Consider the following 144,179-nt stretch of genomic DNA (forward strand, 5'->3'; position numbering starts at 1 on the left):
CAGAATGGAGGGGATGGTGTGACGACTGGTAACATCATAAGGTGGGTGTCTTTCTCTAGGGAGTTGGGATGCTAAACTTTAACACCCACCGGGTTGGTCTAGTGGTGAACTTGTCATCGCAAATCAGCTGATTTCAAAGTCGGATTTTGAAGGTTCAAATCCTAGTAAAAGCTTGTTCTTTTTTATGGATTTGAATACTAGATCATGGATACCAGTGTTCTTTGGAGGTTAGGTTTCAATTAACCACATATATCAGGAATAGTCGACTTGAGACTGTACAAGACTACACTACATTTACATTCATGCATATCATCCTCTGAAGTAATATATTATGGTGGTTTGGGAGGTTAAAGAGAAAAAGTGTGCTGAAATTTAATTTTGTTTATAGCTTCTTATGAAGAAGGTTTAGACAAAACCTGTTGCAATGTCCATGCCATATTTTTTAGTGTGGTTTAAATCTCTATTTAAGGGTACAATTCATATATATATGTGTGGAAACTATAATTAAAGTGATTCACCCAAACCAGTTATGTAATTTTTATATGATATATGAAAAAAAAAATCACTGTTATAGTTCTATATATTTAAAAGCTATGGATATATTTCTATCTGATTAGTAATACTGATTGTTAGTTGAGTATATATATCAAGATTTAGTAATTTTGCTATGTGTACTTGGAAAATGATTTAGTTTTTATCAGGTTGTAAAGAGAATTAGCAGAAAAAAAGTGTCTACACCACATAATTGGTCTAATGATTTTGTACTTCATCACTGAAGACTAGAATTTAACCAAAAATATTTGGTAACTAATGAGATGAGAATAAAACAGAGCTTTGAATTGTTAACCCCATTTCATTAAAATTATACAGAAGAAATTGTTACATGCAATATTTATATTGTTTATAAATAATAAAAACCATAAAATATTCAGAATTCAAGAAGTATTTAATATAAAAAAAGAAGATAACAATAGAATTATAAAATACTTAAAAATTTATAAATTGTTTAAACACACGAGCAATAAATCTTAAGAAATTAATTAAAATATAACCTCATTGTGAACACTTCAGCTGACTACCACTTTCCCATTTGCTTTAGGAAGTATAATATTTGTTTTATGAGATATTATGGGAGTAAGCTTTAGCTAAAAGGCACATCAGCCACAGGCATTGGGCAGGAAACAGATTCAGGATTGCTCTACAGGCAACTTATAAAGAATATGCTGGCACTACAGTTTTGGCATACTCCATGTGGAACTTACATAGCTTAGATCTACACTCATACTACTCAAAATGGGTAAAAGGAATCAGGAACAAGCACTGGGTGTTCTTCTCTCTTAGAATATCAGAGCATTTCGATATTCTAAGCAGACAGAAGCAGCAGGTAACTAAACTTTTGCAGAGGACAGCTTAAGTGTATAGTGTAACAACATTTTTTCAAAAAATTAAAAAAGCATCAGAGAACAGGACAATATACCTTCAGGCACAATTTTGTCCTCCCAGGAATTGTGTGGCATATATGAAGAGATATCCAATGGAATTAGATACTATTTATCCAGAACACTACTAGTGATGATAAAATTAAATAAAATAAGGTTTATGTAAAGAAGCCAATGATATTATTATTATGATAGAAAAACTGTTATAAAATTTGTAAGATAATCTAAAAGGCTTTTAGATATTGATTTCCTAACATTTTCAACATCTTTTTTTATTGTACTAACAAAGTAAACTTCCTGTAAAACTTCTGATATATTTCACTTCATGAGTACTACTTTTGAGATTTTTTTATTTTTATTATTTACTTTCAATTACAGTTTAATACACCTTTTTATAATCTTTTTGTATGTATCATAAGTAGCAGCTACTTTTAGGCTTCTTCTTATATAGGCTTCTTGATATCAGGTATTACTTCAGAAGATGAATGAGGATGATATATATGCGTGTAACTGAATTGTAGTCTTGTACAGTCCCAGGTCGACTATTTGTGAGATGTGTTGTTAATTGAAAGCCAACAACCAAAAAACACGGGTGTTCACGATCTAGTATTCAAATCAGTAAAAAAATTACTGTCTTTACTAGGACTTGAACGTTGGAACTAGTCAACAAGGTGTTGACTAGAATAGGACTGGGTGGACAGCCTTGCCGGTGAGGTCCAACATGCTGCGGTGTGTTGGCACTGATGAGCCACCAAGGACTCCATGGGTAACAGTCAGGTAACAGCACACTGAATACCGAAAAGACCGGGCACCACGTCACGACACACTAGGTATGGCGTGGTGTCTGAAAGGGGCATATAAAATAAAAGATTACTCTCAAAAAGAGCTACCGGTAGGCCGACCTGCCATGCCAGTATATAGCTGGTAGGCGGGAAGGCCTATTTGAGTATAAAGACACTCCCCTGGGTGGCGTAATACCAACAAGTCCGTCCGGCCCAGGGGAGCTGAGAGAAAAAAAAAAGCTAAGCTAAATATTAGTTGGTCTAGCGGTGAACGTGTCTTCCCAAATTAGCTGATTTGGAAGTCGATAGTTACAGCGTTCAAGTCCTAGTAAAGTCAGTAATTTTTACACGGATTTGAATACTAGATCGTGGATACCGGTGTTCTTTGGTGGTTCAGTTTCAATTAATCACACATCTCAGGAGTGGTCGAACTGAGACTACATTTCATTTACATTCATACATATCATCATCTGAAGTATTATCTGAAAGGTAATTACCGGGGGCTAAACGAGGAAAAAAAGAGAGGACAAGCTAAATAACCACCGGGTTGGTTTTAATAATAAATCCATAAGATAGCAATCAGTAATTCATAAAAAATAAAAGAATAATCTAACAAAACGCAGTGATATCCCAAAAGATTACAATGAAATTGTAAACCGTACGGTAAGAGTCTCGCAGATATCATTTCTTAACCTAGAGTATGGACGGGAAGGGTAGCCTCCCAGTAGAGGGGTGTAATAGTCGTCCAGAAGGGAGGGCTGCTGCATCTCGATGAAGCTGGGGGGACCCCGATGGGAAGCCAATGAGGCAAGACAGGGGGGCAGTAGACTGCCACGGCACCCCGACATCCCTGCGCAAAGCATAACGGCAGAGGCCGGAGATGTTTAAAAAAGGAAAAAAAAGATATCATTTCTTACGCTCAAAAAACAAAAATTTGTGTAATATAAAAACTGTTTTTAAAAAAAAATATACTGATATCAAAATAGAATTCTGTATAAAAACTTCGGCCCTATTTCATTTATATGTAATACATATCACATTTACAGAAATACAATTCTTATGATTATTCGTTGTTTAATAAATGAAATCGGGCCGGTAAGAGTTTTATTTAACGTGTATTTTTTTAAACAAAATTCTAAATTAAAAACAAAAATTGAAAATAGAAATGTGTAGTGTCTTACGTTTTTTGATATTAGTATCAGTTTATTAAAAACAATTTTATTTGTATATTACAGAAATTTTTGTTTTTTGAGCGAAAGAAATGATATCTGCGAGACTCTTCGTATGATTTACAATTTAATTGTTAATTTTTTTGGATTGGAAGATTATACAGCCGGTTATTTTCGTTATGTACACAGCTACGTGCAAGCAGAACAATAATGACTGTATATTTGTTTGTTTCATAACATTTCTATTTTGTCTTTTATAGGAAAATAAGCTAACGACGGTGTGTGTTGACGCATTTAGTAATAATGACAAAATTTAGACTTGGACGCTCTTCTTACTTGAAAGAGAACTGTTTGTTATTGATGTGTATGTTGATCAGATGCGAGGAAGGTAGAATAGATGTACTGACCGGGATGCGTGCGCATCTGTATGCGCTAGGTTATCTAATTAGTTTAGTTGTTGCGCTGTTACTGATAACCTGTTCACCGTATTGTTAGTTATAACATATCTTAATCTTCTTAATTCTTTTTTAATGTAAGTAGCCTATATTTATTCATTATTAAACATAAGTATTTTGTACTGAATTTTAAAAAAAAAACTATTTATTCGTTGTAGCGTTGCTTACAGTACTACTACTTCGTATCAGTACACGAAGTTAGTAGTAACTTCGTATCATGCAGTTATAAATTCGATGAATGTTTGATGTTAAATCTGTAATAGCTGATTAATAGATTTTAATTACCTTTGCTTACGCTTGTCGGCTTTTCGTTTCCAATAAGTTTTTTGTGTGTTCCTGTTTAGTTGTAGATTAAATTACTGTAAGTTTATTAATTAAACTTCACTAAATTGCATTGGTTCGTCTTTGCGTTCGTAATGCTTTTTCGAATAATGTTTAAATAAATAATACAAGTCTAATTGTAAGAAAACAGTTCATCACGAGTCAACTAAACACGGAATCTGATTAATCGGGTTCAGAAAAAGGTTATTATATTTGAGTAGGGTATGGATTCTCTTAACCATAAAAAAAATTCCGAGTAATTTTAAGGACAGAACTGGAATAGTAATGTATCCCGATTTTCATTTTTGCAATTTTTCAGAAATATATAAAAATGAATATCTTCGAAGTTTTTTGTGCTTTTTGTTTTTTAGGGTATTATAACCTCCTTCAATTAATGGAAATTTAAACATTCTTTTTTGTTAGCTAAGCCGTGTCCTTCATAAAGTGAGAATAGAAAACTGAATGGTATGAATAAAGTTCAGGAGCACTTTTCCCTCAAGCCCCCCTTGCTTCTCAAAAAAAAGAAGCAAAACGTGATATCTTGCTTTTTTTTCTAGTTTGTTCTAGTTAAGGAACTAGTTAAAAAATGTATTATCTTCGAATGGCTTCATCGCATCTTTCTTTCCTCTCCAATCATTCTAAGCTCCCCAACTCACCTTAAATTATTAAATTGATATTTCCCGAAATTTAAACCAATATTTTTGTAAAACATGATATAACTTCTAGAAACAATAAAAATGTCAGTAGTTTCAAAAATTAAAACCTCCTAACATTTACGGAAGAAAAAATAAAATGTTGAAAAAAAGAAAATTCTGTTTTTTTAATCTATTGTATTTCTTGGACTTATAATATTTAATGGGTTTATGTTTCGTACTCCTAGGGATAGAGCTAGACTTTTGTACAGTTTTAGCCCTAGAATCCTTTGAATTAATAAAATTTTAAAGTTATTGTTGAATCATTCTTTTTCCAAAACTTATTTTAATGTTAATAGCAATGAACAAGTAAAAACTCAATGAAATCAAAGATTAATCAGAACCAAAGCTTATTGATCCCCTTGCCGCAGTCAATTAGGAAAATTTGAATATTGTAATATTCAAAGTATTATTTAAAATTTAAGTTTTACTTCTAGGATTAAAAAACTTGATGGTATTAAACAAAATTAGGTCCACAGCCCTCTTCGGATAAAAAATAACTGGTTCAGGTCACTCAAATAAACGAAAACGTTCAAGTGGACAAATGCTTTATCTCGCTTAATTTTCTACTCTCTCATTTTGTTTTTGTTTTTTTTTAATAAAAATTTATATTTAAAAAAAGGATTTTCCTTAAAATTATCTTTCCAAAAAAAATTCCTTTTAAAAAAATTGAAAAAAATTCCTTTGAAACGGATTTCGTTTTAAAATTTATTGCCGTAATTAAAATGTTTTAATCATTAATATCTCCGTAATTATTAATTTTATCGAATTACGTTTTATTAGGTAAAATATTAAGACTTTTATTATCAACAAAATGACATCTTATTTGCTCAAATTGATTTATAAAAAGCAGAAATATGGTTGAAATTTTAAAATGGATCCCAAAAATGATGCTGCTGACAATTTTGTATCTGTTTTCGGTACTTACATATTAACGCCACCGCAGCTACAGCTTTATTTAAAAACAAATTAATCAATCGGGTTTCGGTGGAAAATTAACAGTCTCTTTATTAATTTTAATAAATGGTTATTTATATTTACTTGTTTTATAAATATAATTTAACCAAACTTAACCTACGCTCGCTTCGCTTGCTAACCTTGACTAATTAACACCGTAATTTTTTGAGTATTTATTTAATAAATTATTAATTATTGCAATTATTTATTATTTAAATAATCAAAACATTCCTGTTAATTAGTCAAGGTTAGCGAGCGTAGGTTAAGTTTGGTTAAATTATATTATAAAATAAATAAATATAAATAATATTAAAAATAATAAAGAGACTGTTTTGAATTTATGTTAAACTCTTTATCGGCCCATTTTCCACCAAAATCCGATTGACTACTTTGTTTTTAAATATGCTGTAGCTGCGGTGGCGTTAATACGTAAGTACCCTGTTTTCACTTACTATATTTTACTAAATTTAATAAAGTATAATTAATAGTACATTTTTGTTGTTGTTCGTCATTATGGGATTTTTATAGATAAACTTTTTGAACTCTTTTATTTTTTAGAAAAATTTTTTATTGAGTACTTCTTATACAAAAAAAAATTCATTAAATTATTTCAATCTGTTATTAAAAAAAAAGGTGAACAGAAAATAAAAATTGAAGCTAGATAGAGCATTTGTCCATATGGATTTTTGTTGTTTATTTTGTTTTCCTGAATCCCTTATATCTGGCCACCGTTTTACGATAGCTATGTATAATAAAGCATTTAGAATGTTATTAAATAAATCTGCTGTTTAGACTTAAATTCTTCCTTACCTTAGTTTATTTCTCTTTTTTTTTATACTGATCTTACTTATTCTTATTCGTATGTTACTTCAATTATTTTGCTCAGTTATAAGTTCAATGTATATTATTTTGATTTTTTATCGATGTTAAAATACGGTCGGTATTATTAGATTTTTTAAAAGTAAACAACTTTTTCTTGATGGTATAACAGTCTTAATAAAGATATAATAATTGTTCAACTTGATAAAATTGGTTTAAAAGTAAAAAAAATCTACGTATTGTATTGGTAAACGATATAAAGTTTTATCCATTAAATTTCATTGTTGTTTTTGTGTTTACTTATAAGTGTAAAACACAGGTCTTTTACAAGAGCGGAAGGTGATTAGTTTGCTTTTGTGTTACTTTGCCGATCATATGTAACGTATACCTGAATAGAATTTATGTTTTCTTTTATGATTCATCAGATTCTTCATAGAAATCATAGCATTAAAACATCATCCTTTCATAGGGGGCTTTTATAACAGGTATCCTTTCTGAGTGTTCGACTGTATTGTATTTGGATGTTAACAACATAATATCCTTTAAAAAGAATATATATATATTCCACTGTATAAAGCGTTAACAATAATTTTAATCACTTAATATTGGCTTTTTAGTTATATTTAAAAAAAAAATAAATGTGTTAATAAGTTATTAAAGAAAGAATTACTGATATGCTGTCGTTATTTATGTATTGTTTCTTTAGATTATACCGTAAATGTCCTTATAAAATTACATACGAATGCAATACCTAAAAAGTATGACATCGTAAGAAAACAGTGATGTAAATGTTTTACATTATTGCCGGTATCCGTGGTGCGGTGGTAACGTGTTGGCCTTTCATCCGGAGGTCCCGGGTTCGAATCCCGGTTATGCATGGCATTTTCACACACCATAAAGCATTCATTTCAACGTATTCATTCAACAAATTATTTATCTCAAAACATTTTTAACGTTTTATTTGGAAAGGAAAAAAATTATGGACCTTCCTTAAATTTTCTCCAGATTATCATTTATATTAATAGTAAAAGATTAAATGATTATTAAATTTATGTCAGCGAAAATATTATTTTATTTGAAAATATATTTTAATTGTATTATATATATATATATATATATATATATTTTTTTTTTTTTTGTTTTCAGTCATTTGACTGGTTTGATGCAGCTCTCCAAGATTCCCTATCTAGTGCTAGTCGTTTCATGTCAGTATACCCTCTACATCCTACATCCCTAAGAATTTGTTTTACATATTCCAAACGTGGCCTGCCTACACAATTTTATCCTTCTACCTGTCCTTCCAATATCAAAGCGACTATTCCAGGATGCCTTAGTATGTGGCCCATAAGTCTGTCTCTTCTTTTAACTATATTTTTCCAAATGCTTCTTTCTTCATCTATTTGCCGCAATACCTCTTCATTTGTCACTTTATCCACCCATCTGATTTTTAACATTCTCCTATAGCACCGCATTTCAAAAGCTTCTAATCTTTTCTTCTCAGATACTCCGATTGTCCAAGTTTCACTTCCATATAAAGCGATACTCCAAACATACACTCTCAAAAATCTTTTCCTGACATTTAAATTAATTTTTGATGTAAACAAAAACTATATTTCTTACTGAAGGCTCATTTAGCTTGTGCTATTCGGCATTTTATATCGCTCCTGCTTCGTCCATTTTTAGTAATTCTACTTCCCAAATAACAAAATTCTTCTACCTCCCTAATCTTTTCTCCTCCTATTTTCACATTCAGTGGTCCATCATTGTTATTTCTACTATATTTCATTACTTTTCTTTTCTTCTTGTTTATTTTCATGCGATAGTTCTTGCGTAGGACTTCATCTATGCCGTTCATTGTTTCTTCTAAATCCTTTTTATTCTCGGCTAGAATTACTATATCATCAGCAAATCGTAGCATCTTTATCTTTTCACCTTGTACTGTTACTCCGAATCTAAATTGTTCTTTAACATCATTAACTGCTAGCTCCATGTAAAGATTAAAAAGTAACGGAGATAGGGAACATCCTTGTCGGACTCCCTTTCTTATTACGGTTTCTTTCTTATGTTCTTCAATTATTACTGTTGCTGTTTGGTTCCTCTACATGTTAGCAATTGTTCTTCTATCTCTGTATTTGAACCCTAACTTTTTTAAAATGCTGAACATTTTATTCCAGTCTACGTTATCGAATGCTTTTTCTAGGTCTATAAACGCCAAGTATGTTGGTTTGTTTTTCTTTAATCTTCCTTCTACTATTAATCTGAGGCCTAAAATTGCTTCCTTTGTCCCTATACTTTTCCTGAAACCAAATTGATCTTCTCCTTACACTTCTTTCACTCTCCTCTCAATTCTTCTGTATAGAATTCTAGTTAAGATTTTTGATGCATGACTAGTTAAACTAATTGTTCTGTATTCTTCACATTTATCTGCCCCTGCTTTCTTTGGTATCATGACTATAACACTTTTTTTGAAATCTGACGGAAATTCCCCTTTTTCATAAATATTACACACCAGTTTGTATAATCTATCAATCGCTTCCTCACCTGCACTGCGCAGTAATTCTACAGGTATTCCGTATATTCCAGGAGCCTTTCTGCCATTTAAATCTTTTAATGCTCTCTTAAATTCAGATCTCAGTATTGTTTCTCCCATTTCATCCTCCTCAACTTCCTCTTCTTCCTCTATAACACCATTTTCTAATTCATTTCCTCCATATAACTCTTCAATATATTCCACCCATCTATCGACTTTACCTTTCGTATTATATATTGGTGTTCCATCTTTGTTTAACACATTATTAGATTTTAATTTATGTACCCCAAAATTTTCCTTAACTTTCCAGTATGCTCCGTCTATTTTACCAATGTTCATTTCTCTTTCCACTTCTGAACACTATTCTTTAATCCACTCTTCTTTCGCCAGTTTGCACTTCCTGTGTATAGCATTTCTTAATTGCCGATAGTTCCTTTTACTTTCTTCATCACTAGCATTCTTATATTTTCTACGTTCATCCATCAGCTGCAATATATCGTCTGAAACCCAAGGTTTTCTGCCAGTTCTCTTTATTCCGCCTAAGTTTGCTTCTGCTGATTTAAGAATTTCCTTTTTAACATTCTCCCATTCTTCTTCTACATTTTCTACCTTATCTTTTTTACTCAGACCTCTTGCGATGTCCTCCTCAAAAATCTTCTTTACCTCCTCTTCCTCAAGCTTCTCTAAATTCCACCGATTCATCTGACACTTTTTCTTCAGGTTTTTAAACCCCAATCTACATTTCATTATCACCAAATTATGGTCGCTATCAATGTCTGCTCCAGGGTAAGTTTTGCAGTCAACGAGTTGATTTCTAAATCTTTGCTTAACCATGATATAATCTATCTGATACCTTGCACTATCGCCTGGCTTTTTCCAAGTGTATATTCTTCTATTATGATTTTTAAATTGGGTGTTGGCAATTACTAAATTATACTTCGTGCAAAACTCTATAAGTCGGTCCCCTCTTTCATTCCTTTTGCCCAGCCCGTATTCACCCACTATATTTCCTTCCTTGCCTTTTCCAATGCTTGCATTCCAATCTCCAACTATTATTAAATTTTCATCTCCTTTTACGTGTTTAATTGCTTCATCAGTCTCTTCGTATACACACTCTACCTCATCATCATCATGGGAGCTTGTAGGCATATAGACGTTAACAATCGTTTTCGGTTTAGGCTTTGATTTTATCCTTATTACAACGATTCTATCGCTATGTGTTTTAAAATACTCTACTCTCTTCCCTATCTTCTTGTTCATTATGAACCCTACTCCTGCCTGCCCATTATTTGAAGCTGTGTTAATTAATCTAAAATCACCTGACCAAAAGTCGCCTTCCTCTTCCCACCGAACCTCACTAATTCCTACTACATCTACAATTATCATATCCATTTCCCTTTTTAAATTTTCTAGCCTACCAACCTTTTTTAAACTTCTACCTATCCCTCCAATATTAAATCGACTATTCCATGATGACTTAATATGTGGTAACCCCATTTACGGGCGCCTAAGCAGTGTCGGAATCACTAACAAGTTCCGCCAGTTACAACCAAGGACGTATGTATACCTGCGCACTACCGACTAAGCCTCTACCCCTGGCTTCCCCATTCCTGGGACTGCTTATAAAAACATTTCATTAGAAGAAGGGGGAATCGCCCACACACACAATCATAACAATCGAACAATGTCACACACCACACAAACAACACTACTGGAAGCAACACATACAGCACGTCAAATACATACACCGACAACAACACACAAGAACCTGCATTTTCTCTTCCACCTCACACTCCGGACAATTTTCAGATTGATCGAGCTCGAATCTATACAAATAAGAATGTGTTCTATAAGTCTGTCTCTTCTTTCAAAATTTTTCCAAATGCTTCTTTCTTCATTGGTTTGCCGCAACACCTCTTCATTTGTCACTTCATCCACCCATCTGATTTTTAACATTCTCCTACAACACCACATTTCAAAAGCTTCTAATCTTTTCTTCTCGTACTCCGATCGTCCAAGTTTCACCTCCATGTAAAGCTACGCTCCAGACATATACTTTGAAAAATCTTTTCCTGACGTTTAAATTAATTTTTGATGTAAACAAGTTATATTTCTGACTGAAGGTTCGTTCCACCTGTGTTATTCGGCATTTTATGTCGCTCCTGCTTCGTCCATCTTTAGTAATTCTACTTCCCAAATAACAAAATTCTTCTACCTCCGTAATCTTTTCTCTTCGTATTTTATATTTCGTCATATTACATTACGTAATTTTATATTCAGCGGTTCATCTACATTATTTCTACTACATTTCATTATTTTCGTTTTGTTCTTGTTTATTTTCATGCGGTAGTTCTTGCGTAGGACTTCATCCATGCCGTTCATTGTTCCTTCTGAATCTTTTTTACTCTCAGTTAGAATTAATATATCATCAGCAAATCGTAGCATCTTTATCTTTTCACCTCGTAATGTTACTTCGGATCTAAATTGTTCTTTAACATCATTAACTGCTAGTTCTATGTAAAGATTAAAAAGTAACGGGGATAAGAAACATCCTTGTCGGACTCCCTTTCTTATTACAGCTTCTTTCTTATGTTCTTTAATTATTACTGTTGCTGTTTGGTTCCTGTAAATGTTAGCAATCGTTCTTCTGAACCCTAGTTTTTTTAAAATGCTGAACATTTTATATTTCAGTCTACGTTATCGAATGCCTTTTCTAGAGCTATAAGTGCCAAGTATATTGGTTTGTTTTTCTTTATATATATAATATAATCTTAAAAGAATCTTCTCGGTTGTTTGTATAATAGGCAACAAATATTTTATTTTATAACTCTTTAGGTAACACAACCATTTTATATTAAACAGAAATAAACAAAAAAATAATAAAACGACGTTTCGCTTAAAATTCGAAGCTTTCGCTAGTATAACTGAAAACAACCTACTAATTATACGTTAAACAATATTGGACTGATCTTATTATTCAGTCAAGCTGGAAATTTGTTAAATAATTGAAAAATATTATATACAAATACCTAAACAGCAATTATTTTACGCAATAAAATCTAATCCTTTGTATTAATCGTTTATCATTCCATTTAAAACAAATAAAATACATTAAGTTATACTAGCATATACACCACTTAATCTATTAATATCCGTTCTGTGTTGTTGAGGGTTAAAACATGTTTGCAAGATACAAAATGAATTATCACTTTGACTAGATAAAATTGTTTAACTAGATATGAATCCTGTAGACCAATATTAAGACAATTAAAAATATTAACTATTTCTTTTGTTTATATTTATGAATTTGCAATGTTTTCTAAAAAGAGGTGCCAAGTATTATTAAAAAATAAATCCAGCTCTATCAAATTAGACCACAAATTTTTTCGTATAATTCAATACAACATTCCGGTTTTAAAAAAAGTTTATTATGCTTCCGTTGGTTAAAAAAAAAAAAAATTGCCGAACCATATAAAAAAATTTATTCATCAGTTTATTTAAAATATAATAAAATCATTAAAATATTTTATTTTGCAGAATAACTGTTACATTATTACTGAATAATTAAATAATATACTTTTCTGTAACCAGTTTTCCAGCTACTGCCGGGTTTAGACAAGGGCGGATCCAGCAATTGAATTTGAGGCGGGACGATTGGTAGCAAGGGATCAAATTTTCCTACTCTCTCCAAATTGGGTTGGCTATATATTTCATACACTTTTATTGGATATATAATATATTCTGAAGTATTTTTAAACACGAAATATCGTTTAACTAATCATTAGCATTGCTGTAAAACAAAAAGCGATAGTTTCGGCAAAACCAAAAAAGTACATTAGTTTCTTCAATTTTATTTCTATATATAAAAATTAAGCTGCAGATATATACTTTATTATTATAATCATTTTATTTCATGTAATAATAATACAATAATTTATTTATAAAAAAAATTATCTCGATGATTACGCATCTTAACAAACCGATCAATAACGCGATCTATATTAATTTACATGTCGTTATGAATATAACGACATTATATTCACATGTATTAGAGCAAGTGACGTCACCTTCTCATTACATATTAAGAAAAAATATACATACTATAAAAGACGTTAATTACAGGGCTGCAACTTGTAACTGTTTATTTTAACAATACAATATTGGTAAAATGTTTCAATTCTTTTCAACTAGGTTTTCAAAATGTAAAGCCTTCGAGCCATTAGGCGCCATGGCCCCCTGGGTCTTGGTGTGTGTGTGTGTGTGTGTGTGTGTGTGTGTGTGTGTGTGTGTGTGTGTGTGTGTGTGTGTGTGTGTAGGCATTATTATCTACCTATAATAATATGTAGGTTTATTCACAGAATATATATTTTTCTGTGATGCTTCTCTGATCCAAGATTCCCTTGATCTATTCAGAAAAATGTAGTTAATTTTTTTATGTCATCCCATTCCTAATGTGATCTACATAAATTATTATTGCGGATCATCATTTGGTCTGCCTAGCAGCAGGACGCCACTCTATCCAATCCATCCTTATCCCATGTCTTTTGCTTCAACCCCTTGATGGATCGTTCATAGTAAAACATTTATTTATTTGTTAACCAGTAACTGATTATAAGTTATCAATCTTTTTTTAATGAAATATGAAAACGCGATTCAAATACGTAAAAAGTCGATATTAAATAAATGGTATTTTAATATTCCTTTCATATTTAAAAACGTAAAGAAAATTCATTTTCTCACACCCCTCCACTCCCATTGTGTAATACAGAAAGTATTACTTCCTGTTGAAAGTAAGGTTCTCTAAAAAGTAGGTAAAAAATTAATAATATAACAAAACTGAAAATTTGGGTCATTAAGGATATTTGACAGGCTTTTATGTTCAGTCCCATGTTTTGTTTCTTCCTTATTTTTATTTTCTTTTTTTTAACCTCCGGGACCACCGTTAGGTTCTTATTTAAGGTAAAAAAAAACTGTCTGTCTTTTCTTCTTACTTCATAAAAGTATATAAATTTCTTTTTTTCAGTTGACGAGTTCAACAGCTGTTCTTATTATGTATTACCTTGTTCTTATTTTATTGTTAATCTAATTTATACATTAAAAAATTGAACATTACTCTTAATAAATATAATATATATTCTAATTATGAAAACACAATGAATTACACGTGCACTATTTAAATATGGCATAGCTAATTTTAATGTAAAGGATATCCTGTGTAACAATGATATAATCAACATAAATATGTGCTAAATTATTCACAAAATAAGCATATTTTCAACAAGCATAACAGTTTATTTATTTAAAGATACAAATAAACCAGCGTCGTAAGTTCAGAATAATGAAAGGTGCATTAAGGTATAGTTGTTCGAATATTTTTTTTCTGTAGTCCCCGGGCTGGATACTAACCAGCGACCTCCCGCCAATTTGATTTACTAATAGACTTTATTTTGGTTTTAATTATTTAAGTTACATTTATTTCATTTTACTATGTTCTTTTTATTAATATTAACTTTTTTAATACATTATTCTTTATACGATTTATTCACATTATTTATTGCATTTAAGAAAGTACATATTTTATAATATACATTTTCATATATATACGTATCAATTATCTGGGAAGGTATAGAATATATAAATATATATTTATATAAAAGAAAAATAATCAGCATTAATGTAACATTGTCACCAGTTAAAGTCAAAGCCAGAAATCAATAATTTATCGGTGCATACTTCATTATTACCTTTGTTTTTTTTTATGTTTCAATGAAATTTGTATATTTTTCGTGAAGGTATATCGAAGTCAACAATATGAAAATTGTGATTTATTGTGAGGCATTTACACTGCTGAAGTAAATAGGGAATTCATCTGAAAACATGCTTATCACCGCTTGATTATTGATTATAATATTCCAGCGAATGTTTTTGGTACATTTACGATTAAATAATTTTGTGTTTTATTTTAGACCCGGTCTCCAGGTAAATAAAGGGGTCCGGGATCGACATAGTCGGGCTCTGTACACCTCTTTTCGGAGATTAGAGGCAGGCGATAAAAAAGATCCATCGGGAGGCTGAACTGCCATGCTGGACATAATGGAGGTAAGTGGAGAACCTATGTTAGAGTTGAAGTAAACTCTCCTGGCTGAGCTTTAGTTGATTCAATGTCCGGCCCAGGAGAGTAAGGAATTAAAACAAAAAAAAGAAAGTATATAGGCACCATCTGATAAATTTTTATTTTTATTTATTATGTAGTTACACATTTTCATAAAATATAAAAGTTTGTTTGGAAAAACTAAAATATATTTGAATAGAATTTCTATATATAATATTGGCAAAATAGATGGAACTAAAAGGAAATAGGGATGTTTGGCTGGTTGAATCGAATAGGATAAGGGTTGATAGTATAACCGAGTCGAGAGAATACATTAATCACAAGTCTGCGACAGACCAGGGAGGAGATATCAGACAGTACATTAACATACTGATGAAGTAGCTTCAGCCCAACCTTTCCCTCTTCTAATCACCTCACCCCAGTATACAACGGACTCCAGCCTGTCGTCTTGTCTCTTTACGTACAGATATGTAGAATACCCTGCTCTTATTATAAGATATACCCCGTTACTGTATTAGCTTTGTAACTGCAACTTCTCTTCTCAGATTGGATTCAAATGGAATAAATCAAATGTCTTTGCCTGATAATGGCGCAGATTAATCGGTGGGATTTAATGCTAAAGCTAATGATCCTTGTGTTAACGTCTCAGATAAATCTAATTCTGTATAAATTAAAGTCTTTACTTTATCTTGATATTTTTGAAAGTAATGTAAAGAAAAATTTTTTTTCGTTTTTTACACGATTGCCCAAAAAGGAGTGTAATGAATGTATTTAGGGCATATACACATATATTTATGTATGTTTGTTCCACCGTAGCAGCTCAACGGCTGAACCGATTTAGGTGTACGACCACGCGTTGGAATGCTTATGCTTAAGAGATTATCATTGGCAATATAAATACTTATGTATGTACATGTATATACATATATATGTTTAAATAAATGTAAAAATAAAAATAAAAATTATTCCATATAGAACATTGTCACCCGCACGCTCTTTAATTATCCTATATTAAAGAGCGATTTGTTTTTTGGCAGATGTGTTTTTTAATTTTTATGTTATCATAACAAGAATGTTTAGTTTTACAAGAAAACTCTATTTATGGAATTTTTTTATTTATTGTGAACAATTTTTTAAGCGTTTAAATATTTTTACATGCTACAAACTTAAATGACTTAAAAGTCTACTCTTATTTTATCCAGTTTATGTGATAACAATGCAACCTTATAAAATTTTACATAGACAGAATTTTAATCAAATTACATTGATCTACTACAGGGAGATTTCAACCCAATGACTATGCAGGATAATTCATAAATATCTCACAGGATCTTAATTTCAAAATATATTTCAACTGAAGACTGAATAAATTAAAAAAATATTTTCCAGCAACGTTACCGAAGATTTAAAAAAAAAAACAATTACAAAAGAACTTTTCTTTTCTCATTGTTTTCTTGTCTGTAAATTTCTGTTGTTTTTTCCGCGATTTATCCATAAATGTAGTTTTATATCAACTTTCCTGTAGTTTTATATCAACTTTAAATAGCTTACTCGTTTTTATTTTTTCACAACAGTAACAAAATTAATATTCTTTATCTTTGATTTCCCTTATTTTCACATTTTTTGTTCCATTTTATTCATCAGGACATCATTTTTACACCTCTAGTTACTAAATTAGAATTTTCACTTTAGTCCTCTTACATTCTTAAGTTTCTCTTCATAAAATCATTTATAAGGATGTACTTAATTTTAGCGAAGACTTTATAAAACGAAATAATTATTGGTCCACTGACTGTTAAGACGTGACTTCAAAAATTTTTAAATCTATCAGGTAAGTCCAAAACATACTATCTTATTAGTTTTTTAAATATACTGTCTCTAATGTCCAAAAGGTGTAGTGCCAAATGATTCAAATAGCTTTTTAAACCGTTATTCGAGTAGTTTATTAAATTTTTTAGTTTGTATTAAACCGAATATAGTTGTGCATAAAATAATTTTGGGTTTTATTTCGAAAACGGACATATTTCATAAAATATTATTTTAATAAAAAAAAAAAAATCGTAGTTAATGCGTCAGAAGAATGCAATCCTGTTTCATCAAAATTGGCTAAAAATTACTATCAGTAGAACGAAAAAAATCTGAAAATGTACCCAAAAACCCTGTTTTTTTTTTCTTTAACTCCGATTCCTATGAACCTATTCGCTTGAAAATCTATAACTTTATCTGACATCAAACAGATTTACATAACCAGACCAGTTTTGTCAAAATCGGTTAAGATTATGTTCGAACATGACTGGGCAAAATAGCGATATCCAAATTCTTTGCAAATCCATTAAATTAGACTTATTCTTATATATATTTACTACTGTGGAGCCCAAAAAAGGACGATATCCTTCAAAACCACATGAATTCGCTTAAATAGGAGTGTAGCGTAACGTAGATCTCGATGTACCATACTTCTTTCTATTCCTTCTTTTTGCTGTTGCCCATAAAATCTCCACTGTGTTTGTAGACGCTCCGGTATTTGGATCTCGAACGTTAACCGAGTGATTTAACAGTTTTAAGTATAAAATTAAAATATTTTCATTATGTATATCTTCGTAACTTGATAACAATCCGATACTATGTTGGTTCCAAGACTAATACATTCTTTACAACAGTGAGTAACGTGTTTTTCGTTCGACCGGAGATTGTATATACGAATCATTCTTTTTTATCTCTGCAAATTCCCGCAAACACCCGTTCCTGAGGGTAAACCGTCTTCACATTGTATTTTTTCATTAAAAAATAAATTTGTCTATTTCCTCGTTCCGACTATTCTCACCTATTACTACTACTGAGTTTACGTAGTCCTATGAGTGCGGTAAGCCTTTTTTCTTTTTCTTGTTTAGCCTCCGGGAATTACCGTCAGGTATTACTTCTGAGGGTGAATGAGTATGATATGTATGAGTGTAAATGAAATGTAGTCTTGTACAGTCTCAGTTCGACCATTCCTGAGATGTGTGGTTAATTGAAACCGAACCACCAACGAACACCGGTATCCACTATATAGTATTCAAATCCGTATAAAAGTTTATACTTATGCATTTACTAAGACTTGAACGCTGGAAATTTCGACTTTCCAAATCAGTTGATTTGAGAAGATGCGTTCTCCACTAGACCAACCTGGTGGGTTGAGTGTGGTAAGCCTGTATTATTCCATCGTAACGGAAGGAAAACTATTTACGAAAATTAAAGCAACATTACACATCTGTTTACATTAACCTTAATCCTCAGATCTTTCAATCTTTTGTAAGATGATCCTACAAATTTATGAATTTATTAGGGCTTTCTCATCCACAACCAGTAGTTATCATCAGTAAAAATTGCGTATTTTTTAACTCAGCGTAGGTGAAGCTTGTATATTAAATGAGTTTTATTCTCATATTTTTATTCCTAATAAGTTACTTACTTTACTTTCACCGGAGCTACAGGCCAGTGTGAACCTTGGCCTCCCGAAATCTAATAAGTTAACTATTCTATAAAACTATTTTATGCATCGAATTTTTTAATCTTGCATTTAATTCCAAAAAGTTTCTTTTTTTTGCAACAGTATCACGCGAGAACCAACCGAACGATTGCTCTCAAATTTGCAGAATACATTCGCATTATCCTCGGAAAGGTTTTAAGTCATAGATCGAGGCCCTAGTTCCTTGGAGATGATGTTGTGGGTTAAAGATATTCATTAAAGAAAAAAAAAATTATTCCTTTTACTTCATTATTATATTTCTGTCACCACAACAACAGAAGTTGAATTAAAAGTACAAGTTACTTCATAAGTTGTGAAGTTTTCCTCCTCACAGGTCTGAATAGTTTAGTTACCATAGTTGTTTTTTTGTCAGGTTGCTGTAAAGCCTGAATACTTTAATTTTTATCAGTCTTATTTTCACTACCATGAGGATAACGAACACTGCGGGGTCCAGGGGATGGAGCCCTTTGGATGGGGAGCAAATCGAGTTTTTTTTTGGTTTTGGCTCCGTGACTCGGGAGACCACGGCAGCCCTGGGGCTTGCCGTGGCCCATGTGAGCCCCGAGGGTGAAGCCCCGACCAGTTAGTACATTTATATTTTTAATACTCATTTTTAAATATTTTTATTTGGTACCAACATTTTTATTTAAACAATTGCGGTGAATCGGAATAGAAAAAAAGTCGTATACCGCCAACAGTTTTATTGCTTCAAATCGACATATTGTCACTCATATAAGTGAGAAAAATACTTTTTTACAGTACATGAATTTTTGTAAGTCGATGCTGTAATTTAGGTACAAAAACAAACCAAATATATTAATCATTTCTTGAATCTTAATTAAAAAATAAATAAAGAAATAGAATTAATTAAAAATCTCCGTGAAAAAATACTTTATTGTGAAATGAATACAACAAAAAATGTGTTTTTTAATTAATAAATTAAACCAAATTTCTTTTAAATTAAGATAATATTTTATAATAAATATTTTCTTTATTGAATTATAATTAAATTTTTACCTATATATACATTAAAATAAGTGTATAAAGGTATAAATATTGATATAATATCAATATAAATAGTAGACAGTTCAAGCTGTGTGAACTGTCAATAAAAAAAGGTATAAAATTTACTATGAAGGTGTTTATCTGCCCAGAGATATCGAGTTCTTGAGCAGTATATTTTCCCCTTAGAAATATGCTAATTAACTACTATTACTAATAAAAAGTGCAATATATCACTGAATTAATATAAATATTTTAGTGATCTTATTACGATATCTAAAACCAATTTTTTTAAGTTAGTTATTTAACACTAATAAAATTACACCAATTAATTATAAAATAATTAAATAAAAATATTAATGTAATATTTTATTTTTAATAAATTTAATAAGTGTATCTTTTATCTAAGTAAAGAAAACCTTATTCTATACTTAATAAATATGCTTTGTTATATAATTTATAAAAAGATTATCAACAATTAAGAATAGGATTTTATTTTCTAATGAATTTAATGACTAATTAATTATATATATGTACATAATAAATTAATAATAATTATCTTAAGCGTAAGTAAAAACATATGTATAATTAATGAATTTTACTTTATTTTACAACTTTAAAGCTTACAGGTTTAATAAATAAAAACTGAAAGTTTTTAAATTATTTTATTTTTATTTGTTCTATTTCTAGTTTGTTAGATTAATAAAAAAAAAATAACAAAAAATAAAAGGATGTAATTTATTTTTAATTAATTTTTCTGATATAAAATTGTTGATTTTTTCATAACTAATTAATTTTTTAAATTGATTAAAGATGTTAATTTTACAGTTATTTCGATAATTTCATACTTTTACTATGCTATTCTGGTGGACAATATGTTTTTCTAATTTTCCCTTCATTAATATTTATACTTTCAAAATTTTGATTAATGATTTTTTCTATATTTCTTTGTTTTTATCGTATATTTGATTTAATTTTTATATAGACTCCTTTTAAAGCAGTGTTTAATGTTATAAAAAATCTTTTTTAATAATCAAAATTTCTATTGCAAAAATTTATCTTTAAAATAAATATTCTTTTAAAAATTTTATGATAGGTTTTATATGATGATATGACTGACCAATTTTGGAGTGTACTTTTCTTTCTGCTTATAAGAGAGAGCATTTAAATTATACGCTAATATTCAGATGTGACTTGTTTTTATGTCACATTATTTATAACGATTGCAGTTATTACACTCAATATTAACGCAATCATTTTTTTGAATGATTTGAATAATTTTTTTAATTTTCTGTTTTCAAAATGGGTAGATCTATTCTGGTTATATCTGTAAATGTCAACATATTTATTGTAACCTACATTCTCTATTATTAGTTTTACGATTTTAATTTGTATTTTCCCGTACAGATTTTACTTTCTACAATTCCTATCTTTTCTAATAAGCAAACTATTCCTGGATGTTGTTTTCTCGTATGTTTTTTTTTATTCTTTCTCCAATATCAAAATTTTATTCAACAGTACCGGTACATTGTTTAAGCGCATATTATTGGCCTTTCCCGGATTTCTAATCCCCGTGTGTCATTTCCAAAAACAGTTTCATAAAAAAATTAAAAATAAACATTAAAATAATTAAATTTCTTTCCTAAATTCTCATACATTTGGTATCAGAAAGATTTGAAAACGAAAAATTATTCTTTAGTATTTTTTTCCATTTTAAAAGAGGATGATGTTTAGAGAAAAGTACTAAAGTTTTTGTGCAATCTCTTTGCAAATGAATTACAATATTTTCCAGACATAAAAAAAAGAATGAAATAGAACTGAAGATTTACATTTTAAATAACAGTCAATTTACGTACCGTGGTCGCATATAAAAATTAAAATTAGGTCTATCAGAAAGAGGTAGCAGAAATAAAAATTTTGCGAGTAGTGAAAGGATGATTCAGAATAGGGCGAACAAAAAATTTATCGTCAATAATGAGATATCGGGAATTTCTTTCTACCGAATAAATCAAAGGGAACAAAGCTAAGTGGTGTGAACATCTTGCCAGTCTATCATGCAATTTGAAATTTCTAAGTATCTATAGGAAGAATTGAAAGCAACAGGGACAATGAAATTTGGGAAGTTCGAAGTAAAGATGGGCATCGGAACACGTCTTAATGTTTAAAATTTTAGAAGTAAATAAGGACGATTTAAAAAGTTTTTCTTAAATTGTTTATCGCTTTCTCAACGTAAATTTTTTTAATAAATAAGGTACAGCCTTAATTTTTTTTAATAAATAAAAAGTATCAGATTTTTGTTTCAGGGATGGTATGATTTCTACTGAAATAAAATTTTTATTATTTTTAAGTACAATTCTGAACATCCCAAAATAATTAGTTATCAGAGAAATAGGATTGCTCTTTCATGCATTGTTATGAAGACATAAAAATACATACGTTGTAAATAAAGATAGCAATATATAAAGAAGGCTTTGAAAACAGTAGCAATAATAGTAATTATTGATGAAGAACTCCGCTTCCCTCTTATTTCACACTTTTAGTGCAGATTTAACGACATTGATATAACATATATACAGACGTAAAGTTAGTAAAGTTTTATATCTATATCTATCTATATATATATATAACTGTATACTTGTCCCCTTCTGATATGTGGCCTACAATGAAAGAACCAATAAAAAAAGCAATTTCGAAAAAGCCAAAAGAAGAATGCTGTTACAGTAGGTAGATCCGCGGGTGGAGAGCGGTTAGAAGATCCCTTGAGCATTTTATCAGCAAACAATAATAATACGGTGGGTGAAAATGAAACCCCTGCTATAATTAATCTCTCAAGCAAACAAAATATAAGATCTTACTTTCGTCAGCGAGAACGAATGATCAAAGGAAAAACCAAAAAAACGGACAATACTCTACCACCGTATTTCTGTTGGGAGCTTCACACCGTTACCGAGAAGAAATAGGGAGATTTCGCATACCTTATTGTTAAGGAATTAACGATACTTCTTTTCATTGAGAACTTTTTCAAACTTCATCTTCCTCTTCATCTTCGTTACTAAAAAGGAGTCTACTTTTTCTCTGAGTCTTCCGAATAAATAAAGGTATAATGTATATATATATATATATTTACTGTATAAGACTTTTTGTTGATCAGCATTTATATATATTTTAAAAGTATTTTTTCTCTATAGAGTCATCTTCAGTATACAAAAGAATAAAGAAAAATATCTTATCAGCTGATGATGATGGATTTACCTCTCAAAATTACTAGTGTGAAAAGACTTCCTACTTCTTTTGTTAGGTACATCATTAATTCCACCATTCCAAGAAAAAAATAAAAGTATACATTACTTGAAGTATAAGTTTTTCATTTCCTTACTTTCATTTATTATTTCCATTATGCTTTATAATTTCATCATTCTCGTTGGCTTTAATTTTTAACTGGATTAATCTCAATTATAATTTAAATATATTACGTTTAGTCTGTTATAACCCATGTAAATAAATATACGACGTAATTTATAAAAGAAACACCATATTATGTAATCTAATTATTATTATTTATTTAATAATTGTAAGTTGTATAGTATATGAAAATGATTTATATTCTAAACTTTCTAAATATATATATTTTTTTAAATATAAAAAATTACGATAATTTAAAAATAATAATATCGCTAAGAAATAAAAAATACAATTATTTTGAAAATTTTTTTTCTAAAAAATATATTTAAAATGATTAAAAGAAAAAAAACAGCTTATGATAATTTTATTGTAAAATAAAGCTTCAGCATTAATAATCATTGAAAAAAACTACGCACACTTTGTTAAAAGCGATTGAATATGATCAAGTAATTTATTTTTTTTTAATTCGGGTAAAGAATATATTATTCAACTCAATTTTTAAAACAATGTATAAAATAATTAATATTTAGTATGTTTTTATTATTGCTTTTACATCTTTTTTTGTTGCAAGTTTTCTTATTGGATCTAAAGAAGATGAACTATTTTAGATACTTCTTGCAACGTAATAATGAATAATATTTTTTTCATCTATACATATTTTTTACTCAGACTTAACAATACCAATTTTTTTTTTTTAACTAGTATTCCTTTAGAAATAATAGATATTAAAACAAAGTTTGGTAAATGATCCGAAAACATTCGAAATTGGACGAAGAAGAATTTGATTGTTTAAGTCAAATGTTTATAAAACCTCTTTGAAGCATTTCTCGATATTCTAAACGAGAAACAGTTTACAAAGTATTTAATAAAATGTTACTTTTCTTTTTAAGATTGTTTGAAGCATTTCTGATGGTGTAAACACGAAATAGTTTAGAAATTATTTAGCAAGATTATAGTTTTAAAATAATACTTATTTTAATATTATAAAAAATTATAACAAAAAAAATACTTAACAAAATTTTTCAAGGGCAGAACCTTAATATATTATTTATTATTGTTGTATTTGTTTTTGGTTTATAATAGTAATAATTATATATCTACTATACTAACAAAATTATTTTAAATTTCCGCTGGCGAGGAACGCCAGTGTTTCTACCGGTTGCCGTAAGAAGCGATTCAAAGGAGAATGGTAGATAATTGAGAATGTTTTTATAGTCCCTCCGTTCAGAAGAATAATTAGTGCTTTGGTGGTTAGTTTTGGCTGTGGGTAGGTACGTCCGTGGCATTTCGGCCTTGGATTGATGTTATATTTGAGAATATATGGCATCGACCATTAACCAATGGTCAATGCATCAAATTAAAACTACAGTCAAAAAAAAAACCTTTCAAACATCAATATTATGTTAAGACTCTTAATAAAAATGTATATACATAATATGTTATGTAAAATGAAAATTATACTGAACCAATTTTCTAATTATACTTTTTTAAGTTTGAAAAAAATTACATGAGTTTAACTAATTTAACATTAGGTCTTTACATAAACGCGTTTGGGTCCTTTAAAGTAGTTCGTTGTTTTATAAATTTAATTAACTCATATATATATTTTACTACTATTTATGTCGCAAAAGTTTCTTTGCACTAAAAAAAGGTATAAAAGTTAATGATAACTATTAACAATAACATTTTAATTTCATATTTAATCTTGATTTAAGATCGGTTAAACCATTCTTCTCTGGATTTAAAGAATTTAAGGGTTTGAACTTATTGTTTATATGACATAATGAAAAATTATTTTTGACGTAACGGTGTTGACGTTAAAGATTATGATAATGATGAAAATAATGACATGATGTAAATAAGGGAATGAAGGTGGGTTTAAGATAGGCTGGATTTAATAATAACAATACAGTAAAGATAAATATGAAATGAAATATGTGTATACGATTTGAATAGAATTGGGAAACACTTTAAAGTCGTTAATATTAAACCATTACTTCCCCGTTCTACATCACAACAATGAAAATCATATCATTTATTATTTCCACATCATTATGTATTCGGAAAATGCATTTTATTTTCTGAATCTCTCGTGGTTCTTTTATTACTACTATTGTTTTCTGAAAATATTATCTTATCATTATTTGGAAACTTTAATAAATTTTTTATAACATCACGTTGATCTCTAAATATTCCTAATTTTGTATTACTCGAATCACTTGCAAAATGTACTGTCTTATATCCACCATATTCATCTAAATCTAATCTTAAATCACCAGTACCTGTTCTATCTGGAAATACCATTGTTGATGATAAAGGTTTTGTATTTTGTATTGACGATTGTTGCTCATTTGGAAATGATAATGTTTTACCTCTACGTGTATCCCTGTTACTATAACTTCCGGTTGAATCTTGTGAATAAGATTGTTGAGATGAAGATGGCAGTGGTATAACTGATGGAGCTTGTGATGACGATGTAGATGATGATAATGTTGAGGGTAATGATGACGATGATGTAGGAAAAACAAATTTATGATTATTAAAATAGTTGTAATTATAATTATCCGAATATCTCTGATACTGATTTTGTCTATTTATTTGTTCTTGTTCTTCTTGTTGTTTTTCGTCGTTATTGTTACTAAAAGAATATTGTGCTGGATCTAAACTTGATGAGAATACTAATTTATTTGTCCCTGTTAACAAAAAAAAAAAGAAAAAGATATTGTAAAAACATTATGAAATAAACTGTATTAGATAATTTATTACATTTTTACTTAAAATAAATATACATAAGGTGTGATAATGTTATTATTATTATTTTAAAATTATAAGTCCTCCACTCCATCAGCGACCGTGGTAGAATGGTAAAGTAAAATCGAGATTCGAGTCCTAGTCAGCCTTGGTATTTTTAATATTCCACATCATTTAACTATATTTGGACTTTAGCTTCCTGTTTCCTGTTTGTAAATAAATGATTAATAATTTATAGCGAAAATCTCTTCACCGGAAATGATTCTATGAGATTCATATTTGCACTCCTGTAAGTATCACAACCATAGTGACTAGGTGACCTAACATGTCAACTCCCGAAAATTATATAATGATTAGGAATAATAACAAGTATCCCATGTCAGGTTTATAGGGAAAGTTAAAAGAAAAGTTGTTTCCCTTGGTTTTTTCTCTGGCGATATATGTGGCTTTATATATATATATGTATGTAAAGGGCTTGGGAGTTGCATATTTGGGGAGCTCCAATTCTGGCAAATGGAATGATGACGTTAATAATGGGCCGGAAAGTAGATTTAAGCTTAGTGATTAAAGATTATCTTTTGTTTCACACCTAATGGCCAAAAAACAACAATGGCGTCGCAGAAAGTGGTATTCGTAAACTCTGTTTAGCCACTAATTCTTAAGGAGGCTTCTCCACATGCGAATGCTATTGCAGAGCTAATAAATAATAACCCGAAGAGCTAATAAATAATAACCGATAGATCGGGAGGCTCGGGGATGAGGGATAACCCTCTGTAGAGCTGCCGTTGGCACGTGCTTGCACGAGTAGGCGGTATTGATGAGTCACGGGGACTCTCGCACTCCCGAGCGAAAAAGACCGAATCCTGGCGGGGATGCCCCACTCGGGATGTCCCCGTTAGAGACATTGGCATAAAGACCGAGTCTCGGTTCCCGGAGTGGTTACCCAGTAACGGCATATCCGGGCCTGGTGGTTTGAGGCATATCATACTCTGGCGGTTTGAGGCCGGCGCAAAGTGAGATCCGACCGGTGGGCCGAGACGTAGAGGCCCGTTAGAGTAAAGGATATACTCCTGAGTTGTGTAATACTTAACTGCAGGATCGGGCTCGGAGATGAAGAATAAAAAAAAAAAAATAAATAAATAATAACCCGTGTAATGAGATATCATTGTCTATATCGTATAGACGGAAAGTAACCAAACGGAATTATTAGAATAAAAATGACATGAATAAATAAATGATATCTTTTGGGCCGTGAACATTACTTCTAGCAAGAGGCAGATGAAAGAGGAAAAGATCGACCTCATCTGGTATGGAATTAGTACTTGACACAAATAACCCAGAGGAAACGGATGAATATTCAGGATATATGCGGATTGGTATTGGATCGCATAAAGTTCCAGTTATGGCAGAAATAATCGCGAAACTTAATGCCAAATGAGGAAGAAAAAGAAAGAAATTTATAAGCACGCCAAACCTATCGAAATGAAAATAAAATATTTAACTTAAAAAGTAGACATTGATTTGGTTTATTACAGGTAACATCATCACTTTCACAGAGAGAAACTCTGGCAGTGACTTTTGTATCTTCCTTATCTACTTTTCCTTCCACGCTTCCTAGCAATAAAAAATAATAGGGTAAATAGTGTAAAGCGACAATTATTGTTCCTCTGTGAAATCTGCCTAAATTTAATTAATTATTTATTATTGTATTTTTTTGCAATTAGCATGAAGGATTCAGCAGAATAGAGACAACAGTTCAGTTCTTTAGTAATGACTTTTTTTGTTGACAATATTACATTTTTTCTACGACTAAAGAGTTTTATATATATAATACATAATGATACTTTACACAATGTAAAATTTCATTATATGGTATTTTATTCATAAGCCTCACCTCTTCAAAATAGTTCATCTTATTTTTTTAATTTCACAAAATTTCTCTTGTTTTGATGTTACATATTTGTCTGAAAGTCCGATATTAATTTCAGTATAATAATTTTTGTTATACTATCGCAGAGCTAATAAATAATAACCGAAGGATCGGGGGACTCGGGGATGAGAGATAACCCTCTGCGGAGCTGCCATTGACACGTGCTTGCATGAGTGGGCGATATTGATGAAGCACGGGGACTCTCGCACTCCCGAGCGAAGAAAAAGACCGAATCCCGGTGGGGATGCCCCACTCAGGGTGTCCCCGTTAGAAGCATTGGCATAAAGACCGAGTCCCGGCTTCCGGAGTGGGGACCCAGGAACGGCATAGCCGGGCCTATGCCTAGGAACGGCATAGCCGGGCCTGGTGGATCCTACTCTGGGGGTTTGAGGACACCTCAATTCGCACCTGATAATTCGGTTAGTGCTCCTCATCAGTAATAGCGTAAGAAAAATTTAGTTAAAAATTATTTTGCGGGATAGATGTTTGTAAAGTATGTAGTAAATAACCTAACATACTATTTATTCCATTTATCAACTAATATATTGAATTTTATAAAAATCTGTAACAAAAATTGTGTAGCTTTGTAGCTTAATTTTAATTACCTGACTATTTGTTGATATAAATTTTAAGCAAGAGGACGTAAAATGAAGAAATTTTACAAAATGAAATGAAATTTGAATACCTACTATTTACAAAATAGTAAGAAAATAGAAAGTTTGAGAAATGTTAAAAAAATAATAAAAATCTAGAACTGATTAAATCATGATGACAATGGATAATAACGGTTTGGTTAATCTTCCGTTTGGACTGATAGTAAGTGAAGTTATATCTTTACAGTTTTCAATTAGTATATTATTTTATAGATACAGGAGCGCTTTTTTATATATTGTTGTTTAATAATTTATAAATAGTTTTGACGATGAATAATTAACAATTGAAATGCATTCCTAGATTTTAAATTTCATTAACGATTATTATGCGTGTAGTTTTTTTTTCAATTTCGTTTTGTTAATATATTTCTATTTACTTAACACAACTATTATCAGAAGCTTACTTAATAATCTTTTAGTTTTATTTAAATATAAAAAAAGAGTATATGACGAAGTTATTCGGGACTTTCATAATCTTTTCTGCTTGTGAAAATAATGGTAAAGTTCATATAAACATACGTGCTAAAATGCTTAGTTTGCGAGTTACTGGTGAAAGATTTCGCTCGGATTTCATCTACTCCAATGGGGTCGTACTAAAATTCCTAGAACGTTAATGAGAGGAAAATTAACGACAAATTAATTAATTATAATTAAATTAATTAATTAGAGGCAAATTAATTAATTATTTCTTATGGTTTTTGACCTGAAAAATTGAATAAAATAGGTCAAAGACCATATTTGGAGTAGTTTTTGAAAAATACAGGTGAAAAACAATAAATAGAAGTAAAAAACTCTATTTTTTAACGTTTGATGTACAGTAATATTGTTAAATGTGTAATAAACATATAACAATTTTAAAAAAAAGCTAGTAGAGAATTTAATTCACATCATGGTGTAACATACATTTTACAAGAACAAATTTGTCATATATTGGAATGGTGATGAAAATTTATAATATTTTTTAAATTCTTTGTGAAATTAATATTTCATGAAACATATATCACTAATTTTGTTAACATAAAAATTGTATATATTTTTCGAATTCGGTTATTTATAAAATAAATATTATTAACGTTAAAAAAAATTTGGCACGTAAAACCTAAAACCTAGAAAATTCAATCATATTATCAAAAGTCTGATGGGACACCACATAACTTCCTTGTACGTCTATTAAATTACACAAACACATTTTTTTATACGAAAGATACATAAATTTTTATTTCATTAATAACTTCTGATATCTTTTAATTTTTTTTTATTGTTTTTATTATTGAATTATTATTTATTGTAAAAAAAAATTACAGTCAGAGGTTAATATCTATTAACAAATCGATATATTTAAATGAAAAAAAGGAGATAAAATCGGATTTGAACCGATGTGCCTACTACATGTACGATCCAAATATTTCATTAATTAAAAAAAACTATTTGGCTATAACTCTGGAAAGAATGAAAATAAATACCTTTTACTATACATCGTTGAAAAGCTCTCAATGAGGTCTATTACAGAAAAAGGACTTTTGGGCATTTTGAAGACTTTTGGTCCATTCGATTGCAATCAGAAGCGGAAGGTGAGATGCACAACTAGATGTTACAACAGTCCTAAATCCAAAATTTCAACTAAAATCGTTTTTGAGTTAATGCGAGATATATACGCACATACGTACGTATAGACGTCACGCCGAAACTAGTAAAAATGGATTCAGGGATGATCAAAATGTATATTTCCGTTGAAATCTGAAAACCGAAGTGCTTCGCGATCACAATACTTCCTTTACTTCGTACAAGGAAGTAAAAATGTATTAGGTTGCATATTTTATATTGTATAGTCAATTAATTTAATCAATTAAATTTACGTTTTGAAATTCACAAAAGTCCGTAAATAAATAATTTTATCTGAAGTTTGTTTAATTTAATTAAATTTAATAGTTTGTACTAAACATTATACAAACAGTACAAGTCCAATTCAACGGAGTTGTTGGGAGACATATTTTACCTCCGCGTTGTAACCTTACCACAGCATATCAAAATTTAACTGTAGAAATGAAAACAAAATCGATCCACGGAGGTGGTGGAGAGGAAAATTCATGCATTAATAAATTAGAATATTATACAGTAATATAAAATACAGTACTTTTAAGATTATTTATAAGTTATACCATTTATTCTAGCCCTGTAACTGATCTCTACTTTGTACACAATTTATACTAATCCAGTTTTGCATTATCTTAAAAAAAAATCAGTGTCTTGTTGGACCGACTAATGCACTAAGTTTTTTCTCCGCGTATTGTTTGATTGTAAAAGATGGTGGAGGTGAATGCTGTTCGATTCATTTTGCCATCCCATCATCGAAATCACCCTATTTATGTGAGTTATCAATTTACAATATCTGGAATGTCTTCCTCCATCAACTTCTTGAGGAAAACATTTTGCAGATTCACTGTCACATGACCGAGCTTTTCATTCAGTGTGATTTAATTTAAACCATGACGAGATTTCCACCGCAAAAATCAGCCATCAGATGCATTAAAATCATCAGTCCCATTAAAATCTTTATAGAACTGAACAGCTTAGTTCTGATGACCGATCCAGAAAATAGTTCCCTTTCCCTTCGTTTTATTAAGAACCACCTGTGTAAACACCATCAAGATCTTTGCCTAATTTAGTGTTTTTTCTTTGCAGTCCAGTTTCACTTTCAGTTGTGTCCACGAAATTTCTAAGTTGATCTTCCTCTTTCATTCCTCCCTGATTGTTACTTATGGGACGCCACATTCACGCGATAAACTTACTTTGATTTCCCCGTTTTTTTACGAGGTCGAAAAGTTTTAGTTTGTCTTCTACTTAATCTACTTTCCGCTTCTGCGACATTTTATTTTCTGAACTCGCGATGTTTTACACTCAGAATGAAGAGTTATTCAGAATAAAATCATATTTCGAATTCCCTAGGTTCTAAAAATTTCTAGCAGGTGTAGTTTTTTTGAAAATTTGTAGACGTTCACTGTTATTTCTATGACCCGTTACTTCTGCGAAATCCTTTGGAATGCAGTGTTTACGGTCAAGTAGCGAGTCTAACGGTAAAATTGTTCTACAAAATGTTTTGTTTTAACATACCATTCAAAAGTAAATATTTTATTTAAAAAACTACGGTATTTTTTATTGGAGGACATACTTTCCCCGCGTTAGATCGGAAACCGTTGTATTTCGAACCGCGCTATTTCGGACTTATACTGTATTTGTAAATGTTGTGTAAAACAAGATGTAAACTGATGGCATTTCAAATATAATCTTTATCCACCTATTTTAAGATTATCTACAAATATCATAACGTTAGAAATGATGTATCAAGCTGCCTAATTTATTAGATAAATTCGTAGTGTCTTCTGTTAAAAGCAAGGTTTTATTATAATAAGTGACCTTATATATTAAGATTAGGATAGATAACCTTAATTGTAGTAGGTAATAGAATAAAACTTTTCAGTTTTAATGTAATGCTTATGCTAATAAGAACTTTTGCTAATGATTTATTTCATTGTGTATTTATAGCTGTTTTTAAGCATACTGTGAAGATTATATTATTTAACTGTGACAGATGTTTATGAATAAAAATCATGGAAAAAATAACTTACCTCCCTCACTGGTGATATATTCCAATTCACTTCCTGGAGGTGAATTTTGTATACGTCCTTGTTGTTGATAATACTGTTGATAGGATGGAGGAGGTCTTCTGTAAGGTCTTTGCGGAGATGGAGGAGGTGGTGGTATAGGTCTTGGATGTTGATAATATTGCTGAGGATGATGGTATTGTTGTGGTGGTATACCTAAGTGAGATGGATTTTGGTAATATTGATATTGAGGTGCATATTGCGGTATTTGTTGATTAAAAAATCTAAAGAAACCTCCGTTATGATTGTTAAGATAATCTACTAATTTATCCGGGTCTCTTGGACATGTTGGATAAGCTACAAGACATGCTCTTGGATCTCCTCTTGCTGTATAACCTAATACTGCTGCTCGTCCAAATACTAATAATGGTGAATCATCAACGAAATTCAGCACTGTCAGTAACCTAAAAAAAAATATATCTTCAAAAATTTAGGAAATTAAATTTTTTCTAGTTTGTAAATAAGTAGGAAAATAATTAACATATAATTATAATATAATTTAAAGTATTATTTGTGGCTACTTCATAAAAAATCTGATGTGGACACCACATGATTCCTTGTGCGCCTATTAAATTACATATACATATTTTAATTATTTTAATTTTTTTTATTGTTATTATTGAATTATTATTTATTGTAATTTTTTTTTTATCTCAGAGGTTAATAATTATTAATAAATCAATATATTTAAATTAAGTAAAAAAAAATTAGAAAAAAGAGATGAAATCGGATTTGAATCGATGTGCGTTCCCCTTGTAAGATCTAAATATTTCATTAATTAAAATTTTATTTGGCTATTACTCTGGAACCAATGAAAATAAGTACCACTTATCATATATCGTTACAAAGTTTTCAATGAAGGCTTATTACTGCAGTTAAAAAAAGTCTAAATCCAATTTTTTTTGGATTTTGGGCTTTTGGAAACTTTTGGTCCAGTCGATAGCAATCAAAAGGGGAGGTGCACACCTAGATGTTACAAGTTCTAAATCCAAAATTTCAACATCCCACGGCCAATCGTTCTTGAGTTATGCGAGATACATACGAACAGACGTACATACGCACGTACGTTCAGACTTCACGCTGAAACTAGTCAAAATGGATCTAGGAATGGACAAAATGACTATTTCCGTTGAAATCTGAAAACCGAAATTTTTCGCCATCACAATACTTTCTTTACTTCGTACAAGGATGTAAAAATGAAAATAAACAGGAAAGACTTCAAAAAGGCGTAATATAAAACATTATAATAAACAAAAATTGTATTTATATTATTATTATTATAGAGTGAATATTATTGTGAGATTTTTGATAAGTTTTCTGTTTGAGGAAGATTTTTTGTTAGTTACTAAATCCTTATTATTAGTAATAATTCTTATGAAAAAATGGTTTTGGTTTAATACTAATAGCTGGATTTTCATCTAGAAGAATACAAATTCGAATTTTAATCAAGATTTTATTGCCATACGATATTTTCGCACCCATATATCAAGCTAACATGATAAACTGCTTATATAAAAAAAGCCTATCTTAGAAGTAGTTGAAAGTAAGATTAATTACTTTTTTCCTGCATGAAATAATAAAACATATTTTAATATTTAATACTGGTTATTGAGTGAAAAGATTAACCGTTGTTCGGATTTAGGTTTCTTTAATTTTTAAATACTCTTTACATATTTATATTTTGTTATTATCGTTTAAATGTTGAAGCTTTTATGTATTTATAGAATTTTTAAATTTATATATCTTCGGCTTCGGTCGGGTTCATTCGGATATTACAGTACACTCGGCTCCTTTCGTTTGTATTCGGCTGCTGACGATTCAGCGTCTCCTTACACATCACTCGGCTCCTTTCGGATGCACGCGACTCCATCACTCGGCTCCTGACAGTTCACACGGCTGCTTTCGTATACACTCGGCTTCGGACGAAGCAGTGGCTCCAGCAACAATATTTTATTGAAAAAAAGAAAACTAGAAAATTTCAGTGCTTTGATAGCATATTCTTAATTACTTTCTTCTGCTGTTCAATTTCCGATATGATTTTTTCCCCCAAGGTCATCATTATTGAATATTTGACGCAATTTTTCATTCCCATATTTTCTGTAATAATCAATTGTTTATTACATATATTTATCCTTTAAAGTTTCTCACATTTGTCTGTTTTTTATTCTGTAAACATATTTGTATTAAATTAAATAATCATGGATATCACAAGATAAGGATTTATCATCCTATGTATTTTAAAAAGTTAGGGAAAAATAATTTCTTGCTAGTCATCTTACACAATATATTTCGTATCTCATCAAGCTAACATGTAATATTCAACATTCTAATACAACACATATTAAGAGTCGGTACAATATGGTATTGGTAACTAATAACCATTAAAATTAAGCTTTATCTTAAAATAAACAAAAATAGGATAAGAAATTGTTTTTTTTTTCGTTTCACTCAATTACGGACCATGTTTAACACTTTTCTTAAGAGTCCCTCTCCTTCTTTTCCATTCGGTAGTTTTTACATTTCTCACTGGCCTTTTTCTTGAGTTCTTCTGTTACTACTTTTTTTTGTTTAGAGCTTTGTCTTTGTAGAAAACCCATCGTTCCTGAAGTTATTTTTTTGTTCTTTATTGTTACTATGCTTTGCATAATTGTGCGTATCGTCATTATTTTTATAAAATTTTAAAATTATTTTGAGTAGTTCATGAAAATTCCTTTTATCAATAACTTTAGTAGTTTTGTTTTGGTATCAATCTTGTTTGTTTTTGCATCGATATGGTTAAAAAATATACTTAAAAAAGGAACATTTTGAATTATTTTTTTATTAGATAGTTTGTAACTTCAAAGGCCGGTATTATTCCCCTTGATTTTCATACTGTGTATATTTAGTGTTCCACGAATAAATTAATTTAAAAAAAATTATTAATTCCTTTATTGTTAAACAAACGGATTTTTTCCTTTCCTAATCCAGTTTTATAAATTTTCTTCATGTAGTGTATTATTTTTGTAGTATAGAATATGGGTTAAACGTTATTGTTGAATTTTAATATTATCTGAGCATTCTATTTTCTATTAAAATTCATTTCTAATAATTTATAAAAATATTTAAAATTTTAAATTAATGGATTTATTTCTCATAAACTCATTTTTAATTTTTTTCTGCATGAAATATCATTAGAAAATTACTTTTTGATCCAGATATGTCTAATTGTCACTACGTAAACAACTAATAAAGTAAATATGCTACTTTATACGAACCACGGTGAAAAGTATACGATAAAAATAAATAACGGTTAAAAATTGTGTGAATTTATTTCTAATTACACTTCCAACTTTTAGCACAAAAGTTTTTTTTTATAAATCATTATTCAAGAAACGCCCATTATTTTAAAGACTCCTTCCTAATTTTAGACCAAAAATGTTATCCTAACCTGTAAAATATAGACTAGTGTGTTCACCAGGTATTTCAGAGTTAATTTTTTATATAACTAAGGATAATATTTTTTGAACGGTACAAAGTAGATTAGTGAGGAATTCATTGATTATAATAACACTTTAACATTTTTTTAATCGACTATTTAAGAAAATTTATTCGTCATGATTGCCTGAGGCTATCACGGTAGGTCTATATTTTTTAAAACCTCATACTATTTGTAGGTAATGGTTCGAATAATATTTTTTATCATCAAGATGAATTAATTCATTGTAAAAACTATGCTGTAGGCTGAAACAAAACCTTAGGTTTATTCTTCCCTTAGGTATAATTTAGTTTCTTACTCTTTTTTTTTGTTTTTAAATATATTCCTTCTTTAATTTACATCAATGATTATTTCATGACAATTTTACGTTCGTGTTTTGTAAAAGGTAAGTGTATGTTTTTTTTGTTGTATTATATAGTATGGAATGGCTTTAGGCTACGCGCTTCAGGTCACGAGGAGGGCTGTTCATTGGTAGTAATAGTGGTTGGTGGCTAGAAAGTGAGCAGGATAGAAAAGCAGGCAAGCTGTGAGAAGCGCCTCGGGTGTTTACCATATATCAAGTCCAGCTGGCTTCCCTCTTTTTCCGAAATCACGATCAGATGAGTATCAACAGAAGGGACTCCCTAAGATACACACAAGCAAACAAACAAACATTAGTCTGTTGTTGTTGAGCGGGGGAGGTCAGACGTAGGGGTTTATCGTTTAATTAAGACCCGGTGAACTCCCACGGTCTGTTCGTCGTTGTTAAGAAGAAGGTAGCGTTAATGACGTGTTTGTCTATAAGAGCCTGCAATAAAGCTTTCATCGTTTTTACTTAAGTGGCAAAGAATATAAAGGGATGATTTAAAAATAAGAAATAATAATGTAAACTTTCTCACGTGATAACTGCATCTTTTGATAGGAACGGTATCGGTCCTGCGGTGCTTGAACTCGTACTTGTATAACTCGATCCGGGACGAGAACCAGCCGCTACTTCACATAATAATCTCGGAACGCACCGTAGATCGTCGAATTGCGCTATAGATGATAAAGCACCGTATAATGAATTACTAGGATATCCGCCACCTAAAGGTATTCCTCCTGGATGTAGCTGCGCTGGTGGTGGAGGACGGTTTGGAAATCCATATCCTCCTCCCTGAGGACTTCCTGGTAGTGATCCTGTAAATCCATCTGGTCGAACACCGTGACCAAAATAACCTCCAGGTCCAACCGGTCCGAATCCAGCTCCTGGTGGAGGTACTCCTTGTAAGTTACCACCTCCCAATCCTCCTAAAGCTGAGGCTAATCCACCACCTTGGTTTAATAAAGTTGTCAATTGCCTAAAAAGTATTAAAAAAATATATTAACTATTTTTTAAAAAATAATTTGTATTTTAATAATTGAAGATGTATGTACATAAATTAAATTGTATTATATAAAATTATATATTATTTAGAATATATCAGTTTAATTAATTACAAAAATTCACACCCCAAGGGGCAATATATTTTTACAACAATATTATTTCGCTGTTTATTATTTTGTAATTTAAACCCATGGCGAGTGAATTTTTGTAGTGAATATTTTCAAGGTTTTGCACGACCTAATCTATTAAAAATTTTACTCTGCGTTTGAACCGAAGTATTATGTTTTAGTGAAGTTTGAATGTAGCAAATAGTATTCAATTTCTTTGTACATCAATTTTTTTGGAATCGGGACAAAAAATTGTTTTTATACCTTCGCTCTGTAAGTGTTTTTTTCTGGGGTTTTTACTATTCATTTTTTTATCATTCTGTTTTTGTGGTAGGAGATTTACTAACAGTTTTGAAATGAGATTGTTTTTTTTGGTGGTTGTGATATCAGTTATTTTTGTTGTATCTTTTATTTTCGTCATGGCGTATATGTTGACATAAAATAAAAAAAACACATAGTTTTTAAATCAGTTTAATAAAACAATCAATATAATATATAAAATTATCTTTAGATTGAAGTGGTTGATTTCCTTACATTTCCAGCGAATACCGTCGTTGTCTAGTACTCATATCAACAAAAAAATCGTTCTTCAAATTCTAAAACACAGTTTCTCAGAAAAAAACATATTTATGAGTATATCGTATAATTGTATTATCTACTAATTATTTCCATTTAACTGGAAATTACCTTATTACAGGATAGCTGATCTGTAATTTTACTGTGTTTACTTTTAATCATAATAATACACAAAAAATATAATTACCAATATTATTATTTTTGTTAATAATTATTAGTTTTTCATTAATAATTGTTATTCATTATCATTATTAAACAATTTTTTCATAATAACGTTCTGATACATATCCCAGCAATATATTCTGAATTCTGATAGTTTGCGCCATCTGACTAAATATACACAAAACGTTTGTTTGCATGCTGTCGGACAAGAATAAAAATTGCGGTTTCATTCTGCGTGATGAGGAAACAGTAAAAAATATGTAAACGTGTCAATTAATGAATATTTTAAAATGAAAATAGCTTTTATATGAAGAAATTTGCATAACAAAGCGGTCTTAATGGTTATCATGTTAGTGTATATTTTTTTAGTGAAAGAAAAGTCGCTAACTTTTATAAGAAGCTTAAACATTATTGTAAATAATTCCTATGTGTCGTTTTCTTGTGTTTTTTTCATTGTTGTGTTTGAATTTTTGGAGGAGTTCACTCGACTCGTAAATGGGGGGAGTCTTGATATAATATATGCCAAACTTGGAATTTTTCATAAGCTGAAAAATTTATCCTATTCTAATAAATAAATACATTACTATACAGTATAAAAAGAGCATTAAATTACTTACATGTTTCTTATATTAATAATAGTTACTATTAAATAGGCTGTTTTTATGTAGTTCTAATACTATAAAACAGAAATATTCCCAGGCCAATGCTGTTGGAAGGTTTTTTAGTTTTTAACCGGAATGAGTTGAAGGTAATAACCTTAAAGTCTACCGTATAGACTTTTGTTCAACTTTTCTTTCAATCATTGTATGATTTATATATTTTTAAAAAGAAAGGAACTGGCTAATTATCTAATAAAGCTTGATTTGGTATGCTACAATTGTAATCTCACAGCTTTATAGCCATCTTATGGTTAGACCATTTAAAACAACGACAAAAATAATTTTGTATATAAATATTGGGATTAATATTACGTACTAACGGATAAAAAATTATCTTTCAATTAATATTAGCTTCTAACGTAATAAACAGTTTTATCTTAATTAATATAAATTATAAAATATAATAAATTAAACAATTTAATTAATTAAAAATATTTACCCAATAAAATCACCAATATTTGATGATTGCTGTGCGATGATTCCTTCGTTTTTCATCAATAATAAAGTTATAATTATTGTAATTTTAAACTTCATTACACCTGAAACAGATGAAAGTAAATTAATTTTAATCTATATTTTAATTCTTTTTTTTTATTTTAACTACAGTTATAATTCTTGAAGGAAAAAATTAAATATTTTCACTTGGTTATTTCATTTAACTAGATTATTTATATCAACTTTGATAATACAGTCGACCTGATAAATAAAATTTAGAACATATATATATATTTAAGGATATATATTCTTTAAAAAACTGATAAAATCTTCGTAATACTTTACAGGCATTGGTTTACTTATGTAGTGGAAAACTAATGATACATGATAAAAGTTACCTAAAAGTTAAAAAAATTAAAATAAATCAAAAAGAAGTTAAAAAAAAAATCAATAGTTTTAAACTTTGGCTCTACCACCACCAATATTGCCTCGAAGGTATATTTTGGGGTTCATTTGCACTACTACTATGTACAGGAATACATAAAAAATTCGTTAAAAAATTGTGCAATAAAGAAAAGATAGTAGCGTGCGCGATCGAATTTTTTTTAAGGGGGAATTTTGGGGCAATTTTATTCTAATAGTAACGTAAGTATCCTCTCATATACTGACCTTAATTTTGAGAAAATTGACGCCAAAAATTTTCTACCCAACCGGTTGAACATATTGATCCTAAACTTATAATAATAGGTCACCCCACATACAAGAGTCACTGTGACAAATTTCTTTAAAATCGGTTTACCGAATTAAATGTTACATGCCGACACACGTACATAAGAAATTTATCCCCACTTATTTTTGTTTTTTAGGGTCCCTGGGTCATGAAAAGACTAGAAATCCAAAAAAAAAACTGATACCAAATTTTTTGACTGGTTACCATACTTTCCGTCTTTTAGCATACCTTCTATGTAAAAACATCTATGTATCAATCTATGTATGTATATATCTATTATCTATGTAAAAAATCTTCATATAAGTAAAAAATATTTTTTGTTATATTCTGAATATTCGAAAATTATTTCGTATAATTATATTTTAAGTTTCATCTTTTAAAATTATTATTTAATACAATTGATAATTTGAAATGAATCAAAATGTGCACAATGTGAACAATTATTAATTCAACCACATCGGTAAGATTAAAAAAAAAAATTGTTTTGATTATTTAATATAAAATATGCTGTTTAGTCAACTGCTTTTTATAATGACATAAAATTTTATGCACTTTTAAAAAAAAAATGTGTAAATGTAATTTAATAGGCGTACAAGGAGATCATGTGTTGTCCACATCAGATTTTTTATTACAGTCAAGATACCTTCTTCCTATAATGTCATGTATTGTTTTTCTTTGTCCCATAATAATATGATTTAAGCCGTTTGTTGAGTGGATACGCTATCCGGCGTATCTAGGCTAAAGAAATTTGTTAAGTGTTTATTTTGAAATTTTATCTAAAACCAAAATACAGACGAACCTACCGGGTTGGTCTAATGGTAAACTCGTCGTCGTAAATCACCTGTTTTCGAAGTTGAAGTTCTCAGGTTCAAATCCTAATAAAGGTAGTTACTTTTATTCGGATTTGAATACTAGATCTTGGATACCGGTATTCTTTGGTTGTTTGGTTTAAATTAACCACACGTCTCAGGAGTAGCCGACCTGAGTTTGTTAAAGACTACAAATTTACCGGTACCGTTACAGTACACTGATAAGTCGCTAATGACTTTAATTGTTGATGCGACTATGAAGTATTAAAAAAGAAAAAACAAAAATAACAGACGAGATATTTTATTTTTAACAGCTTAGAAACAAAATTCAGTTTTGGTTTCATTTAATTTTTTTATGTTCAAGTTTATTATACAAATTTTTTTCCAGTATTTAATAATATGAGAATATATTTACAATCCGTGGCAGTATAACATCATGTTGATATAATTTCAAAAATACTTTCATCTTTTGTAATCGGTAAAAATGTTTTAAAATACGTAGTCTCTATTTATACCAATTCTGTTTTTTAACAGTGCTCTGATGCCTGAAATTAATCACGTAAATATTTAATAAACATAGCTTTAATCAAAAATAATTTTTTCATTTAATAATGGAGCCGTAGAAAACATGATTAGGAAAGTACTAGCATGCAACGTTTTCACGTTAAATGTTAAATAATTATATGTGCATGGTAGCCAAACGTTTTTATTATTTTATTTAGAAATATGAGCAGTATTACATTATACATATCTTTCAATCAGCTCATTTCAAAGTGGATAAAATAATTAGGAAAAAATTTATTCATTAAAAAAAAAAGTTAGAAATTTTCTTTTATTTTGTCTTAACTATTAAAGTATTAATTCAATTTTCGTAAATATTTAGACATATTTTAGATAGTAAAACTTAATAAAAAAAATTTAATTTACAATTAGATAAACTAATAATTTATTTGTAATCGAGTTAATTGCACAATCCAAGTTCTTGATGAGATATCTTATACAGTTAAAATGTTTCTATTTGGGTTATATGGTTTGAAGTGGTTTCGATGGAAACCAATGAAACATTTTGCCGTATTGGCCAGCAACGTATGTTTCCATAGTAACTGACGTCACTACCTAATTCCTGCCTCAAGAGCCCTCTTTTGTAAACGATTCACTAGCTGTTAAGATAATACAAATATTGCTTTGCTAATAATATTTATGTTATCAAAGAATGCTGATCTCCGTGGCGGAGTGGTATAGTGTTTTAGCCTTCTATCCAGAGGTCTGGAATTCCAATCCCAGTCAGTTATGGCATTTTTCAAACGCTGCGAAATTTCCTGGTTTCTATGGAAACCTATGCCGCATTTTATTAGCGACGTGTGTTTCTATAGTAACCGATGTCACTATCTAATTCCTTTTTAACATCCCTCTTTGGTAAACGATTTACTAGATATTAAGATAGTACAAATATTGCTTATTTATATTATAAAAATAACCGATAATTCTAACAACCACCTCTACCTTATCAATTTTATATTTGCACCGAAAAATTAAACCAACTTATGTTGATAATTTAAAACATTTCTTCAACTTTAATTACCTTCCAATTAGAAACTAATTTTTTTCTATTTCACTATTATCTGAGATTTTATAATTCCTTAAGGGCTTCTCTTTTTTTTTAAAATAAAAAGCTGTAATTAAAGCTGTAAAACTATATTAATTATTAAAATAATAATTGTTTAATATTTTCAGGTAAATCTTTCTCATTCAAGAGATTATTGTAAAACAAAGTCTTGTTTTATTAGTTCGCTAACTAAATCCATTTTATTTTTATTTTATTAGACTTTATCCATATCCGATAACGTTTTGAAAAATTATTTTTTCAACCCATTGAAAGAAAACATCCAAATCGTATTTATTCTCTCTACGTTGTATATTATTTAATAAATTTAGAATGAATGATTTTCAAAAGTCTTTCTTAAAACTAATTATCTATTAAACATAGGATATTCTTGAATAATCCTTTCATAATACTAAATTAATATTATACCAAAGGAAACATAGAATATAATTTAGTCCTGCTATTAATAATATTCTTAAATAAAGCTCAAATTAATTTAAAACACAATGTAATTTTTAAATCGGTTTAAAAGTAACAAAAACTACTTGTAGATTAGATTATCTATAATAATCGTAAATATTAATCATTGCAATAAATTTACGAAAAAAAGATTTAATAGATTGTTCAATTATTTGCACCTACTAAATCCATTCAAACGTCATTGTTAAAAATACATCTGTTTATAAACTTTCATTATTATAATAGTAATAATAATAATTATGATAATAGTTTAGTGACAACAATGACAATTAAGCTTATTATATCATTAATAATATTATGTTTTAGACAGACAAACTTTCTCCACTATTGTATAATATAAAAATATATAATTTCTTGCGATTAAAATGAAATATCTTCTTAGTGTAGATTATTTTAATGAAGTATATTTTAATTTGTTAAGTAATGTAGTAAAAAAGCTACAATAAAATTTTTGTACTTTTCTAGCATTGATTATTTATTCTTATATAGTGAAAAAAAATTATAAATTAAAAAAAATCTGAATATATTTTTTTCCTTATAGTTTTTTCGATTCTTAGGGAAGGGGGACAATTCCTTTTGAAACGGTAAGATAAGAATTTATGCACGTACTAAGCTTGTCATTGGCCTTTCCACTCAATTTTCGATGACTTCGGAAGAATGTGTGATATTCATGTTTCAATGCTACTTCTTCCAACTTAGTCGTTACTTGGTTTCAGTCGACTGTGGATCTCCTTACTGAGTTACTATAACTCGATATTGTTCAAAGTTTACCAGCTTAAAACGTTTCTATTCATCTACCATGTTGAGACACTAATCAAATATACACGGTTGCACTCGATGTCTGGTGGTTGGGCACACAGTCTTTGCACGGTGCACGAGACCATCTGAGATTTATTTACCTTTCTTCAATGTCAACATTTCAGTTTGGGTCAATGCTGTAAAACGGTTGGATAGCGCAGGTTGGAATTCTTCCTTGCGGACAGGGAACCATAGATATTTCCACTCTAGACTAACGAATGGCCGTGATTTGCCTTAGGCTCTTTGGAGTCGGAATGTCATCATTGCACGCACAAGGTAGTGGTCTGATCCACAGTCAGATCCACGCATTGAACGGATATCTTTAAGTGACGGTCGGATTCGGCAGTTTATCAGGATGTAGTCAAATGCACAGAGCCTTTGCCAGCTGGGTTTCACCATGTAAGCTGATGCTTCTGAGGATGCTGGAACTGGCTGTTTTCAACAACCAAGTTATTAGTGTTGCAAAGGACAGGAGACGCAATCCATTGTCGTTGATTACTCCATGTCCAAAGTGACCGTTGTTCGTTCCCAACCAGTTTGATCAGCACGAATATGGGCACTGAAATTGCCGACCAGGAGGATCACATCAGTCTGTGGGATGGAATCAAATTAATATTGGAACTGAGCGTAGAAATCATTCTTGGCCGAGTCTGGGCTGGTTTCAATTTGTGCGTAGATGGCAAACATGTGGGTATTGATAGTAAGAATTGCCAGACCATCAAATATTGGCTGAAATTCAACTTTGACTCCGGCCTCTCGTTTTTGTAAAATAGTAGTTATTGCTTGTTATTCATCCTTCTTGCGGTAAAAATTTATTTTGCCCGATACGTAGCGTTACCTGACAAACATCACTTTGATGTGACCGTAATTCGTTACAGTTGTTATTTAATTTTTTTATTTTTATTTTTTAGTCAAGTAACCTAAAGAAATTACAAAAAAAACCCGAAAATGATTTTTCGGGTTAGTATATTTGTAAGCTCAGATCGAGTGAATACATTTTTTAGTTTATTCGGTTATGGGGAATATTTTTTTTTTTGTTTTTGCTCTATAATAACAATTATAATTACAATCGGCTCTCCTGCGAAGCCATTAGTAAGTATCCTGACAAAAGAACGTGATAAGAATGTCCTTAAGGAACCCCCAAAATAAATAATAGACAATAAACAGTTGCAAGCAAACTTAAAGTCAAATATGAAATTTCAAGCTCAGTCATAAATCACAAACCATTAATTTCAGCACCATATAGGCCACAAAACAAACATTAATAACAAATAAAAAAGAAAATGAAAGTGAAGTAACAAGAAATTAGATACGACACCACTAAACTTGAGGGTATTAGATTCCAAACTGTTACGCAGATCCTAAGTCGAGTACATGGGCTCGTTTCAACAGTCGGACGCCTCTGCTGTTATCAAGTAGATTAATTGCAAAGTGGTTTACATGATTCTCAAGCCTCTGCAGGTATTTGACATTGCGCTGTTGTGCAATCTCACGAACCGATGGGAGCTCCAGATAATTCTGAATCTCATCATTCCGGGTGAACCACGGAGTTAATTAAGTTAACGGAGTTAAACGGGTAAACTCGGTTAAAAATTATTTCTTAGTGTGCATTTGTACCTTAAAAAGAAATTATCTTCAAGTTATGAAATTAATTCCAATTTTCTGTCATTAATGAATATTTTATTTTATAAAATTAAAAAGGAATTTATATTTTACTATATATTCTATGTTATTTATATTTTTGTTTGTTTTGGTGTAATCCCTGTATAAAGGTTGATAGTATAATCCTACAATATAAAATTTTCAAAAAGTACGATTAACCATTTGTGATTAAACTTTCAACTTCCATATTTCATATTCCAACTTTCATATTCTTGAAAAATAATAAAATTTACAGATTCCAAACCAAATAAAATAGCAGGATGAAAAGAAACAAGAGGTAGTGTAATTTCTTTGCAAAATCACAGAATCATTAAGACCTTTACTTGAAAAACCGCTATCACAATATAATACTCATAAGTATTATTCTATTTGGAAGCATCATTAAGAGTCTGCAATAATTTTGTCTGAGATAGATGTGTATTGATATACATTAAAATGTTCTACTTGTTAAGACATTCAAATATTGGAAAAATCAGCACATACTAAAGGATGTCACCAGGTAGATTTAGGTTACGCAAATCATATGTGGAATGATTAGAAAATGTGTATATGTTTCCCTGAATAAAACAGTTTTAATTCCCGGTTAAGTTGACCCGATGTCAACTGGCCCATTATTCTCTGATTAAATATGCTGTTTTAGAGTTTTAAATAAGCTTCAGTGTACATTCATCAATCGATGAATTATTTAAATCAATTATTACAGATGATAATATAATTATGCAGATAATAATTGTTTCAAAATATTAAAACTAAAATTAATAATTTTTATTATAGTCTTATTATTTATTATTTTAATCTTATTATATAATCTTATTATTTATTTTTATTATAAATAGTCCCCCGTTCGGATCTCCGGGTGGGGACTACTAAGGAAGGGGTCACCAGAAAATTAAAAAATAACATTCTACGAGTCGGAGCGTGGAATGTTAGAAGCTTAAAAAAGGTTGGTAGGCTAGAAAATTTAAAAAGGGAAATGGATAGGGTGAATGTGGATATAGTAGGAATTAGTGAGGTTCGGTGGGAAGAGGAAGGCGACTTTTGGTCAGGTGATTTTAGAGTAATTAACTCAGCGTCAAATAATGGGCAGGCAGGAGTAGGTTTCGTGATGAACAAGAAGATAGGGAGGAGAGTGGAGTATTTCAAAACGCATAGCGATAGAATCATTGTAATAAGGATAAAATCAAAACCTAAACCGACAACGATTGTTAACGTTTATATGCCTACAAGCGCCCATGATGATGATGAGGTAGAGTGTGTATACGAAGAGATTGATGAAGCAATTAAACACGTAAAAGGAGATGAAAATTTAATAATAGTTGGAGATTGGAATGCAAGCATTGGAAAAGGCAAGGAAGGAAATATAGTGGGTGAATACGGGCTGGGCAAAAGGAATGAAAGAGGGGACCGACTTATAGAGTTTTGCACGAAGTATAATTTAGTAATTGCCAACACCCAATTTAAAAATCATAATAGAAGAATATACACTTGGAAAAAGCCAGGCGATACTGGAAGGTATCAGATAGATTATATCATGGTTAAGCAAAGATTTAGAAATCAACTCGTTGACTGCAAAACTTACCCTGGAGCAGACATTGATAGCGACCATAATTTGGTGATAATGAAATGTAGATTGGGGTTTAAAAACCTGAAGAAAAGTTGTCAGATGAATCGGTGGAATTTAGAGAAGCTTGAGGAAGAGGAGGTAAAGAAGATTTTTGAGGAGGACATCGCAAGAGGTCTGAGTAAAAAAGATATGGTAGAAAATGTAGAAGAAGAATGGGAGAATGTTAAAAAGGAAATTCTTAAATCAGCAGAAGCAAACTTAGGCGGAATAAAGAGAACTGGTAGAAAACCTTGGGTTTCAGACGATATATTGCAGCTGATGGATGAACGTAGAAAATATAAGAATGCTAATGATGAAGAAAGTAAAAAGAACTATCGGCAATTAAGAAATGCTATAAATAGGAAATGCAAACTGGCGAAAGAAGAGTGGATTAAAGAAAAGTGTTCAGAAGTGGAAAGAGAAATGAACATTGGTAAAATTGACGGAGCATACAGGAAAGTTAAGGAAAATTTTGGGGTACATAAATTAAAATCTAATAATGTGTTAAACAAAGATGGTATACCAATATATAATACGAAAGGTAAAGTCGATAGATGGGTGGAATATATTGAAGAGTTATACGGAGGAAATGAATTAGAAAATGGTGTTATAGAGGAAGAAGAAGAAGTTGAGGAGGATGAAATGGGAGAAACAATACTGAGATCTGAATTTAAGAGAGCATTAAAAGATTTAAATGGCAGAAAGGCTCCTGGAATAGACGGAATACCTGTAGAATTACTGCGCAGTGCAGGTGAGGAAGCGATTGATAGATTATACAAACTGGTGTGTAATATTTATGAAAAAGGGGAATTTCCGTCAGACTTCAAAAAAAGTGTTATAGTTATGATACCAAAGAAAGCAGGGGCAGATAAATGTGAAGAATACAGAACAATTAGTTTAACTAGTCATGCATCAAAAATCTTAACTAGAATTTTATACAGAAGAATTGAGAGGAGAGTGGAAGAAGTGTTAGGAGAAGACCAATTTGGTTTCAGGAAAAGTATAGGGACAAGGGAAGCAATTTTAGGCCTCAGATTAATAGTAGAAGGAAGATTAAAGAAAAACAAACCAACATACTTGGCGTTTATAGACCTAGAAAAGGCTTTCGATAACGTAGATTGGAATAAAATGTTCAGCATTTTAAAAAAATTAGGGTTCAAATACAGAGATAGAAGAACAATTGCTAACATGTACAGGAACCAAACAGCAACAATAACAATTGAAGAACATAAGAAAGAAGCCCTAATAAGAAAGGGAGTCCGACAAGGATGTTCCCTATCTCCGTTACTTTTTAATCTTTACATGGAACTAGCAGTTAATGATGTTAAAGAACAATTTAGATTCGGAGTAACAGTACAAGGTGAAAAGATAAAGATGCTACGATTTGCTGATGATATAGTAATTCTAGCCGAGAGTAAAAAGGATTTAGAAGAAACAATGAACGGCATAGATGAAGTCCTACGCAAGAACTATCGCGTGAAAATAAACAAGAACAAAACAAAAGTAATGAAATGTAGTAGAAATAACAAAGATGGACCACTGAATGTGAAAATAGGAGGAGAAAAGATTATGGAGGTAGAAGAATTTTGTTATTTGGGAAGTAAAATTACTAAAGATGGACGAAGCAGGAGCGATATAAAATGCCGAATAGCACAAGCTAAACGAGCCTTCAGTAAGAAATATAATTTGTTTACATCAAAAATTAATTTAAATCTCAGGAAAAGATTTTTGAAAGTGTATGTTTGGAGTGTCGCTTTATATGGAAGTGAAACTTGGACAATCGGAGTATCTGAGAAGAAAAGATTAGAAGCTTTTGAAATGTGGTGCTATAGGAGAATGTTAAAAATCAGATGGGTGGATAAAGTGACAAATGAAGAGGTATTGCGGCAAATAGATGAAGAAAGAAGCATTTGGAAGAATATAGTTAAAAGAAGAGACAGACTTATAGGCCACATACTAAGGCATCCTGGAATAGTCGCTTTAATATTGGAAGGACAGGTAGAAGGGAAAAATTGTGTAGGCAGGCCACGTTTGGAGTATGTAAAACAAATTGTTGGGGATGTAGGATGTAGAGGGTATACTGAAATGAAACGACTAGCACTAGATAGGGAATCTTGGAGAGCTGCATCAAACCAGTCAAATGACTGAAGACAAAAAAAAAAAAAAAAAAAAAATTATAGTCTAAAACATAAAACAATGAGTTTCCTCCGGTAGTCCCGGGTTTGAATCCCGGACAGGCATGGCATTTTCACAAGCTACAAAATTCCCATTTCAATGAAAATTCCCAATCAAGTGTAAAACCCTAATAGACATTAGCTCAGTCTTTTTTTTTTTATAAAGTGGTTATTTTTTCTTTTTTTATCAATAAAATTTTTATAATTTTGTGTTAAAGCTGGTTTTTAAAATCTTTTATACAGGTTCTCCTGTCTCCAAGCTTTACTTTCGCTAAAAAAAATTTTTTTTTACTATTTAAATAATTATACATATATATATATATATATATATATATTAGGGCGTGCATAAACTATTAGGTCCTTTCAATTGTGTTTTATATAGACAACATCCGTGGTGTGAGTGGTAGCATTCTCGGCCTTTCATCCGGTAGTGCCGAGTTCGAATCCCGGACAGGCATGTTATTTTTACAAGCTAAAAAATTCCCGTTTCATCTAATCCTCTAAAAAAATACCTAACTGTGGTTCTGGAGGCTTAAAAGATATGTATTTTACAAAAAGTTGTCATTACATTTTGGATTTCATAGATACTGAAGGTTTCTAAAACATTATTAGTAATAAGGTAAAAAAAACAGGTGCCATAATCTAATGCTTTTTTTGGATTAATATTAATAATTGAATACAATTTTACTTTGGTGTAAAAGTGTACGGTTTTATATGGAAAGTAAATAGCAATTATTTTCTTGTTCAAAATTACAACACCAAAAAATTGAATGTTCAAAACCATAAAACTTGTGAACACTTAATAATAGTAAAACTCAATTAACAATTAAAGTACTTTATAAAAAGGACATTTATTATTTGCATATAAGAAAATTCATAAAATCTCCTTTTCTTTTACAAATCGTGTTTTTAAATCTCTATGTTATAAATATTATTTTTTCTATGCGTAGTTTAAACATATAATTGCTTAACATTCAGATGTTTTTATGTGATAATGTCAGGTTGACATTTTATTAAACAAACTTTCCATTGTGTGACGCTGAACTCAAAGTAATTTTACGCCTACTGAAGAAAAATGAAACTTGTATCTTACACCTACTTGTTAATGTAATTGCACTTCATAAAATTTAACCTCATAAAATTTTACGAGGTACAAAGGATTTTATCAGAAATTTAAACGTTAATCTATAAGTGTTGATTTAACTTGTTTCAGTCAACTTAGTTTACATGAATATTTTATGTTCACTTACATTTTTGTTTGTTTATAAGATAGATTTAAATGTAAAATTGTATTTCTGCTCGTTTGTTTTGTATTTGTTCCGTACCAAAATTCTTTAAAGTATCTAAGATCTGTTATCTAATGATGCTATTTATTTTTTATCTATTTGATCTACGTAAAACAATCGTATCACGTAAATCACATAGATATGATTTTTATTATATTTATATAATTAATATTTTATTTTTAAAAAATAATATTCAGTAACTGTTGCTACTGTACTTACTTTTTCTGTTTTAATGTTATTCTTGGAAGGTTTCTTGTATTTAGTATATACTGATTGATAAATGTGTTCGATTTTGAATTGTGCGTTCATTTAATATCTGGTTCTATGTACTTGAAACACTGTACGGTGCAAGGTACTAAATTCGAGAATCACGCCGCTCGGCTGTACGTCCGATTATTGATCTGTTTGCAAAAACTGATCAGAGTACTAATATCACGGTCGGCTTTTAGCTCCCAGTGATGTAGATATTTAAGTCACAATGTTTACTGTGTCAGCCGATTGAGGTTTGACTCGTAGGATTTGTGGTGACCCTTATCGTTCATGACCGATAGGAAAGTTGACGTTCAAACTTAGGTACCCGGGTCATCTCTAAATTCAGCCGAATTTATGCACAATGCTGGTTAATTTTGGTGAACTTATAATTTGGATGTATGACATTTTTCTAAATATTAAACTTTATGTTACTACGGAGAGCTTTTAATTACTAATTTATTATTATTTAAAACTAATTCCCGTTTGATCGAACATTGATCAAACGGGAACATTGATCAAACGATGTTGATCAATGTTTGATCAACATCGGAGAATTTGAGCAATTTTTATATTCCTTGGGCATTATGTTTGTTTTTTCTATTTTTTTATCTTTTAAAAGCTTCTTTGTATGTTTTCATTTTTGTATTTTTTGTTTTTTTTTTGTATTTATTTTTTAGGAGTGGTTTAGAGAGTGTATTGTTAAAATCGGTTTTTCGAAAATGAAAATTATTATTTTACTCTTGTCATATCCAGCTTTAAAGATTCTTTTGTGGTTTATTTTGTTTATTATTTATATAAAGCGAGTTTGTTTGGTACCCTAAGTAAATATCATCAAGTTCTGTGTCAGTAAATTATTTTATGAGCATGTTTGTTAATGGAGAATACGAATTTATTTTCTTTGAAAGATTTCATCTAAGATGCTGAAAATAGGGAATCACGTAGGAATGCCATCAGGTGTTTTGTTACATTTTTATTGTAATACGAATATTTCTGGTTACATACAATAATTTATATTAATTTTAAGATCTGTTTTTATGATATTTATTGTTGTTTTTAAGAATGAAGAGGCTGTTTTTTGGAGTATAATAAGTTATATCAAATGGTACTAATGTTGAATTGAGTGTGCTGATGTTCTTTATTCTGCATATGAAATCTTTACTATTATTTATAATTGTGTATTTCTGATAACAAATGTGTTTTCTCTCTTTGGTAATCTCAAAAGAGTGAAAAACGAAAACAAAATTGTTGTGAGGTTATCAAAGCGAGAAAACACATTTGTTATCAGAAATACACAATTATAAATAATAGTAAAGATTTCATAAAAAAATATTTCAAAATTTTCCTTCAGGAAAGGGGGTAAATTATTATAACTTAGTACTTACGAAAAAATTAAATTCAAAATGAGAAATTTGATTAGGACAATATTGAATTCATTACAAAGTTTATCAGTTACTCTTTTACATTGTATTAACAGTTTGCTTGAAAACGAAATTGCGAATTTTTTCATGGTTCTATAGCATCATCGTATAACATTTTTTATATCTAAAATGTAATTTATGTTTTGAAAATTAAAATTAAATAACTATTTCTGAACGATCTCTATTTTCTTTTGATTTTCTGGTTTATTCTATCTTTTTTCTTTTATCAAGGTGAAAATTTAAAATAATATCCGAAACATTCAGTAGAAGGTTATAGAAGAAATTTTCTTCAAACATTAATAGAAAGACATTAAAAAATTTAACAAATTTGTTTAATAATTTTATTTTCTGATGAGAATTATAAATTTAAAATATTTTTAATTAGACTTTTGTCTACAACTATAAAAATTAAATACAAATTAAAATCGTAACGAATAGTCAAAACAACTTTAGATGTTTTAAGGAGACCACTTACTACTGAGGACTACACCTACTACTTATTATTCAGTGGGCATTAATTGGAATTAATGATTTAATTATTTAGATAAAAGAAACAGTTTTTAATTTGACTTCTTTTATAATACCTCTACTTCATCTTATTTCAGAGTTAGTTCACCTTGTACAGAATAAGTCGGTAAATCTAAGTTGAGATCGAAATTGGCTTGGGATTACATAATTTTTTCTAAGGCCTGTTAAAATTTCCAGTCGTGTTGATAGCAGATATTACATTTTATCGGTTAATATAAATTGAAACAGATTATATATCAACCTGTTAAGGAAATACCGAAGACGATTACAATAAATCGGAAGTGAAATTTTCAATAATAATATCATAAAAAAAACGAAATGAATATTTATTTCATGAAACACCTGCCGGTTTATGCAAGGAAAACAAATTGGCGTTTCTAATCTATGCGAGAAAATTTTCAGAAAGGTGGGAGTCTTGTTATAACGGGTGCTTATGTTATGGGGAATTCACAGCGTTGGCGATATAAGGCGTTAGTGGTATACTTTCTCTGTAGCCCACACCGCGTTTCTCATTTTTAAATTTAATGCAAAATTTATTGATATTGTTTGTTAGCATTCGCGTAGGTTTAACTACTGCGCAAGCAAAAATATTGGGTATAATTAAATTACAAGATGGAATTTTTTTAGTTAGCATATTAATTAATTATTTATTAACTGCGTTGAATTTTAACCATCTTGACAACACAATAATATTAACAACGTGAACATTTTTAGATGGTTTTCAAAAATGAAGTCTTAGAATTTCTATTAAACTTACTACTGTAATGATATTACAGTAATTTGGAATTTACAAACTATTTTTAAAATATTCATTTAAGGTAAATTATTCAAACATGTAATTATGATTTAAAAATATAATGTTACGATTTTAAACAAATGTGGCTCATAGCAGCTATTCTTAGTTTTACATTGCCTAAGCCTATAAAGTAAATATAAATAAACATGCTGAATTGAGATATATTTAGGTGTCGTTACCATACAGAATGTAGGCAACTCGATCTAATATGAAACACAAGTCACAACCGAATTATCGTAATAATTCTCAAAACCATAAGCATTCCATAACTACACTTATTAAAAAAAAATCTTTTCATAAAGCTTTTATTTAACTTGCTTTAGTTATAATCAAATCTTTCAACTGCTATATCTTTTGATATATCGTATGAAAATCAATGATATTTGGTAACGTATATAACTTCGATGACAATACAATGCTACAGTGTCGGCATTTTGATATGACCCACCCCCACACCCTCGCCAATTCCCCTACGCTAAATTTAAACATGTTGCTTAAAAGTTGTATTTCTCATCAACTATCGTATGAAAATAAATGAAATTTGATACACGTATGTAACTTCGATGTCTAAAAATAAATATTTTTACTTTTTTTTAGTCTTAATAAACATATAAGCTTTTATTTAACTTGCTTTAGTTATAATCAAATCTTGCAACTGCTATTTCTTTTGATATATCGTATGAAAATCAATGAAATTTGGTACACGTATGTAACTTCGATGTGTAAAAATAAATATTTTTACTTTTTAGTCTTAATAAACAAACAATAATATTCAGATATTAATATTATTAAGAATATTTTTTTTGGATGTAAAAAGTTTATTGTTCATTAAGACTAAAAAATAAACAAAATACAAAAAACCAAAAAAAATTACAAAAATATATTTGATAACATATAAAAAAATAATGTTTTAAAAAATCTCTTATTTAACTAATATTAATATTAACATTAATAAAAAAAGGAAACAAATTAGAAAAACCCTTTAAAAAGTAAAAAAAATAAGAATTAAATCAAATTGAGAATTAAAAAGAAATATATATATATATATTAACAAATTAAAAATGCACTGAAAAGTAAAAAATAAATTATATAAATATCTAATAAATCACCAGTAAATAACAAATAAATAAATGTAATAATTATTCAATTTTAAAATTAAAAGTAATGAAAATATTTAGTTAAACAAAAGCGTGGCAGAGTTTTTATAACAATCTTTAGGAATAAGTATTTATAGACATTTGCTGTATTTTAAAGTATATTTTTTGTTTAATGAGGTTATTTAGTATATGTATATTCTTTATTTATCTGTAATAAAATAACTCAAGTGTTAATTCTTTGATGGTTCAAATTTGCACCGAGATGACCTTTAAGGGTTAAGATTAAAAATAAAATTAAATTTAGAAATCTTGCACAAAGTTATTACATTTTGACAGTAATCTGAAAAATTATTAATTATTATAATTTTAATCGTAATTATGAATTCATTAAATAAAAATGCATAATTAATTAAAATGAAACTTTTAGCGGAAAGTGTGCGTTCAATTTGGCTTAGATTACAAGCAGATTTCGAAGATGAACTTCAACTATGTGACAACACGTACAAAGAAAGGGAGTGGGTGCATTTTCCCAGATTGTTACTTGTAGCTAGTCAATTTCAACTGGAGAGGTTCCAGCAGACCTTTCCGCCTCCTCGCGTCGTTATTGAAAATGAAAATGAAGATTAATTGTTGTAAAAATAAATGTTGTGTTGTTTTAAATAAATTATAAAAACAGCGCCACGCTTTTATTTAACTAAATATTTTCATTACTTTTAATTTTAAAATTTAATAATTATTACATTTACTTATTGGTTATTTATTAGTTATTTATATAATTTATTTTTTAATTTTCATTGAATTTTTATATTTGTTAATATATTATATTTTTTTGTTTAAAATTCTCAATTTGATTTAATACTTATTTTTTTACTTTTTAGAGGGTTTTTCTATTTTGTTTCTTTTTTTTTATTAATGTTAATATTAATATTAGTTAAATAAAAGCTTTTTTAAAAAATAATTTTTTATATGTAATCAAATATATATTTGTAATTTTTTGTTTTTTTTTTATATGTTGTTTTTTCCCGAGCTAAACGTCATGTTGCACATCAGTTTGCCAAACCTTCCGAAATATGGTTAAGCAAATATCTTTAGTTAAGTGTATAAATGCAAATGAATATTTCTCCTTTTTATCTTCAGTACCTTATATGTACCATAATCAAAAGAAACGACTGGTAAAAATAGTTTGAATGAAGAAATTAATGTGCAGCTTTATGATGAGAAACAATTATACATATTGTCTGTACTTACTAGCGAAAGATAAGATATATTTTTAAAAAACAATACAATCAATAAAAGTTTAATTAGACGTTTATAAAGTTGTCGTTTAAAATATTGTGTTAACATAATAATAATAATATGAACTGCGTACCGATACACAGTAACATATATATATATATTATATGTAGGGTTGTGGTTATATATAGAATTATAAATAAGGTTATATAATATATAATAGGTTATATAAATTAGGATCATGGGCTTATATATATATGTAAATAAATATAGGGTTATATATCTTACTCGTTCTCGTCTAACCAGGAGAATCTTCCCCGTGGACCCCGCTGTGTTCATTAAATTCGTGCTTGTGAGAATAATAATTAGAAATAAAAATTAAAGCTTGTTTAATTTATAAAAACTATCACCATATTGTAATTTCTTCTTTAGAGCAACAGTTTTGTCAGTACAAAATCCGGAATTTTTGAGTGATCTGAAGAATGTGGGTTTCAAAATAGTCGCCCTCGGTCTTAAAAATAATAGTTACAGCTATGTATTCCCCCCGGTTCTTAGCATTACACGACAAACATTACTAGCAGGTGACCGTATTCGTATCTCTATTTAAAAAAAAATTTTTTATGTTTTATTTTAATTTTTTTGGTCAAATAACCAGAGGCAGGTGCAGTCACACGTACAATACCAAGGGCAGTGGCTGCGTTTGTTGACCCGTCGCGCCGTACACCATTACATATCTTAAAAAATTGAAATTAAAAAAAAACCCGAAAATGGTTTTTAAATATTTATTTGAAGAATTTTTGCAAGCCCAGATCTAGTAAATATCTCATTTAATGTAGTCGGAAATGAAGAAATTTGCAATCATTGTTCAAATTTTTTTTCACCCTCTTTCAAGGTCGAATTTCGAGAAACTTAAAAATTTGTTTTTAGATATCACATTAATATTAAATGCACCAAAAATCAAGTTAATTTTGTTACCGAGGAATTCAAAGACTAGTAGTAGTTTTCTTTTTTACTCCTTTAAACTTTCAAAAAATCCTTTCTTAGTTTGCACTTATACCGTAAGAAGAACGTGTGTAAAAATTGTCACCAATTCAGTAGCTTTTGCTGGGAATTGATGAGGCAGTCAGGACATCTTGTTTTATAGGTGCAAATAGTAAAATATAATATAAACAATTTGAGGTACAAGAGACATCACTCAGAGAAGATTTCTCCAAAATTAAGGATGTTTTCTTTTAACAACCAGTTTTTATAGTGAACAAAAACGAAGGTATCACGTTTAAGAGCTGAATATCACCTGCATTTAATTGAGCTTGGCATGCTGATTATAGTGGTATATTTGGCTCAGTGAAATCAGCATCGAGAGAAACCATTTCATTTCTCACTGTCTTTAGTAAGTCTAAGAATGAGATATTTATTATTCCTGGGAATGGTTAGTCATTTGCCTGTGCCAAACTCGTGTTAGATCACCTACAATGATTGATGGGGGACTAACATCCATGTAAATAACATTTTATAATTCTTAATATAATGATTTTAACTTTTGAAGTTTTACTGTTTGATTTTAATTAGATTTATCTTTGAAGATTGATTGGCTTCAGCTCTATAAGTAACTTTTTCTAATGAATGATTTTTCTTTCTTTTTCTTAGAATTTCCATGACCTATATCTTATAAAACTTGTTGTAAATATGTCAGCCTCGTACTTCCGCTAGATCTTCTTCCTTTAACGATATTTTTAATTGTTTGTACATTTTACTATATTATTATATCTCAGTAAATAGTAATTAATCTACTTGTCTTTCCCTTTTTTGCTAATCTTTTCTGAATTTCTTTTTCTTTCTTATTCTTTTCATTTCATCCTGCTTAATCATTTTATCACACTATTTTATCCTTATTTTCTTTCTAAGCCATCACTTTTCAAAGGATTCAAGTCTTTTTTTCTTCATTCCCTAGACCCATATCTTGTTTGCGTACAAAGCTATATCCCATATATATATTATACATATTTGTATTATATGTAATAAGTCAATTGTTAAATAATTCTTTCGCAAAGAGGAAGGAAAGGAAAAGAAAAAAAATTCCTTACTTTTCCTGATTTATCCTACAAATTATGTTTATTTTCGTGGGCCATTATTTATTTTCGCTGGCTAATTAGTTAAAATCCGCTTCTTCTTCGATATTTTATCCATGTAGTACAATATGTGAGTTTGCAAATTATATTTTTTACGTACCATTAATTTAGTTTTTTTTTTTTTTTTTTTTTTGTTATTCCTCAAGTAATAAAATTTATTTAATATTGTAAGGAAAGATTACATTTTTTAAATATTTTATTTTGTTATTTAGAAATCAGAATATTAATTTTAATAAAACGCAATCTATTATTTTAATATTTTCTCTCAGAGAAAGGGGTTTCTGTTTATTTAACCAAGAAATTTTAATCAAATGTTTAAATTTCCCACTTTAAATACAGTATTTATTATTAAAAAAAAATTTTGTTTACTTTGTTATTATCTTGTTTAATATCATTAAAATTGAGAATTCTTTTCATATTACTTAACTCTGTAAAACAAATGATCATAATTTTAATTTTAACGTAGTGAGATATTTCGTACTTATATATATATCCCATCCTTTTTAAATGCCAATAACTGTGGGGAGATGATAATTTCTCAGCTTCTCATCTGAAAGGTCCCGTGTTTGATATCCCGATCAAACATGACATTTTTCACAACTACAAAAAAAAGGTCATTCTATACTTTAATGCAAAAGCTTTAACGTTATGTGGAATATTGATCAACGAACTCTCAAAAAAAAAAAATTAATTGCTGATTGAAGCTTCGTCATTAGTATTTGAAGTCCTTTATAAACTTTATTATCGGAAAAATTATTTATTATAATAAAACAATTTTCAGTCAATTTCATCACGGCAAATATTATGTATAAATATTAAACTAAGTTCTTCATTTGTTTTTTATTCTTAGAAAACTACTTTAAATTATAGAATGTCATTGAACGCTTAACTAACTTTTTTAAATAATGTTTAATTGATTTAATTTATATTGTAGCGTTAATTGTGTGCGTACTTGTTTTCATATCCTATTTACGTAGAAATAACATTTATATATGTTGCTTAACAAGTCTTTATTTTTTACGAGCAATTGCTTATAGATGCGGGTTATATAAGAGTAGCTTGACTCAATAAAAGCGACCTGATTATTTTATGGTTGTAATAATATATTTTTAATTATTATACGTTTAATTTAAATATTCCTGTAAATTTCCAACGCTTAAAAAAATAGTTAAATAAGATTATATGTTTGTTTTCAACCTATTTCTTTTTTAATGGAATAATATTTTCTTTATAATCTAACAGTAATTAAAGCATTAGTTAATGTTATTTAAAATATATTTTGCTTAATCAAACAGAAAACAAAAAAAAAATTGTTTTTTACTTCATTGTACTAAGTAAAGGAAATATTGTGATCGCAAAAAATTTCGGTTTTCATACTTCAACGAAAATATCCATTTTGACTAGTTTCGGCTTGACATCTGTACGTACGTATGTATGTATTTCGCATAACTCAAAAACTATTAGCCATAGAATGTTGAAATTTTCGATTCAGGACTGTTGTAACATCTAGTTGTGCACCTCCCCTTTTAATTATAATCAACTGAACCAAAATTGTCCAAAAAAGCCCAAAATCCAAACAATTCGGATTTTGAACTTTTTCTTAACTGCAGTAACAAGCCTTCATTGAGAGGTTCGTAACGATATAAGTGGTACTTATTTTCATTGGTTCCAGAGTAATAGCCAAATAAAACTTTTAATTAATGATATATTTTGCTCTTACAAGGGGAAGGCACATCGGTTCAAATCCGACTTCATCTCTTTTTTTTAACTTTCTTTTTTTAATTTAAATATATTGATTTATTAATTATTAACCTCTGATTGAATTTTTTTTTACAATAAATAATAATTCAATAATAACAATAAATAAAAAAATATATATCAGTAGTTATTAATGAAATAGAATTTTATGTATTTTTCATTTTAAAAACAATATGAATATGTAATTTAATAGGTGTACAAGGAACTCAGGTGGTGTCTACATCAAATTTTTTTATGTTATAAAATGTCAGAGTGGTCATTTGAATTACCCTAACAATTTTTAATTGTAATTGCATAACTAGGTGAAGGTTCGAACCAATTAAATCTCATTTGCTGTTTTTTCTCTTCTTTTTGGGACAGAGTATATCTTTAACAATTTTTCCACGTGTCCTGTGTAATAAAATCTACACCGAGTGGATTAAAACATTTTCTTTAATAGGTTTTTTTGTTTTCAGATCTTTCTTTTATGCGTTGCTCACATTTTTTATGCATTATTTATGAATTTTTTTAATATATATTCATTGCGTTTGGAATCGACGAACATCCGAACACAAAACTAGTACTTTTGCACTCGGCCATTGCGAATTTACAGTAAACCAGCACAACCTTTAGCTCATATATTCATGTAACCCATAACAACGCTTTTACATCGTTCTGTTACACGACATCTAACAAAATATCATCTTAACTTCAAAAAGCAACATACAAAAGTAAAATATTAACAAAGTGCAAACTTTCATTTATCATTTTGTAATTAGGTTATCCAAACTCACTTGCCGTAAAGAAATTTATGAAGTATTTTTAAAAACTATCCTATACAGTAAACTCACACATTTAACACATGAAATATTTTATTTTTTTTTTTTACAGCTATCATAATTGTTTAAATTATTCTGCACAATAATGTTTTTTTTTTTTTTTTAATTTTATAATACCTTTTTTTAGATCATTTTAAGAAGAGTTACCGCAATTGGAAATCAGTTAAGCTATTCCGATTTATTTAGACTAACCTAAACAATATTCCGAATAATGAAACATTATTATGCAGGCACATGCATTTTTGCGGACAGAATACCGAGATATTAACATTGCGAATAGTTAAACAACACTCTGAGTGTAAGTGTAGTGTAGTCTTGTACAGTTTCAGGTCCACCATTTCTGAGATGTGTGGTTAATTGAAACTTAACCACCGAAGAACATTGATATCCACGATATACTATTCAAATCCGAATAAAAAGCAGCAGTTACTTTTATTCGGATTCGAATAGATCGTGGATACGGTATTCTTTGGTGGTTGCGTTTCAATTAACCACATATCTCAGAAATGGTCTACCTGAGACTGTACAAGACTACACTCATACATATCATCCTCATTCATTGTCTGAAGTAATACCTGACGCTAATTCCTGGAGGCTAACCAGGAAAAACAAAGGTAGCTATCGATAAGATAGCTATCTTATCTGTAAGCTGTGCAGGCCAACGTAGGTAACCGATTTTCAAAATTATTTATGTACGAGCATTTTAATCATTTGATATGATGATTTAAACGTATTATATGATAATTTTATATAAATTAGTGAGAAATAAAAAAAAAATCAGGTTTTAGGGTACATTACTGAAAAGATCCCTTTTTTCTAGCTTATTTTATTTTACTAAAATTTTACGTATACAAACCTAACTGCTGAAATTTTATTACACCAGCTAACTATATTTCTAAAAAAAAGAGTTCTTATACTGAAATTTCAATTCAACTTTTTAAGATGAAGTTTAATTAAATTTTAACGTATATTTGTTCTCTAGCAAGGATTTCAACGTAAAATATTGATAATGCTTGTTTTTTTTTATTTTGTTAACAAAATTCACATATTTTCCAATTCTTTTTGAAGGCCATTCTTGAACGTTGGGAGAAAGTTAAAAAAAGGAAGACTCATTTTACAATTTAAATACGTTTGATCAATCTAAGAGTGTTATCTGCTATTTAACTATTATGCGAAACATGCTATATTGCATGCTGACCAGCAAACATTCTTGCGTAGTACATAATAATTATAATTTAAAGGTTGCGTTATATTTTGAATTAAAAGATGTAAGAAATTTTATTTAGTGTATATATATAATAAAACAAAACATAACCATGGAAAAATGTTGCTTAATTTTAATTTACAAATTATATAATATATCTGAAAACCTGAATAAAAATAAAACGAAAACAAAACCACGCAAATATAAATATTATAAGTTATTTTTAGCTGACTGCTCAAGAGCTAGTATGTTTTGGGCGTTATACGTGATTTGTTTCTTTATATATTTAAAAGCTTTTATTTAAACGCGCTTTAGGAATAATCAAATCTTGCAACTGCTATATCTTTTGATCTATCGTATGAAAATCAATGCAATTTGGTACACGTATGTAACTTCGATGACATTACACTAGGGTGTTGGAATTTGATATGACCCACCCCCACGCCACCACGCGCTACCCCTACGCTAAATTCATGCATTTAATTGAAACTTTTCATTTCTCATGAACTATCGTATGAAAATGATTGAAATTTGGTACACGTATGTAACTTCGATGTGTAAAAATAAATATTTTTACTTTTTAGTCTTAATAAACAAACAAACTTGAACAAACAATAATATTCAGATATAAATATTATTAAGAATATTTTTTTTGGATGTAAAAAGTTTATTGTTCATTAAGACTAAAAATGTTGCTTAAAATTTTTATTTCTCATCAACTATCGTATGAAAATAAATGAAATTTGATACTAGATAAACTAGATATACTAGATTTGTAACTTAGACGTGTAAAAATAAATATTTTGACTTTTTTTTAGTCTTAAACATATAAGCTTTTATTTAACTTGCTTTAGTTATAATCAAATCTTGCAACTGCTATTTCTTTTGATATATCGTATGAAAATCAATGAAATTTGGTACACGTATGTAACGTCGATGTGTAAAAATTAATATTTTTACTTTTTAGTCTTAATAAACAAACAATATATAAACAAACAGATATAAATATTATTAAGAATATTTTTTTTGCATGTAAAAAGTTTATTGTTCATTAAGACTAAAAAATAAAAAATTAAAAAAAAACAAAAAATTACGGAAGTATATTTGATTACATAAAAAAATTATTTTTTAAAAAAGCTTTTATATAACTAATATTAATATTAACATTAATAAAAAAAGGAAACAAATTATAAAAACCCTCTAAAAAGTAAAAAATAAGAATTAAATCAAGTTGATAATTTTAAACGAAAAAAGTATAATATATTACAAATATGAAAATGCACTGAAAATTAAAAAAATAAATTATATAAATATCTAATAAATAACCAATAAATGTAATAATTATTAAATTTTAAAATTAAAACTAATGAAAATTTTTAGTTAAATAAAAGCGTGACGCAGTTTTTATAACAATCTTTTCGAATAAGTATTTATAGACATTTGCTGTATTTTAAAGTATATTTTTTGTTTAATGAGGTTATTTAGTATATGTATATTCTTTATTTATCTGTAATAAAATAACTCAAGTTTTAATTATTTGATGGTTCAAATATGCACCGAGATGACCTTTAAGGGTTAATAAGATTAAAAATAAAAATAAAATTTAGAAATCTTGCACAAAGTTATTACATTTTGACGGCAATCTGAAAAATTATTAATTATTATCATTATTATAATTGTAATCGTAATTATGAACTCATTAAATAAAAATTCAAATTAATTAAAATGAAACTTTTAGCTGAAAGAGTGCGATCAATTTGGCCTAGATTACAAGCAGAATTCGAAGATGAACTTCAACTATGTGACAACACGTACAAAGAAAGGGAGTGGGTGCATTTTCCCAGATTGTTACTTGTAGCTAGTCAATTTCAACTGGAGAGGTTCCAGCAGACCTTTCCGCCTCCTCGCGTCGTTATTGAAAATGAAAATGAAGATTAATTGTTGTAAAAATAAATGTTGTGTTGTTTTAAATAAATTATAAAAACTGCGCCACGCTTTTATTTAACTAAATATTTTCATTACTTTTAATTTTAAAATTTAATAATTATTACATTTATTTATTGGTTATTTATTAGATATTTATAAAATTTATTTTTTACTTTTCAGTGCATTTTTATATTTCTTAATATATTATATTTTTTTGTTTAAAATTCTCAGTTTGATTTAATTCTCTTTTTTTATTTTCTGGAGGGGTTTTCTAATTTGTTTCTTTTTTATTAATGCTAATATTAATATTAGTTAAATAGAAGCTTTTTTAGAAAATAATTTTTTGTTTGTAATCAAATATATTTTTGTAATTTTTTTTTTAAACATCGAAACAACTTAACTGATTTCTAATTGCGGTAACTCTTCCTAAGAAGATTAAAAAAACGTTATTAAAAGGTTTAAATAATTACGGTGCAGAATAATTAAAACATTTACGATAGCTGTAAAAAATATAATTTAATCAAGTTAATTACTGGTAGAAAAAGATGTGCTAGATAGTTTCACAAAAGTAATAAAGATTAACTAACGTAAGGTTTGTCTTCAGTTATAATGGTTGAGCTGTATCTTGGTTAATCAGTTGAAACTTAATAAAACGCTTCACAGTGACATAAATAATCTAGCGCGGTTATATTTTACTTACCAATTACTTTTGTTTGCTTATGAAACCTGTATATCATCACTAAAAGTTTTATTTAAAAAACGAAAGGAAAATTAAAGAGATGGGTATGCAGTACTTTTAAAATCTAACTAGATATTACCTTGTAAAACGAGAAAACCCAACAATATATAAATATAAAAATATTATATATTAATTAAATTAGATTAAATAATTAAATATTAACTCCCGTAATAAATAATAGGTTTTTTTTTCAACGCACAATGTGGGGGTTTTTTTTAGTTATTGGACATTTTGCAAATAATAGTTGTATCAATCAGGAATGGTTATATTTAAAAGAAAAAAGTTATAATTAGTGTTATAATTGTTTGGATCAATCAAATAAAAAAGTACGAATTATAATCAAAACTAATTAATATTTTAACGCGGTGAAGAATCATTTGTAAATAAAGATTTAATTAAATATATTACGCTCCAGAACCAGGGACGTACTTAATTTGTATTTCTGTACATTGCTCTGGTTACAAGGAATAATTAGTTACCTCCTTTTTTTAAGGGAAGAATACCACAATAACAGTGAAAATCAAATTATAATATGGTCGTTTTATCTTGTACACTTCAAACAATGTTATTTTAAAAGAAAATAATTTTTAATTTCTCGGCGAATATAGCTAGAATAGGTACATTAAAAGGGAATGTAAAAAAGATCACGTAAAAAACTGGGCATCGAGTTTTTGCAAATCTTTACGTTTTTGGATCCAACTGTTCATCTAGACAGAAAATGATGTGTGGTATGTATGTGCGTACTTATGTACGTATATCCATCGCACTGCTTTTGGCTTTATCTCATGATTGACAGATTCTTCAACTTTGTCATATTGAATCAAATTGATCATATCAACTGATCGTATAATTTAATTTAGAACATTGATCATATTCATTTTTTTTTACAAAATTCGTTAAGGGGTGGGAGATATCGCAAAAATGATCAGTTTCAATTTTCTTCAAACATACTTTAGAGAAAATTTAAAAAAAATTAACTAAAAAAAAAGAAGATAAACCTTTTTAAAACTTTTAGAGATTTTAAAAACTGCTGTAAAAACAAAAGAAATAAATATGAATATTTCACGAAAATTAATAAAAGAGATTACAGAAATTCTTAGTCCGGCCGATGGCAAATAGTTAAAAAATGAACGATGCTGGTATGACTATCGAAATCGAGGAGAGAGAGCTTTCGGGGAAAAAAGATAAAACGGAGATGATTATCGGTTAAAATTGGATAGGTACTTGTGAAAATAAAAAGAAACAGCAAAAATATACATATACTTTTTTTTTGGAGTGGTGAGTAAATATGATGCAAAAACACTGAGTCGTGTAATATTAGAAAAAAGGAACGTCGATAATTATAGATAGCTGGCGGAACCACAACAAAACGAATTTTGATATTTAAGTGCAAATCACTTTCTTATATTTTTATCCAGACATTTGAAACAAATTATTGAAAGCCACAGCTCAAAAGTTATTAAAAAAAATTTTTTTAGTTATTTAGTGGATTTAAAATAAAATAGCTTTACGGACGCTTAACAAGAATGGAGGAACAAAAAAAAATCTTTAATGTATTTTTAAATTAAAAACTAGAAAAACTGGTTTTATGAAATCGAAAAAGTTGTAAAGGATTAAATATTAAAGAAAAAATTTTGCTCCGAAATTCAGAAATAAAATTAAAAATTTCAACAGTTTTCAAAAAAAAAAGGGGGAAGGAATTGTTCCCAAAAAGAGAGACATGAAATCTATCAAAGAATGAAAGAGTACTGGCAGAAAATGAAACAAAATGTAAAGTAAAGTTGTGTTTTTTTTTAAATTTTAACTTTCGTTGAAGTGTGGTGTTAAATTTTGAGAAAACTTTACTTAAAATTAACGTACATATGAATATTTTTAGAAAAGATTTTCTTAAAATATATTCCTCATTTCAAAACAATTATATATCTGTTTTTTGATTTTTATTTTTTTTACTCTCTTTTTAATTCTTAATATTATTAGCTGGAAAAATTATGCAATACTTTTCCAGTTTTTTTTTTTAAATATCATTTTGTCCAATAATTGCTTACGTTTAACTTAATATTTTGCACAAACGAAAAGTCGATTTACATTGAAAAATAATCAAAAAAGGGTTTTTTCTTGATTTTTTTTTTCAGTATTTATGTAAAGATTTTTGTAATAAATGAATTAATGTAATGAAATTTATATGCGTTTATGAAAAAGTGATTTGGAAATAAGATAGAACCATTTCAATTTTTTATCGTTGTTAAGAAACGAGTCATAGTTAGTTAATACCATAGGCTTGAATTTTTTTGCTCAAAAATTAATTAAATGACCTAATAAGTAATGTATATAAAATTAATTAGATGATGTTCTTATTTATGTTTTAAATGTAATATTTTTATTACTTTATCGCGGAAAAAAAAACCAAGATTTACCTCAGATTAATTAATTAATTTATTGTATTAAAATTATATTACTTTTTATTTATTGGCAATAAATATAATCATAAACATTTATTTATCTATATATTTGCTTTATATTATATTACTTGAACAAGAAATCCTTTTCCTCAAATAAAAATATACATTTATTGAATAAATTTATTACTATTATTATTTTTTTTTTTTAATTTAACATTGACCCATTTTCATAAACTAGACACATAAATTTTCTATACCATTTCATGTACGTACATTCATATACGGAGTTTTATACTTTATTTCAGTTTGCACTTGAACTAAACTAAACTTGTAATAAAAATTTCAATAAAATAAAAATAAATGCGGTAGAATATGAAATAGTTACAGTATATCAAGCGATTATTTTTATTTTTAATTTATATCTATTATTTTTATTGTATTTTATTATGCTATGTACCATCTATATTAAAGATATAAAAATGCAACTATTATAAAATTAAGTAAATATTGAATTGTTACATAATAGTATTTTTTTTATTATTTGTAAGTTAACAGTTATTTTTCAGTTAATGAAATAATACAATTAGATTAAATTAAGATAATTTTTACATATATTTTTGTTGTTTTATACTATTTTTTTTTTTTAAATTACAGTAAATGCTTTTAATCTAAAAAGAAAATAGAGATGAAATAGATATGGAAGGTTAAAAAGATTAACGGGTAATATAATTAATTATAGAGAGTGAATAAAAAAAAAAAAATTGTTTATTAGCAGTCCTTTTTCCATTGAAGCTGAAGAATCAAAAATATGAGATTATTTTCTAATTAAAAATATTAATAAAACCTTTATATAGTTTTATTAGCTGGTCAGGGCTCGTTTGACACGCCCTTCCCGTCTAGCCAGGTGGCTCTGCTGGACCTCCGCTGTGTTCGTTATGCTCATGGTTGTGTGGTTATGTGTGTGGTTATGCTCATGGTTATGTTAATAATAACATAAATAACAATTAAAGCCTAAAAAGTACTGTTTCCTTCAACGTTTCCCTCGTTCTTGATATAGAAGCTCCTGCTTTAAACGAACATATTCCTTTTGGTTCCCCTTTCCATTAACCTAGACGTCCTAGGGGACGTTACGTACAAAAAGAAAAATAAAAGAGAAGAGGAAACGTCGAAAAAGGAAATATGCAGACTTTAAAAATTTATAAAAAAGAAACCAAATTATAAAAGAGAGAATAGTAATAATTAAAATACACAGAATTTTGACGAGGGGAAATCCACAATTTCACGAGAAAGAAGGCTATGGCCTTGATCTATGGCTTAAAAGTTTTCCTGGAATAACACGAATATATCCAGAAAATTTGAAAGCAGTCGGTTGTTTGTTTCTCGCGTGTTGCTGTTGCAAACGGACGAAGAGAACCCGCCACAAACTTTCACCTTTATATTTTAGATATATTGTGGGGAAGTTATTCTGAGTGTAATAGGACATATCCGTTAATGCGTCCATATGAATTAATATAATGAAATTTTTTCATATAACCCAAATTTGTATTCTCAAAAATTTCCTATCGTAGAATTATGAAAAATATTAAGTATTTTTATTTGGTCGCGATCTTCTGGAAGGGTTTTTTTTATAATTATTTCACTATTTTGGTTGTGCAGTGAAATAAATATCTTAAAAAATATGAAAATATCTCTGGGTATGATTACTTTAGACACTATTTTTACGAAAAAGGACGTTAAAAATGATGAAAACGAAAATTTGAAGTTATAAAAATAGTATTTAGAAACGTCTTTAATATAACTCTAACGATTTTAATGTACTCATTGAAAAGGGAAATACCAGATGGAAGTATAAAACAACCAAACAAATTATTACGTATACAACGTAAAAATAAAATCGTTAAATAATGTATATTAATTTTTATCACCCAGCTACAATACAAATACACTGTTAATAAAATATTTTTTAATGAAACTCTTCCGTATTTATTGTAATATTCGACGGTAGTTGTACAGAGTTTATGTAAAGTCTTTGGTCTAACGTTTGATGACACTCTGACCAATTATAAAAATATTTCCCAGTATTTAAATATTTATCTGTGGAGGAGTCGTTATGGTTGTAATGAGATGATCCAGTCGAACTTGAAGCCGAGAAGAAAAATGGCCTTTCATTAACGGTAAGGCTTTATTTAAGAGCAAGGAAAGCCTTCTGTTAATTTAATCCAGTTACCAGTTAAATTTTACACTAACAAACATAATGTGTAGATACTAAATCAGCCGAGGCTAACAGTTTTTGCCTCCCGGCCAAATTGGAAAGAAAACTTTTTTTATGAAATACTAAAATTAAAAAATGTTAAATACAAAAACGATTTATTTAAGTAAAGAAAATTTTATTATGGAATTTGTTGTAATTTTATTTAGATTCATTAAAGAAAAAGTTTGTTCACAAATATAAGTTGAGCTGAAGGGTACAAAATATTTCTTAACAAGTTTTTTAAATTTCCGTATTTTAATTATTAAATTGTTTACAAAAAAAGCTAATATTGAAAAAATTTTCGCGGGTCGTATGTTGGCCATGCTTGTACTAAATGGTATAAAAGATTACAGGATTTAAAGAAGTCTCGATAGTTGCAAACCACCCAATTATTTATTGATGGAGGTTTATTCCTGAGTTAATTATAGAAAGGTTAAGTTTATTAGGATCTTATAACTATTATAACTTTATCAATTGGATACTGTTAAGAATTCTAACAGGATTTTAAAAGGTTTGCTGGGAGAAAGGGGAATTGAGGCGGAATTTGTTGGGTGACTTGCCTCAGGGCAAACAACCTAATGATGATAATGAGTTGATTATAATTTACTAACTGTAAGGTCGATTTAGCTGGCTGATAGATGAGAGGATGACGGATGTACACTTGATTAAATCCTAGAAGGTCGTATCTAAATTATAACCTAGTATATATATATATATATATATATATATATATATATATACTTGCAAATAGTACAAGTTTTAGATTAAATTTTTAAAACAAAATTATCGTTAATTAATATTATAATTAAAAAATGTTCGTAGGAATAGATTTCGGGTTAGTAGAATTGTGTGACACAGACCGGAGAGGGTAGGAGAAATACCAGTAAACGAATGCTGGAGAGTTGTTTTATTAAGACAAATATTTGCCTCCAACAATGGAGGATATTTTATACGTACTCAATCTGTGGGAATTAAATAAAAATCCAATACATTTTATGTAATTGCAGCAGGCTTATTTTACAAACGATATTGATTGGCAAATGTACAGTGAATGAAATTAAAATATTTGACCTTATTATAAATTCTTTATAAAAATTATGGAACTCTAATGCAGCGCTTTTGCTTTATTTTTGAATAAAAATCCTGTTTATTAATACCCGATGTTGTTTCCATAGATGTATTTAATATTATTTATAAAAACAGTCATTAATAGGTTAGAAGTTACTGATATATTCATTATTTCAAGCTATTAAAAACAAAAACAGTTGTGCACTGTTTCTTCCATGAACTGTCGACACAAGTTTGCAAAGTCCACTTTTTATCTTTACAGAGCGTATCTCAAAGTTCTTGCGGAACTTTCATAGCCTATTCTACCTGTAAAAAAAATGGAAAAAATTCATATAAAAATATGTTCTAAGACGTTTCGTTTGCGAGTACGGCTAGTGAAAGATTTCGCTCGGATGTCAACTGTCCCGATGAAATGAGTTCGTACTGAAATTTGTAGAACGTTAGTTAGGGAGCAGAAGTAGTGATTTATTATGGTGTATGTCTTGCACACTCGAATAAAATAGGTCCCAGAACCGTATCTGCAGTAGTTTTTGAGAAATATGGGGTAAAAACCTTGTTTTTTTTATTTTGACGTACAATAACCTTGTTAAATAGGTAATAAACACAACACTTTTAAATAAAACTTGTGGAGAATTTAATTTTGAACAAAATCGTGTAAGGTAAATAGTACACTAGACCAAAGTGCATTATATGTACCAGTTTATAATGGATGTTCAAAAATAAGCCCGCCATTTTCAACACATTTCTAGATACGCTTCTGAACTGCTTTTGCTGCTCAGGGCTGTACTTAAGTTGTTCAGCCGCATCGAAAATGCGACAAATTGATTCCTCAGAAGAATGTATTTTTGTTTTGAAATACAACGTTTTTTATCCATCCCTAGACGCAAGTTGGACAGATCGTTCGTAGCATTTACGAATACTAGGTAGTGAACCTGTTTCCCGAAGATTGCGAAAGTAGGGCTAATTGTTTTGGGATCTGGAATCCTACGATTCGGAAAACGTATTTTATATTCTACTGCAGCAGTTGTTGTATTACCATTACACGCATCCAAAATGAATACCATATCATTAAATTCATCTGCTGTAAATAAGTACGGGATTTCTTCAATGGCAAACCGATCATATTCAAACTAAACTTCACAGAAAAGTTTCACTAACGACAGCACAATTCACAGTACTCGATATACTTAATGTACCATGCGAAATTATTTAAACACTAGTGGAGTACTGCGCATTGTTGATGAGCTGTTGTTATTTTATTGCCAACTTAGAAATAATTTTTCAAATAATTCATTGTATTTCTATTATTAATAAAAAAAATTACCTAAATAATTTTTCCTTATTATTATTATTTTATATTTTTTGTGTAATTTCCTATTTTTTTGTTTTTATTTTTTAACAGCAATCTTTAACAATACATTTTGTTTTTACAATTTTTCACATCACCAAAAAAGAATTTGTATAAAATTCGAATTTTTCTAGCTTTTATTTGTTTTATACAACTTATCTTGCACTATTATTTTAAGAATTTAATTCAACTTAAGTTTTTCTTTTAATTTTTATATGTTTATTACTCATTTAACAAACTTACTGTACGTCAAACATAAAAAACAGGGTTTTTACCCCAATCTATTTGTTTTCACCCCAGATTTCTTAAAAAAACTAGATACGGTTCTGGAACCTATTTTAATCGATTTTTCAGGTCAAAACGAAGCATTTTAGGACGTATGTTTATATGAATTTTTTCAATTCCTTTCACGTTAGTAGGTTATGAAAGTCCAGGGAGAACTTTGTGATATACGTGTGTGTACCTCTACATATTTAATAGAATTCATTGTACGTATTTTTTTTTTTTAGAATAGGGTATCTACTTTCCTTTGTGTACACTAAATAAATAAAAATAAAAGTTTTCAACCATATTATTACGTAATTTTAAACTGTTAATTTCAAGTTTACTTAAATTTCTAATAGTGAAAAACATTGAGTTAATATTAACATAAAAGGTTTTTAAAAATAACTTTTAAAAGGCTAAAACGAATAAAAGAAGGAATTTAGAAAGTTACGTAAAGATTGGACTTATTTTAATACAGTTTATTTAATGGAATAAAAAAGTACTGCTTAAATCATGTTCATTAAAATCCTGTTCAAACTAATAAACGTTTGATAAAGTAGTACTAAGAAGTGAGTTTGTGTTAGAATAAGGAGGTCGGCTTTACCCTAAAGGCATCATACAAATCCTTGTTGGGTTTTTTATGTACACCTACTGTACATCTACTGGATAGACAACAAAGTCCCCCAGATATATAAGATGAATGACCTTTTAAACTAAAGAAATAATAAGAATGCAATAAAGGATACGGGTACCTAAATTCTCAGCTCGGCAATGAATGTCAGGCTAATCTCTAAATCCAAGGAATTATCCAAATTTTGGTAATTGCATTTTGTATCAATTGTTGGAATTATCCAAGGTAATTTGTAATAAGGGTAAGGTACATAATAATACAATATAATTATACATAAGGGAGAAAATGATGATCTAAAAGGGATAAGGAAACGAGATAAATAAACGCGGGGAGTCTTAAAGTCCTCCAGATTGCAGGGTCCCGCATCTTCCCAAATAATTTGATTTGGAAGTCGAGAGTTCCAGCATTCAAGACCTAGTAAAAGCAATTACTTTTATACGGATTTGAATACTAGATCGTGGATACCGGTGTTATTTGGTGGTTGGGTTTAAATTAACCACACATCTCGGTAATGGTCGAACTGAGACTGTACATTTATACTCATACGTATCATTCATCATCTGAAGTAATACCTGAATGCTAATTCCCGAAGGCTGAACAGGAAAAAAAGATTGAAGGGTCCATTCTGAATGCAATTGCTCTTAGATATCGGAGTATATTATATTATCGGAGTATATACCCATGATAGAATACCATATATGAGTGTCTGATAAAGATTTTAAGGAGAAACTCAAATAAAGTTGTTTATCTCCAGATATTAAAGAGCTACTAACAAAAAAAAAAAAAAAAAAAAAAAAAAATTTATAACCATTTAACAGTAGGAAGTAGAAATTATTTATTAAAGAATGAACGATGTATCCCAATATACTAAAACTGAATTGCGATATTGTTAATGTAACTTATTTGACTGAAGTTAAGTGTATTATCATAAAACCCAATGACGTTGAATTATAGTTTGGTCCAGGACAACTTTACTCCTTGTTAAGTACAGTTTGGTTGCAATGCATTATGTGCATAATACATCACAAATTGGCTGGCATTTTTCTAGGATGTATTTTCATTTGGTATTGTGTGATTTGAACTAGAGAACAGCCGTTCAATTTACGCCTTTTTAATTCATATATTACTTTCAAATTTACTTCCATCACATGTCGTCATCATTTTAATTTGATTTATAATTATTACAGTTGAGTTCATGTTATGTTAAGAATTTCAATGATATAAAATTTAGTAGAAAATGCCTGTCAGATTCCGGGTAGTGTTTATTAAAAAAAAAAAAAAATCACGGACGTTTTAAAATCAAATTGGTACTTGAGAGACTAATAAATAAACGTGAGCTGGACAATATATTAGAATATAAAACTTTTATCGCTGTCTGTTATTTCTTTATAACTGTTTCTTTGTTTAACCTCCGGGACCACCGTTAGGTATTGCTTCAGAGGATGAGATGAGTGACAATTTTTATCACGTGTAAAAATTCCATGTCTGATCGGGATTTGAACTCGGGACCTCCGGATGAAAGGCCGAGACGCTACCACTCGCGCCTTGGAGCCGCCATTTCTTTATAACTGTCTAAATCCCGAGGACTTCCTGAAAACTATATATTTTTCTACTTTCAAGTCAATAGAAAAAAAAAAAATGTAAAACGACATGCAAGTATAGTTTTTTTTTTAAATATAAGTGATCCTAATGGTTTAATTAAAATTTTTGATGATTTCTGTTTTTGGAAAGAAAATAAAACTGCAAAATCACCCGCCAAGTTTTTTATCGTTAGTAATACAATTTATATAAAATTCAATATAAAATAGACATGTTTTTCGTTTGTTCCCGACAACCAAACGAAAACTATTGAACTATCATTACGAAATTTTAACAGTAGCTTTCTTATGATCCTGCGGAATTTTTACCACAGTTAAAACTTCACCATTCTCATTATTATATAAATCATACAAAAAAAAAAAAAAATAAAAATAAAAAATAAACGTATAAATAACCTAGAACACCTTTTACTAAATTTAATATCATTCTATATCTATAAATATTGCCTATATCGATTATAGTCTACGTCAAATAGACTTCAGACAGTTATTATGTGAATTACCAGATTTAATATTATCATTGTCTATAAAATATCGTTTTGTATTGTTATCATAATATACAGACTTTGGACGTATGCAAGCGAAAGTCACGGACATCCAACATTTGGATGTCCGTGACTTTCGCTTGCATGTAGCGTGTGTAGCGTGACTTAGACCTCTGTCTTTTGCACCAGAGGCCTCTAATTATTGCATCTCTAGTGTCCATTTTCAGTATTTTCTGAAAGAACATATTTACAATTGATTACTTTGCTAGACTAAGTAATAAATTTTTCACAATTTACAAATTAATTTGATAACACTATTAGAGGGAATGACAAATACTTACATATTTAACACAATTTTGACGTTTTGAGGAATATTGAACTTCGATATCAATATCGAATTCTTCAGAAAGTTATATTTTTTAATAAATTTAATATCATTGTCTAAACTGGCGGCAATCCACGAACTGAAACTCACGCGAGCAATGTACCATTCTGTGGATTTTTATATAAGAACTAAAAAGTTCAACCAGTATAGGCCGTACAAATAAGTTCCATAGACTCGACTTTAAAATTGGTATTATTATATTCATAACGTCTAGGTCAGCGAGGTTTCTGATGGAAGAAATATTTTAGGGCTACTAGAATTTACGATCACTGACAATTTCAGTTTACGCTACAGCGTTCTCAAAGACTTGAAGAGCAACGTATAAGCTCTGCTGTAAATCTAGTTCTACCTTCGAGAGATACGTTAGGTCACAAATCAGATTTTGATTATCGCCCTGACTTTGACTGATATGAATCTCAAAGATATTCAAATAGGTAACATGATTAGAAATGTAACCATTGTTATGGCAAAAAATGGAATGATGAAACTCTTGGACTTTGTTGTGCTGTTGACAAAGTAATTCTTGAAAAAATTTAATATCCTCCTGTTTCAATACAAATTTGATTTTGGGAACACATTCTTTACCTAAATATTGTATTTTATCCAGTAATTTGTACTTATAACTCTTAATGCAACAGCCCATATAATAATTAAAAAAATTATTTCCAATTTTTGAAGTTCTACTATACGTATATAGTGCGGGTGAACCTGCAATGGAAGATGCTAGTTTTTAATGTCATTATAGTTAGAGTTTTGAATAAAAGAAAGACTGACAAAATTAATAAAAAAATTAAATAACAAACAAAGCACATAGTATTAATAAAACGTCATCTAATAAATGCTATGTCAATATCATATAACAGACTTCAAGATGAAGTTGATTATTTAGTTAAGTTTTGTTAACTTAGTTCATATTATTTTAACTGTTTATTAAATTTATTATAAGTCTACGTGTGTTACTTTAAGTCTATCTAAAAAAAAATGTTTTTTAAATTGTAAGAAGTTTGGCTGTTGATCTTACTTTTTTGATTAATTGCTAAAGAATAAATCAAAAAATAATCTAAAAATAAGATAAGTGAAAAAACTCCTTCCGGTGAGATTTATATTCTAGTAAATAATTATATACGAGTATGTAAGTATAGTATTTATACAGTATTCTATATACTATATGTGTTATATATTCTAGTAAGTAAATTTATTTAAAAGTTAAACTAGTGAAAAATTAAATTAATAAAACTCTAGTATCATCATGTCACTTCGTGCTGAACAATATAGTTCTACCTCTTCTAAATGACTTGGTCAATCTATGAGCAATATTTTGAAGATCCATAGTTCATATTCTTGTTTTTTTAATGTCCCTACATATAAAAGTGTCCGTCTATAAGTATGGTAACTTAAATATCTGGTAGGTATAAAGATGAAAACGTGAAATTGAACAAACGTATTACATTTTTATGTGGGAAACTTAAATTTACGGTCTATAAATGTTTATTTAATGTTTGCCAAATGGTTGCCGATGTTTGTCGAATGTTTGCTCGATGTTTTTCTGATATTTTTCGAATGCTTGTTGAATGTTTGCCGATAAAAAATTTATAAATCAATTTGGAAACGATGGACTATCTGCACTATCTTCAACAACGTAACAAATGGCGTTTTCCCACCCGTAACCTTTCGGTTGGAGATCTACTTGTGATCACCAACGAAAATACTTCACCCGTCCATTGGAAGCGTAGAGTTGTAACTCAGGTATAGCCGGGTTCTGACAATTTAGTCAGAGTTGTAGACTTACATGTTAATGGTTCACTAAAGAGACCTATACATAAATAATGTCTTTTACCAACTTTTAAAGATTAAAATAAATTTTATTATTTAAATAAATAATTAGATAATTTAAATGATGATATTTTCAAGATATTGTTTGATTTAATACGTTATGTTATTATTATGATTTCCTGTTATAATTGAATCTCAAGTTATGATTTAATCTGATACTTAATTTATTGTTACTAGTTAGATACATATCTATGTAACTATTACATTATGTTCATATTGCTCTACACTTTAAACGATTTACAGACGGCTATTAACTGCATACATATTCAAACACAATTGCATGCACGCATACGTACATATAACACAAACATACACGCATGTACAATATACCACTATCCCGGTGTACATTAAGCAGGTATAGATTCAGTTACCCGATTTACTTAAAAAATGATTATTAAAATATTTATGAACTTATTTGTTACAAAGAAAAAATTTCTGATAAATCGAGCTCTATTATTAATATTATTATTATTCATTACTATTTATTGCTGCCAAATTTTTTCCGATGTTTGTCAAATGTTTTTTCAATGTTTATCAGATGTTTCCCCGAGGTTTACCAAATGTTTGTTCGATGTTTGTAGGATGTTTTCGTAATGCTTGTATAATGTTTATCAAATATTTGCCAAATGTGTACTTGATTTTCGTCAGATGTTTGTAAAAGTTTGTGTAATGTTTATATAATTTTTATGTAATATTTGCTTGATGTTTATTAAATGATTTTCTGATGTTTTTCAAATATTTATCAAATATTTGTCCCATTTTTGTCAAATGTTTGTCTGTTGTTTGTCTTTTTCCGATGTTTATAAAATCTTTGCCCGATGTTTGTCTGTTGTTTGTCTGATGTTTGCCCGATGTTTGTTAAATGCTTGTCTGATGTTTGCCAGATGTTTTTATTTTTAATTAATCTTAAATTAAAATTAATATATTATTTTTTTTAATAGTTTTATTTACAGTCGCATCAACAATTAAAGTTATTAACGAATTATCATTGTAATGAAACTGTACCGGTAAATGTTAATCTTGTAAAAACTTAGACTTACCATTCTCTAGACAAATGATTAATTGAAACCCTACCACAAAATAACATTGTTATCCACGATTTAGTATTAAAATCCGAATAAAAGCAACTACCTTTTATTTAAATTAACTATTTTTCTGGCCGTATAAAATTCAGAGAAGGTATTTCGGGTTACTGTCCGGTCAAACTACCGCAGGAAAACTTCGAATTTTCATTTCTTGGGTGACTTTTCCCTGGTGTTTACAATTTTGTTTCTCCGGCTTCATTTCTTTTCTTATATTGTGATTAATGTACGCACCGATATTCCGTTATAGGTTGATGCACGCAAGTTCCTTTTTTTCAACTAGGTTTTCCTAGACGAGCCTCTTCATCACGTTTATCGATTATTTTTTTAACTTATCTTACTGACTGAGCGTATACTTCTAGTTGCCAAAAGTATCATATCGCTATTGACTTTTACACAACACTGAATGTAACTGTTATAAAATCTAACATATCAAAATTTGTTGAAATCCAGCCAGTATAATTATGATTCAATATAATGTTATTATTATAAATTTTATACATATATATATATAAATTTACAAAATAAATTATTACTTATGCATGTAACAGCCTGATATAAGATTTCAGTGGTATTTTACGCTAATGTCTCTTCGTGCCACTATAAAATAAAAACAGGTATCAAGAGATAATGGAATAAGAAAAATAATAATAAATTACTAATGATAAATATGTGAACGGAATCAAAGAAAGTATTAGCTAAAAAAGGAGAAATTTTATTACTCTATACCAAATTTGTGTTCAATCAACACTATTAAACATTGTATACACGTTACACCGGCAAGATAATATAACTTAACGAAATTGTAACAAAAACGATACGAACTTCTCAACAATCTATTCAAAAACTATTTACAAAAGGTAATATGTTTTATACATTTTTTATTTAGTTTAACCGGTAAATTTGTCTGGTTTAATTTACCGGTAAGTAAGTTTCAACTTATAAATACAGTTTTGAAGTTTTAATAAACATTTAATTTGTTTATATATTTACGATAGCCACTGCTGCTTGTTTGGTGCGCAGTGATAACTCATAAACAATTTGAACTATCATTCACCATGAAAAATTATGTTCCAAAATTTTATTAACTATGCCTCTTATTTGCTGTTAAATTTCTGCAATTAAAAAAAAGAAAGATGATTTTAGTATTATTTTGGTTGTAGTTGTCTATAAAATTTTTTTATTTTACATCTTCGATCTATCTAAAGTTTTGCTTGTAAAACGTTGATGAAGAGTTGTTCTTGAGTTACGCTCAATTTATTGTTAATACTAGAGAACTAAATTAGTACTGGTATTACTAATTGTTGGTAATTTGATGTGTTTTTTGATACGCCCTGATGCACTGAGTTGCAGTGGTGAGAAAGTTTATATTTAATGTTTGTGTGTAGGATCTACTCATTACTATTAGTATAATAAGTAATTAAATTAGAAAACTAATTTAATTTTTCATAACAAAAAAAAATTATTGATAAATTAATGTTATAATACAGTAATTATATATTATTATTAAGATAATCTGTTTTTCATTTTTATTTTCTGAATTAACGTTCACAACTTTCTACTTATATATATTTTTCCGAAATTTCAAGGTTAAAATTAATAACTTCTAGAAAAAATCGTAATTCATTTAACACCAAGTCGTATTACAAAAAAAAAAAAAGAATTGGTTTGTTCTAAAAATATTTTCTTATTTCTCTGTTTATTAGTATTTTTTGTTATAATACGGTTGTCATTTTATTATATTGTATGTAAAAATATATTGATACTGTACCAAATACTTAATTATAAAACCAGATTTATTATTAATATTAATGCTAAGATATTTTATTATTTTTATTTTATTTTTTCTACTGAGAAAAGCAACGTGTGTATTTTATTTTTAAAATCATATATAACATTAATATATTTTATAAAACAATAGATTTTTCGATAAGAATCGTATTTATTTGTACGCATTATATTGTGAATCATTAATAAAACAATGGGTTTTCATGGTACGGCATTAAACAAATAAAAATTTTAATCTATTCATGTCACGTTACTGTCGTAGACATTTGTTCACTGTTGGTTAACACTGATTTTTATATTGTTGTACTGGTGTTACTAATTGTTATATTAGCCTTTCTTTTCACTTAAAAAAAAAAAAATGTATATTTTCTTTGCAGGATCTAATTTATTTTATATCTATAAATGAACATATATCTATATAATAGTAATTTCTCTTTGTTAGAATGGCAAATGAAAAACTAAACAAATAACTATAATTATTTCATCGTTACTGATTAACAATTTTACTAAAATTAGATTAATTATTCAGTTAGTTACTATTTATCAATTACGAAAAACTCATTGGTTAAAGTAAACAACCATTTAGAAGTTTATAAATTATGCTGGAATTATTACACAATTTGTATTGGGCCTACTGAAAACACATTTAACAGCAAATACAAAGTTCACGTACAAGTGTTAAAAAATAACAAAAAGAAAGTACAAAATAATTAAAATACAAGTTTAAGTTCTAGACAAGTCAAAGTAATGAAGTAGATAAAAGTTTTTTTTAAAGAGTACAACTTTTTTTAAATAAAATATAATTTTTGGGTATGTGTGTAGTACCTGATATTCACCTTGGAGTTTTTCCTATTAAAAATTGCTACATAATTATATATAAGCACTAAAATTTAACTTCAGTTTTTGTGATTTAAAAAATACCAAATTCGAGACAAATTCTTGTTCCAACAGAAAAATTTTACATCAAAATCCTATAATATAATAAATAATATATTTTTACACGATTATTACGTATAAGCTTCTAGTTTTTATATTACATCGCCTTCTTGTTTCATACAGATTATTGGATGACCATCGATATTTCTGAGATATAATAAACATTAATAGTGATCACATTATCCCTAAATCCTTATAAAAATTGGATTGTGTTAGAGAATTTGTTCACTTTTCAAGTTTTTTATTTGTAAAACGAATTTATTTATTATATCCTTGGATAGAAAGTGATAAAAATATTACTTTTTTAACTCTTTTTTTCTAATCATAAAGAGCAGATGTGATGAAAATATATATACAGATAAAAAAAAAACATTCACAAAGAATGTAAAAAACTTCCAGGAGATTTTCTACTGATGAAAATAAAGAAGAAAGTACATATAAAAATAGATTCAAAACGCTTCATTAGCGAGTTTCGGCTGGTAAACTATTTCGTCCTGATTTCTGTGCCTCGCGGTAAAATCAAGCTAAATTGCAATTCTTAGGAATCAGGTTATGGGCTGAATTTATTGGATTTATATAAAGTCTGACCTGAAAACATCATAAAAAATAAATCATAGAACTATATTTTAGTAGGTTTTGAGAAACTTGAGGTATACATAAAAAAAAAAATTGGGGGTCAAAAACACATTAATTTAGTTTGACATAAAATAGCTTTGTTAAACGCGTAATAAACATTTAAAAGTTTTAGAATAATGTAGAGAATTTTATTCTAAGTAAAATAGTTTGATTAAAGTTCACAAGAACTAAATAAAAATGTAAGAATTTCAAAATTTATTAAAAAAAAAACATATTAGAATATGGTAGATTTCAATTTGGTAACAGAACGAAACAAATTTTCAACAAAAAACTTAAATATTTTATACATAAATAACTTTTCAGTACTTAAACATAGAAAAATTAATTAATTTAAATTCAATTTAGATTTACTTCAAAACGACTTTTTTTTTTCGGTATGAGACTGTCACATTCCAAGTATTCAAGGGCTGCTATGGGGTCAAGGAAAGTATTTAATATGGAAAGAAAAGGATTATGACCCATCATTTTAATGAGCATTAAAAAACAAAACATTTTATACTAAATAACATAAGTTTTGAAAACTGTAACCAAAATGTCAGTTATTTAACATTTTTAAAAACTGATGTAACTGAACCTCTCAAACAAAAGCTTCACAATGAGACAATAAAAAATTAAATCTAGAAGATGGTTCTGCTTCAAAACTATTTATTTTTCGATTTGAAATCAGTGCTAACGGTGTACTGTAAGGCAATTTAGGGTTGTCGAACCCGGTGTTTTTAATCCCTTGTACCAAGTAAAGGAAGTATTGTGATCGCGAAAAAATTCGATTTTCAGATTTCAACGGAAATATCGATTTTGACCATCTCAGAATCCATTTTGACTAGTTTCAGCGTGACCTCTGTATCTCGCATAACTCAAAAACGATTAGCCGTAAAATATTGAAATTTTGGATTTACGATTGATGTAACATCTACTTGTGCACCTATTCTTTTGATTGCAATTGACTAGACCAAAAATGTCCAAAAAAGCTCGAAATCCAAAAAACAATCTGGATTTTGGACTCTTTCTTAACGGCACTAATAAGCTATCATGGAGAGCTTTTCAACGATATATCATAAGTGTACTTATTTTCATTGGTTCTAGAGTTACAGCCAAATAAAATTTTAATTATTGAAACATTTGGTTATTACAAGGAGAAGGCACATCGATTCGAAACCGACTTCATATACAAATATTATTTTTATCTTTTTTTTTTTTAATTTTAATATATTGATTTGTTAATTTATTAAAATTTATTAACCTCTGATTGTAAAAAAAAAATACAATAAATAATAATTCAATAATAAAAAAAAATGAAAAAAAATCAGAAGTTATTAGTGAAATAAAATTTTATGTATTTTTCATTTTAATTCAAAAATTTTTACAGAGGTTAGTAATGTAAATAAATAAATTTATTTAAATTAAAGAAAAAGAGTTAAAAAAATATACGTATACGAAGTCGGATTCAAATCGATGTGTGCATGTTTACGGATCCGACACCTTCTCACTTACACCACGTAATTATTTGAGAGACGTGAAACAAAATTAATATATAAACTAATATAAAATGCTGATATGGATACCCCAAAAAGTGTGATGCAATGTGATGTCCATCACAATCCAATTGTTTAACCGTCCACTTCATTAAAGAATTGAAGGATCGTATCTCACTTTCAAATGAAGTAAGTTTTAATGAAGTGCAGCAAAAATGTATGTATGTAATTTAATAGGCGTACAAGGAAGTTATGTGGTATAAATAGTTTTTTCCAATGGTCTTTTAAAAGACGTGTTAAAACCATAGCCTTTACATTTAAAAGTTTTATTTACCCTGCCACGGGAGACTTATGGGGGGGGGGGGTTGTGATAGTCGTGTATCGAATAAACAGATCGTAAGATCCCTTACTATTTGAACAGTTTGGGTAATTGAAAGGATGTTAGTCATAGAATATTAGTGATTTATCTGTAATTCTAATAAGAACATCTAAATAAATTCCTGTTAATATCACAGTACACCAGTTAAAATCTGTTATTTCTCATGAAGTTTGGATGCATTAAAAAAAAAAAAACATTGGTGGATGCCGGTTTTCTAGACAATTATTTACAACTTTATAATTTATATCTCTCCTATGACAGTTCGTTATATACCTGAGTGATTGACGATTAGATTACTGCAATAATGTTTAATCTTTGTAGGAAAAATATCGTTTCTAACTTGCAAAATTATGATAGTTTTCTCATTTTTATTTTCTGGTAAAATTGTTATCGGTATTATAAAACATTTAAAATTGTTTGTGACGTAAATAAAAAACAATTTATTTTTGTTATAAAACAAATTACTTCTCGTAATATATAACATTAAAGCGAAAGTAATTTGATGTTCTGGGAAAATACAGTTGTACTTTCTTTCATTTACAAACAGAATATATTGCGTAATACTTTCTTGTAATTGAGAATGACTAATGACAAAAGCATATTAACTACAAATGAAATGAAATTATTAAAATTTATATATACTTAAAATTTAAATTAATCAAAAATTCTCAAATTTTGTATTTTGTTATATAGTAATTTATCATTATTAGCTTTTTATGATTTCAGTAAAATATCTATTTTATAGTTATAAATTATATGGTAGATTATGTGGTAACTTATATGTGTGTATTGAGAGTTAACAAACTGAAGAACTTTATTTTATACTTGTTTATTCTAAAATTATTCAACCCATTTTCTTAATAAATCGTTTTAAATCTAAAATAAATTTCATTTACAATTATTTGTTTTCAGATTTCTTGTACAAATAGCTTGTATTTATAAATTTTTTGGTTTTATTAAACAGCTAGAATTTTGTTGCAAGTAATCAAATTATAATTTAGCGTAATTCTTAAAGAAAATTGTTTCTTTTAGTTATGAAAAAGGGGGAATCAAAAGTAATGGTCATATTACTCCATGGAAATTGGTAGCGTATGAAAAGATGTGATGCCTGATGATGTTTAAAAAAATGTATTATACAAATTTTAATACTTTTTTTTTGAGTAAAATTTATTTAAAATTTTTCTCCATGTTTACAGGTTTTTTAAAAAGTAGATACGTAAATTTACATACTTACGTAGATAAGTGTATAATAACATTTATATATACAGGTTTTTTTCACAAAAAGATTACCATTTTATTTTACATGTGATAGAATCTAGTTAAAATAATAATTATCTTTCCATTTTATGCATTTTAAAATAAATAAACTAGTTTTTATTTGTTTTCCTTACATTTTGTAATATCTTGGTTTTAGCTGTATCAGTTAATTTGCAAAACAAAAAACTCATTTAATTATCTATAATAATTATTTAAGTTTGAAAAATATTCACGAAAAGAAATAGAAATAATCTTAATTTAAATTATTTTTTATATTTACGTACAGAATTCACTGAGATTCTGCAATTAATGAAAACTTTTTTTAAATTTAAGTAAATTTCTATTGATATGGACTATCAAGATAAAATAAACAATTCTCACATAGGGATAGAAGATAAAACAGTAACAAGATTTTGTTTTCTTTTCAGAAATGAAAATGAAAATTAATATAGTTAGGAAATTATTCTTCTGTATATATGAAGTTAATTGTAGAAAATATCAGCTGTTGTAAAATACAAATTTAAGAATTATAAATAACTCTTAAAATATATTTATATGATAATGAAATATAAACAATAGAAAAACCAGAATGAAAAAAAAGGATTTTAAGGAATTAAGTTACAAGAAAACTTTATAATATTTAATTATTAAGAGTGGGTTTAAAAGAAACTGAAGGAAAATGGAAAAATTTGTATAATTTAGAGACAAAATGAAGACATGGGCTATAATTTAGCATTTTCAGGCTATCACAAACAACTGTAAAGTGGTTAAACATTTAATCGGAAGGCTAAATTTTATTACGTTTAATAGATAATTAAGGATAAAGTATTTAAATACTATTCACAAATTTATTCGTTATCTCGTGCGGAGGTCCCAGGTTCGAATCCTGGTCAGGCATGGTATATTTTTATACCCTTCCAATTTCCACCAGGCTAATAACTATAGCTGTTGATGCAAGCTCTTTCATAGTAAAAAAAATATATATTCGCAAATTAAACAGATTAGCAAAATAACCACATTATATTATAAAATGTTTTCAGAAGTAGGTTATTAGAATTTAAAACATAAAGATAAATTGAATATAAAAAGTAGCCTGTGGAAAATTCCTAGCAGCATGTTAATTCGCTTCGGATTTTTGAAATGGAAAATATGATTTAAAAACTGTGGAAGTTTAAAGGGTAGATTATATTAAATATGTAATAAAGATGTTTAGCGGTGTAGTAAGTAACAAATATCTTGTATTGAAATTTAAATTAAAAGCTAATTGTAAGTAAAGTGCAATTACCTCAAATCAGTTACATGGTAATATTTATTATCTGTTCGATAAATCCACGTTAATATCAAAGCAAAATTTTTTACATACTTTTTTTATATAACTCTTTTTTTTATAACTCTCTTTAACAATATAACATGTTTTTCGCACTTCTGTTTGCAAATTTGTTTAATAAACTATTAACTGTTAATTCAAAGTTTAAGATAGTAGTTTGAAATATTTCATTAAAATTTAGCAAGATTTGACCTATTTTTTATTAAATTTTCGTATAATTACAACTGTCCTTGAGTTTAAAAAAAATAAAATTTGTCTTTTACACGAAGTATTCTAATATTTATTATTTTGTTCTAACTTCAAAAACGTGTATTTAAAATCATTATAAAAAGTTTAATAAATTAACTTTATTTAATACAGATAGAAAAAAAAACTGATATAAAGTGGTTGTACTTTCCTAGCATTGGTTATTTATTCTTATTTCATGGAAAAATAATGATACGTGGAAAGAATTAAAAAATTTGTATTTTTAAATTTTGATCGGCTCCCCCACCCTAAATATTGCCCCCAATGTAATTTTATGCTTGGGAAGGCATAAAAAATAAGCTTTAAATAAGAAGATAACTTTCTTAGATTTTTGTGGAACGGGACGAATTTCGTACCAAATTTTTTTTTTAAATTGTAAGATAAGAATGCACGCATACACTGAGCTTAATATAAAGTTGGGTTATATTTTCAAACGTTTGAGAAAATTGATTCCAAAAAGATTATCAACTCTACTTCCTTAAGTTATTAACAACCTCAAAATTTTACCAACAAATTACTTCTATACACGAGTTTTTGTGCCAAATTTCACCAAAATCGGTTTATCCAGTCAAAAGTTATTAAGCTAACACGCCAAAACACTTACATACGTACGTCCCCTACTCTTTTTATTTGTTTTTTTAGGTCCAAGTTATGAAACACCAAGAAATGAAAAAAAAATCATATCCCATTTTTTGACTGTTACCATAATTTCCTTCTAGCAGTATAAATTTTAGAGCTACAATGTCAGAGAAGTAAAAATAAACTTTGATGTATCACACACTCGTATCTGGAAAATCGGTTTTTAGGGTTTTTTCTCAATTCGGGTATCAATATTTTGAAACTATTGGTAATTATGATTATTAGCCTCGAAGTAATAAATGATTTGGAAATAATTAATTTACTTGCTAAAACATAAAGATGTAAATTAGTTTACAATGTTACACTAGTAGTAATATTGAAGTTGTTTGACCGAAATTTGATGTGGTTAATAAATATGGTTGGTAAAAAAATATATTGTTATTTATTTAATTATTTGGAAAAAACATAAATATCATTACCATATTAGATAAGGTAAAATAAAGTTGCTTTTACAGTATTTGTATTAAACTTTTGAAAACCTTTTTGTAGAAGGAAATAAAAATATCCGGTGTAGTATTCTAGATCTGATGTTAATTTTTTACTAAATAATAGTTTCATATTTATTACTTTCACGAAATTTCATTAGCTTTTGTTGATAAAGAAACATGTCAACATGTTAATCTTGTAAAGAAATTTTTGTCTTTAAAAGAAATAAAAACTCTATCTTAATTTTAAATCATAAGGAACGGTATCCAAATGAATGTGTTGTTTCATTTGAGAATTTTGTTGTCTTGTTTTTATGTTAATTTATCTGATCGATAATTTATTATTTTTTTATAATCTTAGGACTTTTCTTATTGGAAAATTGTTATTGAAGAATACAATAATGTATTTATATTGAGAATTTTTCGTAAAAATTTATAAGATTGACCATTGTTTTGTGATTGTCTTAGAAAACATAAAACACTAGTTTTTATGTAGTCAAAAATTTTTGCACTTTTGTTGTTTTGTTAATAAGATGTAATTTTGTTTGAAAATATAAAAATGTAAGTCAAATACATGTTACGGTTGTTCATATTTATATATAACTATGAAATAACAGTGAAATATTAAAGAGAAAGTCTTTTTTACTTACTTATTAAATCCATAGTACTCCTACTGCCAGACGATTTTACTAGAACAACACAACCAGTTACTTGTGTATCCGTCGTCAACGTGTTGCAGTCTACTGAACGTATGGTTGACGTCGTTGAGATTCTCGCGGTTTTCTCTCTAAACTTCTCTTGCTAAAAGAGATCCCCCATTACAGCCTGACATTGACCCGGGAAGAAAGTTTTCATTCAGTCATTCATATACTGTATATATCTCCCCTCTCAATCACCCACTCATTCAATCTGTTTTGAGCCGCTGACCATTTTGAATAGAATTCTTGTTTTCTATTTGAATAAACAAACAATCCCACGCTATAGTACGTTTTGTGTTATATGTCTAACCCGATTCTCATAAAATATTTCCGTTATTTACAAATAACTAATAATAATAGAAAAATTGACAGGAAATTTTTATTTTTTATTATTTTAAAATGACTGTTATTTTTTTATATTGATATAATATTTGAAAAATACAAATATCTTTCTTAGCTAGTTATGCTCTATAAGCGCCCTAGCCTGTCATTGTCATTTTTTTATCTATTTTTCAATTATTTAAAAAAAATAAAAATGTACCGTTTGACGGCCTATACTCATCTACTCTTGTAAATATCCAGTTGAATAAGTTCAATAAGAACAATTTTGAATAAGAATTTAAAATAATCTATCAATCAGAAAATATGAAAAATTAACCTATTATAGACAAAGTGTGTTATACTGTAAAACGGTAACGAATAATGAACACAATTAAAACTCTTCAATCTGTCCCTTGGAAAGATGAATATCCATAATTTATTTTTAAGAGAAAATCCCAATAGCAGTTAACACTTGTATTTTGTTTATTCTGTCTGGTATCCTTTAACAGCTATGAATGAATGATAATGAATTTTTTAACGTTTGAAAAATGTCATACCTGACCAAGACTCGTACCCAGAACCTCGTGTTTAAAAGGCAGAGACGATACCACTCTGCCAAGGAGTTTGGCGAAAGGTTCTAACAATATTTGATAAGATTTGTTATAGAAAACAAATCTACAAATAATTTTTATAATACAAATCAAATAATCAACAACATTAGGAAATCCACCTTTTAGTTGGATTCACCGTTTGGCGCTCGAAAATAGTATTGGAAATATTAGCATAGTTCTTTAAGTATTTTATGTTAATTAAGCATGGTAAAAGTTAATCAGACTAAAAACAATCACTGAAAATCCTCTTAAAAAATTAAAATCTAAAATTAAAGTCTCATTTCGTTTGTTAACAATTATCATCAGTAGATACAAAGGAAATTAAAAAAAGATATATTAGTATAACAACCCCAATGTTTATTTAGCCTTTACTCTTCTTTCCTTTTGAAGAAATTAACCAATCCATGAGATATGAATAGTCAGATAATCTTATTGCTCATAATTCACTGCTGTACATTCAGTACACATATATTAAAAAAAATTTAATTTCGACAAAAAGTTTTCTACATAAAATTTCTCTTTTCTTTATGCATGGTATATATGATGTTAAGTCCAAAACTTTTAATTTTATTTATCCTTGAATTCTACTTGGAAATTTTTCCTTGATTTTTCAGTACTCTATTTGTTCAATATATCAGTTAAAAAGAATCAATGAAAAAAATTGTTTGTAATGTGCATATTGGGTAGAAAAAAGTATTTATTTTATAACAATAATTGCTGTCCTCATAATACCATGCTACTATTCGGTAACTTATTCCTTAAACAGTCGGAGTAATCGTCTATACATTTTACAATGAAATCTTAGGTCAATATCTCTTTAAATGCTTTACATATGACTTAGATAACAGTTGATCACTTTTACTGTTATCAATCCTGGTATGCAACAACCTCAAAGGTTTCTGTCCTTTGCTTGTATCTTAGCTCTTGGCTCTGCTTTTTTTCTTAGGATTTTGTCGCTTTATTCTTTTAATTTATGGCAGCCCTCAGGTCTTAGAATGTGACCAAGCAACATGGTATTTTTGTAATTAATCTTTTCCAGAATAAACACCTTTTATTTCCTCTTACAAGTATTTCTTTATCGGATATTCAATCTGCCCATCTAACTTTCAGCATCCGTCTATAGCTCCACATTTCGAAAGATTCCACAGTTTTTTCTCTGGTACTTCGTTACTCCAGCTTTCATTTCCATAACAGCTGATAGGATCAAAATAGATCACAACGAGTTTTATATTGATAACTGCATGTGTAACCTGTAAATAAGTTAGATATGTTACATGTATTCCATTAGCGTAACTCGTTTTTTTTCTTTTTTATAATAATTTGAAGTTTTACTTTCATTTAATAATAAAAGCGAAAGGTAACAAAGGTAACAAAAAACAAAGGCTACAAATAGTTTTTGTATTTAATGATTCTTAATATTAAAAAATTTATTTAAATAAAACAATAAATGTTTACCAAATTTTAAATACACAAAGAAGGTTCATAAAAATCTCATTATTTCACTATTTATATTTTAAAATGTTAAAGTAGTAAGGTAAAAAAAGAAGAACAAAAATATCTTATCCTATTATTCCAAATGTGTACTACTTTGCAATCAGTTCGACCAATGAAAATAAGCAACTCCCCACGATCCAATGAGATGAGGATAATATGGATGACATATAAATAATGAGGTGTAGTCTTGCACAAACTCAGGCCGACCATTCCTGAGACGTGTGTTTAATTGAACACCAGCTGCCAAAATACACCTGTATCCACTGTCTAGTATTCAAATTCGTATAAAAACAACTAACATTTAGTAGGATTTGAACCTCAGAACCTTCGACTTCAAAAATCAGTTGTTAGATAAGTGATTTACGAGAACGAATTTTCCAGTCAGCCCGGTTGGCTAAAAAAAGATCAAAAATACAATATATTTTATGAGTTAAAAGAGTATATTGTGTGTAATGGATGAAAGAAGAAGTGATAAAAGAAGAGAACTAGAACGACGTGAAGGTGAAAGTTAAAGACGATTTTTTTAAGTGAAAAATATGTAGCTAAATATATACTTTTTTCGGGGTATATATACGTATTTTTAGGTAGATTTCATAATAAAGCTACATGTTATAATGGGTAATATGATTCGACTTCCGGAAACTTCGACATATCTTCGCGTTTCACATCCCCAGACCCCAAAACCACCATCAGCTCAGAAGTTTATATATACATTTATATATAAAATGTATATATAAACTTGTAAATATTCACTTTTTGTGGACACGATAACTGCCGTAATTTTGCGCGTCACTTTTAAATTGTTCCTTAAAAAAAAAAAATCGGCCCAAACTCTCTGTCGAGTTTGTTAACGGCCAAACCGATTTTGGCCGTTAACGAACTAATTAATTTTCCATTGGAGTGGAAATCGGGGTTTTTTTTCGCAAAAATAAAATATTGCTATAACTTTCTTATTAAGTAAAATATCAAATTCGTTTAAAGTTTATGCTATTTTTTGGATAAGGGCCTAAAACTTATTTAAGTAACATTTTTTTATATCAGCAACCATTGGCTCATGTGGTGGAAAAAATGGGGTTTCGATGATAAAAATAAATCATACCTCCCTTAGTAGGCACACTATCGAATCGGTTTAAAGTGGTCGTTATTCCTCTAAACACTACCTAAAACCTTTGTTTGAAACAATTTTTGTTTTTGATATGACCAACCCTTACAGCAAGTGATGACCAACATTTTGCTGGAATTGTAAGATGGGCTTGTCGTATGCTAAACATGTGAAGCTTGTTTCACATGCAACCACTGTTGTATTGAGTAAATTGAAGTTTTTCTTAATTTTAAGAAAAACAAATTTTTTTTATCCCCTACTTCTTTTTTTGTAAAAGAAGTTGAAAAAAGTTGTTCTTTTTTTGTAAAAGGAAGTCATAAAAATACTTAAGAAATGGTAAGGAATAGGAAGAAGTGAATTCTTCTTGAGGTCAAGAAACAACAAATAATGATGAATTATTAATTCTACAAAAAAGTGCGTTTTTAAATGATTCAAATAGTTACGAAAGTTGATCGTTGCTATATTAACTATATTTCCATTAAAACATTTGTTGTATGAATATTTTAAACTGGTTAATATTAAAATGGTTGGATATTTTGTTTTATGATACGCATATTCTTTATAAAAATAATTTCTCCACTTTCTGGTTGTTTGTACAAGTACTGTTATTGAATTTATGCATTGCATAATGAATAAAGTAAATACTCTATTATAAAATTATTAAATACTTGTATTTAGGTTTAGTTATCTTACTATAACTGTAGTATAATATTAACTAGACTGTACTTGTTAAAAACTTATTACTTACTAGCAGACCCGGCAATGCTTCGCTATTGCTAGATTTGAGTGTATATATATGATGAGTGTATATATATATATATATATATATATATATATATATATAGATTAAATGAACACAATTGAAAGTTTGATAAAACATTTATTTAAATGAACATTACGGAACTACACAAAATTTAGCCTTTCCCTTTTACTTTTTCTCCCTTTTCCCATTTTCATTTTTACCTAATTCCCTTTTCTTTTCCTCATTTCCCTTTTCCTTTCCGCCATTTCCCACAGTGCTCTGCCTAGAATTAATTTTAAATTTTGCTTGTTGATAGTGTCAGAGATATTTCTCTAAAAGATTTCTTTTCGAAAGGGCTGATTTTAGTGCTCAAATTAAAATAGAATTTAGGAACTTTAATTTATTAGAAAAGGGTACAATATTTTTCTATAATTGTAGAAAACATGTGATGAAATTAAATCGATATTAGAATCTTTTATTGAAATTTGTGTAAAAGTAGAATATGATGATGAATCGTATGTATTATTATTATTATTATTTTTTTAGCATTTGTTTCTTAATTTAAACTTCGGTTGCCGTGCAACATAGTTTTTTACATTTCAATCTTTTATTCATTTATAATTTGTAGGATGAAATTCATAAATTTAGGTGAAATATATGCTCTTGTTAAAATCGTTTTTTTATTTTGAGTAGTTCTAACTAAAATCTAAATCAAGGATTAATTTATACATAACATAATAACATAGACAGTTTAGAAAGTAGAGAAATTTCTACACTGTTTATGTTAAATATTTATTTATTTTTTATTAAGAAATATAAATATCGGTTTCCTGATTTCCAAGCGGAAACCAATTCAATTTTTTCGAAGAAAGATGAATCGCGCCGCACGATCTTTCTCTTCACTCGGTAAACAAGGAATCACAAGAAGATATAAAAAGAGTTCGACATAATTTATGTCAAATTAATTATGAGTTACAAAACATCAACAAGAAAATTTAAAAATCATACTTTAAGAACAAAATTAATTAAAATTTCTTGAAAACAGATTTCCTTTAAATGGAACGTGATAAACCTAGAACTTAAATTACTTAAGATTACTAAAGTAAATGCTAAACTAAGAACAGGTGCAAAGACGTTGAAATGTAGTTTACCGTATTCCAAAAGTGTAAAATTCTTTTGATTCGGCTTGAATCAGCCTCTGCAAACCATTTCAAATTTTGATTGAATTTGTTTTTAATCTATTTGTTTTCAATCAGGAACTCAATTTCTGATTGAAAATTTCACTAATAATTTAGTAATTATTGGGCTTCTATGGAATGCTTCATGTAGATGAAGCATCTCACAGAATCCGAAAAGAAGAAAAGTGATGAAAGTTTGAGTTAATAGAGAAGAAAATAAATAGATTTAAATCAGGAGTAGTTAAAGATGTCAGTAGTCTTGAAATTTACTAGCACAATATTGGAGTTTGGAACCTGTGATGATCTTAGACTTCCCCTCCCCCACAAAGTTTAAAGGTGAAGGTCACAGATCATCAAAGTAATTCAAAAAAATGACGTCATGAAAAAATACAAAATTTCAAAACGTTATATCTCGGTAACAGTTGAGCGTAGGGTGATGGGCGGAAAGTGTTTTGTAAACACGTTGGACGTTTTATCTTTTTTAAGGATAAAGTAACAACGATTTTTGACTGTTTACAGTACGGTTCCTATACGTTTTCGTTGATCTTAACTATCATTCAATTGAATAAGTGAAACAACTTTAAAAATTTTTACACTAAGTAATAATCGATTTTAAATTAATAATAATTATGTGCATTAAATATTATACTTTACAAATAATAGTTAAGTATTTTAAATAGATAATACTTTAAAAATAAGTAAAATACATTAAATAGTTAAGTTGTTTTAAAAATTGTTCGCGTTTGTACCTATTTAAATTTTATAAAAAAAGGACAATTCTATAATTATATAAATTACATATTATGCTTTCCAGTTTAATTACGCACTTTATGTACCTTACTTTCAAGTTTAATTAAATAATAATTATGCATTAGAAATAAAATTAATATTGAGCTACTGTTACAGTTAAAAATTGCTCCTTTTAAATAAGATCTCTTTGGTGAACGCGTCTTTCAAAATCAGCTGATTTGGAAGTCGAAAGTTCCAGCATTAAAGTCCTAGTAAAGGCAGTTACTTTTATACGGATTTGAATACTAGATCGTAGATACTGGTGTTCTTTAGTGGTTGGGTTTAAATTAACCACACATCTCAGGTACGGTTGAACTGAGACTGTACAAGACTACACTTCATTTACACTCATACATATCATCCTCATTCATCTTCTGAAGTAATACCTGAACGGTAATTCCCGAAGGCTAAAGAGGAAAAAGAAAAAAATATGCTTTACTGTGAAATACTAATAGCGAAAAATGAAGTAGTTTTGTTACAGTGTTCGATCAATCTATTGATTCATTATTAACAATAACAACACCTAGAACAACATCAACATAAAATCCAAACATATACATTTCACAAGGTGCTCTTCAACTCAAATTCAATAGTATATAATAACAATTTTTTTTCTTTTAATTGTTTGTTAATCATCCAACGGGTTGGTCTAGTGGTGAACGCGTCTTCACAAATCAGCTGATTTCGAATTCGAGAGTTTTAAGGTTCAAATCCTAGTAAAGCCAGTTACTATTATACGGATTTGAATACTACAATATGATATGTTCGTGTAGATCACGTTGTGATACGTTGAATACTACATCGTGATTACCTACTATGATCGTGTTCTTTGGTGGTTGGGTTTCAATTAACTACACATCTCAGGAATGGTCGACCTGAGACTGCACAAGACTACATATCATCCTTATTTATCATCTGAAGTAATACCTTAAAGTGGTTCCGAAAGCTAAACTGAAAAAGAAAAAAAAGAGAATTGTTTCTTAATCATTGATGTCGTTTTTATTTTTATAATGTTCTTAGTATAGAAATAAATCTAAATATCTAAATATATCTAAATATCAACACCAATTTGCTTGTTCAGTTGTTTCATCCACTCAGTATTTATCTTTAATTCATCTGTTGAATACCTCGTGATTCTTTCCTAAAATAAAAATGTCATGCGAAGCTTTTACAATTTATTCTACTTCTTACTGAACTGTATCTTCTTTTAGAACATTTTTTATCGTACCTTCAACACAAATGTAAAACAAGATGTAGGTTGGTGATAGAAAGCATACTTGAGTTACTGCTATTCTTCAATCGTATTTATTTTCCAATTCAGATATACTTCTTTAATTAATATTTTTATCTTCCTGATAAACTCTTTGGTTTTTTAATATTTTCATTAATTTATCTCGTTTGACAAAATTAACTAATTTTTCCGTATCTATAAACTTTATAGATTTACCTCTTTCTATATATTTCTTATCAATGGTTATTATTATCCAATTACATCCCTTCTGTCCCTTTACTTCCTGAATCTATTGTGCCAATTTATTAATATTTACTTTTTTTTTAATCAATCTTCCTCTGAAGAATATTTTCCAAATTTAAATATATGTCCTGTAATCTGGATACTTTACTGTATTTTTTGCGAGTGGGATTTATGATTGATTTTTCTGCATATCTCAGAAAAAAAAGAAAGTTTTCTCAACAATATTCCACTGTTATTAAGTGTATCACACAATTTGATCATATCTTGTAATTGACATTTTATCGGCTGCTCATATATCCATACAATTTTTCCGTTTCTTACACATTTTATTGCTTTTTTAAATTCCGGTTATAGGATATCTGCTCTTTTATCATCCTTTTTCATTTCAACCTTATTTTCCGTCGAAAGATCCATTTGGCTTTCTATTTCTTTCCCGTATAATTATTTCACCCTAAAAAGTACATATTTTTTTTCAAATACATTTTTCCATTAATTCTGAAAATTTTTTTAGTATCTATTCTTCATCCAATTATTTCCTATTATCTTTTCTTTCTAATATCTGAGCATTTGCCTGCAAGCCATTTTTCCTTTATTTTATGTGTTATTCCTCATAATTCACTCTTCTTTTTCCTGTAGAACATCTTACCCCTTATTCATCTCTCTTATTTTCATATATTTTTCTTCATTTTTGCCTTCCGTTGTTTCAATCACTTCTCTGGTAACCCAGAAATTCTTTAATATTCTATTCTTAATGAAGCCAACTGTTTGTTTTATTGCTATTTTAAGTTATCATTTGACTGAAATAACTACTATTTGGAAAGTTACTGGTAATTTGAAAACTGTTGATAGAAAAAGAAAATGCACAGATTGTGGGAGGATGATGAGATAAACTTTATTTATTTTAGCACGATATATATATATATATATATATATATATATATATATATATATAGGCTTTTTTTATTTTTTTATGTATTATATTTGCTAATTTATTACATTATTACATAAAGGATGACATGGCAAACTTTTCTACATGTTTTTAAGGCCACCTTTTAATTAATAAAATCATAATTATAATTTTTTTTTTATTACGCTAGGTATAAAATAAACATCAAAATTATTATTATTTTTTTTTTGTAAAAAGAAATTTACATCTTCATAATTTAATTGCCCTACTTTGTATTAATAAAGTCATAAACAATAATTATATAATTATATTGTATAAAAATAAATTACTACTTACTGTTGACAAGAATACTTTAATACAAACTGTGTTGTACTTAGAAATGCAAATTCTTTTTAAAATTATTGTTTTCGTTACAAGGATTATCTGTTATACAAATTAAATAAAAAAAGTTCTGTTCTTACATAAACAAAAATATTCGTGTACCCTTATCAACGGCTGTAACGCTCTTGAAACAGGATGCAAATATGACGATTGTTATAGCAAAGGGTGAGTTTTGTGTTCAATTGAATGTATAATTAATGTCTGTATATTTATGATGTTTTGTGTGTATGTGTGTGTGTGTGTGTGTGTGTGTGTGTGTGTTTAGTTTGCTTTAGACAGATAAGAAAGGGTGAGATAAATATGGTTGGGAAAGATCATTAGTTAAAAAAAAGAGATTGTTTAAATCCCTCTGATGTAACTAATGATGATTAAAGAATATATGATGGAATTAAAGAAAAAAATTCTGAACACCTGGCATGAAAAGTTGTAACATGGAATTGAACAACTAGTTATTTGTCTGTTCAAACTATAAGCAAAATAGAATATGCATATAAAACAAAAAAAAAAAAACAAAAAAACGCGCGCGTGTGTGCGTGTGCGCGAATTATGAAGAAAGACTTAAGAGCTGGTGACTCTTCCGAATTTTGGAGAATATTTCAGGAAAGGCTTTAAAAGTTTATTCTCTTTATTATTATTACTGCTTTCATTTTACAAAGAACAATTTTACTATGGAGAGAGTGGAGCCTTTTCTACCCTCATAAAAAAACAATCTTTCCTATAAATCTACTTTCAGATTTTTTTTCTACAGCATTTACACGGAAATGTTTTCCTAAGGTTCATTCCTGACCGAGTAAATCATAAAAAACTTTCACACCTATATAATAATCAGAACTTCTTTCACAGTTTTATTAATATATATATATATAGAGAGAGAGAGAAGGTGAGGGATATTAAAGTATGGTATTGCCTTCATATTTCAAAACTGAGTATAAGGAGGTAGAAACAACTACTACTTTATGGTTTGAAATTTTTGTCCGCCATCTTGAATCAATTTTTCTTTTTAAATAGGAAGGTGGACATGTGGTGTAATGTTTTACAAGAATAACGATAGTCGAAAATCTTTTCTCGACTAATTCCTTCATTTTCGTGATCAAAATTATAAGAACGGAAAAATCGAGATGTGTGTGTTTGTGTGTGTGTGTGTGTGTGTGTGTGTGTGTGTGTGTGTGTGTGTGTGTGTGTGTGTGTGTGTGTGTGTGTGTGTGTGTGTGTGTGTGTGTGTGAGAGAGAGAGAGAGAGAGAGAGAGAGAGGAGTATGTGTATATATAAAATGGTTTTCAATATCTAGAAGTTTTATTTTTTTTATATTGTTAATTTTATAATTTAATTCAGCTTACAATTACTTACACACGAAAAGTCAATGTTTTCAGTCCGTTCTTACTTACATCTGATGTACCGATATCAGCTTGAAAGAGGTTTTATTGTTGTGACGAATTCAGGCCATTTCATAATATCGTTTATAAACATATTGTAAAAGTCTCTTTCATTAACTTATATTGTTTTATCATATATTACTTATCGTCATCTTTGTAGAAACGTTTTTTTAACAATACCTTTAAGCTTTCTATTTTTGAAAAAGAAAAAGTATTGTTCTTTGTTAAATACAATTTATTATAGTCAATAAAATTTAGGATCACATTATGGAAACTTAAAATAAGATAAAATACTATTAAATATTCGTGCAGTATGAAAGTAATATAGATATCAATATACCTGATTCTAATAATGAGCATTACACCCCATTTTGAGCTTTTGTATAGTGATAACCATCTATTTTTAAAACATAACAAAGAGGTAAATGTACATCAAATTACAAATATTAAGAAAGAAGTAAAACAAATTCTCCTTAAATTAACATGAATAAGTTAAAGTCAGAATAAATCCATAGAAAATCACTGGACGGTAAGAGAAAAAGAAAAAAGTGGTAAAACCCGGGTGGTGTACACAAAATTAGGCAAAAAAAAAAAACGAAAATAATAAATCAATTAATTGAGAGTTTTAAGATTTCTCCTTTCCTGTAATCTACATTATGTAATATTACCTATAAAATTGCATGAGAGTGGGGTATGTTTATCCAGAATGGTCAGTACATTCGATTTCAACTATTTTCATATATCAAGTGAAATACAGCCCATATTACAACAAATTACTTTCTTCCAGTAACTGAAAGACTACCCAGTATATGCACAGCCTTTAAGGAAAACTGTTCTTCAGTAGTTGAATTGTGCGGGATATGAAATATTTGTTCAAATGTGAAGTGTTCAAGTAAACCTGGGGTATAGGATTCTTCCTAAAGTAATAATTATTATTTTTATTATTTTCGTATATAATTAATATTTTCTGATTGGATTTAAGGCTAGTAGAGTTTTGATTATTATATTTATTTATTTAATAGTAAATTCTAAAAAAAAACAGTTTTACTGCCCTGGCAATATAGTCCTCCGTTAAACCCACTGCTGGCTAAGAACAGAGGGGGTGGTGTAGCGACCGGGCACGCTACGAGGCGGGATCTTCTCCCCCCGTGGGGGGGGGGGGGGGGTCGAGATGTCCTGGCAATATAGCTCTAGAGCACAGTGCCTGATGGTAATAGTAAAAAATGAAGTATTAGTTTTTTTTCATTTCTCGACGTTTTATGATTCGGAACCAAAAAAAACAAAAAATTAGTTGTGGGTAATATTCGGACGAACGAATGTGTACTTATGCACGTGCTTTGGCGTGTTTGAAGCTTAATAACTTCTGACTGTATGAATTGATTTTGATGAAATTTTGTACAGAGGTTTGTGTGTATGGGGCAATTTGTTTGTAAAATTTTGGGTCAGGGATGTGGTGATTGTTTTGGGGGGATCAATATCTTCAAGGGGTGGGTAATAAATTTTTAGCGTAAATAATTTTCTCAATATTTTTCAAACGTAACCCCACTTTACATTAAGATTAGTACCTGCATGCGTGCCCTTCTCACCATTTTTAAAAAGGGTTTGGCCTAAAATTGTTCTCCTCCAGAAATCGAAAAAAGTTATCTTTTTATTTATTGCGTATTTATAACCGTTTTTTATGTCTTCCTAAGCAGAATAGTAGTGCAAATTATAAAAAAAAAAAAAACAAAAAAACAATACTTTGGGGCAATATTGGAGGGGACTATAAAATTATAAAAACATCAACTTTTTTGAATTTTTTAAGCCTTTTTTGGTTTAATTTCATGTATCATTGCTCTTCAACTAGGGTTACATAAGAATAAATAGATATGCCTGAAAAGTATTCAAAGAAAAGTTTCAAGTATCTCAAACCAGTCAGAAGAATAACTACTTAAATTTAAGGTTAAAAATATTTTATAAAGTGTAATTGTTATTTTGCAATTATTAACAAAAATGTTAATTCAACTGTTACATAACCTTTTACATTTAATTCATTTTAACTTTTCCGGCGGTTGGTTTAGTGTATTATATACAATAAATAATGGAAAGTATGGTAAGCATGCAAAAAAAAAAAAACGTTTTTCCACTTTTTTTTTACCTATTTGGACTCATGAAACCTAATTTTGGAACATTTAATTTAGAGAAATTCAAACAAATGAGGGGACTGATTCTAAATTAGTACATGCACGCACATCATAACGTCTTTTTGAGGTAATAACTGGGAATTGGCAGAACAAACAACTTTCTTCAAATTTTTGATGTTGACATCCATACAAGAGCATTTGTGTATTGATTCGGAATTTAAAAGAGATGAGCATTAAAATGATCAAGAATCATACCTCGGAAAGTGTTTAAAAACACCTTGCTAATATTTTTTCTTTGTTTCAAATATTTTAATACTATAATCATCAGAATATTTATATTTATAAATTTTCTCCCTCTTTATTCGTTACATTTTAACAAAAATATATTTACAATTGAATTATCCAGAGTTGGAATATTTACGTATTATATTTTATCATATTTGTAACTTTGTAAAAATAATATTACAGAGAACTGTTAAAAGGGGAAATAATAGAAAATAAATTATATTAATAAAAATAAACGAGATAATTTTTATTTTTCAATCGAAAACTTAAGTAACGAGTGTTGAGAAATACAATGCCAATTTAAGTGTTAAATTTTTATAGTGTTTGTCACGCTATCTGTGAGCAGTATTGCAATTTAAATGTTATATGAGAATTTATACAGTACTGCATTATACTGTATTTATATTTCATTTTTATTTATTTATTTTTTATTTTAATTAATTGAAAAATTATCAGCAAGTTGAATCCTAATTGTACCTTTACTTCGTTAGCAAAATCCATAATTTATAGAATTACGTAAAAATAATATTGATTAACAGTGATAATGTTTTAATATTTTTCAGGATTGTAATGAAAACTGTATTCTAATTAATAAAACTTTATAAAAAGTAGTAGTTGTCTTTCACTGATTTATCAAAAAAATGCAGGAAATTAATATTACTTGAATATATTAAAACTATGAAATTATTAATTGAAATTCTTATTTTTGTAATTGTAGTTATTTCATAAATTATCAATTTATCTTCAGTATAATTTTATAATTTAAACCGATTTTATGCTTGTTCTAATTTGTTTGTCAGTTCAAAAATTTATTCCATAAGTAAAACAAATTGTTAGGGATGTAGGATGTAGAGGGTATACTGAAATGAAACGACTAGCACTAGATAGGGAATCTTGGAGAGCTGCATCAAACCAGTCAAATGACTGAAGACAAAAAAAAATTCCGTATCTCACGCACGTTAATCAAATTTCCTTAAATATAATTTACGTTGATAGATTACTTAACCAACTTTCCGATATTTTCATATCTTTGGCGTAAATACCGTAATTGTAATAGTTATAATCGAACTGATACGATTCAAAAGTTTATTCTCAAGAATAATAAGCGTTCCATTAAAAGCTTATTAAATAAAGCGAGGAGTGAAACAATTCTCGTAGTCTGTTTTACTGAGCCTTATGTACTAGTGCATATCAGCATGCTATGCTCATCTACGTGTTACTGATATTTAGTTATGTAACTTACTTCCTGTTCACTAAAAAGAATGATTGTATAGTAAACATCATTACTCTTAGAAAAATCAATATTGAAAGGTATTAATTTACTTCTTTTACCTTTGATGTCTCACCCGCTTTTCAATCATACGAAATATTTGGTCAAATTTAAGTAACAGATTAATATGCCTCCTTACTAGTGTGAAACAATGCATTACCCACTTCAACCCGAAGTTAAAACTTATTGATAAGTTGATGACTTTTCAAAAGAGAAAAAAAACATTTGGTTAGATTCTCCAGTCATCCTATCATATTCCTTTTTTTCTTAAAAAGTAGGTAACTAAAGATTTCATTGGGTTGCAGGTTCATCATTTTTAAATATACAATCAAAGGATGGAGTTTTCCCTAAGAATTATTTATTTATACCCAATTTTGATTTTCTTTGAACTTTTTCTCAGTTGGTTAAATTATTAATTCATTATGTTTACCTTATTTTTTGACGATATCAGTGAAAAATATTAAAGTTTTGAGATAGATGCATGAATTAATAATCTCTAAAAGCTAACTTTACATCTCTTTTCACGTTATATTTGAACCGCATAACCATTTTTAGCTTCATGATATTTATTTCAATGTGTTTGCTTAATTAATGTGGATAACAGGTTGATGTCAGTCACATTTTTTTTTTTATTTTAAGATTTTTTTAAGTTGCAATAAGTTTATCAAATTTCTTTTTACATCAATTGTTTTTCTATTGGCTTATGATTTTTTTTCAGTCCAACATTCGTCTAATATATCTGATATAGCTTGTGAGTAGATCAAATTTTGAATCGGAGTGAAATTTTTACAGTGGAACTCTTTAAAACTGGTGTATATTTTTAAACTTTTATTAAATCTATAAATTAGTTTTGTTAAGTTACTATAAATACGAATTTAGTTTTCCTTACACTATGTTTTAAAAAAAAAATGTGTAGATTGTTAATTCCTATCAGCTAAAAGTATTATTTTAAATTTATTTCTTTAAATAAGTATTTTTTAAACAATTAAATTCATACAAGTATTATTTTAAGAATAATAATCTAAACATGAAATCAGTTTTGACGTAAGAAGATTGCATTAACGTCAGATATTTTCATAAAAGACGTAATAACAAAAGAATCATGACGTAAAATTTTATATAGCGCAAATGGCAAACTTATATTATTTAATACAGGATGTAAGAAATATCGATAAAACTATTACTATATATACCTATATAACGTATATATAACAAAAAAGTTTTAGATTAATATGCAACATTGAATGAGATATACTTCAAATTATTTTTTATATTCCCGGCAATTAGCAATATTCTTCTTTTATAGCTATATTAAAAGAGTAAATATGGTGATCGTTTCAAGAATGAGGTATCAGATTTTTTACAAATCTTTAATTTCAGGGTCTAACAAACAGATCTAGACCAAAAAACCATACGTACGCACGTATGTGATGAAGGTTTTTTCTTTCTATTTCTCTGTTCACTTCGGTTTAAAAATTTTCAAAAATCTGTTGATAATTTATACTCCATAAATATAGAGCTATCAAGAAATATTTAAAATTCTGTAAATTATAGACCGCGGCCTAAATTGCAGAATGTTTATTTTGAAAATTTTCGATTTCTTATTTTAATCTTTGTTGAAGGAGGTGATAGATTTAGAGAAAACTTTATTTAAGTGAATTTGTTAAGCTTAATCAAAGCATGAATATTTTTCGAAAAATTTTTCTTAAGATCTATTCTCCACCTTTAAAAAGTATGAAAAGTAGTTTTTTCCTAATTTTCATAAATCTTATATTTTATTTTTTCAGTATTTTTTAACAAATTATTTTTAAATAAATCTTTTTAAATTTTATAAAGCTATATTAAAGGGAAAAGTATGATAATTATTAAAAGAAAATAAATGAATATCTTGTCTGATTGTCACAAAATTATCTAAAAAATACTACAATGGCTGTTTCAGTACACAGTACCTTCCTAAGGTACTTCAAACACTTATGGACGGTTACATATACTAGTATTACTAACACTTATTGTACTTCAGTTGAGTGCTGTAACACATTTGGTAGTATGTTAGAACATTTGACATAATGTTTCCACAAGTTCACTTGAACTTGTGGATGTGAGATGGATCTTTTATCTTTTTGTAAGTACCGCTAACTTTTTCTGAATTGACCAATATTATTTGCTGTTAAATTTATGTATTACTGACACATTTGTACTCCCTTTTGCTGCTTTATCTTTGTACATTTTATCTATTTTGTTTTTTTTAGTTACCTTTTTCGTAGTTTGTAATTTTAGCTTTAGTATTTTATTTGTAACACCTGAGGAAGGTACTGGATACCAAAAAAGCTATTGTGTTTTTTTTAAAAATATTTTTTGAAAATCAAATACTGTAACATTCTTGTTTTTTCTTCTGTTTTATATAGATTTTCATCACGTAAGGGCTTCATTTATTGATTACGGTAATCATATCAAAAAAAGAAGGGGTATCGGTTTTTTTTTTGTTATGAATTGCTTCTTTATAAATAAAGTTTTCCAAAATTTTCTCCACAGAGTAAGGAAACCTCTAAAATAAAAAAAAATTCATAATAAAAATGTGGTAATTTTGATACTTAAATCTTATTCTGAAAATCATAAGGGAAAGTCGTATAATAATTTGCCAGTTTTTGTTTTTACAAAACACTCGGTGTTTATGTATACTAGAAGTTTTTATGTACTAGAATTAATTGTGCAGAGTTAATTATAAGGTTATGTGACATAAAATTCATATATTGATTTGATTCAATTCATATATTAAAGAGAAATAATAATTATTTTGATTAATGTAGATATATATATATATCTTATGATTCTTTAACTTTCTGCAGAAAATTGCTAGGTCTTATATCTGTTTCCGTAAAAGCGCTAAGGAAACAGAACAATTTATGGGATTTAGTGTTCTTCTACCGTAAAATCTTCTCCTTGCCGAATACTGTATATTATTTCTGTTACCATTCTAGTTATAAGTATTAATCATTCATGCCAGATTTAATTTCTGATTAGGGGTTGTGGGTAATACGACCATTCTACCTCCCTATTCAACAAAGTTAACCGATGTGGCGTTAACATAACATAAGAATAATATTTATGGTTTATTATAACTGTGGCGTTCTTATTTTTTTTTACAGCAACTAGCTGTACGATATTATTCATTATGCACACACACACACACACACACACACACACACACACACACACACACACACACACACACACACACACACACACACACACACACACACACACACACACAATCAATTTGTTCACTCCATTTAATATTGTCAAATAAAATTGTATTTAAAATCTTTTCTTTTCGTTTTAATGGCAGTAAAAAAGGTCACTTGTAAAATAAATTATTAACACAGATTATAATATTAAGTTAATTATTCACAAATCTTTTTTTTTATTATTTTGAAAAATTTTCTAAAATATTGTTTTTGTGTGTTTTTTTTAATACTTTTATTTATAGTTGCATCAACAATTAAAGTCATTAGCGACTTATCAGTGTAATGTAACTGTACCGGTAAATTTGTAGTCTTGAACAAACTCAGGTCGACTACTCCTGAGAATTGTAGTTAATTGAAACCCAACCATCAAAGAACATCGGTATCCACACGATCTAATATTCAAATCCGAATAAAAGTAACTACCTTTATTAGGATTTGAACTTGAGAACTTCGACTTCGAAATCAGCTGATTTACGACGATGAGTTTACCACTAGACCAAGCCGGTGGGTTAAATATTATTTTATTCAAATAAATATACATTAAATTTATCAAAATTACGTACATGTTTACATTTTATTTCCTAAAAAATTTAAATTGCGTTAAATTACATCCTTCCTGTAAAATTAAAATAATAATGTAAACATAAAAGTTAAGGAAATTACAACATGCTCCTTCAGATTTGTACCTCATGTCTCTGTTCCATTTTATTTTTCATTATTTCTTAACATCAATAATTTTATTTGTTTTTGTTTAATAGGTTTTGTTAGATCGTAAGTCTTAGCTACGGTACAACCATTGATTACAATAGTTTGTATCCCATTTTAAATTTATAAAGTGTAAAAACAACTGTTGTTATTTCAGGCAATTCTAATAGAAGAGTTAATTACTTAACTGATAAAGAATTTTATACATTTATTTTATTTATTTTCAGTTTTTTCTGTATGATTTTAACTGTCCTTCTATTAAAATCATTAGATTACATTTAATAAAATTAATTTCTCTGCAATAAATTTCCAAATCAAACGGCGTCTGATTTTTTCTGTAAAATATGTTAATTAAAAGCTGTCACCTTTTGTTGCGCTGGATGGAAAAATCTAAAAATGTTTTAAAATCTATTTGTAATAAATCTAATCTAAACTGTATGCGTACTTTATCTGTAAATATCAATTGTGATTTTACTATTTTTACGAATCAGTTTTACACCTAAAAATGGTAAACATATTTTACTTGTAATTTAATAGTAAGTTTTTTATTTCATTTAAATTTTAGAAAGTTTAAAATATACATATGTATAAAAAAATAACAGAAGTATCATCCACACAGTAAACATATCACAAAACTCTTGGAAACTTTGAGTACTCATTATTGTATTTTTTATGCTCATTCTAAAAACCTTGCTAGAATTACTCTACTCGTTTTATAATGATTCTCATAATGTTTACCTTCCATTAATATTTTTATTTTTACCGTTTTCTCTTTTTTAATTTATTATTCTACTTAACATTCTTTTAATGAAGTGTCTTCTGATGACAATTTTTTAACAGTCGAAATGGCCATCTACGTTTTATTAAAACTAAGAAAAATCCCTGTAAAGAGCTTTGAGAGTAATCTTGTTTTCTAGTTCATATGTATTAACTTTTTAATTTATTAATACTTATTTAAATTAAATGGCGTTCCTTATTAAGAGTGTTTACTTTATTTTTTGTTTCCCAAACGATCCCTTGTGCTTTTTTGGTTTTTTGTTGTGATGCATGAAGGGTTGAATAATTAATTTATCTTTTGTAATACATGTATTTATTTATAACCAAGCTAAGATTAATGGTGAAATCAAAAAAAAAAAAAAATTGTAATTAATTTTTGACAATAATTCTACCTGAATATAGTTTTCAAACCTTGAGATTACGAATTGAAGATAAATTGTGATTTGTGACTTAATACATATAAATAGTATTTTTATAAGTAAACTATCATCCTCCGATTGATAGTTAACTTCACGCTATATGCGGCTTCGCCCGAATTATATGTATGTAGAACTTAAATTGGAAACAATTTTTTTTTAAATTATGTGACCTGTTGCTCTGAGATTTATCATTATTCATAACTTCCCTTCCCTTATCTCTCCAAATGATGTTATTTTAAATAGGGTGAAATTTAAATAAACGAAAATTATTATAATAAAATCAATCAAAATTACTGCTATTATTACATCATAAAAATCAATTATTGTTCAATTACAAATAAAAAGTAATAATTATGTTGTAACTATCTAAAACCAGGTAGGCAAAGATAAGACCTGAAAATGTCAATTTTCGAACAGAACAACTATAAATTATAAATTTAACAAATAATTAAAATCTATTTTAAAATTATTTATTTAGATATATTTTCTCACATTTATACTATTTATTAAGCAATCTAACTCCATCAAAATATTTCAATACACTTTGAAAGATATCTCTGAATTTCGGGTTACATACAATATTACAATTATTGACCATTCATGTTCTAAGATTGTTAGAAATAAAGAAGTCAAAAAGTTTTGTATTTTTATGCACAAAGAGATCAATAGAGATATCTTAATACAATAAGTCAAAATGAGGTACAACAGAAACACGGTATAACCGTTCATTTGAAATTATTCTTGGGTGTTGTATTATCTAGAATTATCCAAAAAATTTTTATAAAAGATGTTTCATGGGCTAAGAATTACTTAGCTCTCCAGCACAAGAAAGTCCAGGTAGGAGTTTCAGCCTTCCACTTTCGGCAATGCAATGTGTACATATGTTAATCATGTTACTTTTGAATATCTTTCAGTTTCAGTTAATCAGTTTCAGGGTGATAATCAAAAAATTCGATTTTTAACCGGGCTTAAACGTTGCTCTTCAAGTCTTTGTGAACGCTCTGGCATATATTCACGTTGTCTTTTATCATAAATTCTAACAACCCTAGATGTTCTTCTTCCTATCTGGGACCTCAACGACCGAATTATTATTAAATTATTAATACCAAATTCAAAGTCGAATCTACGCCAATTTTGTTTATGGCTTACTCTGATCTAATCTTAGATTCAGGATTAAAAATCTATAGAATGCTAATTTGCTGGCTTGAGGGTGAGTTCTCGCGGATCGCTGCCAGATTAGACAACAATATTGTATTGAATTTAGTAAACTACATAATAAATTTCTGACGATACTGACACATTTAATAATCGATTTAGACAATATCTATTGTTATAGACAATGATATTAGATTTAGTAAAAGAAATTCTATGTTATTTATTTATAATTATTTTTATTCTATTTGTGATTATATAGTATTGAGATTAGTGAGGTCTGAAATGTAATAAACACTTCAGAGATTATAAGAAAGACACAGCTAAAATTTCGTAGTGACAGACTCAGTAGGGTATCGGGAACAAACGAAAGAAATTATTTTATTTACAAGATTTAATTTGTTTAATTATAAAAGAAAAAATCAATAGAAAAAGTAAGCAGTTTTTAACATAATTGGCTTAATTTTAAGTATTATTCAATGTTGAATTAAAATTTGTTATGCTGAACGAAAAATTATAAACCTAAATATTTTTACAAACAGATTTCTTTTTTTCATCCGCTAAATTATTGCAATTACGAAGTAATGATAATAAGATAAGTTTCAGGTATAATAAATTTGTGTGAAAAATACAATTGTAAAATAACAATATTATTATTATTATCATGATATAAAGATATCTTTATCCTTATTACGAGATATTTTCTCCGTCAAATATTCATTGAAACTAAAGATAAGGTTGTCACGTAAAAAAACGCTACGCACGCTTAAATAATAGTAGTTTTGAGTTAAATTTGAGTCATAATTATTAAGAAACAATCGTTTAATCTACCTCAAAAAATATACAATTTTTAGCTCCATTGGTTTTTATGTTATAGTAAAAAACAATGCAAAAAACACCGTGTGTTTTTTGCGCCCTTAGTTTTCAAACGAATTACGGTAACTAAAATCGGCCGGATGTAGTTAGCACAAAAATAATCGTAGTTTCCGATGATAATTTTTTTGTGCAATTTTTTTAACCAGATACAATAGTTTAAAAGTCAAACGCCATCTTTCTTGGCGATCACTAACTATATTTCAACCAGAATATAAGTAGTTATGGATGAATAAAATATTACCAGATTATTGTTTATATTAAACGTTGTTTATAAATAAAGTTCGTAAATAAATAATAAGATTGCTATTAAATTTAATTACATTTAATCAACAGTATTTATGCTAATAAACGTTTAATATTCAATAAAATGTGTAAATTATTTGATAGGTTTTATAATTTATTTATATTGATCTATGTCCCTGAAGTAATTAAATGGAAAATATTGTAATTATTTAATTTTATTTTAAATAAAACCGAGTTATAAATTATTACATTTATTTATTAATTAACCGTAATGTTATATATAAATTTATTTAAATTATTATAAAGAAATTTTTTAATGTACCATATAAGCTTAATTTTAATTTATTCATTATTATTTTTATAATTTACAAACTTATTTATTTTATAAAAAAGTATAATAAAAATAAGAATCATAATAAAGTATAGTTATCCGTATAAATCTAATTTTAAAATTAGAATTACAAATTAGCTTACATCTAAAAAGATTAATTTTATTTTATTTATATTTTATTTTATTTTAATACACGGGATGTATAAGTCGTATAAAATAACATAAATAATCGTTTACCTACTATACATGATAAATAATTTTTTTTCGAGTTACTAAAGTTTCTCAAGGCAATAAGATGAAGATACAGTACTTACTATATAACCCTCTAATCTCTTATATCTGATACAAATATTATCAAAGCGTAAATAGAGTTATAAAGTGGAAGTAGGTAGTTTTAAACTTATAAAAACTTCTTCGTAATAGTTAAAGTCTCTTAACGTTAAAAAACATGATTAGTCATATTTTCATATTTCATATTTTTATGATGGGTTATTCTCTCATCATTTTTCTGTTAATTTACATGATTTTATTTCATTAATGAAAATTTACTTTAATTAATTGAAAAATAATTAAAAGGTAAAAAGCTGGTATAGTATTGTTTGGCTTTCTCGGCAAAGCAGGTAAATTTTACAAATTTAAAAAAAAGTAAAACAATGCCATAAAAAATAAAATCGTAAAAAATTTTACGAAATTGTAAAATAAATTATACAATTTATTAAAATAAATTTAGAGATGAGGAATAAATTTTAAGAAAAATGATTCAAAAAATATTCATATACCGGTCAAGGTTAACAAATCTGCTTATCTCTAAATAACGTAAAGTTAATAAGGTAAAGTTTTCTCTAAATCTAACACCCACTTTAATAAAGCTAAAACAAAAAAATAAAAAAAATTTCAAACATTTTTTCATTTTAGGTCCGAGGCTTATAATTTTAAAATAATTGTAGACATTTCTTAACAGTTCTATATATGAAGTAACAACATTAAAAAAATATTTAAACAGGGAGCAGGAAGAACATATTTTAATTTAAATAATTTTTTTGATTATACATACGATGTAGATAACACATTTGCTGTAATAAATGCATTTAAAAATGCAGTTACAAAGCATTCTGTTATAAAGCATTGCAAATTTTCTTTTTTCTAAAATGTCTTTGAAGAAAATCGAAATTAGTCTTTTGCGATATCCTTCACCCCCTTAAAAAATTTTGAAAAAAGTTAATATGATGCCCCGTATGTAGAAACATTTGAGCCGAATTAGAAGAAAATCGGTTTGGTCAATCCTGATATATAAGAAGAAAAGTAAGGCAATACATGTACGTATATATATGTATGCACATATGTTTTTTGGTCTGAACTAATTGGATTCTAAAATGTACAGTTTTACAAATAACCTGCAATATCCTATTTTTGATATGACTACCGCGCTTTCCCCTTTAACGTAACTATTCTAGCTGTATCGCGTTATTTTTTACGTATTCGACTCGTGAAACGTAAAAACCTTTCAAAATGTACTATAACTTTCTAATCGTTAAGTATTTTTTGTATTTTTGTCATTACTGGGCATTTTTGAACCAAAGGTTTTTTAATTATCCGTTAAATGTATATCCTGTATTTTATAAAGTATAAAATAAAGTGAAATTTATGTATGAAAACATGTGACATTTAAGTATGAAATTTTGTATACAATTTTCCAAAAAAAAAAATGGTGAACCGAAATAATACAAGTTACGGGTACATAATACAACCTCGTATAAACGGGTATTACTTGAGTTTAGCACACTGCCTAGCTGTAGAGGGGAAGCATTTTAAGCATTTGTTGTAGAATGATATGTTTTCAAAATTGATTTCATTGGGAATTTATGATCGATAACATTTATTTAAAATTTTTAAATAAATATTGTAATTTTTTTTTTTTTTTTGTCTTCAGTCATTTGACTGGTTTGATGCAGCTCTCCAAGATTCCCTATCTAGTGCTAGTAGTTTCATTTCAGTATACCCTCTACATCCTACATCCCCAACAATTTGTTTTACATACTCCAAACGTGGCCTGCCTACACAATTTTTCCCTTCTACCTGTCCTTCCAATATTAAAGCTACTATTCCAGGATGCCTTAGTATGTGGCCTATAAGTCTGTCTCTTCTTTTAACTATATTTTTCCAAATGCTTCTTTCTTCATCTATTTGCCGCAATACCTCTTCATTTGTCACTTTATCCACCCATCTGATTTTTAACATTCTCCTATAGCACCACATTTCAAAAGCTTCTAATCTTTTCTTCTCAGATACTCCGATCGTCCAAGTTTCACTTCCATATAAAGCGACACTCCAAACATATACTTTCAAAAATCTTTTCCTGACATTTAAATTAATTTTTGATGTAAACAAATTATATTTCCTACTGAAGGCTCGTTTAGCTTGTGCTATTCGGCATTTTATATCGCTCCTGCTTCGTCCATCTTTAGTAATTTTACTTCCCAAATAACAAAATTCTTCTACCTCCATAATCTTTTCTCCTCCTATTTTCACATTCAGTGGTCCATCTTTGTTATTTCTACTACATTTCATTACTTTTGTTTTGTTCATTACTTTTGTTCATTTCATTACTTTTGTTAAATATTGTAATATTTAAGTTAAATATCAGTTGATATTGCCGTTTAATTTGTTATTGCGTTGTTACTATTTATAAGTTATTTTTATTATTGTCAACAAAATTATAACGCTGTTTAAAGTCCGATATTGTATGCGTTATAAATGTAAAATGTAATAAATTTGTTCATGCAGCGCGTTTTACCTAGTTGTATTAACACAATTTTTCTATCATTGCAAATTTGAATGCTTATAACTCTATAACGAAGGCATAAAAAGAAAACCGGGGTTCACCATAGTTTTTCTTTTAAAATTTTAATTCGAAATCATGCATCATATACCTTCCTATTTAAAAAAAATTAAGTTTGATTCAAGGTGGCGGACAAAAATATAAAAATCCATCATAATGCAGATCTCTTTAACTATGTAGAACCGCATCTCTTTCTCCCTCTAAATACCTGTCAGATATGCTGTATACAGCTGTTTCCATAGTTAAATTTTTTCTTTTTTTTTAATCTTCCGGAACCACCGATAGGTATTGCTTTAGTAGATGAGATGAATGACAAGTAGCGTGTGAAAATGCTATGCCTGACCGGGATTCCAACCTGGGACCTCCGAATGAAAGGTCGATATGCTACCACTTATATATTACTATGTATAATAAATATGTAAATTTTTCCAAATAATAGCTTTTTATTCCAAACTAATTGGTTTTAAAGCAAAATAATCAAACTAAACTCGTTTAAAGTATGAATAAATAAACGTGTTCAATAATTATGCATAATAATCATAATTACGAAGAAAAAGTTGTATTTAAATTATATATATATATATATATATATATATATATATATATATATATATATTACTAAAATATACATATTACTCATCAAAGTATACTTTGGGTAACGAAACAGATGGACAGAAGTTTTCGTAGAATGTATTAGTAATTTACTTAGGATGTATGAAGTAGTGTTGATATTACTAATAGTACAGTGGCGAGGATAGTATACGGCAACTGGAGGTCGTAAGTAACAAGAAACCTGTCACCAGTCCAGTAATGTTGTCCCAACGCGTCAACTGAGCTTTTTTAATCTTTGGTGAATAATACGTGTGTATATGTTTTTGAGTATGCGACATTAACTGTCTAGCGTTAACAAAAGTACCTTTCTCTCTCCAAACTGTAAATTTTACTCTCCGTAACTGCGATTTTAAACGAATATTTTTCCAAAATAGCATATCAACCTTCCTGTAATTAAGTTTGCTTTTTATTTGTTTTACATATTTCCTTACTTATTTCAGAAAAAAAGAACCGCTATTTTTAATATAAAATATAACCATTTTTCCTTTAAATAGCTATTTTATTGAAAGCGGAGATAATTGAATGGTAGTATAAAAACAAACTACGTACATCGAAAAAAGAAAATACATTAAATTTTGGAAAAATTAAATACAATGTTTAATTATCAATTAATTAATAACTTGTGATAAACATTTTAATTGACAAAAAAATTATACGCAATAAAAAAAATAATCATATTTAATGTTATAAAAACTTATCAATTAAATTCATATATATATATATATATACAGCTGAAAAAAATTAAGAGTTAATTAGAGTCGTTTACAAGTGTTGCGTAAAGTACGACCATATGAGACAAGTTCAGACATGTTTCAATTATAATTGATTAGATTAAAAAATTATTCAACGTAGAAAATGATAAAGTAATTTATTGTAACAAATTAAGACAATTTATAAAATCATAATATATAAATGAGAGCTTTTAAAAATTTAATAAAAGAACATTATCAATTTTAGATAATGGGGCACAAATAATTATGATATCAGAACGACCATGGATTTTAATTGGAACATTTTGCAGGGAGGCTACCAGTTTAGTTACATTTAAAACGTAATCATATGATCTCTTACTCCTGCACTCAACCGTTCGCATGCTCATACTGTATAGCGTATGTACTAACCTATTACAGATCCATACTTATATATATATATATATATATATATATACATGTAGCAATGTAGTATATGATGTAGATAGTGGATAACGTTATTAAAGATGCATTTACAGCACATATTACCTCGTTTTACGCTGGATTGAACAGTTATTTACCATTAAGCCTTTAAACTTAAACGTACTTCAAATTGAGTTACTTGCTGTTCTAACGCTCCATTACACACTGCTTTGGTTCGCTGATTTTTCCTTACATATGCCTTCTAACATATAGAAACACACACACTTACACACCACAGAGATAAAGAGTGAGGGAGAGGGAGAGAGAGTATATGCTAATATATCTTTTCTTTGATTTTATATGCACATCTTCTCTTTCTTTTTATGTACTGATGATATCTGCTTCTGTTAAATCTCTGCAAGAATTACTGCCGGCAACCATCTTCATTACACGTTAGAATAACAATCATTAAGTTCAAATAAAACTAATTATGAAGTTATAGTATAGTATCCTTCATTATCACTATTGTTTCTAAAACTAAAGTCTTTAAAATGACTTCACAGTTGACCTTTAATCTTTTTAAGAATATGGAATTACAAAATCGGTGTCTTACTATCGATTTTATATCAAAAAATATTTTTCAGCTTAATTTGTTATTGTTTAGCGAATTTCGAAGTATTTGCAACTTATCGAGATTCCGTAGGATGTATCATACATACATTTACTCAATATGGCACAATGAAGTAGTATTTTTGGCAAATTCGGTTGAATTTAGAGGAATACAGAGATGGTATTTAAGGATCATGCGAGGCTTAAATTGAAGAACCTCGTTTTAAAATATATAAATAATAATAATAGTAGTAATCTATATAAATAAAAATGTAAATGTTCAAAACTTTAAATCTCCGAAAGTTCTTCACCGATTGCTTTGAAATTTTGACACAACGTTGCATTCGAATACGCGCGTGTTTTTATATACCTACTATTTATTTACCTAAGATGTCACACTTTTGACATATAAAAACATGCTTTTAATGAAAAACAGCGCTATCTGTTGGACGTAAAAGCAACACATGCTATACTAAATATTTTACGATTCCATTTCAGTGTTTCCGATATGTGTGTCCGCTATAAACTAAAAAACTACTGGATCGATTTACGCGTGGTGAAAAGGGAGAAAGGGAAAAATCGGAAACGGAAAAATCAAAAATGATAAAAAGGAAGAAGGTAAAAAGGGAAGAAGAAGAAAATGGAAAGGAGAACAAAGGGGAAAGGGGGAAAGAGGACGGGATAAGGGAAATGTAGGGTATGAGAAATGGGTGAAAGGGGAAATGGTGAGGGGAAAAGGGGAAATAGAAAAGGTGGAAAAGGAATATATATATATATATATAAGGGATACGGTAAAAATGAAAATGGGAAATGGAAAAGGGGAAAAGGGAAAACGAAAGGGAGAAAGGGTAAAAGGGAAAGGTTATATTTTGTTAATGTTTTATAAATCTTTCATTTGTGTTCATTTAATCTGTATATATACTGAAATCTAGCAATAGCGAAGCATAGCCGGGTCTGCTAGTAAAAAATAAAATATTAAATCTATTCAGTTCTTTTCATTAAAGGTTAATTTTAACTTTTATATTAAAATAAACATTTATTTATAGTATATCCGACTGATTATCATAACTGCAGATATAAAAATTTCGTAAAATACACAAATTTAATTCTTATTTAACAAAAAAGAGGTCGTACTATCAATGTAAAAATATTTATAATAATCTACCTGTCACAAAATTAAAAAAAAATTCTTCTTGCAATTCGTCAGTATGAACCAGAGCTACCCTTCATCCACTTGGTTAAGGAGAGAAAAATGGGGTTTCGTAATATGGAATTATTTAGAATGACTTTTCAAATCGATTAATTTATTTTAATTACTTTATTTATTCACTTTTATCTTTTTGCATATCTCTATTTTAATATTCCTTTGTAATTTTTAATTTCAATAAACCTTAATTAATAAGAAGTAACTTATATCTACAGTATATTAATTCGTCAATTTTCTGAAAACAATGAAAAGATAATTTTATTATTAAATCATTTTTGAATCCATTAATTTCCAGTTTTTTTTTACATACATGAGGATATGGAAATGGAATTTTGTAGAGTATGAAAAATGACATGCCTGTCCGGTATTTGAACCCGGAATGCCTGGATGAGAAACCGGGACGCTACCACTCCGCTACGGAGATTGACGATTTTTCCTTTTTGAAAACTGGTTTTGAGAGTTGTTCTCGGGAAGAAATATATTCATACAGAACTAGTTTAAGTTACAGCAATTTTATTCTTTTTTTACATTTTTAAACTAAGAAAAAAACCATTACTTTTATATGTGAATTACTGTCATGAATTCATTAGCCATTAATAATAGCCAACGGTATCCATTTAAACTACATACAAAATTGTTTAACTACGGTGATTCACAGAAACTGATTTGTTAAAAATTAAGTTTCTTAACATTTAACTTTACTTCACATCTTTTAATTTTAAAGATACTGATCCAAATATACAACTTTTTTTACGTGTAATATAATATTTTTCAACCCATTATCTAACAGTGGAAAAACTTTTATAGCAATAAAATAACCCTATAATGTATTTTAAATCTTCTCAATGTTTGTAAGCCCCCGAATCCAATAATATTAACTAAATATTAAGATCGTAAAACGTTCTACAAGAATTCTATAAAAATATTTTTTCCTTCGTTAATTTCTATTAAAATACTTTTAATTATTAACAATTTGAAAAACAAAAATTATTGAACGGAACATTTTCTCTGTTCAATTTCGATAAAAAAGCTTTATTTTGACAATAGGAAGTAATGGTAGAGTAAAATATTTTCTAACTTAACAAATAATTCTATGCTATTAAAATCTTCTTTCTTTTTCCCGTTTAGCCTCCGGTAACTACGGTTTAGATAATTCTTCAGAAGATGATTGAGGATGATATGTATAAGTGTAAATGAAGTGTAGTCTGTACATTCTCAGTTCGACCATTCCTGAGATGTGTGGTTAATTGAAACCCAACCACCAAAGAACACCGGTATCCAAGATCTAGTATTCAAATCCGTGTAAAGATAACTGGCTTTACTAGGACTTGAACGCTGTAACTCTCGACTTCCAAATCAGCTGATTTGGGAAGACGCGTTAACCACTAGACCAACCCGGTGGGTTATGCTATTAAAATCTATAAAGGAAGAAGAATACAGTTATTTCAATAAGCCTTCTGTTATTTGGCCTTGCTTTTTACAATTAAAAAAAATAAAATTTAGACTATTTTCTTGTTTCCATACCGCTGATCTTTGGTGGTTGGGTTTCAATTAACCGCACATCTCAGGTATGGTCGATCTGAGACTGTACAAGACTACACTTCCCTTACACTCGTGCATATCATCCTCTTTTATCCTGTGAAATAATACCTGAATGCTAATTCCAGAAGGCAAACAGGAAAAAGCTACTAACTTGGGGTTTTTGGGTGATTTATTAAATTGAAATTAATTACCGGTGTAATTAAATATTAAAGTATGGTACCTCATACCGTGATTGGTTTTTCAGAATTATATCAGTGCAATAAATATAATTTAGTTTCGTTGAACGATGACCTAAAATGAGAAAATTTAATTCCATAGTTTTTATAGTTTTTGAAGATATTTAATACACGTACCGTTGTATATTTCATAATGAAAATTTCCATAAAAATGCTACTAAAAAAGAAATGACTGTTTTATAATGATGTAATTTTACTGATGCTATTTCAGCAATACATTTATCAGTAAATTAATTTATTTATTATTAAAAATGTGTTGGTTGGATAACGAAAACCTTTTTGCAATAATGGATTCTTTCACCCGCATAAGTTGAAATAACTAACAAACTATATTTCTTTATTAATCAACATATTATAGTAGATTACGTAATCCAAATAGATGTCAATATAACTACAATACAAACTCTTAATTAATGTGTTTATTTAAGAGCAAGTATTTGTTTTAATTATTATCGGAGTAATACCGGACGCACCATACAGAGAAACACATCATTATAAAGAATCATTAGTTAGGAAAATAGTCCTACCAAATCCTTTCGAAATGTAAATGAAATGTGCTGTATTTTGGATGGGTTGAATTTAATATACCTTTTTGTTTATTTAAAATTTCCAATAATATTTTCTGTTTAAGAGAATAAGAATGAAACGAAACAATTTTTAATATAATTGAAGTTAAATTTTTCCTTTATAAATGAATAAATTGTTATTGTTACGACATTTCCAGTTTTGCAATACTGCCGGCCTCTGTCACGCGAGTGGTAGCGTCTCGGCTTTTCATCCGGAAGTTACGGGTTCGAATCACGGTCAGGCATGGTATTGCAACACGCTACAATATTTTCATTTCATCTCATCCTCTGAAGCAATACTTATCGGTGGACCCGGAGGCTAAGAAAAATGTTTTTGCATTACTGGACGATTACACCACTTGAGAGAAAAAGCTGACAACACAGTGGGTAGGACTATCTCGTCACGCAGTGTTGCCGCGTTCTGGGAAAGTCTTACAACTGTGGGTTCTTTCTTTCTTTCTGATATACAGCTCACACACACACACACACACACACACACACACACAAAAATTAATTAAAAAATATTTATCATTTTATTTAAATATAATGTTTTTTCGTTTATTTAATTCAATGATTCTAACTAAAGCGCGCGCGCATACCGTATTTTATTCCCGTGGGTGTGGCGGTACTAGCGGTAACGGTCGACACTAACTAAATAATGTAATTTCACAAGTTTCATAGAAAAAATGTCGCCAGACTGGTGTACCCGCCTTAACGCACCATGTACCGAGTCAATCGGGCGATCGAATTCGAGACCCAGCCAGAACGAGTTAACTTTTTTACATTTTAAATATTATTTATTTAATTCTACCGCTCACGTGTGACATCACAACATGGCAGAGAATACAACAGCTGTTCTTCAGTGCTACCAACTTTCGAAATTTTAAATAAATAACATTTAAAGTAAAAAAAAAAAATTATTTAGTTGGCAACCCTCTGGAATTTCAAATTTCTTGGTTCGAGAGAACGAAGAAAAGGGAAATTCCAAGATGGTGGACTTCAACACTAGCTCTCCTTGTGGAGACAGGGGGTAACATTAAAGTAGTATGCCCACTTAGCCACTAGTTTAGAGTATTTTTTGGGGTGGGGTGCGATTTTGCAAATATTGTTATTTTTTAATTGTTAACAAATGTGCCTAAAAAAAATAAGACCTAATTATGCAAAATCTCGAGATACTGAGGGTGACTTTTCATCCAGTTTTTTTTGGTTTTTTGGGTTCCTTAGGTGTCAAAACGTTTGGGTTCCGGTGTTAAAACCGCATATGTTGTAATTGAACCGGCTATAATACTTTCCCTTCTAGAGCTAATAGCTCTTCTACAGCGCTACGAAACGGGAAAGCATTGTGATGTACATCATCATATAATATTTAAGATGTTTATTATTTTGATTTAACCGTTATGAAATCTATTCTAAAGTAATCATTATAATTGTTTTTCCTACATCATATGTCAATAATTATTATAATTTCTCTATAAGTACGTAAGGTAATCCAGTAATCCCAGTAAACCCAGTAGTTTGTTTTTGTTAATACAAGTATATACTCCCTGAGTTAATCTAATATTCTCTGTTCGACTAGTTGTCTGTTTTGTTAAATTTAATTGTGGAACATATGCATTAAAATATAACTAGCTCGATAATGTAATACAAACAAGATTATGCACTCTACAATAAATGAATTTCCAAATTAATTAACAAATTTAATTTGTATTACCAGATCTACTTGTATTATTATTTATACATTGCATTTATATAATAATTTTAGCATACAAATTTATTTGCAAATTTTATCAATATATTTTTAATTTACGATAAATATTAAATCCTAATTTTAAATATGTAATTTTTTTATTGTTTTGGTTTCCTATGTTTCATAACTATTTAGATATTATTTTAATAGTAGATATTATAATAATAGATATTATTTTAATCTTCTGAAAAAAATTACACAGCCTAATTACTAAAAAAAAAATTATTCATATCAGAGTTTTAATTGTTAATTAATTCAAAATTTTAATAAATTTTAATGAACAATAATTTACGTTGAAATTAATGATAATTACTAATAATTAGTTAGTTTGTGATCATTTTTCAGGAAAAAATATAGTAGAAAAAATTTAATAGGTGTGTATCAAAAAATTAATATCTTGATTAAGAGTTAATATTTTGATTACCAATTTATTAGATTATTTTTTTTAAATTTATTAACAATTCTTTTAAATTTCCCAATTCCACATTCAATAACTGAAATGCGTTAAAATAACATAATTTTTTTTACTTTTTATTTTTAATAATGGATAGGAAAATTATGTTTATGACTGTTGTAATATTCAGATAATATAGAATAGGCTTAGTTTTTTTTTAACTTTTTTGTTTTCTCCAACCACTTTTCTAGCTACTGCCGGGTCTGGGTGTGTTTTTATAGACAAATGCAATTACCGCTACCGGCTTGCCAGACCTGACGTAGTGCAATATAAGTGTAATTGTACCAGCAAAAAAAAGTAGCCTGGAACAGACTCAGGTTGACCACTCATGAGACATATGGTTAATACACCAACGAACATCAGTATTCACAATTTAGAATTTAAATCCATACATAACCAATTGTCTTTACAAGGACTTGAACCTTAGAACTCGCGACTTCGAAAGACAGTTGATTTTGCGTTGACGAGTTTAACCACTGGACTAACCCGGCGGATTAAAATTGTTTTTATTACATTTTATTTATGTATTTATTTAAAAAATATATTTATTCTGTAAAATTGTTTGAATTTATATTGCAGAAATTTTTTAATTTACCTTTTGTTCTTCTTACTAACTAAATAAATTTGCCGGCCTCCGTGGCACGAGTAGTAGCATCTCGGCCTTTCATACAGAGGTCCTGAGTTCGATTCCCGGTCAGGCATAGCATTTTTCATTCGCTACATGTCATTGTATTCCACGCACAAGCTTCAAGCTTATGTGATATAATCAAGCACAAAAAAAATGTATGTATACGTGACTGTATACGTACGTATACAGATGTGGCAGAAGTGTTCCTGCGACCTTCATAACCTATTCTACTCGTGAAAAGTTCATATAAATATTCTTCTTTTGCGAGTTTCGAGTAGTGAAAGATTTCGCTTGGATTTCAGCTATCCAGGTGAAATGAGGTCGTTCTGAAAATTTTAGGATGTTTATTTATTTTTTTTTTTTTCTTCAGTCATTTGACTGGTTTGATGCAGCTCTCCAAGATTCCCTATCTAGTGCTAGTCGTTTCATTTCAGTATACCCTCTACATCCTACATCCCTAACAATTTGTTTTAAATATTCCAAACGTGGCCTGACTACACAATTTTTTCCTTCTACCTGTCCTTCCAATATTAAAGCGACTATTCCAGGATGCCTTAGTATGTGGCCTATAAGTCTGTCTCTTCTTTTAACTATATTTTTCCAAATGCTTCTTTCTTCATCTATTTGCCGCAATACCTCTTCATTTGTCACTTTAACCACCCATCTGATTTTTAACATTCTCCTATAGCACCACATTTCAAAAGCTTCTAATCTTTTCTTCTCAGATACTCCTATTGTCCAAGTTTCACTTCCATTTAAAGCGACACTCCAAACATACACTTTCAAAAATCTTTTCCTGACATTTAAATTAATTTTTGATGTAAACAAATTATATTTCTTACTGAAGGCTCGTTTAGCTTGTGCTATTCGGTATTTTATATCGCTCCTGCTTCGTCCATCTTTAGTAATTCTACTTCCCAAATAACAAAATTCTTCTACCTCCATAAACTTTTCTCCTCCTATTTTCACATTCAGTGGTCCATCTTTGTTATTTCTACTACATTTCATTACTTGTGGATGTTTATTAAGGGACAGAATTAGTGATTTTTTTGCCCTAAATAATTAAAAGGGGCAAGAAAAGCAGTAAGGAAGCGTGCCAAGAAATGTACTGAAAACGGCGGGCTCATTTTTTAATACTTATAAACTGGTATGTAAAATGCACTTTGGTGGTGTACTGTTTCTAAATAAAATTCGAATTTTTCTAACTTTGTTTTATTCAACTTATCTTACACCATTTTGTTTTGGATAAAATTCTATACTAGTTCTGATTAAAAGTTTTGTGTGTTTTTTTGCCCATTTAACAAAGTTGTTGTAGGTCAAACATAAAAAAAACAGGGGTTTTACCCCAATTTATTGGTTTTCACCCCATATCTCTCAAAAACTACTAAAGATAAGGTTTTGCGACTTATTTCGTTCGATTTTCAGGGCAGAGTACATGAAAAATCATTAACTCTGCCTCTTAATTAACGTCCTAAACATTTCAGTACGACCTCATTTCACCGGGGCAGTTGAAATCCGAGCGAAATCTTTCACTAACCGTAACTTGCAAACGAAGCATTTTTAGGATATATCTTTATATGTACGTTTTCCATTATTTACAAGAGGAGAATATGTTATGAGAGTCCCGGGAGAAATTTCGTGATACATTCTGTTTGTATTTATGATTATTTATATTTATTAGTATGAGCAGAAAAGGTTAGTAAGAAGTATCAATGGTAACTAGCTTTGAGTTGTGTTATCTTATTCATTTGGTTAATTGTAAAAATGTATCATATGAAAAGAAACAATGATGATATAAACGAAGTAAACTGGGAGTAGGATTGATCAAAACGGAAAATTATGCAATAAGTTTGATTGATTTTTATCTTACAACCGTTTGAGAACTTACTTAAACGTGGAATTAACCTGTATATTATTTTTTTAGTTCATAAATTATGTTGATTTATTTTTGCTATAAAACTATAAAATTTATAAAAACTGTAAGATTTCTTTTTTGTACACTTAGATCCAAAAAATTCTTATGGGTTTTCAGTAAGAATATAAAATGTAGCTTTCGGAAGTATATAATTTTATTCCCAATAATTATTACACAATATTAATTTTTTCTTTGATAAATATTTATCGTAATTTACCTTTATATATATATATATATATATATACTAGATCTACCCGCCACGCTTCGCTGTGGCACATTGTGGTTGCATGGATGAGAAATGAGAAACAAAACAATGCATACGTTTCATAGAAGTTTAATTTTGCAATACTTGTGGATATACAATATTTTTTGTTTTTCCACTGTCTGCGTAGATATAAAGGATATCTGGTTTGCCGACTCGGGAACACGCAACATACAGTTGCCTATGTGAGAAGCAATCCGCATCTAAATCTAAACCACACAATTCTAAAGATTGATCTTGAGCTTTATTGATTGTGATTGCAAATGCCAATCGAATTGAGAATTGCAATCTTTTAAATTAAAATGGTGTATCGGTCAGGATTATGGGTATTCGAGGAATGAGGATATCTTCACCTTTGAAAGACCCCGTTAAAATCGTTGCTTCCACTACGTTATTCATCAATTTCTTAACTGCAAGTCGCGTGCCGTTGCAGAGTTTTGGCTGATTAATATTCCGCAACAGGATAATTGTCATTTTTTGATCGAACCGTTGCTAGAATCAATCTAATGAGGAATGTTTTCCCAGTTCCTCCTGGCGCATCCAAGAAGAAGGTCCCCCCAACTCCGTCATTTATCGTTTGCATTATGCGATCATAAATGCCTTTCTGTTCACGCGTTAATTTGGGAATGTTTGATTGGACATATGACTGAAGATCACCAATGTTGTAACTCTGTTCACGGCGTAAATCCACATCAAATGAAGCAATCGCAGCTCGGGTGGGTGCTGGCATTCCCAATTGACTAAGAACTTCAATATTTATCAATGCTTCATTGTAAATGCCTTCTGTAAATTCCATGGTCATATTGGTATTTTCTAGGCGTACTCTATGCAAAATATCCTCAGCCATATGCGATCGATATCTTTCCCATAACTCTGTGGAAGAAGAAGGCAAGCAAGCGGTCAATATAATTGCGAATAATGCGCGAATTTGGTTTGGATGTGCAGTGTTGCACGCGTCATTAATACATATATCCCACTGTTGGTCGTTTTCTCATAAATTCAGAGCTTGGTGAAAGGCGCACCTCAATCACGACACGATCACTCAAAAGTACCTCGATTAAAGTGAATATTTAATTCAGATTGTATAATAATCTGAATCAGATGCAATTGGATACGTTTTTTTTTTTTTGTTAATAAACAATGTAATTGGGAACAGGTATTGTTTCACATGTGACTGCGGTTGTCGTTAGCTAGTATGGCGAGTGTTCCCTTCGCTTCCGGCAGATGGCGCGTTCACTGGTACACAGCTGACCGTTAAAAAAACTGTTTTCTCGCGGTCGCGGGTATGTGACTGATGCGAAAAATAAATAAAAACAATCCTTGATGCGGGTTATATATCGTGCTAAAATTTGAGCTCAATCGGTGCAGAACATTTTGAGTTTTTGAATCCGTACACAAACGAACTTAACATTTATATATATATATATATATATATATATATATATATATATATATACATATATAAAGGCAAATTACACCATTTACCTTTAAGTTTTACTTTAAACTTTAAAAACTAATTTTAAGCAGATCTATTTCTTGATTTATAGGTTTTCATAACTTCCACGTTAGTTAAAAACAATACGTTTAATTTTCCTTCAAAAACCATTTTTTTTTTATAACTGTACCAAAATCTATTCGTTTTCAAAATCGTTATGTATGAATTTTAGCGGTGTCCAGTATGAATTTTATCATGCGTATCTTTAAGAGTAAAGTAAATCGTATCACAACCAACGATTTATAAATCTAGATTAAGGAAATTAAAGACCTAATAAGAAACTCTCTATGGAAACTGAAACGACGTTCGTGAATAAATTTATGACATAATTATTTAAAATATATGTTTAATATTATCTAAATTAATTAAAGTTTAATCCCCGTAGGTGTATTCTCGCTGTTCAACTATCTCTTCAAACCCTTTTAAGGTCATTTTAATTAGATTTAATTATATTTTCCTTTTATACTAGTGAGTAAATAAAAAAACACATTGGTATCAAATTTCTAATAATAGATGGTAATATTTTTTTTTTTTGCGTGCAACATGGATATTGTGTGTTGCTATTTTTTTAATTTTGTATGTACTATTTGAAACGATTAAAAAAAAGGAGGAAAAATAATAAATTTAGTTTATTTTAATCATATTTTTTTTTTATTATTACAAATAATTTTAATTTAAGATGTATACAGAGATATAAACCTATGAAGAATAAAAATAATAAGCAAATAAAAAAAATTTATGTGAAATATATATCTAAAATTGTGTGAAAACCACCATGTTACAAGTTTACACACAACTTATTAGAGATAAAAACAATTCATTGCATTAGGGTAACGATGAAGGATATATATGAAGATTAGTTTTCATTTTTATTTATCTATACTGATATTTACAAATGAAAAAAATTGAAAGAAAAACGTTAAATAAACAAAACATTTTTTAAAAAAATGACGGAAATACTGGAAAAAAAATTGGTAGTGAATTTGGGAAATTTTCCATCTGTAAATTCCTGATTGAGGAAATTACTGTTTAACTACATTCATTAAAGGTAAATATATTAAAATTTGATTTATTTTCATTCATTGTACTGACTGTTCAATAATAGCTACATAAATAAATAACTAAGAGCTTATATATTTTATGCGTGAATGTGTGTGTGTGTGTGTGTGTGTGTGTGTGTGTGTGTGTGTGCTCGCGTGTTTTGTGTGTAAATTGACGAAAAATTTGTAACTGGTATTCATATTGTTGTGATACCAGAATTAATTTTTAAAAAAATTGGTAGTTTATATAAACTGATCGACTTTTATATACATTTTAAATATTTTTAAAATAAAGATAAGGTTTGGATAGCAAGGTAGGTAACGCTCTCGAAGAGCCTCTTCATTTTAAACTGATTTTTCTGTGTAAAATCATTTATTACACGACTACCTAGAAAGAAGTGTTCTTAGGATGTATGTATGAATGTTTGTTTCACCGTAGCAGCTCAACGGCTGAACTGATTTAGATATATGACCCCGCGTTGGAATCCTTACGTTACCGGGAGTATCATAGGCTCTACATACACACACACACACACACACACACACACATATATAATATTTATATATATATATATATATGTATGTATGTGTAAATGTAAACACATGTATGTGTAAATATATATCATTATATATATATATATATATATATATATATATATATATATATCATTATATATATATATATATATATATATATATATATATATATATATGTGTGTGTGTGTGTGTGTGTGTGTGTGAGTTTAAATAAATTTAAAACATTTGGAAAAAAATTTAAAAAATAAAAAATATACAAAATTGCCACTTGCACGCATCCTATATTAAAGAGCAGTTTCAGTCGGCAATGTTATTCTTGGAAGTCGTGTTTTTTAATTTGTAATATATATCGCTTGTTAAATATTCATTCTCCAATTTATGTCTTATAGAATATTCGTTAATTTTGATAAAAATGACCGTCAATACATATTTGTTTAGTGTTTTATTTGATTTTAATTCTTTATATTACTAGATTCATACAAAACGGTAAGAAAAAAATTAACTCAAATACGCAAGAAAATACCAGAAATTACATAATAAGTAATAAGCCAAATAAAGATTACGTGAGCTGATATTGCCCAGATCTTATACTGGTCAGCCTTACGTTTTATTGCAAAATATTTTTCAAAAAAATAGTATTTTGAATAAAGATTCTGTAAGTTTGGTCCAATTACTTTTCTATTTTATTATTCTCTATCAGTTTGTTTTTATGTTTTTTGTATTGCATTTTTTATGACTGGTAACCTAAAGAAATAATATTGAAAGAAATATAAACTTACTCGTATGTCTCAACGTCCACATTTTATTGAAAAACATATATATTAATTAATATTGTACAAAAGATTTGTAGCTGTTGTATATTATCATTGTCACTCAATTCTACACTAAATAAGATTTTCTTATTCTCATTGCCATTTTTATTTCTGAACGTAACATCATTAGCAAGCTGTATATTTTTTTTTTAACTGTTGGAACTAATTTACATCACCAATAACATTGGTATTTATTTAACTCATTAAGTTAATAAGCTACACAACAAAAATAGAATTGTTTACATATTTTAACTTTAACGTAAATCTATATGTTGCAAGTGTAACGTTACACAGGAATTACTGACATAACCGAAGAAGGAATTTTTTGATGTTGTATTTTTGTAATGCCCATTTAGTAACTAGTTTTTCCTTTTTTCTAAAAAAAAAAAATGTATATATTATATTTATTATGATAAATTACACTATAATATCTTCTCGAATATTAAAAAACATAACCTTTTCACGAATAATTTTTTCACAAAAAAAAAAATAAATAAATGGGTACACTTTTTATTCTTCACGCACTACTAGTAAGTTAATAATTTTTATAGCAATATAACACGAATTTTAACAAGAAGATTATATACCTGAATAAGGGAATTAAATAAAAAAAGGATAATCATTTAAAATAATGAACATGTCATATAAGTTAAACTATGAATATTATTATGAATATTGCAATACAAAGCGCAATTCTTTTTGAAGTCTGTTATTTTTTTATTAATATTAAGTAAGTTTAATACAGAAATGAAAAGAATACTAAAAGAAAATTCCTTGAATCAAATACTTCACGCAACAAGGCGATAAACATAGGTTATATTACAATTTTAATAATGTAATATTGTTCCATTTTGTGGTTTACAATTCATATTATAACATGTTAAATCGTTTATCCTATCAACGACAACATTTTCAACCTTGATGATTGTAAAATCAGGTGCACTGTTTAATATTTTATGTTTATAGTCATCTAACACGTATCTGAAATAAGTATGCTATAAAGAAGTTATAAGATTTTTTAACTCCTTTTATGCAATACATTAAACCTTCACACCGTGATTTTTTTTAAAAATATGTATATATAACTACGTACTTCTAAGTTTGTAACATGCAAAATTATTAACAATTGTCATATATTTATATATTATGTATTTCATGTTTATGGTAATTAAATAGAATGATTCATTTTTTATTTTATTTTAATATTATTTCATTTATGAGTTTGTATGTACATTTATAGCAATATGTTTATATTATTGAAATCAGTTTCTTTTCTCAGAAAACCCAAGCGCAGTTTAGTTTTTTGATTCGAATTTTTTATCATCGTAATGAAATAATAAAACATTCTTTAAAAAGTGTTTTAAAATAGATAAAACGTTATCTTAAGTTATTTATTACCATTTTAGTATTTTAATTTTAATATTATTAAGAATTTATTAACATGAAAACATATATTATTTTGTAAAAACAAAGGACTAATATTATTTTACATATTTATTTTTATATTTCATTTTTTATCAGATAACGTATATTTAAATATTTAACTCATTTTTTCTTCATTTGGGTGTATTATTTTATGCATTTAATACACGATAGAACCAGAATAAAAAATTCATCTTCTTAAATAGGATTTATTTTTTCAATATTAAAGATTTAATATATAGTACGACCCAACTATAACGCGTCCACCCGGTGAAAACTGTTATATCCAAGTTATAGACTAACCGAATTATTTCGAAAATAAAGGGATAAACGAAAAAAGACAATGCCAGTTGATTTAATAATGTAACCAATTAAAATATTAAACGCTACAGTTACAGATGAAAATAATAAGGGATGAAATTAAATCTAAAAAAATAAAAAATATATAGCACTGGGTATGTATTATACGATAATTACATCATTTTAGCTGGATTTCATTTTCAATTTTTTTTTTTTTGAAACGGTAAACTAAAATAATTGTACGTTTTAAGCACTTTCCCTTCTAGCCTAATTTAAAATACAGAACAGTAGCAACGGATTTGAATTTGAAAATACCATAAAGTAGTATACAGCAGAGAATAATATTCAGTATATATATATATATATATATATATATATATATACTAATAGTATCTCCGCTGCGGCTTCGCCCGCGTTATATGGTTACTTTCGTTTCCTATCGCGGTCAGGGGATATTTAGCCAGTCATGGCTCGCTTTGCTCATCCTTTCCGTTTAGCCAGAGGGCTCTGCCCTTTGGACCCCGCTGTGTTCATAAAACTCATGTTTGTAAAAAAAATAATGATAAATAAAAATTGTACCCTATTCAATTTATAAAAAATATCAATGTATTATAATTTCTTCAGAGCAACAGTTTGCTTAGTACAGGACCCGAATCTTTGAGTAGTCTAAGAATGTGATCTCCATCTTAAACAGTCGATCTCCATCTTAAAAATGTTAGTTATTACTGGTTACCCGAACTTCGTATGGGTAAAAATGTACTTTCCCGGGTCTTAGCGTTATCCGATAAAGACCACTAGGAAGTGACCATACTTTGTTTCTCAATTTAAAAATTTAATTACTTTTATGTTATGTTTTTTAGTCAAGTAACCGGAGACAGGTAAATATCTAAAAATCATTTTCAATTTTTTTTTGAATTTCTTTTTTTTAAGTCTCGTCCCATATACAGTAACAGTGGCTGTTTTGGCTGAGCAGCCGCGCCGTACAACGTCGCACCCCTTAAAAAATTGAAATTCGAAAAAACTAGAAAATGATTTTTAGATATTTATTTGAAGAGTATTTTAAAGCCCCAATCTAGTGAATATCTCGTTTAGTGTTGTCGGAAATGGGTAAATTTGCAATCATTGTTAAAATTTTTTTATCTTTCTTCACATCTTTCAAGGTCGAATTTTCAAAAATCTACGAATCGGTTTTTGTATTTACAAGAAAATTACACAGACTAAAAATCAAGTGGATATCTTCATATGCAACTGAGAAATTCTAAAAAAATAGCCAGGTTTCAAAACAAAAAATTCAAAATCCATTTTAACTATTTAAACTCGGAATTTAAAAAACCTAGAAATTAGTTTTTAGATATTCATATGAAGATTACATACACTAAAAATCGAGTTTATATCTTAATTTGTTACCGAGAAATTAAAAAAAAAAAAACAAAAATAGTAAATTTCATGTAAATTCCATTTTAACTCTTTAAAATCACAATTTCAAAAAATCTTTTCTTAATGTGAACTTACACCGGAAGAAGAACGTGCATATAAATTTTAATCAATTTATCTAGTAGTCTTTGCTAGGCGTTGATGAATCAGTCAGGACAGATGCTTTGTAGGTACAGATAATATAGTTATTTGAAAAAATAGGAAGCTACTTTTGTTTTAATATCTATGTTTATCTATCTGTCTTCCACTTCACTAAAGTGAAGTGGAAGACAGATAGATAAACAAGTTGAAAGAATGAAAGTATATTGAAGAAAAAAAACAGAAAAAATGATTGCGTGGTCCATAGTTGCCCTAACCGCAAATAAATGTAATGTAAAATATTACTAAACAACTGTTTATATAATTATTATGTACATTTCATGATGATATTTTATAATTATATTTTTTTAGTTGATTCTTAGATACAGTACATATTGTTTATTATTTTAAATTAATCGTTGCTAGTAAAGGATACAAATAAAATTTATAAAAAAAAATTGCATTTGAATTTTGTAAATTGTATTAAAAAAAACGCACATCAACACTTTCTAATTAAATTTATTTAATATTTTTACAAAAATGTATAAAAAAAATATTTGGTTTAGAAATATTACAAAAATTGTTTTTCAGAAAAATTATTAATAATTGGATATAAAATAAAAATTTTAATTCAAAATTTTCTTGAATATTATAGATATTTTAAATCTGAAGGAAATATTAATAATTAAAAAAAAATATATATATAAGCTTGTAAAAACATAAAAAAGAAACTATAAAGTATAAATTTACTTTTAAAATTAATATGCTATAAAAATTCTTTATAATTAAATTTTAATATCAGACAATAAGAATTTCCAAGTTGCTATTTTGATATAAATTTTATTTTAGCGAAAATAATCAAGTTTAGAAAATTTACTGAAATGAAAGTTAGGTTTTAATAATTTAGGTTATTTCAATTTTTTGTTTATATAAAAATTTATCAATTTATTTAAAAACTTAAATACAAGTATTATCTCTTTATTCAACAATCATAAATTTTAATATCCAGAATAATTTTTATTTTATTCTGATCATTTTCTGATCCAGAAACATAAACAGGAATGTTTTCTTTTTTTTTGGATTTTTTATGATTTTCCCTAAGTTTCTTGTTGTTACCTCCTTTAAAAATATACTTTTCTTTCTATTTCATTCTGATAGTGAATTTTCTTCTGTTATGTTTTTGTGCAGTGTACCGAATTTTCTTTAATTTACTAAATTTTGTAAAACATTTTTAAAAACGAAAAAAAAAAGTTTTCTATTTTTAATGTAATAGTAAAATTTCACCGTGTAAATAATTTTAATATAAAAATTTGAGGTAATATAATTTAACTTTTAAAAATCAATATTACCCTTAAAGTAGTTATATCAAAATGTATTTTATTTGTTATCCACATGTGGTTAATATTTTACCAATCATTAGGTATTTAAAAAAAAAGAAAAGTAATTCAGTATATTACACCTAAATTAAATTTTTTTCATACTTAGAAAACATATTTATTATTTTCATGCCGAATATCACATTATTTTCTGATAGTGCTGTATTTACTTTTATGTTTGATCAGAATTTACCCGAAAATTGGTGTCATATTTATTGAAATTAAATTTTTTACTCTTATACACGTATTTTACTCGTATTTACACAAATGTATTCTCCAAAGTTAAACCATTACTTGAATGGCCAAAAACATCACTGGTATAGCCTACTATTTATTATATAGACCACCTGTGGCCAACCCGGGGCACGCGGAAGATATAGAAATAAAAACTGTTTTGGAGTGTCAGCTTTGGACAAAAATTAAACTCTGCTATAATTTGAAAACAACCGAAACAGCAATTAATACTCTACAATAATTACTTTATTTTCCAGTAGAATACACCGCAGTATTCAGAGTAAATTTAATAAAAACATACTGTAGTTACAACAGATTGTAACGTTAACACTTAACTAGTAGCCGGTATCTATAAGTTTTATTTCACGTTAACACTTACTAGTAGCCGGTATCTATAATTTTTATTTCCTTTGAATTGTTATATTTGCGTTGCTTTACAGTGGCGCCAGACATATCTGGTAGACGGCGCCAGTAATATGGGTACCCAGTACCTTTGACAACTCGCCGTTGTCTTGTTTAACCTGCACATTAGTCGCATGAAGTCGATCTGGGATCAGATTTACATGAGTTTTACTTCATTTTCGTGCGTGTAGTTTAAATTTTTCTCGTATTATATTTTTAAGCAAGCCATCTACTTCAAAACAAAGATATGAAGAATATACTGCTCTTCGTGAATCCAATAATGTGTGGGAGGAACCTTTTTTATTTACTAATAAAAATGTATCGAAACAAATTTGTTTGATTTGTAGTGCTAGTGTAGCAGTGTCCAAAAAATTTAAATTGGAGCGACATTTCAAACAAAACCATGGACATTTTAATAAAGCGTATCCTTTCGTTCATTTTTAAGGATGGAGTTCGTTAAAAAAAAAGAAAACCTTAATAATCCAACAAGTAATTTTTCCAAAAAAGAGATACAACGTTATGATCAAAGCTTCTTATGAAATTTCTTTACTTCTAGCGCGAAAAAACCTTACTTTGATGGGAAAGAAATGATCAAAGCTAGTCTGCAAATCTTTGCTAATTACGCTTCCGACGCGAAAATTAAAGAAATGGTGGAATAAATTGCCCTTTCGTGAAATACGGTGATGAGTCGCTTAGATCACCTGTCTGTGAACTTTATTTTAAAATTGGTGTCTCATATAAATATTTTTCATTAGTTGTTACTGCTCAAGTAACTATTTTTATGCGTTGTATCAATGAAAATTTTGATGTTATTGAAGAAAATTTAGACTTGCGACAATTAATAATAGCGAGGGGCGAAGACATTTTTAATAAAATAAAATCAGTCATTGAAAACAATAACTTATGGGATAAATTAGATAGCATATGTAGGGATGGAGCCACAGTTATGATTGGTAAAAATGAAGAATGTTTATCATTACCTAAAAATTACTTGAAAAGAGCCATTTTTAAGTATCACTGCATACTGCATAGGGATGCACTTTGCGCTAAAGGTAGTGAAAATTATATTGAGTTTTGGAAATTTTTTTCGACTATCGCCCAGATTTGTACGAGTTTTCTCTAATAGAGAAAATTTTTTACATCATTAATTTACATCTGTAATAATTGTGCGTGTTTGAATTAATTTTTTACAATTTATAATCGTATTTCGTAATATAGTAGCAATGTTAACATACAACTGTCAAAAATTCATTGTAAAATTAAATATTTTGACTCATTAAATCAACATATCTATTTATTTTTTTCATAAATGTATACAGTACTTAAAAAATATCTAATTTGATATATTTTTACCTGTGCATCCGTAACTATCCGAATAAAAGTTATTTTGAACGGAAAAGTTTTCCGTTTAATATCACATCTGAACACAATATCACAAGTGCACAATATAATATTTAAAAAATAATTCTTTTAAGATAATTATCACGTAAGACGTAAGTAATGTCATAAGCTTAATGATAAAGGAAAGGTAGTGAGTGGAAAGAGTTGGTCTTGAAAGTGGCACTCTTAAGATTTAATACTCAAAAAGTGGCACCTTATTGGAAAAAGGTTGGCCACGGATGATCTAGATAAAAACAAATCTTTACATCATAAATCGTCATAGTTCGTTATATTTCTAACCCTTCATTAAATCTTGGCATACCGATATTTCGAAAATAATTATATAATTCACGTCATGTATTATACAATTATCATGTGTTATACAATCACAGTTACTCCGACGTACATGTTATTCTATTGAAATTATTGGACTAAAACAAAAAAATAAATAAAATAATGTTATTCTTGAAATTATGAAAACTTATACGAAGTTAACTTCGATTTTTTTTAAAAGAAAAACATTGTAACTACAATAGAAAAATATTTACTTTTTTTTCACTAATATTTTCTTATCGGTTGAAACTTTGTTAGTGCATTCAGTTAGTGTTGATTTCTTTCTGTAGTCTAACTTTTGTTCCTGTTAACATTATACATTTTGTTAAAAACTATACATTTTGCCAATTTTCTTTAGCCGAACTTAGACTATGAGCTATTTCATACAATTATACTTTTATTAGCACTATTCAAAGCTATTTACTTATTACATACACAAAATCGTAATAAATTAAACTAAAATTAAAAATTAAAATTACTGTAAAACATACGTAAACTTATTAAACTTTGGTTAAAACTATAAAATTTTTTTCTCTTAAACGTAACTCAAAAAACTAATAAATAGAACAAATTTGTTAATTTTAAATATATTTAACTAATTCGTTTTAAATCTCTTTATAATTTTTTTACTTTGAGCTCAATATAAGTATTTAAAATAAATAAAATATTTATATATGGACGATTTTTTTTTCGATACAAAGTATATCTAGAAATACGTTTGCAAAATAAATTTTGTTTTGGCTATTTTATACCGTTATATTCCTAAGGTCAAGTTTAAAAATTCTTAAGCATGACCTATGAAGTTCATGGATTATGAAAATTTTTATTTTAAAGATTATATGTTATGATAATATTCAAATTTTTTACTGTAAAAATCGCGGTGTGCTGTATATTTTATCACAATAACAATCGTGAAAGATACAAATAAAGAAAAATTAAAAAAAAAAAATATAAGGTAACGAGAACAGCATTATTTTTACTGATATAATCATATACATAACGGCTCATAATTTTAATCGTAAAGTTATAATCCTATATTTGAGTTACATTTTTTTTTTATGTTGTCATTATTTTACGAGATGTAGTATGTATACACAGTACGTTCTAGATCCCTAATTAAATAAAGTTCTGTTATGTTTCTTTTTATTTATTTATTTATTCAACGCACGTAATCTTTTTATTTATTTCGCTATCCACACCCACGACCTCTCTTTGCCAACTGATGACATAAATTAGGTGAACCCATAATATCTCCCATGAATACACTAAGCATATAGTATTGTTTCTTTCCTTCTGGTGCACTTCGAAATTTTCTGTAACAAAGAAATTTTAAAACGGAATTAGTAATAAAAAATAATAGTAATAAAATAAGTACAAACAGAGTTTTTCTAAATGGTTTTTGGTCATCATATTTGTAAAACACTTTTTAATGATTTATTTTAAAATGGTGTGCTTTATCAGATAATTCAAACATTTTTAAAACATTTGGAATGAAAAAACAAAAAGACATTTTTTAAATATTTGAAATGAAAAAACAAAAAGTTTCGTCAAGACCGACTTTTCATTAATTTAGGCTTGGTTTAATTTTTTTTAATTTGGTTTGATATTGCTAAAAATGGATACCTCAGATAAAGAAACATCAGCGTTCAACGTGCAACATCATAACCACGATTCTAACTTGCGTGTTAAATTTTATTCTATTTTAAATTAAAGGTAACTCAAGAAACCTTCCACCAATCTTCATCAAATTTTTACGTACACAACTTCAGATACAGTACTACAACAGCATAGATTTCAGTGAAATTGATCTAGTAGTTTTGGAAATATTTGATCCACAGAATTTTATACATAGATGTATATATATATATATATATATATATATATATATAGAAGGAAAACTACATTTTAAGTGAATTATTTTTTCTTACTCCTCACACCTCAAATTGTAAAGAAAATTCATTTTCATCTCCCACTCCCACCAAGCGTACCACAATACCATACTTTTCTTCGAAAAGTCGGTTTTTTTTTTGTCTTCGGTCATTTGACTGGTTTGATGCAGCTCTCCAAGGTTCCCTTTCTAGTGCTAGTCGTTTCATTTCAGTATACCCTCTACATCCTACATCCCTAAGAATTTGTTTTACATATTCCAAACGTGGCCTGCCTACACAATTTTTCCCTTCTACCTGTCCTTCCAATATTAAAGCGACTATTCCAGGATGCCTTAGTATGTGGCCTATAAGTCTGTCTCTTCTTTTAACTATATTTTTCCAAATGCTTCTTTCTTCTATTTGCCGCAATACCTCTTCATTTGTCACTTTATCCACCCATCTGATTTTTAACATTCTCCTATAGCACCACATTTCAAAAGCTTCTAATCTTTTCTTCCCAGATATTCCGATTATCCAAGTTTCACTTCCATATAAAGCGACACTCCAAACATATACTTTCAAAAATCTTTTCCTGACATTTAAATTAATTTTTGATGTAAACAAATTATATTTCTGACTGAAGGCTCGTTTCGCTTGTGCTATTCGGCATTTTATATCGCTCCTGCTTCGTCCATCTTTAGTAATTCTACTTCCCAAATAACAAAATTCTTCTACCTCCCTAATCTTTTCTCCTCCTATTTTCACATTCAGTCGTCCATCTTTGTTATTTCTACTACATTTCATTACTTTTGTTTTGTTCTTGTTTATTTTCATGCTTTTCACCTTGTACTGTTACTCCGAAACAGTTCTACCGAAAAGTCAGTAGAAAAGTTGTTTTAGTAGGAAACAATGAGCTAATGAAAGTGTACGTAAAAGAAGGAAGAATTTAAATAATAAAATGTTACGGTAGTTGAGTAATTTAGTAACAGAAGATTTTAAAAGAGGAAATGAAATAAAATCTAGATAAAATAATAGCGTTTAATGAAAAGAAAAGGTTGCTGTACAGTAAGGTAGTAAGGTAAGTTTAAGAAAGCGTTTGTTCTAAGAAAGCTTTTCTTCAAGTATACTAAGAAAAAAGGAATAAAGAAAGATTAAGGGATTTGAAATGTGGGTAAGAGGAGATTTGAGAAAATTAAATGGATAGGAAGTGAAAGATGATGAAGTAAGGAGAGCGAAAGAAATAAAATGGTAATAATCGAAATAAATCATAGTAGGAAAACTAATTAATTGGGACGTAAATTGAGAGAGAATGTGTATTCCTAAGACATGCTAGAAAGACCAGCAGGAAGTTTGTAGAATAGAGCAAAAAGGCTAAAAATATTTAAAAGAAAGTGGAAGTTATCATGTATATCTAATTATACAAGAAAATGGAAACGGACATGCCACAAGCTACCTCCTCGTGGTGATGAAACCAACATTTAATTCAGACATCATGTTTAGAACATCTCTGAGTATAGTAAAACCGAGTATTAATAAAAATTTAATAAAAAAAACGGGATCTTTAGATTGTCACTGTCCTATCAAAAGTTTTAAAAGAAAATGTTGGAGGTAAGTGGATGAAGCGTAGGTTATCACTTGATGTTCATCTCCAATATTACAGTGAATTTCACTGGAAGTAACCGATGATTAATTTATAATCTGTCTTTAACAGTTATTTTACGTAAATAACCCGAGAGTTATTAAGATGTATTTTAACTTTTGTAATTTTGTTTTAATGCCCTTCATTTAGGGTAATATCTTTTTTTAAAATTTGGAATCAATTAAAAGATTTAGAAATTTTAACTGTAGATATTATATAATTATTAAATTCATAAATGTATCAATGAATTATAAATCAAATAACTAATAACATTTTATTATAATTACCTAACAAGATCATTCCAGCCAATATGATGATTTCGAATTCCAGCTAACGCATGATATGTACAAACTCTTTCGAATATACAGACTTGTGGTCCTAATTCTTTTACCAAACGATTTTCCACTTCATCTATGTCGTAATCATCTGGTCCATTTTCTGTACCTCTTCTTGATCTTGAAACATATGTCCCTAAAAAAAATAAGTTTTTTTAACATGAAATTAAAAAAAATAAAATAAAATTATATATTTGTGTCATAATTATTAGGTCTATTATTGTGTGAAAATGATTAATTTGATACCAATCTACAATATTAGAATTAGCAATAAAAAAATAAAAAAAAATTAATATTTAATCGAATTAAACGTAAAGTGGAGGACATGAAAATAGACACATAATTACATCAATTTATTGCCATAACCCGGCTATTTAACTGACAAAACCCGGCTGATTTTAAATAGTAAAATGTAAGTTTTCTAAAACTAATATTTATGGAGATATAACTGAAAAATAACCATGCCCGCCATTTTGTAATTTGCGAAGATATTTACGTCCTGATTTTTTGCTAATATTAACACATTATTGCCAAGACGCTTACCAAATATTAATGTAATTTGTCTATCCGAACTTGAGATATAAATTTTTATATAAAAATAACAAAATGGCGGACAGTGGGTGAGCGAAGGAGAAATTATCATTTTTCCTAAGGATATGGTTTGTTTAGTCTTTCAAGTAGAATCCGATAAAGTATAGCCAGGCCACCATTTCAGAATATATATATATATATATATATATATATATATATATAGAAAGACGGATTTTGTTTGTTAGCGAAAAACAAATAACTACTAGGTCAGTGGCAACCAAACTTTTACCCATGTTTCTGGGCCATAACTGAGAAGGTTTTTAGATATATTTCTTCATCTTCAAAAATCTCGAAATTATATATATTATATATGTAGTAGAGTAGATTTGCCGCTTTAATGAAATGAATTAACACAAACTTTAAAGAAATGAATTAATGAACTGTCTCTATCACTGTGTGAGATGGGTTTGAACTGAATCATTCGAAAAATCGAATGAGAATAATATTACAAAAATAACTGAATTAAATTTACTTTGAAATAAAATATTAAATTTAATAACTTTCTGTTTAACAATAATGGGCTTTCTGTAGAGACTAACAATAATGGGTTTCCCGTGGAGACTGCGTGTGAGGCTAGATTGGTGATGTATGCAAGCATCTCATGGAAGGCTAGACCAATATTCACTATCAACTGGTAACAAATGGGGTGCCCCTGGGACGTTGTTTTGGGAAGTGTAATTGGATGTTTTATAAAAATCTCTGCAAACAATCGTCCGATTTTCAAAACTGAAAAGGGGTATTTGTTAGTAGGTTGAAGGCTAACGTTTGCATGCATCAGGTACACTCTTGATCAAACAGATCACGATTATTTAGAAGTATATATATATATATATATATATATATATATACATATATATATAGATATATCTATGTAAAATTTGCCATCGCCCGAGGCCCCTAGCTCCCTTGAAGGTTAATATATTAAAATAATCATTATTTCTTCGTCTCTAAGGAGAGTGAAGATGTGAATTAAAGATATTCATTAAGGAAAAAGTAGATTATTGCATTATTATACGTATAGGATAACGTACACCGTGGGAGTCCAGGGACTGAGCCTTCTGGATAGATGAGAATGGCGACCAAAAGCAAGCTCTGCGGGTTTCCAGGGCGGTGGTTCGCTGGCAAATTGAGAATGGCGAGCTTTGCGGCCATGGGGTAGACCCCTTGGCTCTGGGAAGCCCCGAGGAGCCCCTGAGTTCACTCCGGGATTTGCCTGGACTGACCTGAGCCCCAAGGATTCAAGTTTTGGATAGACAGGCGGCTGGTATATATATGTATATATAATCGAAGTGAAAAATCAAGAATTGATTCAAAGAGTATTTATTTTAAATTAAATAATAATTTATTATACTTATTTGACTGATGTAATTAAATAATTCATTTTATACGATTATTTTTACTTCATTTAGTTTTTACAAAAACTAAAAAGAAAAAGATAACTAAATATAAGAATTAATTTACTCTTAAAGGAATGTTTACATTTAATTTGTTTTATTATTTGCCATTCATTTAGGCTGTTGATTTTTATTTCGATATTTTACCAACAGTAACAATAAGTCTAATTTTCACCTCTTAAAAAAACAAAAACAAAAATAAATGCTTCATTAGTACCGTAATTGATTAAAATTATAAATAATTGGGGATATCCTTCCTGCATGTGTAAATCTTTATTAAGCGTATGGTAAGCGCTTCGGATCATTGCAAGGCTTCTTATTTAACGTTGAACCAAATTACAGTATATATATATATATATATATATACATCCCTTTGTTTACCATGAGAAGACTTTGTATTCAACAGTGAACCAGTTTCATCAAAATTCTGTACTAAAATTTTAATAATATGTATTGATGACATCGCCATTCCGATGTATATTGAAGTAGTGTTTACAATGGTAGTTTCAACAAGTCGTAAAATTATCATTCTTTTAAAATGTTTTAAAAACAAAAATACATGATGCTCATGAGTCCAATATTCTATCATAACTAAACGCTTCAGTAAGAAGAAAAGAAGCTGTTATTATCGAAAGTTATCATCTTACCTATTTTAAATATCGGTGGAAAAGTTTAATTTTTTTATGGTTTACCTACTGATATGATTTAATTTTAAAAAAAATATTTTAACATATTAAAATCACAGAGAAGTGTCAGACTATCTGTCATTTATATAAAAAAAATGTGGTAAATTATTGCGCGACTTTCCTGGCTACGCTAGTTGTCATATAAAATAACTTGCGCAGATTTTTTATTGCAAAACCTTTTTTGGGATAGCCGGAAAGTTTTTTGCAATTCTATCATTGAAAGCCTTATTTTTATTTCCATAAAGCGTTTAAATATGTCACGAATAAATTTTCCGAATTTTTTTTAAATTTTAGGGCTTTTATTATTGATTACAATTATCAATATAAGGTTTATGCTTCAAAATTTCCAAATTTCAAATAAAGCAATTTTTGATTTGCCGTTTTTGATTTGGAGTTACTTTATGTGACAATTTAGTAGACATTTTTTTTTTAATAATTGATCCTTAACAAAAAAACAATAAATTAAAAAAAAATGTAAAAAATTGAAATAATACAGTGTAACTTTTATAATGAAAAAAAATTACTTCTAAATTTGGGTCTGAGGTTATATTGTAGAAGCTAAAACTATTAAATTTTAATTGCCTATTCAATTTTACTTGCAAAACTTTAAGTGACAAAAAAAAATAAAAACGTTTTTTGTAATAAAAATTAAGAGTTAATCAAAAGAAAACGAAAAGAAGAAAAAAACAAGCTTTAAGTAAAATTTTCTCTAAAGCTGTCACGCCTTCAGTAAAGGCTAAAATAAGAATAAAGAAAATCATTAAAAACCTTTTTTGAATTTTTGGTCCGCGATCTATAATTTCAAAAAAAAAAGAAATTCCTTGTCAATTCAATGACTAGTATCTTCTTAATACATACTGTAAATGTAACACAAAAAAATTGTTGAAAAATATTTAAATCGAAGGAAGATAGAGCAAAATAATAAAAAAAACACATGTATTTCAATTTTAAATCGAAATTGCTTTTTGGCGATATATCCCCACCCCCAAAAAGAATCTAAAACAAAAATTAATATGATCAGTGTCCATATATAGAGATATTTGACCCAAAGTTAAAGAAAATAGCTTCTGTCAATTCTGAAATACAAGGACAAAAGCAGTGTCACACATACATGCATACGGACGCACACACTTACATTCAAATGGTTTTTTGTCTACATGTACTAGATAGGCTCTAAAACATATAGATTTGAAAAAAACCGATACCCTTTTTGAAACGATCACTATACTTTATCCTTTAATATAGCTATTCTATTCTAGCTATATTCGCTTGGAAAGCCAAATCAACTTGTTTTTAATTAAATTAGCGGAATATGACATTTTTGCAATGTTACCTAATATGAAAAGTAAAAAAAAAATGATTTTATAAATTTATACACATTTAGTTTGATATAATCTCAACTTTCATAACCAGTAACATTTTCTGAAAACTGGTCTACAGTTTAAAAAAAAAAATGCTTTTAATCCTTCCCAAAGCTAGTATTCAAACTTGTTTATAGAATGGTACTTGACCTTTAATAATAACAGTAGTAATAATAATCACGTTGATATAACTAGAGTCAATATTTTTTCCGTTGTCATTATTGTTAATTATAAGCATACTTATTCATTTTCTAGTTTTAAACTAGACCAGTTTTAAATATCCATTTATATATTATAAAAAAATAATATATACATTTGTAAAAATTAAGTCAGAAATACCTTATCTTGCTTTCATTTAATTCGTAATAACTCGTTAGACGATCAGTGAACCAGAATATTTTTCCAATTTTATAAATTAATTTAGTTAAAAAATAATGAAGCAAACAAGTTTTAAGGATTAAAAATGATTATATATATATATATATATATATATATCATATCACTATCATATCACTATCAAATGATATATTATATATAATATAATGTGTATGATATAATTATATGATATATAATATGATGATATGAATATATATATATATATATATATATATATATATATATATATATATATATATATAGTAATTGCTATATAAGGGAAAGTATATCGGATAAAAATTTTCTTCAGGGTTTTTTTTGCAGATCGTAAGTTTTCATATGACCCATATCCAGCTTTGAAAAGTTTCGGAAGCTTGATATCTTCAGACTGGATGGACCGATTTGAATGAAATGTGACACGATGATCACTCTTATGAGTCATTGATGCAGTTTAATTTTCGTCACGGTTGGTTGAAAGGGCACGAAAATACGGACGTAAGGGTAAGTAATTTTTTCACATAATTTAAAGCCCTTCAGGTAGCTAAGATACTCTCTAATAATTTTTTTTGGTCATTTCTAGACCGTCACATTCTTGAACTGATTTGATTAGTATATCATTTGGTTATATATTAGGGAAATTTCATTCACGGATGGGTCTACTATATAGTGCTTACAAAAGGCTTATTATATTTATCTTATTGAATATTTTAAAAGGTACTAGAAAGATAATAATTTTATATGCTACAAATATTTCAATAATTGCTTGTAAATTATTATATAGGCATATTTGTTTTTTGACATGTACACAAAAGCTGTCGTTATTATTATCTTTGCAATTTCAACTTCATAAAAAAACTTGTATCAAAAATTTCCTGGAAAATAAAAAGTAAGCAAGTATTTTGTTAAGCTGGTTTCTTGTTGAGGGAAAGTTCAACTTTCCCTCAAGCGCACCCTAGGCGCTAATAAAACTGATATTATAATATTTTCGTTATTTTTTGCAATTGTAAATCTCATTTAATAATTTTGAAGAATTTGTTTTCGTTTATTTAATTTTACAACATTATAACGAAATGTTTAGTCTATAACACGTTTCAATCGGTGGAAATACGTCAACATACAACGTGGAAAGTCTACATAGAAGTATATATTTCACCTTATATTTTTGTTTTATTTTGCATATTTTGCATAAGTTAATTTTTATTTGTCTGTGTAAACCGACAACAAATTATTGGTACCTATATGGTGCGACGGATTTAGCCAATCCAAAATATTATTTGTAACGTATGTGACAAAATTAGGTTAAAATATATGTTATTTTATTTATATATTTATCGTAAGTCTAATAATTGCTGTTTAGATCAACGTAGTCGCTTCAAATAAGGTTTCATTTCAGTTAAATCAGTAGGCACGCTAAGATAACGAACATGGTGTTGGATGTTCTATATATAAATGATTGAAGCTCAATCGTAGAAACTCCCATATATGGCCAACGTTTACATTGAGGAGCTCATTTCTATACAGCAAGCTCTTCAATGAACAAACATTTCTGCGAAGAGAAATGCTTATATGTTTATGTCCAAACATCTTGTCCATTCTGCATATATTTAAACCGATTGGAACAGCGATGTGTATTTGTAATTGACTCCGGGACGTGCTGGTATCTCATTAAATGAAAGTGCAGATAAAGCTGCCAGAATTCAACAATTTGTGAGAATATGGATATATAAACCCTATTTGTGCGGATTACGTTAAAAATCGTCTAACACTATCAGAAACAGATGGAGTAATGAATAGAGAAGACTAAATACGAATTTAAATGTAATTAAAACATACTCAGAATCCGTCACACGCGAATTGGAAATTTATATTTGTTAACCGGCGGAAAAAGATCAAAGTGCAGTGATTATGATAAACCACTTTTTTACTGTATGAGTGTACAATATATGAAAAACTGAGAAAGAGAAAATGGCAAAAGAAGAAAAAATATTATGCGTAAATGTATAAAATATAAATGATTGGGGAAATATAATTATTTTACAACTATCTAAAAGTTGAGCATATTATTTAGGTATACCAGTGTAAATAATTTCTAGATTCATGATCCTAATATGTGGATGTATAAACTAGTGGACCTAGGGCATTTTAGAGAATTTTTTAAAATTCTGAGTTTTCTGTAACTTGAAAGAAATTATTAACGTATTCCGGGGTTATATTGTACTTAAATGCAATACAAAGAATTTAGGATTTAGAAATCATGAAAAGATTTAATAGAATTATTAATTTATAATTATTATGTTACTAAATTCAATACTTATAAATTAAAACCAGTTACATTGAAATTTAATAAAAATTTTTTATGAGTCTTCAGTAGAACAATACCAAAGAATTAGTTATAAAGGTAAACTTAATTTAACTTGCTTCTAATAA

The 144,179-nt window shown here is 28.4% G+C and overlaps 2 protein-coding genes across 2 annotated transcripts in view; both read right to left on the minus strand.

Moving 5' to 3' along the window:
* Positions 1-24,950: 24,950 nt before the first annotated feature.
* Positions 24,951-87,201, minus strand: LOC142327795 (uncharacterized). The gene is made up of 5 exons (XM_075371133.1): positions 87,086-87,201; positions 38,948-39,047; positions 36,538-36,978; positions 32,149-32,588; positions 24,951-25,881 (listed from the first exon to the last, which is right to left on the minus strand). The coding sequence occupies exons 1-5, from the start codon at positions 87,096-87,098 to the stop codon at positions 25,241-25,243; spliced, it is 1,635 nt and encodes a 544-aa protein (XP_075227248.1). The 5' UTR covers positions 87,099-87,201; the 3' UTR covers positions 24,951-25,240.
* A 46,954-nt stretch (positions 87,202-134,155) lies between these two features.
* Positions 134,156-144,179, minus strand: part of LOC142328014 (uncharacterized) — a 20,873-nt gene continuing 10,849 nt past the window's right edge. Inside the window, exons 2-3 of the mRNA XM_075371451.1 lie at positions 137,298-137,481; positions 134,156-134,816 (exon numbers count right to left, since the gene is read on the minus strand). Coding sequence (XP_075227566.1) covers positions 134,693-134,816; positions 137,298-137,481 — 308 coding nt within the window. The 3' untranslated portion in view covers positions 134,156-134,692. The remainder of the gene's footprint in view (positions 134,817-137,297; positions 137,482-144,179) is intronic.

This window comes from Lycorma delicatula, chromosome 7 (assembly GCF_047948215.1).
Source record: "Lycorma delicatula isolate Av1 chromosome 7, ASM4794821v1, whole genome shotgun sequence".
NCBI classification, from domain to species: Eukaryota; Metazoa; Arthropoda; class Insecta; order Hemiptera; family Fulgoridae; genus Lycorma; species Lycorma delicatula.

What these genes read in the sequence shown, in the direction of transcription:
- LOC142327795 (XM_075371133.1), bottom strand. An exon ending in AATATTGGTGATTTTATTGG is followed by an intron (nt 36,979 to 38,947) that starts GTAAATATTTTT and finishes AATACTTTTTAG; the next exon opens with GCAATTGACAACTTTATTAA. An exon ending in TCAAAAGATGCAGTTATCAC is followed by an intron (nt 32,589 to 36,537) that starts GTGAGAAAGTTT and finishes ATTTTTTTTTAG; the next exon opens with GTTACTGACAGTGCTGAATT.